Source organism: Pogona vitticeps, chromosome 5 (genome assembly GCF_051106095.1).
Source record: "Pogona vitticeps strain Pit_001003342236 chromosome 5, PviZW2.1, whole genome shotgun sequence".
NCBI classification, from domain to species: domain Eukaryota; kingdom Metazoa; phylum Chordata; class Lepidosauria; order Squamata; family Agamidae; genus Pogona; species Pogona vitticeps.
The window spans coordinates 162,372,417-162,499,899 of NC_135787.1; the positions used below are offsets into that span (position 1 = coordinate 162,372,417).

At 41.3% G+C, this 127,483-nt stretch overlaps 4 protein-coding genes and 1 long non-coding RNA gene across 10 annotated transcripts; 3 read left to right on the plus strand and 2 right to left on the minus strand.

The window, feature by feature from the left end:
- The first annotated feature begins 8,437 nt into the window (after nt 1-8,437).
- Nucleotides 8,438-31,858, plus strand: PMM1 (phosphomannomutase 1). Of its 3 annotated transcripts, none has more exons than XR_012087283.2 (9): nt 8,438-8,624; nt 17,485-17,602; nt 20,615-20,691; nt 21,417-21,508; nt 24,826-24,925; nt 25,225-25,300; nt 27,130-27,245; nt 27,474-27,773; nt 29,259-31,858. XR_012087283.2 is itself a non-coding variant. In XM_073000156.2 (9 exons), exons 3-9 carry the CDS (start codon nt 17,536-17,538, stop codon nt 29,379-29,381), a joined length of 651 nt encoding a protein of 216 aa, XP_072856257.1. In that variant the 5' UTR covers nt 8,488-8,624; nt 16,758-16,821; nt 17,485-17,535; the 3' UTR covers nt 29,382-31,858. The 3 variants fall into 3 exon arrangements, 2 of the variants coding, with proteins under 2 accessions (XP_072856256.1, XP_072856257.1); XM_073000156.2 differs by lacking the exon at nt 27,474-27,773 and adding an exon at nt 16,758-16,821 and having other exon boundaries at nt 8,488-8,624; XM_073000155.2 differs by lacking the exon at nt 27,474-27,773 and having other exon boundaries at nt 8,443-8,624.
- On the plus strand, nt 12,712-15,841 carry LOC144583089 (uncharacterized). Its single transcript, XR_013536681.1, has 2 exons — nt 12,712-12,850; nt 13,852-15,841. It is a non-coding gene; the product is annotated as an uncharacterized LOC144583089 (long non-coding RNA).
- Nucleotides 31,859-33,347: 1,489 nt separating the features above from the next.
- On the minus strand, nt 33,348-59,714 carry CSDC2 (cold shock domain containing C2). 3 transcript variants are annotated; one of them, XM_020787883.3, is made up of 4 exons: nt 59,388-59,714; nt 41,490-41,676; nt 39,353-39,475; nt 33,348-38,104 (listed from the first exon to the last, which is right to left on the minus strand). In XM_020787883.3, the coding sequence occupies exons 2-4, from the start codon at nt 41,663-41,665 to the stop codon at nt 37,942-37,944; spliced, it is 462 nt and encodes a 153-aa protein (XP_020643542.1). In that variant the 5' UTR covers nt 41,666-41,676; nt 59,388-59,714; the 3' UTR covers nt 33,348-37,941. The 3 variants fall into 3 exon arrangements, with proteins under 3 accessions (XP_020643542.1, XP_020643544.1, XP_020643541.3); XM_020787885.3 differs by having other exon boundaries at nt 41,490-41,672; nt 59,388-59,512; XM_020787882.3 differs by having other exon boundaries at nt 59,264-59,424.
- A 10,434-nt stretch (nt 59,715-70,148) lies between these two features.
- Nucleotides 70,149-100,519, minus strand: ACO2 (aconitase 2). Of its 2 annotated transcripts, XM_073000154.2 has the most exons (19): nt 100,137-100,304; nt 99,819-99,994; nt 94,733-94,875; nt 93,925-94,183; nt 91,337-91,429; nt 89,903-90,061; nt 86,773-86,923; nt 82,891-82,995; nt 82,316-82,407; nt 81,710-81,815; nt 79,761-79,918; nt 79,582-79,655; nt 78,762-78,873; nt 78,120-78,242; nt 77,682-77,837; nt 77,171-77,362; nt 74,053-74,185; nt 73,090-73,211; nt 70,149-70,599 (listed from the first exon to the last, which is right to left on the minus strand). In XM_073000154.2, exons 3-19 carry the CDS (start codon nt 94,804-94,806, stop codon nt 70,462-70,464), a joined length of 2,247 nt encoding a protein of 748 aa, XP_072856255.1. In that variant the 5' UTR covers nt 94,807-94,875; nt 99,819-99,994; nt 100,137-100,304; the 3' UTR covers nt 70,149-70,461. The 2 variants fall into 2 exon arrangements, with proteins under 2 accessions (XP_072856255.1, XP_020643507.2); XM_020787848.3 differs by lacking the exon at nt 99,819-99,994 and having other exon boundaries at nt 100,137-100,519.
- A 1,223-nt stretch (nt 100,520-101,742) lies between these two features.
- PHF5A (PHD finger protein 5A) lies at nt 101,743-116,847 on the plus strand. Its single transcript, XM_020787922.3, has 4 exons — nt 101,743-102,030; nt 108,970-108,993; nt 113,366-113,532; nt 116,331-116,847. The coding sequence occupies exons 1-4, from the start codon at nt 101,979-101,981 to the stop codon at nt 116,418-116,420; spliced, it is 333 nt and encodes a 110-aa protein (XP_020643581.1). The 5' UTR covers nt 101,743-101,978; the 3' UTR covers nt 116,421-116,847.
- Nucleotides 116,848-127,483: the final 10,636 nt, after the last annotated feature.

Below are 127,483 nucleotides of genomic sequence, written 5' to 3' on the forward strand. Positions count from 1 at the left end.
GCTTCACTGCAATTCAGGTAGGAGAGAATAACGGCAGGTATAAATGTCTTTACAAAATCATCTATGTTTGCAGAAGCACTGAGTGACTTGACTTACGAGCATTTTCCTTTCATTCCTAAAGCCACATCCTGATGATCCGTATTTATTTCTCTGGTTAGCTATTCTGAAATTAAAGCAACTTGCTTTCTAGTAAATATGTTTCCGCTTGTGACCTTGGAAAGGCCAATTATTCCTTTTTACTTTTGTGTACCATCTAACACACTGGTTCGTAACCTTGGGTTACTCAGGAGTTTTGGACTGCAACTCCCAGAAGCCTTCACCACCAGCTGTCCTGACTGGGGTTTCTGGGAGTTGCAGTTCAAAAACATCCGAGTAACAAAGGTTAAGAACCACTGATCTAACACATTCCTTCTTGTCTGATTTTCTGCATGCCTTTCTCCAGCTGACTGACGAGCTAGAGAAATGGAGAAAGTCCTGGAACTTACTTGACACACTTATTTGCACTTTTCTTCCCGCAGCTGTGGGAAAGTGCAGTGTGATCCTATCCATGTTTACTCGGAAGTAAGTTCCACAGATTTATGTAGGCCTTACTTCCAAACAAGTATGTATAGGAACGTGGCCGTGAACATCTTCAGTGAGACTGAAGGGAGAACATGCCTCTGGCATTATAGAAACTGGTTTGTCGTCCTGCTTCTACCAAGCCTTTTACTGTTCCTGTAATAGATAGATATGGGCTCTATTTTCATTTTTGTGCAATAACAGTTAGAGCCTGTACCTTGAGTGGAATCCTAGGAGAGGCTGCATTTTGAGGCAAGATCTCCATGCAAGCACATGAAGCACCTGATTACATGTTGTATTCCTTACCTGCTGAGTGTAGGTATTTCATAGTCAAGGGGCCTGTTTTAAAGTGGTTAGAAAAATAGCCATGTACTGTATATGCCTGGCATTCCACTCAGTCCCATGTATTTATAAGTATATAAAAATATGAGACATGTATATGTATGTAAACTGATGCACTTCCAACCTGAAGTGACTGACAAAAGGCAGGGGAACTTGAGCAGCCCTTTCAGGAGAGAAAGGGCTTAGCCCAAGTGATGAGTCTGTCACTTTGGGGAATTCCCTTTTCCCCATTTTATAATTAAAATAAAATATTTGCCAGAAACTTGTTGGATTTGTTTTTATTTCTTATTTACCTTGAAAGGCTGTAATCTAGACTGTTTTTGAGTTGATATTATCAACACGATAGAAGCCTGCTTGGTGTACTAAATCAAGCACTTTCTTCTGGCCCCTTTCAGGTCTACAGTATCTATTATCTACACAACTGCTGTACAAAAAGTGCTACATTAAATTTACCTCACAATGATAAGTCAGTCATGATAATCGGGATTAGTGGGATTAGTTTCAGACTGTGCTTTTCTGAAATTGTGTTTTTTTCCAGACAAGGCTTCTAATGTGCAAGGACTATGCCTCTTTAAGTCATAGAGTCCAGATGATAGTCATCCAATTGTAAACTTCCCATGTTTTTATACTACTGTTTCCTTAATATTATATCTTATACTGTATTGTAATATCCATTTAGAAAGGGAAGAACAGAACGGTCTCTCTCCAGGTATGGATAAGAAAACGGGCAACTGAGACACCTAAGAGGAGTTGTCCCTGCAGAAGTAAGATGCTTGTTGCAAGGAGGGTTGTCTTCATTGTTTCCACTGAATTTCCACTTGCAGAACATAACAACATAAGAAGAGCTCTGCTGGATCAGGCCCCAATGGCCCATTTAGTCCAGTTTCCTGTATCTCACAGTGGCCCCACCAGGTGTCTCTGGGAACACACGACACAACTAGATACCTGTCTCCTGATACCACTCCCCTGCATCTGGCATTTGGAGGTACCTTCCTTTTAAGCCTGGAGATTCTACATCCCCATCACACCTGTGATGGACTTTTCCTCCAGGAATCTGTCCAATCCCCTTTTAAAGGTATCTAGGCCAGATGCCATCACCACATCCTATGGCACAGAGTTCCACAGGCTAACAACATACTGGGTAAAGAAATTATTTTGTCTATTCTCACTCTCCCAACACTCAGAGTGGATGTCCCCTGGTTCTGGTATTGCATGAGAGGGAAAAGAGCTTCCCTCTATTCACTTTATCCACCTCCTGCATAATTTTATACATCTCAATCACGTCCCCCCTCAGGCACCTTTTCTCTAAAGAGCCCCAAACTATTTCATACCTCACCTAGCAGTCTTCCATAAAAGTTTTTGCCTTCTTTCCCATGCTTTTCCTTTTGTTTTTTTCCCTCCTTGTTAATAACTTCCAAAGTAAATGAGAAATGCAAATGAAAGCATTTTGTGTCATTTTATAGCAGCTTTTGCCTTCTGGCTCCTATTGGCGGCTCTCAACCAAGCCTTAATTAATTGTTTTCTGAATCTTTCCTCTTCACTGCAAGGCAGGCGTAATTCCAATTATCCACTCCCATCACAATTACCTGTTGAATAATTTTGAAACAAAACTATTGTGGCATATTTAAAGCCCTTAAGGCTTATTCCACTGTGTGCACTCATAGATTACAGTCTGCTTTTTCAGACACATGGCATACAATATTAAGCTAGGAATTTCTGGAGGCAAGGATCAAATGAAGACGGATATAGGTAATTAGTTTTCAAAGTGTTGATTACGTAAACACCCTGAAAGCAGGTAGACTGATAAATTAATTTAGATTGTCTGCAAGTTAATATGATACTCTTGAAGTTGCTTTTGGGAGGAGTTCTTCCTGAATACTTCTGAGGTTGAGTTTTGTGAAAGAAAATAACTTATCTATACATTTTTCTTACTTCTGAAAGAAATGGGTGTGCCTCAGTATTTGATTTGTCCTGATGTATAACCTGTAGTGTTTACAAAAAAACTACCATGAGGACAAAATGTAAAGAGACAGAATGGTTTCCTATAGGCAAGGGTGCCAAACAAGGGTCATTTTATCCATCTCTTCAGTCTGTATGCAGAACATATTATATGGAAAGCCAGACTAGATTCATATGAAAGATGAGTGACATCAATAAAATGTGCAGATGATATCATCTTACTGGCAGAAAGCAATACAGTATTGGCTTGAAACAAGTTTTAATGAGAGAAGAAAAGTGGCAAAGCAGGATTGAAGTTGAACTTTAAGAAGGCCCAAGTCATTACTACAGAACTACACAACATTACTGATGATGATATAAAATTGAAATAATAAAATATTTTGTGGTTCGATCATCAATCCAAAGGGACACTGCAGCCAAGAAATCAGAAGAAGACTGAGATTCAGAAGGGTAGCAACAAGGGAACTAGAAAAGTTCATCAAGTGTAAGGATATGTCACTGGAAACCAAGACCAAGATCATCCACACTATTGTATTTCCAATCACGATGTATGGGTGTGAAAATGACAGTAAAGAAAGCTGACCAGGAAAAAAATAATTTGTTTGAAATATGGTGCTGGAGGAGAGCTTTGCAGATACCCTAGACTATCAGAAAGACAAACAAGTGGGTCCTAGCAAAAAATTAAGCCTGAACTATGTATCTCTAGAGCAAAAATTATGAAACTGAGGCTGTCCTACTTTGGGCAAGATTTTCCATAAAAAAAATTGCTAGGAATGGCTGAAGGCATGAAATAAGACAACCATATACAACATGGATTGACTCCCTAAAAGAACCACAAGTTTGAGTTTGTAAGAGCTGAGTATGGCTACTGAGGACAGGACATCTTGGAGATCACTCATTCATAGGGTCACTTGGCGGCACATAACAACAAACACCAAAGATGGCAAAGAAAAGTACTTAGTAATATATACAGTAGTAAGTTAAAAATCTCCAGTCTTTGTTTAAGCCTTTGAATGCACATTGGAATTTATAGATGTAACCTGCTTCACTCTCAGTATCTCAAATCTCCCTTTGTAATTCCTTTTTCTAACCATTCTGATATCAATGCCAGAGTGTTGAGAAGTTAAGATGTTCTGGAACACCACTGATTGTCACCTGCAGCTTCCAACTGAGACCACTCATACAGACCAGCAACATTCTCCAACTTTAAAATGTTGACACATCACCAACCACACAATAGATATGGAGACAGGAAGAAGACTCTCCTACTAATCTAGATGTCCCCACATGTATTCTGACAACAGTCCCCAACATCACCCACAACTTCAGGTCTCATTCATTTACTTACCTCCCACTGTGATCTATCACCCATTGACAGAGGCAAACAAGACAATCTCTCTCTCTGTGTCTCTCCCCCTCTCTCTTGGAGTGCAGTTGCTGATTCACCTATCTCTTGCTATGTATATAGTTGTTCTCTATTAAGGCCCAGACTGTCTCTGATATTACTCGTCCATGAAATCCATCTTCTACCTCTTCCAAATTGATTCTTGATCTTCCTTCGATATACTTGCTGTATATTATATTCATTTTGACAAATTATGTGTCCAAAATAGAAAAGTCTGTATTTCTTAATAATCAATTCCATTTCTTTTTATTTTCCTATCTGATTAAGTACCTATCATTCTCTATTCCATAGGATGTGAAGGATTTTTCTGTATGGCCACATTTCAAAAGCATTTATTCTATTCTGCATCTTGTTCTTAATAGCCCAGATTTGATATTATCACTGCATAATCACTGCTCTCTCTTCCTGCTGCCCCCCTCCCTAGCAATACTGTATTTTCCATTCTGTTCAAGTATTGCAAATTAACAGTTGTTTCCTTTATTGAGATAATCTGTCTCATATTAGATCTTCCCGTCTTCCTACTGCCTCCTCCCCCCTTTTTCCCAGCAATATTGTCTTTTCTGCTCAGTTCTGTATTTTCATTATATGTGCATAGTAGGATAGCCTGTTTACTAATTTTGCTCTACTGAGAGTTCAGGTTTGACCTGACTGAGCACCCTCCTTTTCTGCTTTTCTTTGGTATCTGTAAGACACTCCTCCAACATCACGTTTCAAATGAGTTGCTTTTTGTCCCTGTCTTTCTTTCACATAGTATGGATAATTTTGAGCTTGGTTTTTAGTGACTATCTTTACTAACTCCTAACACTTCTTTTAAAAAAGTTTTTTCAACAGATGAGGGGAAATCTTTCGGAAAACATGCACACGTTTGTAGAGATTTTAGTCCAATATAGCTTTTCTTCCTCAGGTTGCCTAACCCCAGGAAAGGGTTTAGAAGTGGGAACATAGGTTTCTAGTTTGCATTCTGTGGACATAGTAATATAAGTTTGCTGAGAGGTTAAAGGGTATGGATGCTTCTCCACTGTATCTGTTGCACTTACTCAAACCTTTGCTTCACCCTTTCATTAAGTCCATATGGGTGTGGACGATGTAGACACAGCCCAATGCATCTGGAGGTTACTAGGTTGGGGAAGATTGCTTTAGCTCTAAGGTATGAAAGCCACAAGCTTGTTTTTTCACTCATAAAATTGACCTGATGCACATAATTAGAAAATTCTGAAGTGAGAAAATACAATGTTCTGGTAGCTAGCAATTTACTCAGCAGCACTACAGAACTGTGGTACTATGACAGGCCAGGAAGAGAAACATCACAAAAGCAAGCAATCACTCAATGTTAATATGGCTTTTAAAAATTAAGTAGAATAAATACTTACTCCCAATAAATTGTCAGTAGGTGGTGCTAATACATGCCCAAACCTAATCTGGTCTTAATTTTAGGTTTCAAACCATAAGTTACATGACTGAATGAGCATGTATTTAATTCCTCAAAAGTTTTAAGTAACCTCCAGGATAAATTTTCAGGAAATAAGCATTGTGGTGCATAATTCTCTCCACCCACAATTTTTTCTGCTGCAGCTCCCTCACCCTAAAGGACATCATCCTAAATTTTCTGACATGTGGTTCATCCTCTCTCACACACTATCACTAATTACATTTCTACTGTGAATAAAAGTAAGAGACTAGGATGACTGATAAGAAATAAAACGATACAATGACTGATCAGTTAAAATGCATCCAGTTACAGACCCCACATTTATAAACTCTCAATTTAGGTTCCTGAATGAAAATTGGCACAAGCCCCTTTCAAACTAATCCTTCCCCACCCTCAAAAGGCCTTCATTGCTTTGCATGCTTTTCTAAAGATAAAGGTCTTGTCATTATACACAGTGTGGTGTAATGGATAGAGTGATGGACTAGGATGCAGGAGGCCTGCGTTCAAATCCCGACTTGGCCATGGAAACTCACTGAGCAGTGGAAATGATAAAACCACTCCTTAAATATCACACTTACCTTGAAAGTCCTGTTGGGGCCACTATAAGTCAGTTCCAACTTGATGGCACATAACAACACAGCAAGTCAATAGCATCTGTGAAGAATCTGTCAGCAATGGTGCTGATGCTCTGGAACTGAATATGAGCTTTTCTGTGCTCTTTTTGTTATTCTTACTGCTGTCTTTCACAAAGTTTTTGGGTCTCTCTATACAGTAGTTCCCAACATTTAATCTTCCAGATGTTTTAGACTTGAATTCCCAGAAGCTCTAGCCAACACAGCCAATGATCAGGGACTCTGGGAGTTTGAGTCTAAAACATCTGGAGAGCTGAAGGCTGAGAACCACTGCTCTAGTGCTTGGCTAATTTTATATATATGCTATTTCACCTTTTAAGTTTCATATTTTTCCAACTTTCCTGACATTTGCTATATACAGTATGTGTGTGAGAGAGACAGACTGATAAATGCCTTATATAGGTATACATAACTTTATATTACATTTCACAGCTATGATTGCCAGATCAGCAACTTCCCATTCTCTTAGATTTCACAACCAAATTCTACTACAACTTACAGCTGTTATTTTTATTACACTAAAATGTGATGAAAATAATGAAAAAGTCACATAATAAAGAAAGAAGTACGATGTCAGTTAAGGAAGGGGGAAGCAAGCCCTTAGGCTTGGAGTTCTTTTTGGTTTCCCTTTATTTATTCCACTTTCAAAACCCAAGGAAAGGAACAGATGCCACAACAGAAATCCCCACAATCTGTTAGATAACAGATTTTCATTCATTTTGGGTGAATAAAAGAGAGGGAGGTTCTGGGAGCTACTAATTGAAGCTGCTATACAAGTAAGCTCCCTATTGGCTTCTCCTAAGAAGCCTAGGAAATAAGATTTACAGATAAATATTTTAAAAGGTTGTCATCTCTATGCCAACTGTAAGGTCCTCAATCCACTGAATAACAAGAGGAGGGGGTTTATCTTTCCAATATAGTTATGCAAAACGTTTACTCACAAGAAGAGCACAGTTAATCCTGTTTCACTGGCCAGTGGTTAACCTCAACAAAACAGACAAGTAATTTTAAAGTATTTGTGAAGGCTTTCATGGCGGGGATCTAATGGTTGTTGTGGGTTTTTCGGGCTCTTTAGCCATGTTCTGAAGTTGTTCTTCCTAACGTTTCGCCAGTCTCTGGGGCCCGCATCTTCAGAGGACAGCACTCTGTGCTCTGGTGCAGTTTGTTTGGGAGTTAAGTATTTATGGCTGTGAGATCAGCTTTTGTCTTTTTTGGGAGATGGGTGATTATGGTGATCAGTGTGTTTTTGTTGTGGGAATATTGTTGTGATAAGGAGGAGAGATTATCTGTCACTGTGGTTGATGGGTGTCGTTAGCTGGTCTTTTGTGTGTAGTGATCACTGGTCCTTGTGGGACCTGTGAGAATAACAGGGTTCACTGAGGGGAAACCAAAAATGTTTTTCCCCAGTCCAAAACAAAAACACAAGACAAAAACATTGTGGCATTTTAATCTACTGTATTTTCAAGTATTAGAGTGAGACTAGATTACTTTCATTTTTAAACATGGCCCCATAACCAGGTGGGGACACCGATCATAAACAAAATGCCAATGGTTCGTCAGTAAGGAATGGGACTATCAGGCTGTAATTTCAGTTATCAGCCTAGAAGTCTACAAACAAAAGCACTGTTGAGACAGGTGGCAAAGTGGGGGGGGGAGCGCAATGTAGGATTTCACCTCTGGTGATGACCTAGGAACCCCTGATTGATATTTAATCCTTTTGAGTTGGCCCCGAGCACCCGTAGATATTTTATCTCGACGTTCTTTCAAATCTCGCTCTGTAGTTCCCCCGTCCCGTCCCGTCCCGTCCCGTCCCCCCCCCCAGAACAGTCCCTTTCAGGCCATTCTCTCCCGCCCAAACCCAGAATCACCAAGGAAGAAAGGCGACTCGGCGAGGCCTAACTAAATATGCCGCCCACCAAGGTCAGCGAAGTTCGCCGGCGCCTCGCGCACCGTGAAGGGCACGGCAGCGCCTTCGTCGCCGCCGCCACCCAGCGCGGACGTGTTGCCACCGAGGGGGGGGGGGGTTCACACGAGTCACATGAACTGCCCTTCGCGCCGCCAATTGGTTTGACGGCAGGCCGACGCCTCCTTCCCGCCGCCTGGCTGATCCTAGCCTTCATCCTTACCGCGGAGCCGCTGCAGACGCCGCCGAGTAAGGAGGAGGAGGAGGAGGACCCGCGGGAAAGGCGGGCGGGGAAGAGGCTCGCGAGCGGCCATGGCCGCCCGCGAGACGCCCGGGAGTCGAGAGCGCACCCTTTGCCTCTTCGACGTGGACGGGACCCTCACGCCGCCCCGCCAGGTAAACCAACCGGCTTCCCCTCCTCCCGCTCCCCTCCCAGACCCGGTCCGGCGCTCTGCCCTTTTGGAGAGCCCGCAGAATGAATGGGCACCGGGAGATGCCGGCTGGCGCGCCCGGACGGCGGGGGCCGGAGGCTGCCGCTTGAGGAGGGGGGGTTGGCTGCCAAAGCCGGTGCCTTGCCCGAGGTCGCCGTCCTAGCCCGCTTCGCCCAGGGCTAGCAAGGCGGGGGAAGCGCCGCGCGCCTCCGTCCCCTTTTGCCTCTCGCCCTCCGCGAGAAACGCGACGCCGGCGTCCAGTCCCGAGACCAGAGACGCGGGAAGGGGCCGCCGGGCCGCCCGCCTGTGCTAGGGGAGGCTGCCGTCAGAGCATTTCCTCATTAGCAGCTCTCTCTTCTTACATAAGAATTGTGCGCTTACATCAAACCGAGCTAGCCAGTTTGGGCAGACGGAACAGCATAATCCTGGGTGTGTTTTGCTAGATTTAGTCTAGCAAGCGCCAGGGAAGAGGTGGAACTGAAGAGAGTGGGACAGGTTAGCAGTTGAAGGTATCCCCGTCTGTCTGTCAGCGTGAAGGGTTGTTCTTTCTGTCCACGCCAGCTCAAAGTCTTGGGACCTTCTATGCGCCAGGTATGCACTCTGCCTTGGGACTACAGTCTCTCCATCAGTACAGACTTAGCTGGAGGGTGCAGAGGGCATGCCTAGGTGAGTTCTGCGTTCTGTGCATGTTGCCAAACCAGCACTTCCTGTCACTTGGGGATTATTCTGCTTGCCCCACTGTGTGGCTTCCCCCATGCCATAGCCCTTCCTAGCCGCAGCTTGTAAGCCTCATCTCAGATACACAGACTAGCAGCAAAAGAAGATGGACTTTGGCTCACATCTTCGAAAACTGCTTCTGTGAGGCTAGCTGCTGCCCCACCTAAGTGTTCTTACGTGCCAGACTGGCAGGACCCGGTGTTCCTCTTCAGTCATTGTTCTCCCCATCTGTTAGTCTAGATCCAGCTATCTCTATAGCACAAGAATGTGTGGGACTTCTGTTACATTTCAGATTAGACGTGGCAGGAGTTCCTGGCTGGAGGGTAGTATTTTTTTATATTGCACTTAAATAACCCCCTTTTTTTTCTTGACTTGAATCTCTAATCATTATTTTGTCTATAGACCATTTTTCCCTATTAACGACGTGTTAGACCCAGGCTTCCTGCTGGACAGCGTGAAGCAGTTACAGTACTACAGGCAACAGATGCTAGGAAGCAGGAAGTATTAGTTTGTGTAGTGAAGACAGACTTGTGTATACAGTGGGAGGATGCTGTCTCTTTTCTAGGGTGGGAGTAGAATTCACAAACTTGCCCTCTGCTTAAGGCAGCACCATGTCTTAGGCCACCTGAAGGAGAACTGAGGGGAAACTATAGATGGGACCCCTTGCATCTTAGAAACCAAAGAGCTTGCTAGCCACAGTTAAGACTGTAGGAAGCTGCAAAGTCATGTTGATTTATCATGTGTCCTCCACCTGAGTCACTACAGTATTCTACCCCAACTGGTAGCAGCGCTCAACAGTTTCAGGCAGGTGTCTTTCCCTGTCGTACATGGAAATGCCAGGAGTTGAATCTAGGACAGACTGTATGCAAAGCATTTGCTCTGTGGCTGAATTATGGCTCTTCCTCCTACTGTCCAGTTAATTCCTGCAGCTCTTAAGTGTCTCCTTCTTCAGAGTTAGTGAAAAAAAGGTGGCAACAAGCTAATAAGAAATAATCACGTGCTGCCAAGTTGATTCCTCAAGACAACCTTTGCCATGGAGTATTCTGGAGTTGGTTGACGATTCTCTTCTTCTGGGAAATGTTTTGGGACTGTGCAGCTTGCCCAAGGCCAGACAGGCTGGATCTTCTCCCTGGAGGTACAGTGGGGGATCAAACTCACAACCTACAGCAGCAAAGACATGGGCTCCATCTCACTGAATTATCCAGCCAGCGGTGGCAGCACTGTGAAAAGAAGCTTGCTTCAGCCTGCTCTGCCTTGCAAAGGGAGGTGGGAGGCTTCCATGACAACATTGCAGAGGACTTTGCTTTTCTGTGGAGTAGGGTGTTTCCAAGCAGCTTTGAAATGTTAGTTGAATCTTACTCTGAGATTTCCCTTGTATGCAAATTATAAGTGCTCCCTTTGCCCTGTTCATAATGTCTTTAAATGGTAACTAATACATTAATATATGGACTGGTAGCCTTTGATAGCTATATCCAATATGAATTTATCAATCCTGCTTTTACAACTGTCTCATTTGGCAATACTCACTATGTCTGGTTGCAGTAAGTTCTGCAGTTTAAGAATGTGTTGTGTCAAAATCACTGTCCTGAATAGTGTTCCTTTCAGTTTTACTTAATGAGTCTGGGTTCCTGTATTACGAAAGAAACAGGAAAAACTTCTCCTTTTTCATTTTCTCCATATCATGTATAATTTTATATACGGTACTTTTATCATGTCTCCCTATATATTTTTTTCTAAGCGAAGAGCTCCAGATGTTGAAACTTTCCTTACAAGAGTTGTTCCGTCCCTTTATAATTTTAATTTCTTTTTTCAGTACCTTTTCTGGTTCTTTTTGTTGTTGTTATGTGCTGTCAAGTGAAGGCCAACTTAAGGCAACTCTGTGAATGAACAGTCTCCGGTTTGTTGTGTCCTGAACAGCCCTGCTCAGATCCTGCAAATTCAAGGCTGTGGCTTCCTTTAGGGAGTCAATCCATCTCATATTTACTCATCCTCATTTCCTGTTGCCGTAAACATTTCCCAGCATTATTGTCCTTTCCAGAGAATCTTACAGTCTCATAATGTTCCCAAAGAAGGACAACTTCAGTTTCATCACTTTTGCCTCTGGAGATAGTTCAGGCCTCAATTGATCTAGGACCCACTATTTTATCTTTCTGGCAGTCCAGAGTACACAAAGTACTTCAAAGCCTCCTGGCACTGTAATTCAAATAAATAATTTTTCTTCCTGGCTAAATGTTTTTACTGCCTAGCTTTCCTATTTGTACATAGTAATCGGGCATTCAGTAACATTGATGATCTTGACCTCTGTCTCCAGTGACACATCCTTGAACTTGATGATCTTTGCTAATTCCTTTATTGCTGCCATTCTGAGCCTCAGTCTTCTTCAGATTTCTTGGCTGCAGTCCCCATTTGTATTGATAAGATAATTGAACCAAGGTATACAACATCTTTTACTATTTCAGTTTCTTTATTGTCAACATTAAAGTTGTGTAGTTCTGCAGTCGTGATTTTGGTCTTCTTAACATTCAGCTGCAGTCTTGCTTTGCCACTTATTTCACTTTCATCTGCAGTAGTTTCAAGTCATTGTTCTTTCTGCTTTCGAGTTCTACAATATTCTTTTTGAGGTATGGCAACCAGAAATGTACAGAAGACAAAATATATGGTACTTAGTTATGTGCTGTCAAGTCAGAACTGATTTATAGCAACCCTAATAGGGCTTTCAAGGTAAGTATAGTGGACCCTCTACTGAAGGAATTAATCCGTATTGGAATGGTGGCTGCAAGTCGAAAAGTCTGTAGGTCGAATCTTCATTGACCTACAATGCATTGAAAACCGATTAATCCCATAACCAGCGGTTTTTATTCTATTTTTGTTCCATTTTGGTTTTTTTCTTGTCTGTAAGTCAATTCTCCGGCTGCAAGTCGAATCTAAATTTTGCAGCCAGAGGAGTCTGTAACTCGAAAAGTCTGTAAGTCGAGCCGTCTGTAAGTCGAGGGTCCACTGTAACATATTTAAGGAGTTATTTTACAGGTTCCACACGCCCAATGAGTTTCCATGGCCAAGTGGGCTCTCCAGAGTCCTAGTCTGTCACTCTCTCAATTACACTACACTGGGCACCTAATATATTTGTACCATAGGTATATAAAGGTATTGTAATATTTGCTGTTTTATTTTTGATTCTTTTCCCAGCAATTCCCAAAATAGAATTTGACTTTGTTGTAGAAGTCCTTTACAGGGAGATGTGGCCTTTTACTATGTGAAAAACCTTATCTTCCTGTAGGAGCCCCCACATGTAGTAAGATCTCTAGGAGAGTGCCTTCTTTTGGGCCCCCACTTTCACAAGCAAGTGGACATTCAAGAAAGGGCTTTTCCTGTGGCTATCCCTAGACTATAGAACTACCTTCTTCAAGAGGTGCAGTTCATGCTTTTTTCCCACTTGCAGCCAAAAACATACCTCTTTAGAGACACTTTTGGGGGGTCAGTAGTTAACTGAGATGGGGACGTTTTGTAAAATCTGATTTATAGTTTTTAGATAATGTTTTAAAATAATCCGTTCCAGACTAACCTTCGCTATAGCGAAACATCGCTAAACGGAAATAAAAAAGCCATAGAAACGCATTGAACTTTGTTCAATGCATTCCTATGGCTTTAAAACTCACCGTTAAGCGATCTTCCTCCATAGCGCGCCATTTTCGCGCCCTCGGTAAGCGAGGGCAGGGCGCGAAAATGCGGCGCGGACCTTCCGGCGGCCATTTTGGAACCGCCGATCAGCTGTTCTCCCCCGCTTCGTTATGCGATATTCGCTAAGCGAATCGCTTAGCGAATATCGCAAAGCGAAAAAACGCCATAGGGGCCATTGCTGAGCGAATGCTCCAGCGATGGCCCAGAGCCCCTCGTTAAGTGATTTAATCGCTCAACGGGGCGCTCGTTAAGCGAGGCACCACACGTTTTAACCTTTAACTGGTTGATTTGAATTAATTATTGACCTTAAATTTTTTAGGTTCCCAAGGGGGAGAAAGGTAGGATTTAAAAAATCAAATCAATACATAACAATAAGCTATGCACCACAAACCTAAGATCCCTGTCTTGGTCAGTTATCATTGTCTGAGATCTCATGTGGTATACACAAGAAACTGGGAATCATTTTGCCCAAATGGACCTTGCTTTATTCATACATAAGCTGAACCACATTTGTCATCTGTATGTGTTCTGGAAATTTGTGTGTTGCTATCCTTTTTTATATTTACTTTAATGCTGGGATACCTGTTTCTTCCCCACTCCCAACGGGCACTTCGGCTCACCCTTTGGTGTCATTCTCCACCTTGGCTACTGCGCTGCTCATCCCAAACTGCAAATGGTTTATGAGCTTTCTCTCCATTAAATATGTGGTTATTCATTTTAGTGTCTATAAATAAATAGTATCGTTACATTCATTTGGTCAGGATGTTCCTGCTTGTGTTGATCTTGCAGAATAAGAGGCATAAATGATGGTGCTTTTAAATCCTATCACGACGTGGAGAGACTAATTTGTAAAACATGCCTCCTATTTTTAAAGTTTGCTCTGACCACCTGTGTGTTATAGAGAATATGTGGCTTAAGTGCCTGTGTTTTTCTCTGCTAGACAGACACTAAGAGGCTTCTTCTTTGTTGCTTTTAACAGATCGATGAGTTTTACAGTTCAGTACACTGATTAGTGATAGTCAGTAAAAGTACAAAAGTTTCTTTTGATTGCATTAGATAGATGTCTTATCTGTTCTCGAGATGACATCTTCAGTTACAGTAACAATCAGATTAAGCAGAACAATCCTAAATAAGATATATGGGAAGGCAGAGTGCACTAGCTTGCATCAGACAGGGAAAATGGAGACCTCTTACTATTTTTCCTTTTCTAGCAGCTCTTCCAGACCTTGTTAAAATAATATTTTCATGGGACCATAATTCCTAGAACCCCCCCCCCAACCACCTATTGGTGGCCAAATCTATTGGCTATAGATTTTACTGGCATTGCCAACTGGCAGGTAGACAATAGGTCACATTGAGCTTCCACCCTGCCTCTTCTTAGCTAGCTTTCCTTTGCTCCATTGTCATGCCAGATAGAAATGTAAAATGTGCAGCCCTCTTCTACTTTCTTGGAAGTGGATCCTGCAAAAAAGAAGAAGGAGACAGAGAATAAGCCTCGTCTCATATACACAATCTAATGTGTAGGTAAAGTAGCCTGAAATTTCAGGGCATAAACAAGGAGAGGGACTCCTTTGATATCACAAAGGCAGGCTTTTTTCGTGTTACAAGAGATGGGCCTAATTCCAAAATAGCATGAGGGTGGCTGTGTCTGCGTGAGAAAGTGAGACAGACTGTGTAGTTCTACTGCGTTACTTTTTAAATAAACATTATGTGCATATCATACATGTAAGCACCTCTATGCTTAGCCAGTGAGTCACATGTTCCATTTGGGAGTGAGGAAGAGATGGATATCCCAACATAAAAGCCATTTTAACCCTGCATACAATAAAATTGAAGTTCCCCCCCCCCAAGCGTTGCTCACCCCTCCTGCTTAGAGAAACACAGCATTTCCTGAGCTGGCATCCTGAAACTTGACAGCTCTGTAGCCTATAAGGCCATGCTAGCAGGAGCATTCTGGGAGTAAAGATGTCTTTTTTAAAAAAATACTGATTCCTCCCCCACTGTTTTCAGGGGACAGGAGAGAAGCCTGATCGGGGTAGTGGTGGTGGTGTAAATGCCTCTAATCCACCTCTGCCCTGACAGTAGATTCCTAGGAGGTTTCTTTGGGTGTAATGGGCACCAGGAGAATGGATACACTTCTTCTGCAGGTAGAGTTCCACTTCTAGCCGGCAGAAGGACAGTTCTGCCCTATCTTAACCCTTATCCACTAGTGGATTTAGGTTAAATCACCACATCAATAGCTGTACAATGCACTGTGTAAATTTTTATAAGCAATAATACTAGCCAAAGTCCTGCTTTTAAAACATGCCTATTTAAGATGCAGCAAATAGAGTAACCGACAGCTGTTCCATTAATATTCCAGCTGTGGCTGAACTAGCACCGCATAGTTTTGGAACAGGAATCCACACACCAGAGATGAGGAAAGTTCCTTCTTGGGCCAGAGTTCCCAGAATCACCCAGCCAGCATGACTAGTGGCTCTGCTGGCTGGAGTGTTCTGGAAACTGTAATAACAAAAAAGTGGGGGAGCTTTTCCCATAATTGCCACCAACTATATTATCTCAGATATAGTCCTATTCTCAGCACCATGCTGGGATATTGGTCGTTCCTCTTGGTAACTCTCTTACACATCCTGTTGTTGAAATGAGTATGCAAGGTCTTATAGAGATATTGCAAAAATGAATGAGCAATTATAAAGTATTTTGCACCCTTCAAAGACTGCTGTAGTAAAATAGTATTTGCATTATTTTTTGTAATGCATTCCTCAGTCTATTATACTCCTTTGTACTGAACTTTTCTCTAATATGAAATAGGTAAACAAAATTAAATGGTGCTGCAAACAGGAAAACTGATGTTTGCCTCGCTCGGGTATGTTAACCACTGGCTGTACCAGTAATTTTCCCAGCCATGGCTGAACTGGTATTGCATCATTTTGCAACAAACGTCCACGTGCCAGAGATGGGAAAAGTTCCTTCTTTGGCCGCAGCTCCCAGAATCACCAAACCTGCATGTTGTTTTCTGGTGTGCTCTAAAATAACCCACAATGCAAGCTTGAGCGTATTTGCTCAGAACAATGTTCCACTTCATTTAACAGAACTTACTTTCAAACACAGTATGTCTATGTTCAACTGAGCTAAAAGATAAATGTTACTTTATATTACTTTCAGAATGTTGGCAGAACAACATTGTGTGTTGCAGGTGTTGGCAGGGTGGAGGGGAAAACTCCTTTTAGTTTGGTGCTTACAACACATAGTGAGGAAACACATTGACTGTAATTGTAATGTTGTATACATGCTTACGTGGAAGTAAATCTCATTGTCCTCATTGGTGCTTATTGTATATATATAATGGTGGGATATATATATCCCACCATTTGGGGGCTAGAGCCATATGTATGATTAGCACCTTATCCAGAAAGGAAATAAAAACAATACTATATGCTACTGTATACCAAGTCAGAGTGGAGAGCAATGTAGCTTTGTATTATACTGGCAGTGGCTTTCCAAGATTTGAAGCAGGAACTCTGTCTGGAGATACCAAAAACTTAACTTAGGAGCTTTGGCATACAAATATATGCTCTATTCTACTTAACCAGAGACCTTCCAAAATTCTCTTTCTGTCAGAGCAAATACTGTACAAGGAATGTATCAACCCCTCCCTTTTACCTTCTTGCAAAATAGAATTTTCTCTTTGTTTGCTCTGTAGGTATTTTCTTATGCAACACCAGTGAGCAGGAAAAACAAATCCCCTGAATGAAAAGATAGCAGAGGTATAGTGGGGGTGGGAAAGTGGTTGGAGTCAGCCCTTTGTTTCTTCTGCAACATGTCCTTGTTTACTTATTTAATAATTTTCTTTTATATACTGTTCTGTCCAAGAACATATCATAATTTCAAAAAACATTAAGTAAAGGTAAAAGTTCCCCTTGACATTTAGTCCAGTCGTATCCGACTCTAGGGCGCGTTGCTCATCCCCGTTTCCAAGCCATAGAGCCAGTGTTTGTCCGTAGACAGTTTCTATGGCCACATGGCCAGCGCAACTAGACACGGAACGCTGTTACCTTCGCACTGAGGTGGTACCTATTTATCTACTCTCAATTGCATGCTTTTGAACTGCTAGGTTGGCAGAAGCTGGGAGAAGCGGCAGGAGGTCACTCTGTCATGTGGATTCGATCTTACAACTGCAGGTCTTCTGACCTTGCAGCACAGAGGCTTCTGCGGTTTAACCCGCAGCGCCACCACGTCCCTTAAAAACATTAAAACATACAACAAATGTAACAATTTAAAATAGCCAAAATAATTCGCATTAAGTGGTGAAAACACAGAAATAAATAAATTTATGATATTTATATACTATAATATTTAGTGTTCGTATGCTAAGTTACTATATTTTCCATAAAAATAATAAGTATCTTTTTTTCCTCTGTTTCGTTCAGAAAATTGAGCCGGATGTAGCAGAGTTTCTTCAAGAGCTACGTAAAAGAGTGATGATCGGTGTGGTGGGTGGTTCAGACTACTCTAAGATAGCTGAGCAATTGGGAGAAGGTGATGAAGGTGAGCAACTCATATCTCTTTTTCTCTAGGACCACCTGTGGCACAGTGGTTAAACTGTGGTACTGCATTTAAACCTCTGCTTCAATCCCAATGGGATCAGCTAGCCAGCTCAGGGTTGACTCAGCCTTCCATCCTTCTTAGGTTAGTAAAATTAGCACCCAACTCACTGGGGAGCAAAGTGTTATTTACATAACTATGTTGTAAATCACCCAGAGAGTGCTCCAAGCCCTTTGGGGTGGTATGTAAGTCAAACAACAGCAACTTGTTTGTTGAATGCATACTGGCTATACCCTGTTTCCTGAAAATAAGACCTAACCTGAAAATAAGCCCTAGCATGATATTTCAGGATGCTCGCAATATAAGCCCTCCCCCCAAATAAGCCCCAGTTAAATGAAACCTCGCCCTCCACCATTGTACAGCAACCAGAAGAAAATGACATGATTGTATTTGAATCAATGTAGATTTAAAAAATTAATGTACACGAAAAATAATTAAAACACCCCTAATGCATTTTTGGAGCGTACAATTCCCTAATGCTGTTTCATTTCATACTGCTGGTGTGGAAATTGCAACTCTGAATGTTCTTCCACCTTGACAGCATCTATGTTCCCATGGGGGAAAAAAAGTATGGGGATTTTTTAAAATCTAGCCTTCACTTCGGAGTGCCATATCTGGAGAGTTTTGTTTCAAACAGAGCATAGCTACTGTGGCCACACCTGCTGGAATTTGTAATTTAAGAAAAAACAACATTTCCCATTACTGCCACCAACTATCTATAACCATGGATGCAGTGACAGTCAGGGTATCAATCTGGGATGTTAATTGCTGCTCTTGGCAACTCCCTTACACACATGCTTCTTCCCGTAACCATGGGATTCTGGGAAATATAAGTCTTTAAAACTTTTCCAAGCTCTGGCACAGAAATATTGTGACATGCTGTTCAAGGCCCCCCGCCCCGTGCTCTGAAGTGGTATATTCTGGTGAATTGCCATGCCATTGATATTTCTTCATGTTTGAATCAACTGAACAATAGGTCTGTTGAAGGCAATGCTACCCTTGCTAATGTAAAACCGTGTCACTGCTGGTCCCTAAATTCTATATCTACAGTGTTCTAAATAACTCCTGAATCCTGATTTTTTTTTTCCTTGTGGCTTTGAAGAGTTGGGAAGTAGAACTGATTCCAGCCTTCAGAAATACATGAGCTGGCCATTCAGCAATTCATGATACGGACAGATACTTGACCTCCCATCTTTTTAAGTCTTTTAAAGGGAGGAATAGAAGTCTATACCATTTCTTTCATGCTCCCTTCTTTTGTGTCATTATCCATCCCCACTTTCATTTTGAGGTTTACAAGATAACCCATTACCCTTTAAATCCATTCAGAGGTCCAAGGGATGAATTTAACTGGCCTACGCCATTCTGTCTATGCTGTAGGACATGGATTAGCGACCAGTAGCCAGTCAGTGGGCCATACCTGAACCCAGCCTGCCTTTTCCCAGACCGGTCCAGTCCTTTGTCAGACCAGATTAGGAACGTAAGGAATGAATCCTACAAAACAGGAAACTTTGCATCTTCATAGTGTGGTGTATGGATGAGCAGCAGGACTTAAAGAGAGGAAAATGATTCCAGCCTGTCAGATTAAAAGCAGTGCAAGAAAACCGTGTCCTACTTTCCATCCAGTAGCCAATCCTCTCCTAGGCAGAGGTTGTCCTGCAGTCCTTGGCACTAATCTGGGACACCTTTTCATTTTCCAAGGGCAGGGCAGGAAATACCATGCCATTCTGCCAGGCCTGTTTCTTATCTTGCAGGCCGTGTACTTTGCCCACTTCTGGGGCAGGAATGGCCAAACTACAGCCCACAGGCCACATGCAGTCACCAGTGTGGTCCCCTGGGGTCACTCATCCTGTCTGACCTACAGTGGTCCTAACAGGGCTGGAGAGTGTTAATGTTTTATCCTTACAGTAAAGGGCATGAGCAGGGTGTTTTTCATTTGTATGCTTCTAGATAGCTCATTGAGTTCCTGGAACTCTTTTGAAACCTGAGACCTTAGGAGTCCTGAGGTTCTTAATGCCAGATTTACATCTGCTTTTTAAAAAGTAATTGGGTTATTTTCTTGTCTTTGTATTCAGCTCCATAGCCATTTCCCAATAACAAATAAGCTATAGCATCAGATTCTGAAGAAAGAACTAGTAGCTCATGATTGAGATCATGATATGCAGCCTTTGTGTGCTGGATTGCATCCCCCATCATCCTTCACCATTAGCTATGATGGTTAGGACTGATGAGATTTACAGTTCCACATCTGGAGCACAGCTTGAAATGTTAATTGCAAGAAGAATCAATATAATGACATACAGTGGCCCTCTATTACTGAGCAATATTAAGATGATGCTCTGGGGCATCTACTACCACTGCTTAGTTATAAACGACTTTGACATGTCATTACATTCATTCTTTTTAAAAGCAACTTCCCAAGTTCTGAGGGCTATGTGTTGTCTACCTTGAATTTACAAGAACATTAAGGTAACTGCTTATTCAGCCCTGGCCAGTTAGGTTAGGTGTCCCGTAACAGTGGCTGTAATGTTAGAAACATTTACCCGGCAGTAATCAAGATTAGGACTGCACTGTATGTATTACTGAGATGTATTTCCAAATGGGAATGAGGGAAGGTAAAAATAAGCATGCAGAGAGCTCAATTAGGCAAAATTTAACTTAGTGATACCTCTGCCTTAGAGTTGGACTTTCACTTACCAACTTGTAGATCTTCATATGTGGCAATGTCACTGCGGATATTTAAGAATATCACTGCAAGAATAGCCGCTCAAGAGGATCAAAGAAGACAGAATAAAACTGCAAGGAGTCTCAGGATCCAGTTTACTCTTCTTTTTTGGTCCCTAAGAATCTTGCTGATGAACAGGGTCACATTAATATTTGTTTCTGAACCTAATTTCTCTCCCACCACTGCTTCCCCTCCACAATTCCCCTGTCCCCAAAAACCCATTCAACCCACAGTCATCGACAAGTTTGATTACGTCTTTGCGGAAAATGGCACCGTGCAATACAAGAATGGACAGCTAGTCTCAAAGCAGGTAGGCCTGGCCTCCTTGTGTCTTGCCACCAATGTCACTTATCACTGCCTTTCATTTCCCATCCTATTAAATCTTTCGTAGTGGTGGCATCCAGAGCCTCTCAACATATTTGGCATCATGAAATAATGGAACAGACCCTGATTAGCAGTTGCTTTTTTGGGGGGTCTATAACTCTCAGAATCTCCTGGCCCAACAGTTCAAAAAAAGAGTCACATTTCAAAGCTGTGAAACCTCAAAGTGAAGTTGAAAGAATGATTTTGTAGTTGAAATATGCCCGCTGTACTTTTTGTGTCATCATCTTAAAGAACTTACAGAGAACTGGCAGCTGGGTACAGTTCAAAGTAAATTGAACATTAGAGTAATACACTTGCCTCAGAATATATAGGTTATATCAATGCAAGTTACTCATAAGGTTGTTATTGTAAATACCTAGTACTTCTGTCAGCTCTGGATGTCATTTTATTAATGTCTCAGAGAAATATGACATTTCACAAATACATAAGGCATTTTGCATCATACAGTTTAATACCTTGATTTTTATTTTGAGGCTTCCTCATCTATTTTTAACTATTTATTAGGCTTCCGGTGCTACTATTTTTTTTTACCCTGTTCATTATAACAATATAACAAAGTCACATGCCCTGTGTTGACATTCATGACACAGATGGAGGGGGAGGCAAATTATACTTTTTTGACTTGACATGACATTTGACTTCTTTTAACAGGCCATCCAGAATCACCTTGGGGAGGAACTTTTGCAGGAACTGATCAACTTCTGCCTCAACTACATGGCACTTCTAAAGCTGCCCAAGAAAAGGTAATGGTCCTTCCCTCTCTCAGGGCCCACAGTTTCTATTTTAACTACCTAGATGACTTGAACATGCGGATTAGAATTGCAGAATTGGAAGCAGGCGTATGAATTATCTAGTCCAATTTCCTGTTCTGATACATAAGCATAAAAACAAACAGAAACCCTACAGACTTTTTCCAATACTTTCTACCATTTATGTAGGCTTGGGAAAGTTACCTCTTTTGGAGTAGCTCAAGCAGTGGCTGCGCTTGCCAGACAGTTTTAGAACTTGTAATCTAAAAATAAAGTTTTCCAAATTCTGAATTTCTGTAGACACTTTATTTCATTTCTTAACAGCTTTTATAGTTACATAACTCATTATGAAGAAGCCCTTTAGTCTTCCTTCCTGAAATTCAAGCTCATTGTCCTAGACTCACTGGCCAGAATCCTGTTTGCAAATTGTTACACGTGCAATGGGTTTTAAAAAAATTGAAGCAGTCTTCTGCTTGTGTAGCAGATTTGTCAACTCCCCTTGTGCAGGATGTATGGAAATTGGAATTATATATATAACGAACCATTGTATTAATGGTTAGGAACAACCAGAGTATTGGACATTATAAAGGGTGACAGTCTCCCAAAGAATCCATGTTTCTTTGTTGTAGCAAAAACTACAGAGAATACTTTGCCCTGCCAATAATAAATTCATTGGTCTTTGTTCATCGACATTATTACTTAACTTACCCCAGTATCCACCTGTAAATTCAAAAATAACTATTCCCTTCTCCTTAGGCTGAACAATCACAATTAAAAAAACCAATTGAGTAGACCAGATAGGCGGGGTATAAATCAAATAAATAAATAAATAAAATAAAATAAACCTTCTGATATCTGAGGGGAGGGAGCTAAATGCAGAAACCATATTTTAGTGCCCTTTTGGCTTCATCCAGCAGGGTAGAGGTTGGGGCCTAAGTGACCTTTCCCTTTCCTCCTTCCTTCCTTTCTTTCCTTCTGCCTCATTCCAGTGGGAAAGAAATGAAGTACACAAGCTTCAGGGCAAGCATAGTTCTTCCTCTGTTCCAGCACACCATCAGCCTATCCAGAGGATGCTACCTTTTTGTCCTGTCTGGAGAAGTTCCAGCCACAGCCTTTTCAGACCCCTTTTCAGCACCAGGTCTCTCTGTCCAGGGATGGACCTCCCTACCCTGCAAAAGTAAACAACCCTGCAACTTCCTAGGATGCTCTCCCAGGGACCATAGGATTGCAGCCTAAATAGCTGGTGTGTATTGGATGAGATAACAGTTGAGTATATGGAGCTGATTTTAATTTGTCTGGATGGATGTAGTTGGGGGTGGGGTGCTACATTCCTCCACACAGGCCTCACCTTCTAACATACAGTTATTAGTCACCTGGCCAGTGCCAAGTGGACTTTCTTCACGTAATTTCTTAGCCAGAATTCTATCTTTGCTCCTTCCTCATTCTTGCATGATCACTAGTTACCATAGTGAGAAAAAAATGGTATGACCTCTGCAAATGACATGTTGTGCCCACTGTGCCTCCCAGTCAAAACTATAAAAATGTTGACTGGTATTATATAACAGATACAAGTTTGAACCAAAACCCTAAGTACAGTGGTGCCTCGCTTAACGAGTGCACCGTTTAACGAAAAATCCGTATAGCGATCCCTTTTTGGGGATCGCTATACGGATCAGCCCCAATCGCTGCACTCGCTTTGCGACGATTGGGGCTCCGGTGGCCATTTTGGAGCCGCCGATCAGCTGATCGGTGGCTCCAAAATGGCCGCCGGAGCGAAAACATCGCTGGAGGGGGTAAGTTTAGACACTTATTGGAACGCATTAAACTAAGTTTAATGCGTTCCAATAGGTTTTCCTGCCCCGCACAGCGATGTTTTCGTATAGCGAAGGTTAATCCGGAACGGATTAACCTCGCTATACGGGGCACCACTGTATCTGTTAAATATCAGCACAGTATGTATGCTGTTCCTAATATTGCTATTTTTGTAGCTCTGAGGGTGTTATTTCTGAGATCTGCAATTCCTTATAGTACTGTGTGAAATATCTTGATATTGTTCCCAAAGCCCCAATAACTACGGAGACCATTGAATTGTGTTTCGTCCACAAGTGAGATGTTTCAATTGCTAGGTCTCTCTATTTTGTTAGTTTTTCCAATTCTTTATTTTCAATTCTGGCATCCCCCCGGAATTGCGATGTGAATGATCCAGACATTTCTTTGTTCTATTATTACTATGTGTGGTGTGTTATGTTCAAGGTGTCCATTTGGATCTGAAAATCCCACAAGGTCATTTTCTGACACCTTCTCTAACCTGATTTTCCCATGGGTTCTTGGAGGCTGGCAAGCTATATTTTTTGCATAATGACCAGTGCACTAACTTTGCCACTTTATCATGTCTAATTTTGTAATCTGTTTGTGCAGTCTTCGGACATTCACAGTTAAGATGTGACACAGATTCATCTTTTTCTTGGCAGAGTTGACATTTGCTGCTAGCACTAATTCCTTGAATCTTAGCTTTCATCACATAGGTTTGGTGTGCTTGTTCTTTTGCAGCAAAAATCAAGCCTTCGGTTCCTTTCTTAATGTTCCCCAGCTTTAGCCATGTTCATATTGAATCATCATCATTTTCCTTATGAACTAACAAAAATACAGGGAAATAATATCTGGTTTCCTTTAGTGGGTGATTCTGATTCTGTACTTTGGAAACATTTAGAGGAAAAAATACTTCATTGATACCCAGGATGGATGAGACATTGGTATAAAACCTGAAAAATTCCTCTCAGAAAGCCTTAAAATGATTACTGAAAAAGTGATATATGAAAATAATTAGGTATTACATGTTACCCCTAAGCAACTCAATTTAGGTAAAATGAGTAACTTGGATACTAATTAGTTCACTTAAAAAGTGATCTTGTAGCTATTACCCATTGCCTATAAATAATTTGTTATAGCTATTGCTTATTTTCAAGCTCTGAAAGAGGCAGCACTCTTTTGGACGATAACTTGACCCAGTATCAGGATTCTAACTATGCCAATGGTAAAAGTACAGAAAGTTTTGGATCTTGAAGAGCTAAGATGGAACAACTGAAAATTGTTAGGGATTTCAGAAAAGCCGTGCATCCCACTGCACTGAATAACATAAGGCCCTCTTTTTATTTATTAAATATTCCATTGTTAGTTTTACCTTGGGTTATATCATGGTTGGGAGACTCTACCTCACTTTATGTTAAAGAAATGTGTCAGCATTGTAACACAATTGTCCTGTTTTACATCCACACTTTTTCCTTTGCCTCTTCCTTTTGCTAAACACAAAGGGGGACCTTCATAGAATTCCGCAATGGAATGTTGAACATCTCTCCTATTGGCCGAAGCTGCTCCCAAGAGGAACGGATAGAGTTTTCTGAATTGGACAAGGTAAATAAAAAACATTAGGCCCAAATGGCCAGCTTATATCCACAAAGATAATTTCTTATATTATGAAATAAATGTTATGGAATACTATTCACATCCTAAAGTAATTTACATGTCTAGATAGATACAGGAAGTATTATTTCTGGGATACCTTGCCTTGAAGCTGGAATCAAACGGAAGATTAATCTGAAAGTGTTTTGAGAATATATAAAATGTCCATGTTCTTGGGGAAAAATGGTATCTCTGACAAGAACAGAAATAATCTTCTTCCTTTGTCTTGTTTTCTATTTTCTGCTCTGCAGAAGGAGAGGATTCGAGAGAAGTTTGTAGCTGCCCTGCAAAGGGAGTTTGCTGGCAAGGGCCTGCGATTTTCCAGAGGTGAAAATAAGAATATTCTTTCAGCCATTCTGATTTTTTGGCACATTTTCTTTTGGGAAGGAGGTCTTGGAAAAGCAGAGTACCAAGCACTGTCTTTCTTTTCAAGGCACATAACTGTTTAGCTTGCTAAATTTTAAAAAAAGCTTCCAGTGACAAATCTGTTCTGAAATGAACCTGTTTTCCATATTATTCTTATACTCTAAAACATTTTCAGACCTAGCTCTGTTAAATTCAGTGGAGCTTAATTCTAGGTGGAGGTACCAGTGTGGAGTAGTGGACAGAGTGATGGACTAGGACTCGTGGCACAGTGGCTAAACTGCAGTACTGCAGTCAAGCCTCTGCACACAACCTGAGTTCGAGCCCAGCAGGCTCAGGTTGCTTGTTCAGGGCTGACTCAGCTTTCCATCCTTCAAAGGTTAGTAAAACGATTACCGAACTTACTGGAGGACAAGTTGTTGTTTGCATAGTTATGTTGTAAACCATGCAGAGAGTGTTCCAAACACTATGGGACAGTATATAAGTTGAAACAACAACAACAACCTGAGTTTGCATCTCTACTCAGCCATGGAAACTCACTGGGAGGGTGGCATTGGTAAAGCCACTTCTTACATATCTCAGTTACTTTGAAACTAGGTCTGATGCTACTTAAGAACACATAGCACACAAACACATATAATTCCAGATAGATATATCAAGGATTGCTGTTTTAGTTAAGAGATATTCTGTCTTTTGTGAAGACTAGCTAATACCAAGACATAATCAGTGGCCTATAGTTCTTTGACAGACCTCTCACTCCTGTACTTGAGCAGCCATGCATTGCATTGAAAGCAGTCCTAGTATTGTTTGTAAATTAGCCATCCATGTACTCTGCACCTACCCGTAGTGCATGTGCTCCTCCATCTCCAATGCTGTGACCTCCATGGGTTGAAGACACATCCATACTAAGGGCAAGACAGCTGTGCTAGTGCAGGCTCTCCCATGCGGTTGGAAGGTCTCGGTTCCTCACATTCGTGCAATGTAACTAACAATGAATCGAGTTTTTGCAGAGCCCGCAGTTCCCGGAGTCCCCAGCCAACACAGCCAGCAGCCATGTTGGCTTGGGATTCTTGGAGCTGGAGTCCAAAAAGGTAACTAACTGTTCATTGCTTTGAGCTATTGTCACAGCCAAGAAGAAAGGGACCGATTATTTCTTACTATGCTGCTGGAGGTAGCATGTTAGATTAATTGATCTGGAATGCAGGGGCTGGACTGCTAGAATTGCAACAGTTGAGGGCCACTGACAAAACTATTCTCTGGCCAGTAATCAATTGTAGGACTGAGTTCCGCATGTTTGAAATGACTCTTGCCATTTTATATTATCATTACAGTTAAAAAGGATTCCTTTCCCTGCCTAGCTGTACGTACTTGTCACCCAGAGTAGATCTTTGGTCTAGATGGGCGGGGTAGAAGTCCAATAAAATAAATAAATTAGAGGGCCAGAAGGTGTGGAAATAAACACTCTAGTCACTGCTGCCGCCGCCTTGGCAATGAGGCTTTTAGAGGCACCCTCCCCTCACATGTTTCTCTAGGAAGACGTCGGTCTCGTGTGTACCCTGGCCAACTGTTCCTTGTTTGTGCCTTCGGCTGATGGGGCCTGGCTGACGCCATTCGGTCATGTCACCATAGAAACAGCAGCGATGGAATTAATGTGTCATAGCACCAAGCAAGCAGTAGTGGTGCATTATCCTCTGTTGTGTAATGATTTGTTCTGCTCCATTTTAGGCTTCACCCTGCACATCTCTCTTCAGCCTTTTCTCCCTTCTTTCTCCCTCTCCCCACACCCACCTTAGGTGGCATGATTAGCTTTGATGTCTTCCCAGAGGGCTGGGATAAACGTTACTGCCTCGACATCCTTGAGGATGAAAGATTTGATACTATACATTTCTTTGGGAATGAAACGAGCCCTGTAAGTATATCCTTCTGAATCCCCTGCCAGGAAACCAAGCTCTGTTTGAGGCTGAGAAGGACAGCATTGCTCTTTTTCATTTCTAAGCTGACAGGCTTGTCCTGGCAGCTCAAAGCTGAACCCTCTTTTCACTGTCACTCAAGGGGTATTTTAGCTGTGATGTTTGAATGTCATGGATATGTTATAAAAGATATTGGTGTTTCTAGGACCTCAGCTATCTCTTTTCAGACACAATGCCCCTGCAAATGTCACATAACGAGATGCAAGCCCTCAGCCATCGTGTGAGGATTGAAAGAGGAGAAGGAATAGGGATGAGGCTTGGATCATGAGAGTGAAAGCCCTCAAACCAGAGGAGTCAGAGCAGCTCTCTCTACCTCCGTGCCATTCCTGTGCCACTTCTTCTTTGAGCCCCATGGTGCAGTGGTTAAACTGCAGTACTGCAGCCAAACCCCTGCTCATGACGTGAGTTTGATCCCACCGGATTCAGATAGCTGGCTCAAGGATGACTCAGCCTTCCATTCTTCCGAGGTCAGTAAAATGAGTACCCAGCTCATTGGGGGGCAAATAGTTGTTTGCATAATTATGTTGTAAACCACTCAGAGTACTCTAGCACTATGGGGTGGTAAGTGGAAACAACAATAACAGTAAGAAAAGTGCCCTGCTGTACCATGTGGTCTCAAGGATTCTCTGTGACTCACGAAGGTACATGAGAAATTGTTCTGAGGGAGGCTGCCTCCACACACTCTCTTGGATGTCAGAGCACAACATCCCATTCACCTTCATGAGTTGCGGGGAATTCTTGCAACTCTTACAGTGCAGCAGAGTGCTTTTCTTTCTGTTTGGAGAAGAAGCAGTTTGGAGACGAAGCGGTGCATGGAGGTAGAGAGGGCTGCTCTAACTCATCTTTTCTTATTGACGGGAGAGCTGAAGAAGGCTTCCAGCGAGATGGCTTTCATTGTTCTTACATGTTGGTACCTCATGGAAGCAAGTCTAGCCTAACACTGCCCTCTTCTGGTGACTAGGAGAAAAAACCCAGCATCAGAGATGGGGGGAGCTACAGTTCTGTGTGTGTTGGATAAGGGCACACCTTCCTTTCAGCATCTGGAAAGACAGCCACCTATACACAAGAAGCTTCTTGCATGTGTTTTGCATCACCCTGGGAGCAAAGGAAAAAGAAAATGAAAGAGGCCACCTTAGTCTCCAGAGGCACATAATGAGACTCACAATGTAAACTAGCCTTTGCCAAATTTGCATCCTTCTATGTTGTGGGGCCACAGCTCCTGTCATCCCCAACCACCATGCCCAATTATAAGGGATTAGTCCAACAGCTTCTAGGAACCTCAGCTTGGGAAATGCTGGAGAGAAGAGTCAAGCTGAGCACTTGCATTTTCTAGAAAAAGCCTTTTCTGGCCTGAAACAGGGGAGCCCTGTTGTCATTCAAATTTGTTTGACTCCAACTTTCAGAATCCCCCAAGACCTCCCCAGGCAGAATTCTGGGAATTCCAGGCCACAGACCCATACCTAAAGACAGCTACATTTCACTTAGATGGTCTCGGCCCTCATCTTGGAAGCTGCATGGCCTACCTCCGGCCTACTTCCTGTCGATAAAGTAAGAAAAAACATGAAGCTGCTGGCAGTGTGCCCATTAGCCTCTGTAAAGGGCAGCTCCTGAAGAACTGCAGTGACTGGAAATCACTGTGGGAGCTTCCTTGTTTGTACATTAATAGAAATTATTCTGTGGCTAAGCCATGCAGTCTTTGAGGCACACCCTGGTCTGGGTGAGTGAAATGTAGGTATCCTTTAACTGTAGGGGCCTTTAACTCCCAGAATTCTGCCGGGGGAATTCTTGGAGAATTATGGGAGTTGGAGTCAAAAAAATCTGAATAATACTTCCCTAGTTGGGATTACCATTTTTTGAGGGTTTTAGGGACTTGGAGGGGGTCAAGGGGCCTCTGAGGGAGCCATATAATGTCTGTGCCCTACAGTAAATAGTATAATTCTTCTTATCATTAGGGTGGGAATGATTATGAAATCTACGATGACCCCCGCACAGTAGGACACAGCATCCAGTCTCCTCAGGACACAGTCCAGAGATGTCGAGAGATCTTCTTTCCAGAGACAGTGAATGAATCTTGACACATGAACCATTGGCTGTTGGTCTTCATCTCTTAAGGGAGACCATGGATTCACTTTGTGAGAGATCTTTCTGGACCCTTGCTGAAGCTCAAGGTCAAAATGCACTTTGGAAATGGAGCTGTCAAAACTGGGAGTGAGATAACAACCCTTCATCATCTCTTGCTGCTGGGGAGATGCATAACTCAATTCCCATGTCCTCATCCTTCCTGCCCCCAAAGTGAGATTAAGTTGTACTTTCAAGGAAAGAAAATGTGTTCTTGTTCTAGCAAAGGCCTTTGTGTGGAAGCTAATCATCATGATCTCCGTGCATTTGCCCAAATTAATCAATTTCTGAGATTAATGTCCAAGACACTATAAGTAGTATTGTAAAAGGACCAGGGCCTGAGGTGCTAAAGCACAGATTTGTCTAGTATTTTCATATTCTTCAACTATCAAAGTTGTCTAGAAATATTTTTTTAAGTTAATGTAGGAAAGAAAGAAGAATATACTCTTAAAAATAAACAAGGGACCCAGTCTGGCACTTTAAAATCCTGCTGAGAAATGACTAGCCACATCAGAGAATGCAGAAGGAATAGGGATTTGAGTGCACTGGCCTACAAGGGATGCTGGCATCCAAACCTGGAGGATGTGTTGGCCATACCTATGATTTCTCTCAGTCTAGCCTGTGCAAGGTACAACTCTGCTATACTTCTTAACTAGACTGGTCTGATCAAGAGTGGTGGATTTTCAAAAACTACATTTAGATATATCCGTAAGATATTTTTTGAGCAGAATTAGGATCATACTTTTGTAATGGAAAGAAATAGGGAACGAAAGATTAAAAAGAAAACCTGTACATGTAATAGCTCAATGGTATGGCTATTTGTGCTAAATTTAGAGCTCTGGTCATTACAGCTCCTGGGTGGGAGCTCTGAGATAAAAAAAAAAAATAAACACCAGGAGGGCCACAGTTGCACGCGCATAGCCTACACTCTTCTTTTCATTAAACTTAATGAAGACTAAATTATCTTTACATATTCAGAGGTAAGGTCTCCAAGAAAAACGGATATCAATAACGGAAGCAAATTTTTTTAAAATCCTGGATGCATAATACTGTATTGTTTTAAAAGACAACATTACCTATATTTTCTTTGTGAAGCATAAACAAACTGAAAAGATTTGTTTCTGCAACAGCAAAATGCCCTTAACGAGCAGAGGTAACATGAATGATGGTTAATTAGGTGTTTCTTCTATGTTATTGGCACTCATTAGATACTCTCTGTTGGATTATTATAAGTCAAATCTTTTTCTGTTCACATACTGAAGTGCTTTATGATGCATGGCTTCCATAGGCCAGAGTCCTAAAACCCAACATTTTGTAACTGGTGTGTGCGCCGCAAGCTTGGACCAACCTGACAGATGGGCAGAAAAATTACAAAAGCTGCTTGCGCAATTTTGCTTACATGCCGTAGGATTCTGGCCCTTTAAAAAATAGTTCCTGGTCCTCAAAATTGCAAGAAGAAAAATGTGGAATGTGGAAACGAATGCTCTGAAACAATCAGAAGTTATAGAACTGGACAGTAAGGCTCTTCAGTTGCCTTTCTATCTATCTATCCATCTATCTGCTTTGCATATGCTTCTCCCTCTGTCCCATCATCCTGCCCCAATAGTTTTTGTGAAAATTATTCAAATATAGTTTCTAACAAACAAATCTCCCATTGGAGAAAATTAGGTGCTCATTACCCTCACTGTGTACAAATTTGGACTCTCAGCTTGTCTCCAGTCTCTTGCTTAAAAATCCTCTGATACAAAGACTTCATGGTTTCCCAAAGTGTGACCATATTAGTCAGTTGTAGGAAGAACAAAGGGTTGCATGGCATCTTAAAGACTTAACACCATATAGATGATGAGTTGGGCTGTATTCCACAAAAGCTTATGCCACACAAAATATGTTAATTTCAATGGTGCCATGAGATTCTTATTTAAGAATTTACCCTTAAGCAGTGCAGTAGCATCCAGATGCTTCCTGCCTATCTGTAGCCAGCATGTTTTTTTAATTATTATGCAAGAGTATCTTAAAAGTCTTGCATCCTTGTCAAGTCTCCAACTCCTTCCATTTCATCCATCTTTTTTCTAAAAATCCTCTGAGAATAGAACAGCTGCACAGAGTATTTTTTTCAATGATAACACTGAAAAGCACTTTCATCTGGAAGCACTTTTAGTCACCTTAACCCTGTATCTAGAAGCACCCCAAGAGGAAACTACTGATTATCACATGACTGGATATCTAAGATGGACCAAAGAGAAAAAAATGTAAATTCATTTAATTAAACAGAAACTTATTTTGATTTCTCCGATCAGAAGTGTATTGGTAACCACAGGTGTTTAGGTTTTGTTCACAGGCAGCTGTTATATAGTTACAGACTCTAAGTAATGTGTAATATTAAATTACAAAACAGCCTAATTTATCATGAATAAACAAATGAGATCTTACCACAGTGAGGCTTCTTTGCTTTGTCGTTCATTGTTGAACTTGCATGTGGAATGCTTCCAAAAAAATGAGGCAACAGGAAATAGTTGAAATATAATTTATAAATGTAATTAGATAATTGTTTTGTGCTTGTGTGTTGCTTAATGATACAGTCCTCAATGATTAAGGGCTATGGGGCAGCTGAAGTTGCACTGAATTCAAACTCCTTTCTAAATATGATGGAAATAACTGAGGATTGTTCTTTGTTGTTGTTGTTTAGTCGTGTCCGACTCTTCATGACCCCATGGTTCAAATTCATGTTGGTAGCTTCGGTGACACTGTCCAACCATCTCATCCTCTGTCATCCCCTTCTCCTCTTGCCTTCACACTTTCCCATCATCAGGGTCTTTTCCAGGGAGATTTCTCTTCTCACAAGATGGCGAAGTATTGAAGTCTCAGCTTCAGGATCTGTCCTTCCAGTGAGCACTCAGGGTTGATTTCCTTCAGAATGGATAGGTTTCATCTCCTTGCAGTCCAGAGGACTCTCAAGAGCCTCCTCCAGCACCATGCTCTTACCATGACCTAACATCATACTGGCATTGTGGCTCTCCCTGGGCTGGAGGAGATTTGGAGCGGGCTTAACTCAGCTTTTCCCACTCTGTTCCTTCTCTGCCCTTTTCTTTGACTCTTCTGCTGGCTGCTTTTAGACAACACAGCAGATTAGCCAACAGATCCTTCTTCCGGTAGATCTCGATATCAGTCGGCACAAGGGGGTTCTGCCCATCCCAATCCACTACACCTGATGCGTCTTTGCATTAGGATTGCCCTATGAATCTGCCAGGATGCAAACAGGAAAGTATAAAGAGCTATGCCTTTGATCAAAGCTGGTTGACATGCACGTTACTGCTTATTTGACCTACCATTCTGCTAAGAAAAGGCAGATGCAAAACTTTCTGCCTACAAGCTGTTATTTAAATGCAACCAGGTACACTCTACTTACATTTAGAGACCATGATTCTCATTATCCTAGGTAGGTAGCCAGTGACCTTGGCAGTTTTGGATGATGGGAATAGTAATCTCCATCATAACTGGAGAACCATGTTGGGGGATGGCTAGTTTATCTATTATGGATGTCACTGGTACAGTTCTTAGCACCTGCACATTCAAGGCTGCAAACGGCACACTGGGGAAACAAAACTACACCTGTGACCTGAGAAAGCTGCTACTAATCAGCGTAACAGACCATATTGTGCTTAATGAATCAGCAGTCCAATTATGATGACAAGTAACTCCTTACACATTTTTATAAAGGAAGACATTTGAATATGGCCTATCCACTAAGCCAATTTATCCTTTTCTCATGGCTAAGCCAAGAGCAATAAGATTCCCTTTTGCCAAGCTGTCTGACTTTCTTAGGTGTTTCTGTCTTTTTTGTAGCACCTCCTGTTGCAAAAACTAACCCCACAAAGGAAAAAGAAAGAGGGGGAAAAGGCAAAACAGAAAGGACTCCTGGGAAAATCACTTCAGTGTTTTATTGCCAATGTTACAAAGGTCAACGGGTGTCAGACAGGCAAGGAACACACAAAGAGTTGTAAAAACACAAACACTATAGGTAACAAGGCTATTTCAATAAGGATCAAAGCTTTCCCAGACAGAAGACACAGTTTTGTGGCACTTCCACTGGTATTGCACCTTCGAGGAGAGGGATGGAGGCTAGGAGATGCTGGTGTTTGATGTGAGCAGGAAGTCCTTCTGGTCGTCACAGGAAGCAGGTCACACAAAGGGGACTAGATCACCCTGAGGACAGGGGACAATGGCTTCCTTCCAATACACTATTTGCTCATCCTTTAGATCTAGAGGGCAGCCTGGAAAACCTCCTCCTGTATTTATGCACAGTAACAATTACTACATCCTTTAAAACCTGACTGCCTTTATTTTTCCCTCCAGAGGTTCCTCTGTGGTCCCAAAGTACAGTTTGGTCCCAAGGCAGATAATAGTAAATGTTAGCATTTTAATCCAAAGCAGCACAGATCATCTTCACCAGCCTGGATCATGGGAGGAACAACAAGAGAAAAACAAGATCTTTCCTATGATGTACTTGGCAGCCCTTTCCTGTAATGCTGCTGGCAGGTCACCAGTATTTGTGTTCATGGCAATAAGGTATGAATTTAGTCCATGTACCTGTTTTTTCTGGACTCTCTTACACCACGGAAGGGATCCTCTCAGCTCTCTAGCAGGAGCAGAACTTGGAAGAGGTGCCTTTTTATTACAGCTCCCAGAATTCTCTAGCCAGTATTGCCTTTGGCATTTTGGACCAGGGATTCTGGGAGTTTTTGTTTTAAAAAGTAGCCTTTTCCAACTACAGTATAAACAGGAGGATTAAGCAGAAATAAAAGCAACGGTTGCCCTCTCAGGACACCTCTGCATTGGATTTCTCCATGATTCTATAAGTGGCACTTTAATGCTAAAGTGGAAGCATGGGAAATGGCCCTGGCACAACTAAGTATGATGACATTGTGACAGAATATCAGGCATTTATCAGGCATTATACAAAGCTGTCTTCTCTATCACACCCTACACCTCAATGCATGTATGCAAAGCAGCGTTGGGCAAGACACAAGTAACATGTGGCAAACCACTGCCTGCTTTTGCAGCTGACACTGGCATTCCCAAGGAAATTTATGGTGCAACTATGTTTAAACAACTGCTTTTGTTTAAACAACTTTGCTTTTGAGCAAAAATATGGGGATTTTTTAAACCTGAAGGGCCCTCTGTATCTTAATAGTACATGCTGGCAAGTATGAAACCCTCCCTCTGGGGAAATTGGCTGCAAGCCCTGTTGAAGTTGCTCAGTCTTGGTGCAGATGTTCAGATAAGTTTGAAGCCTTAAGGATATGAACTATGGATGTCACATGTGCATTATATACATATATGCATATACTATCTTATGAAAGTTTCTGGAGATATTCCTCAAGTACAAAAACCACTCCTTCAAATAGTAGTCTTATTTTCCCAGTGCCAACACATTCTAAGTTCTTCCCCCTACAAGCTCCTAGAACTCATCCAAGAGGTAACTGTGCTATGTCAGCCTCTCACAACTTCCACTGAAGGGCCCCTCCTAGCTCCTGGAACAAGAGCACTCATTTCTAGTGCATCAAAAGTGGAGAAGGTGAAATAATCCCAGACAGGGCATTGCCCAAGATGCACAAGACTTGCCAATCAACTTAATTTTAGATTGCTTGAAATCATCATGCAAAATCCTAGCATGCTCACCTTATCCTGGGAAACTATCCTCCTTAAAACATCTAGAAGAATATTAGAAATCACATTTGTGCTTTTAGATATGACCCTGTATTTCCTGGGGAAAACAGTAAAATGCTTGGGAAGAATAGGCAGAACCAAAATGTAACTGCAGGAAGCACTCAACATAATGACATTAGGTCCCCATGAGTCCTGACACCAATACACCATTCCTCCATTTCTTTTTCACATTACTCTCCTTGGTTAGAGAGATGGGCAGACAGGAACCAATTATCAATATGCTTGAGTTAGATTAATAGAAGAGTGGAGAAGCAGCCCAAACACCCATCCAGAGTAAACACATCCTCTGCAACATTCAGAAACACAACACATGCAGACAACACTGACGGCTACATCTCTGGAGGTACAGCAAACCAAACAACTGTTCTTCAAGCAGCTCTCTACTGCTAAGAACCAACAGGCACAGCCCAAGTGCATAAAACAGATGTATCCCTGTGGCTCGATTCTACTTGCAGTGTTACAATAGTGGATTCTTCTAACAAAAATGTATTCTGTTCTCCATCTTTCTTTTTTAGAGGAGGACATTATTTTCAAAAGAGATAAAGGCCTTCATAGGAAATGCTTATGTTTCCCTATATTTGGAAATACAATGTCAATGTGGTAACAGCCAGAATCCTACTGCTGTTGTGTAAGGATTGTGTAGCTTGTTGCAGCTATTTGCAACTAACTGCCAAAATGCCAAGGTGCATCTCACTTGCATGCTGGGTCACATACTCAAGTGCATAACTGAGATGTACCCCAGTACCTTTTCAGCTGCAACTAGCCATAGCATGTTACACAAACAGTACATAAATACCAACAGGATTTTGGCCAACACAACTCAGTCTGGGATTAAGAGAGAAGACCCAAAATTCTGACACTGCCACCCTCTGTTAATGAGGAAACACACCTGAGCTTCTCTTTGCAACCAGTGGAAAGTACACATCTATCACCAGTCTGGATTACGTTTTGCTGCAGTTTGAGACAATGATGCAAGTTCAGAGTGCACTGTTGGGTTGTATTTGCTTTAATAAGAAAAAATAACTTCACTAATTTGGGGCAGAAAGAACAGTACTTTGTGGAAGTCATGTATATACAGCTTAACAAAGGTGTAAGCCAGAATCTGGTAGAAGTGAGGCCATCAAAAAATAAAGCAGAAAATTATTCTCAAGTCCACTTGAAGGTGAGGAGCCTCAGAAAGGTTTCTCCTTAAATAGCCACATATAGTGGAGTCATTTGTATTTTATTGGTTAACCAAAAGTAGAATGGCTTCAGATCTGAATTCTATTTCCTGGCCCTTCTCTATCCTTATAAGCAATGACTCAGCAACAACTATGGCAGGGCACTACTCACATTAAAAAAAAAGTGAAGTTTCCCAACTCTGCAACAACAAAATGCATAATTTTTTCATGGCATTCAAAATGACTTACTTTTAATATAAACCTGTCCAGCCACCATTTTTACAAGAACGACTACATATTTTCCTGAAGGACTAAGGACCCAAACTGCCAGGTAACTTCAAAGAATTTACTTCTCAGCATTCCTAATGCAAACCAGCTTGGGTTGTTCATTGGAGGATATAAACACTAATGAATCAGACAAGTCAAAGAAGCGTTTGCAACAGTGATATCAGTTTAATGATCTTATCTAGAGTAAAGCTTGGCAAGTTTACTTTTTTGGACTACAACTCCCAGATGCCCCAAAGCCGGCATGAACAATGGTGATGCTAGCCGGGAGTTTCTGAAAACAATAATCCAAAACTTTTCCCAGTCTCTGGTCCTGCACCTCCTAAATCCAGAACCACAATGACTGCCTTCAGATTCCAGTCCCCTGATTAAAGAGGAATAAAAGCAACATTAGAAATTTCTTTCTGCCTTTCCAGAAGAACCTGACAAATTACAACTAGGTCAGGGTGACGGGAGGAGGGCTGCATTTATTTTCATACAAACTCTACACCTTGATTGATGCACTCTGCTAAGTTCTCTGCACAGCCTTGTTCAAATGCATCTGCTCCCTAAAATATTAAGTGAACAAAGGAGCATTTTCACCAGAGTAGCAATCCTACCCAAAGTCCATTTAGCTCTAGCAGCTAAGCTATGGATCTCAATATATTTGGGTACAGATAGAAAGAGATCCAGACAGAAGGAGCTGAGGCCAGTGTAGTTCTTTTATTTGCACAAAGCAGGAGCCATGGGAAAAAAAATACGAACAACTTCAAGTATATCTGGAGATGGCACATTTTGGAAAGAAAAGGCTCTGGAAGACACTACAGCCTCAATATTTGGAAGCTATGTAGAACTGTCCTCAAAAAAATTGGCAATTCTTTATCATGTCACCTGTTCTAGCTGCAAAGGGCCTTTAATGCAACTAGGAGCTGAGGGAGAGACATGGTCTGAACTCAGCCCTAGCTGAGAAGATACTGAGAGACAAGCTGTCTAAAGAGCCAGGATAATAGCCAAAATATGTTCTTAATGTGGTCAGGATCGCTGCCATATTTGTCTTTCCGGAGGCCCATCCACCCACCCAGGAGCTCTGCCTTTATCCAGTCAGGAATGATTAGGAGCTCATAACATGTAAGAGGGAATCCACTCAGAAGCACTTTTCCACTTCCTGCTTGCTATCTTGAAAAAAGAAAAACACATTTACAAACAAATAAGGTAAATCTTAGAAAATACATAAATCCCAAACATGTCACATTGCAAACAAGAATTGCCAGCCAGGCCTCTTTCATTGCTCCAACAGCTCCACAACCCACCACAAACATCCCACCCCACTTCCAGGTGGAATTGGCCCATAAGCCCCAAAAGCAGTTTACGAGCCAATCATTTGGCCTGACCACGTTTCATGCTTTGTGTGCGGAGCTAAGTGAGTGAGCACCACTTCCACAGCTTGGAACTTCTGATTCTTTGGCGGGATGGGGCAAATTTTGTATGTGACCTCATCTCCTTCTACTGGGACATATTCTCCTTCAATGCTGAGGGGGGAAAAGGAGGGGAGAGAACATTTCAGAACTCAGTTGAGGCAAAGAATCACTTACCACAATCATGAACAAAAGCTGAATGCCTTACAGCAAGGCAAAACAATGAGAAATGTATAAATTTTCAGCAAGCAGAAACACACAAATAGATTAGGTAATTATTACTGATGGATAAAATGCAAATACACCACAGGAATCCTGTTTTATGCACTCTCTGAGGTGCACAGCTTTATGTATTCAATTTTCCTGGCTCCAGTCAAAGAAATCAAGCAAGCTGTTTACAGCACAATTGCATTCTAGTGTATCTTTTCCGCTCCCCAAAATTTGCCCAAGGATAATTCGAAGGCCTCTGGAGTCCAGCAGTTCTCATTTTTTCTTGTAGACAGTCATCAAAGCATGCCAGTTAGCTTAATGCTTTCTCCCTTCCTACTTCAACATTACAACACACCACCTGGCAAGGTAGCTCAGGTTGAGAGGGAGTGACTAGTCAAGGTTACCTGGTGAGATTACTCTTTCATACGTACACATATAGAGAGACACTAACTCAGCTGAACATTCCAGGTGACATGGGTTTCCCTGAAGAAATTTAAATAAAGCTTTGTACTGCCAAGATACAAAAAGGGATTACTGTACAATAATGTGGAGGTAAATGGGTAGAGATGTGTATTCATGGTGCAGCAGCATCTAGGCTGTATCACATTACACAAGAGGTGATGTTTTAAGCAATTTTTAGCCAATGTATTCTCGAAGGCTTTCACAGCCAGGATCTGATGGTTGTTGTGGGTTTTTCGGGCTCTTTGGCCATGTTCTGAAGGTTGTTCTTCCTGACGTTTCGCCAGTCTCTGTGGCCGTCATCTTCAGAGGACTGGAGTAGGAACTCTGTCCATGCTCTGTACTACTGAGATACATGCTCTGTCCAAAGCATGGACAGAGTTCCTACTCCAGTCCTCTGAAGATGCCGGTCACAGAGATTGGCGAAACATCAGAAAGAACAACCTTCAGAACACAGCCAAAGAGCCCGAAAAACCCACAACAACCAATTTTTTAGTCAGTTAATGCACAAAAATATGACTTTTTCAGCATCCAAGTTACAGTGTAAAATTGTAACACCTTGATTGATGAACAATGTGCTGTGTGTTATAATGGTGAAGAGAGAGAAAATAGCACTGAACACTCAAACCAGGTGTATCTACATGATGACCTAAGGCGTTAAAGGCTCTGCACCCCGGCCCTCATGAAACTCACTCAGACACATGCACAAATATGTCCTCTGTGCCATTTTCAGGGGTGATGAAACCATGGCCTTGGGAACGTGAGAACTGCTTACATACACCCTTGTAGACAGGACCAGCAGAGGCACGTGCTGTCCTAAAGAAAAAGAAGGAAAAGAATAAGAGATGTGGCAGAAAAAATGAGAATGAAACTAAACAACACTGATATTTCTAACCCAAAAGATGCTGTGCTCCTTTTCTAGCCACCACCATCTGCTCTCCTTTCCTCACAATCAAGTTTATGGCCAAAAATTAACTTTAGCAAATCCTCAGAATTTTACTTTTGAAACTTGACAGATCATGCCTGAAATCCTGTTTGTGCAAGTTCTACAGTGTGAGGCTGATGGTGTCATTAACCAGGGATATTTTTTAAAAAGAAATGTAACATTTCCCCTCTGAATTGGAGGGCCTACAACAGGCCTCAAGTACAGTAATTTTCCCCCCTCTGAATTGGAGGGCCTACAACAGGCCTCAAGTACAGTACAGCATTTTTTTTCCTCATTGGGAACATACAGGGGCTGAGGGTTGAGAGAGGGAGGTCTGCAGTTACTGAAAACCATTGCCTCTGGTACAGTCACCCCAGCAGTGCTTTTGAGTCATTAACCACCTCCTTCTCCTATGCTGTGGCCCTCACAAGTTCCCAGTGATAAAGGAGATCACTTGAGACCCCACAAGATCTTCATGACAAGTGTGGGAAAGGTGCCATTTTCTTCAGCCCTCTTGGCTCTCCTATTAGGCAAGAACCAACACAACACCAGGGCAGGTTTACTATAATAATAATAATAATAATAATAATAATAATAATAATAATAATAATAATAATAATAATAATAATAATAATAATAATAATAATAATAATAATAATAATAATAATAATAATAATAATAATAATGTGCTGTCAAATCAATTCTGACTTATGGCGACTCTTCTCATTAAAAGAAAACTCAAAAGTGGTTTACCATTCCTATCCCTCTGGGGGCTCCTTGGAACTGTACAGGTTGCCCAAGGTCACTCAGGCTGGTTTTTCTCCCTGGAGCCACAGTGGGGAAACAAACACCCAGCCTCTGGCCTTGCAACCTCCCTTTATTCTTTATCCAATAACTTCCTACTTTGATAATTGCAATTATGCAGACATATCAACATGTTACTGCAGACTGTCATTTCCCTGCTTCTCAAAAGGTATGTGGATATCTACAGTATATTACCTTCCTAAGCAGCTACCTCAAACAGCAGACTGGAGATGTGACAAAAGGACAGCAAAGTGTTTCTTGTTTACTTTGCTATTGTGGTGGGTTGTTTTTTCTCTCTCTCCAGGGAATGGGGAAAGTGTTTGTGGGTCTTCTGTCTTGGGCAATAAAATAGTGTTGCTGGCTTTGGCTTCCATTTACCTTGATTTGAATGGGTTGCTGGGAGAATTATTTATTCTCTGCCTAAGGCAACAATATGTCCCAGTTTGAGCCTGCATAGTGTCTCTAAATGATGATAATAACAATGGCAATAATGACAAGCTGTCAAGTCATGTCAGCTTATGGCATTCCTCCCATAATTTTCTATGTATAAAGTACTCAGAAGTGGCTTACCAGTCCCTCCCTCTAGTGATGCTTTGGGACCATGTAACTTGTCTAAGGCCAAACAGCTGGCAGGGCAGGTAAGCCCATCAGCCACATGAACTCCAGGTGATCTTGGCCAACTCCTCTCTCAAAAAGCACAGTGGGGATTAAAACTCCCAACTGTGGTTCCACAGTCATGTGCTCCAACCCACTGAGCTATACCAGCTCGCACAATATTTGGTACTCTGTATCATTTTTAGCACTAGAGTAATTACATGAAAATTATGAAGTTGGATTGATAGGAGGTGCTAAAGCTGGGAATTCTATTATAAAAGGACTCAGTCTAGCCATCAGAATAGCAACCAACCAATGGGAACAGAAAGTAACATCATCATGGTCTGCCAGCTTCCATTAGCATCCAAGTCAATGTGAATTACATCAGAACTTAACAGAGTACAAGCTCACAGATAGCAACAAAAGCCTGGATGCTAACAAGTTTTGAAACTAAAACAAAATCCTTCCCAAAAGTTTCCTCAATGGCAAAGTCTGGCAAGTACTTACGCAGAGTATGTCCTGGTTCTTTTTGTGGGAAGGGGACTAGGTAAGTCCCGAAGAAGATGGGAGCCTCTGTCACAGATCCGACTTCCCTCCCTGTTAAAGGGGAAAATGGGCCACACAGGTGACTTGGGGGAGTGGAGGGGTGGCACCGCAGACTGAGAAGTTTGGTCAGATGACATGCTCCGGCTGTCTTTAAGAAGGAGAAAAGGAAGGGTCAGTGAGGACTAACAGCCTTCAGAATCAGATTCCACCTGTAGCACAAAGTGCAGCCAGCAAAGCCAGAATCCTAAGAAATGGAGATTATATTACTACAAACAGTAACGGGGCCCAGTGCCAGGAAGCCCACGGGGTTGGGGACCCCTGTGCTATGTACTATTTTTCACTAACAAGTCTCTGTCTCCCTCTAGAGGTCGTTTCTCATAATACACGGGAAGATAGTTTTTCTGGATTTTTTTCTTTTATTAATTTTAATATATTCAAATCGTGGATAAGTGTATCAGTGGCTACTGATCACATGGATAAGGGGGTCCTAGTGTACCACCACTGATACGCCCTTGTAGAAAACCTCCAGCTATGATGCTCACATTCCCATTGTAGGCACTTTCAGTGGTGGGCAGGGGTCATCATGGGCACTCTGACTGGTCTGTGGCTATGTAACCCCATATACAGCAAACTGCTATGTACTATGTGTTCTGACTCCTTTCTATCATGTCCAGCATTAAGTTTTGCAGCAATCTTAACTACAGTAGCTCTTCTGTGTGATCAGACCAGACAGGCTAGCCTTTGCTCCCCACATGCATCAATGAGCCTTTATTCCTTGCACCACTTTTCATAGGTACTAACCACTGCATATCAGGAACACCCCACAAGATTTGCTATTTTGGAGATGCTCTGATCCAGTCATCTAGCCATCAGTATTTGGCCTTGTCAAAGTCACTTTTTTGCATGCCCATATTTCCTGCTAATACATGAAATTACATAACTGACTGTTCTCTTGCTGCCTAATATATCCCACCTCTTGACAGGTACTATTGTAATCATATAATCAATACTATAGTCACTTAACCTGTCAGTGGTGTTAATGCTATGATTGATCTATGTATATTACATCTGCAGCATTTCCATCTACTAGGGAGGTTACCCAATCCCAGAGGGAGATATGGCGATGGCACAGCTGTTACATACAGCACTGATGTTACCTGTCTGTCATGGGTTTGGAGGGAAAGTTCCATCCTATGGGGAGTGGAAGGCGGGACATCAGGAGGAGGGGCTGTACTGTGTATATATATGTGAAGCGTGTGTGGAGCTGAAGAAGAAGCTGGAGTAGAGCTGAGAGAAGAAGCTTGAGTGGGAGTCTGTGTGTCAGACAGGGTACTACTGTGTGTCAGTCAGTACCAACCTGATAGGTTCAGGTGTCTGGATGGTTAGCCAGAACTGATAGGTTCAGGGTCTGTGCTTCAAGTTAAGTGTTCTGTGTGAACCAAACTGTGTGTATGTATGATTGAGACTAAGCCACGTTACTGTATCTTATTCACTTGATCCTTTTATTTTTCCCTGTGTGTTATTTAATAAACCTTGTTCTTTTATTTGTTAAAAATCCATCCCTGGTCTGTGTGACTTCTTATAGGGAATGGTTGGTGGCAGCTTAGTGAAACTGTGGCATATCCCAGTAGGTCTGGGTTTGTCACATTGATTGGTGTCCAGCGCGTGGGATACGACTGGTCCAGTTGTCCAGTGGTACAGCAAAGCCTTGGCAAGTGTGCCCAGAGCAAGGGGGGGTCTAGTCAGGGACAATCTGAGAGCGCGTAGGTAATCTTCTAGGTGTGCCTCACGGGGGGGGTGCACTAGTAGAAGAACGTGTCACCTCAGATTGGGGGCTAGATTAGGGAGCTCTGAGGCAACCTGTTTTTGGCGGGAAAAAAGCTGAGGCAAAACTGTAAAGTAACAGTGATTTAGCCTGCCTGCTGCGAGGCCTAGCAGAGGGGGGTAGACTCTAGCTCGCAACTGTTGCAAGTTAGTGCTGAAGGACAGCAGCAATCTATAGAGAAAGCTGGTTCTGAGGCAAAAGAAAAAAAAAAGTGGTCGCTTTATTTTGAGGCTTGACTTTTGAAAGCAGCCTGTTCTGGGGGGGGGGGATTATGCCCTTGACTCGAAGCCAAATGGCAGAAATGGGTGAAGTGAAAGACCCCCAGGTTGACCAAGGTTCTGAGGATGAATTTGGCTCAGTGCAAGGTGACAGCACGGGAGAACAGAACCCAGAACTCAGGAAAATGCTCATAGCCCAACAGCATGAACTGAGGATGAGGCAATTTGAAGTGGAGGAAAGGGAAAGAGAGAAACAAAGGCAATTTGAATTAGAGAGAGAGAATGGAGAGGGAAGAAAGATTGGAGAGAGAGAGAATGGCGTTTGAGTTAAGAAAATTGGAACTGATGAATCAGAACAATAATAACAATAGGGATTCTGAGGGAGGCCAATTGTCTAAAGCTGACCTGAAGAAATTCCCTGTGTACCACAAGGGAGATTGTCCTGAGGTGTTCTTTTCCTTAGTGGAAAGAGCGTTTGTGGACTTCTCAGTAAGGGAAACTGAGAAGATGACCATCATGCGATCTTTAATCAGTGGCAGCCTTGCTGAAGTTTATTCAGAGATGCCACAGGAACTGATGAAAGATTTTGCAGAGTTTAAAAAACTGGTGTTTGCAAGACATGGGATAAATGCGGAACAGCTGAGGCAAAGATTCAGGTCAATTACCAAGAAACCAGAGCAGACTTTTACCCAAGTGGGGGCCCAATTGGTGAGGCTGCTAGAGAAATGGCTATCTCAGGAGGGGACAGAGACCTTTCAGCAGCTCAAAGACTTGATAGCGCTGGAACAGTTCTATTCAGTCCTGCATGGGGAACTGAAATTCCAGGTGAGGGAAAGGAAGCCGAAATCTGTGGCAGAAGCAGCCGAGATCGCAGATTTTATTTATCAAATAAGAAAGCCCTTGGGTGAGGGGAAATCTGTAGGTAAACCCAAAGAAACCTACAGCAAGTACTCTCAGGGACCAGGGAAAAGCCAGCAAGGGGGAGGGGCCCATGGTGAAGGGAAGCCCTCAGACATGAAACCAAGACCTCAGATTTTGGAGGGAAAACCAAAACAAGATGAGAAAGACTCAAAATATAGCAGAAAATGTTATTTCTGTCAGGGAAAGGGCCATCTAATCTCAGAGTGTGAGAAATTAAAGCAGCTAAAAGGAATTGTGCCTCAGGATTCGAGTGGAACCAAGCCAAAAGCTGTGTTCTGTGTCCAGAAAGAGCAAGGCTCATTGTCACTGAGGGAGCCTGTTGCCATGGCTACTCAATCTGGAACAGCCACATCTGCTGATCAGGCTGAGGAAAATGGTCCTCTTGTAGAGGTCAGGCGCTGCCTACTGGTGAGAACAGATTCTCAGTTGTTTGAAACAGCAGGGGTGGACATAGGAATACTTGACCATCAGTATCGGGGGCTGCGGGACACTTGTTCTCAGGTGACCCTGTGCCATCCAGATATTATTCCTAGGGAGTATGTAATCCCAAATGAGAGCATGAAGGTGGCAGGGATTGAGGGGCAGGTGATCTCACTGCCAGTAGCGGAGGTACCTGTGAACTTTCAAGGCTGGAGGGGAGTTTGGCGGCTAGCGATTTCATTGACTCTGCCAGCAGCCGTGCTCGTGGGAAATGACCTGGCTGAACATGTGAAACGGGTGCTAGTGATTACACGCTCACAAGCCACCACGGGGACAGTTCAGGGGGGTAATGATGAGCCCGAGACGGAAGCAGGTGGGGGGAGTTCAGAAGCTGTGGTGGAAACCTTAACCACAGACAGCCGATTTGGCCAAGAGCAAAAGGCAGACGCCACTCTCCAAAAGTGTTTTGAACAGGTGACTGACGCCCAGCTAACACCTGAAACCCCAGTGAGATTTCTAGAGAAAAAGGGGATTTTGTATAGAGAGACCCTGAGGAATATCTCAAAAGGGGGAGATGGGATCCGAAGTCAGCTAGTGATGCCTGACAAGTATCGCCCCATGATCTTACAAAGGGGGCACTCTGACATGTTTGCTGCGCACTTAGGGGTGAACAAAACACAGCAGAGAATCACACAGAATTTTTACTGGCCTGACATAGGGAAGCAGATCAGGGAGTTCTGTAAACAATGTGATGTGTGTCAAAGGCAGGGGAATAGCCGCGACAGGACCAAAGCAAAGTTGTGCCCTTTGCCTGTGATTGACACTCCGTTCAAATGCATAGGGGTGGATATTGTGGGACCTTTGCCCAAGGCCACAAAGAGGGGGAACAGGTTCATTCTCACCATTGTGGACCATGCCACGAGGTACCCTGAAGCCATACCCTTGACTAACATTGAAACTAACACAGTGGCAGATGCCTTGGTGGGGTATATGTCCAGGATGGGATTTGCCTCAGAAATAATCACAGATTTGGGAGCATCGTTTACATCGAAGCTCATGAAACGCTTATGGCAAATCTGTGGAATTAAGCACAAGGAAACCACTGCCTATCACCCTGAAAGTAATGGGTTAACTGAGAAGTTCAATGGGACTCTAATGCGCATGATTAGGGCTTACTTGGCAGAGAATCCAAACAATTGGGACCAGAAGCTGCAATCCCTTTTGTTTGCTTATCGATCAGTGCCACAAGCCAGTACCGGGTTCAGTCCGTTTGAACTTTTATTTGGGAGAAGGGTGAAAGGGCCTCTATTTGATCAAACAAAATTGGGAGCAGATCACCCAGGATGACCCACAAGACGTTGTGACATACATAGACACCTTGAGGAATGACCTAAAGAGAAACCTAGAGCTAGCAGCAGAGACCCTGCAAGCTCAAAAGGTCAGGAAGAAAGCTTGGGATGACCGGAGAGCCAGTGAGAGGCACTTTAACCCAGGGGAGGAAGTGCTTTGGCCTAGGCTCTGCAAAGAGAACAAACTGCAGCTGGGTATCCCCGAAACAAAATACTTGGGTCACATAGTAGGGGGAGGAGTGATAAAACCCCTAGAGGCCAAGGTAGAAGCTGTTCGTGATTGGCCCAGACCCAACACCAAGAGAAAAGTCAAATCATTTCTTGGGTTGGTGGGCTACTACAGAAAGTTCATCCCGAGGTTTAGCGAGATTGCGGCTCCGCTGACCGATCTGACGAGGAAGAAGACTGATGACCGCATCCCGTGGACCAGCGACTGTGAGGAGGCGTTCCAGAGGTTGAAGCAGGCGCTCATCAACTATCCAGTGCTGCGTGCTCCAGACTTCGACCGGGAGTTCATCATCTACACCGATGCGTCTAACAGCGGGGTAGGAGCAGTTCTTTGCCAGGAGGATGAAAATGGTGACCAGCATCCAGTGTCCTACCTGAGTAGGAAACTCCAGAAAGGTGAGAGACATTTGGCAACCGTGGAGAAGGAGTGCCTGGCAATAGTCTACGCGATCCAGAAGGCCAAGCCTTACATCTGGGGAAGACATTTTGTTCTGTGCACTGACCATTCACCACTGCAATGGTTAAAGACAATGAAAACCCACAATAGCAAACTTATGAGGTGGGCTTTAAATCTGCAAGACTATGACTTTGAAGTGAAGGTGGTCAGAGGGTCAGTGAACTGTGTTGCTGACGCCTTGTCAAGAAGACCTGAAGAATGAAGACGGCGAAAGAAACATGGACTATGTATATATGTTGGTGACCAAAGGTTAAATGTACCTGGTTTTTTTTGAATTTGGTTTGTATGAATAAAGGTAACTTGATGTAATGTATATGGTAAATGTTTAAATGCCTAATTGATATGGTTAACTTAGAATGTAAGTATAAGTAAGTATGATATTGTATGGATAACTGTTTTTGTGTGTTTTATCCAGGTTGTTTTTTTGTGAAAAGCACCTTAGCTTTCCCCCTACAAAACAACTTATAAAGAGGGGAGGTGTTACATACAGCACTGATGTTACCTGTCTGTCATGGGTTTGGAGGGAAAGTTCCATCCTATGGGGAGTGGAAGGCGGGACATCAGGAGGAGGGGCTGTACTGTGTATATATATGTGAAGCGTGTGTGGAGCTGAAGAAGAAGCTGGAGTAGAGCTGAGAGAAGAAGCTTGAGTGGGAGTCTGTGTGTCAGACAGGGTACTACTGTGTGTCAGTCAGTACCAACCTGATAGGTTCAGGTGTCTGGATGGTTAGCCAGAACTGATAGGTTCAGGGTCTGTGCTTCAAGTTAAGTGTTCTGTGTGAACCAAACTGTGTGTATGTATGATTGAGACTAAGCCACGTTACTGTATCTTATTCACTTGATCCTTTTATTTTTCCCTGTGTGTTATTTAATAAACCTTGTTCTTTTATTTGTTAAAAATCCATCCCTGGTCTGTGTGACTTCTTATAGGGAATGGTTGGTGGCAGCTTAGTGAAACTGTGGCATATCCCAGTAGGTCTGGGTTTGTCACAACAGCTTCTACTCATTTCAGAGAACGATGAACAGATGTTTGAAGACTGTTCACTGTTCTGGAACTGTGACCACCTACCAGCCTCAAGGTAGTTAGATCAGCCGGCCTTCCACTCTAAAACTGGTGCTGTTGAACGCCAGGTCTGTGTCCAATAAATCCCAGATTATTCACAACCTTATTCTGGAGGAGGACGCAGACCTGGCGTGCATAACCAAAACTTGCATGGGCGGGGAAGGGGGAGTTCCCTTCACCCTTGCCTGTCCTTCTGGTTATGCTGTCCTGCACCAGGGTAGACTGGAGGGGCAGGGGGTATTGTTTATAGAAATACTCTGGAGATTATTAGGCGCTCCTCAGTAGTGAAGCCAGGTCTGGAGGCCCTCCACATGTTGATTGGGGCCAGGGACGGTATTGGGATCTTGCTGGGTTGATTGCTGCTGGGGCACCACTTCTTCTCTTGACCCTTGCCTGGCCTGGCTAATCAAAGTAGCCAGGCCTGTAACAATCGAATGGGCTACTGTGATAATTAATGGGTCTCTCCAGGAGGGCAAGGTTCCTCTTGCCCTCAAGGAGACACTCATTTGGCCCATTAGGAAGAAACCAAATTTGGCGGCGGACAATATTGGCAATTATAGGCCCGTCGCCAATGTTTCTTTCTTCAGTAAAATGGTTGAGAGGGTGGTGGCCGATCAGCTTCAGGCTCTTTTGGATGAAACCAATGCCCTGGATCCATTCCAGTCAGGCTTCAGACCGCGCCACAGCACAGGTTGCACTGTTGGATGACCTGTTGAGGGAGGCTGAGAGGGCAAAATGTCCTTGTTGGTCCTTCTCGATATCTCAGCCACCTTTGATACCGTCGACCACAGTATCCTCCTGGGGAGGCTCTCTGAGCTGGGAATCAGTGGCCTGGCGCTTGCCAGGCTCCAATCCTATTTGGAGGACCATCCTCAGAGAGTTCAGCTTGGGAAGAGTGTCTCAGCCCTGTGGAGTCTCAATTGTGGGGTTCCGCAGGGCTCTATCATCTCCCCAATGCTGTTTAACATGTACAGTATATGAAGCTGCTGGGTGGAGTCATCAGGGGGTGTGGAGCCTCGTGCCATCAGTATGCTGATGACACACAGCTCTACATCTCCTTTTCACCTACTCCAGTAGATGCCGTTCTGTCCAGCGTTGGCTGGAGGCTGTACTCCAATGGATGCAGGAGAATGGGTTGAAGCTGAACCCGGACAAGACGGAGGTCCTGAGGGTGGGTGGCCCCTCCATTGGCAGCTTGGGAAACTGCCTCTCTTTTGGGGGGGGTGACTCTTGCCATGAGGAGTGAGGTTCGCAGCTTGGGAGTACATCTGGACCTGGTGCTCACCATGGAAACCCAGGTGGCGTCAGTGGTCTGCTCCGCCAATTACCATCTGTGGCGCATTGCCCAGCTGCATCCCTATCTTGATGGTGGGGTCCTCACCACTCTGGTCTATGCGCTTGTAATCTGGAGATTAGACCACTGTAAGGCGTTCTACGTGGGGCTACCTTTGAGGTTGATGTGGAAGCTTCAAATGGTGCAGAATGTGGCAGCCAGATTACTTAGTGGAATGAGAAAATTCCAGCATATCTCTCCCATTCTGGCTGCTTTGCATTGGCTGTCCATTCACTTCCGCATTGACTTCAAAGTGTTAATGATGACATATAAAGCCCTAAATGGTTTAGGACCTCGATACCTGGCAAAACACCTTCTCCCACCTAGATCTACTCGAGTCACTCACCATAGCCAGGAAAGACGGCTGAGGGGCCTGATGCCGAGAGGGGCTGGGAAAGAAAAAACAAGAAACCGGGCCTTCTCGGCGGTGGCCCCTCGACTTTGGAACAGCTTGCTGCCAGAGATCTGCCTGGAACCCGCGCTGGGTGTTTTCAAGAGCCAATTAAAAACTTGGCTCTTCAGGCAGGCCTTCCCTCCTGCCAATACTTGATTTTTATTTTTCTTGTTTTTTGGTGTTTATCCTCCCATCTTGATTATATTATTATTGTAGATTTTAATCGTTGTTTTTAAATCTGTTTTGTGCATAATATATTATGAGCCAGCCTGAGTAGACTCCTGTCTAGAAGGGCGGGATAAAAATCCAATAATAAATAAAGTAAATATTTTTTAAAAAATGAAATAAGATTGGTCTGACATGATTTGTTCTTGATAAATCTGTTTTGGCTTCAAGTTATTACTGCATTGTTTTCAAGGTGTGTGCAGAGTGACCTCTTTATAATCTTCTCCAGAATTTTTCCTGGAATTGATGTCAGGCTGACCAATCTGTATTTCCGAGCTTTCTCCTTTTTTCCCTTTTTGAAGACAAGAGACAGCATTAACCTTCCTCCAGTTACCCAGTATTTCACTCATCCTCCATGATTTCAATAAAATAACAGACAGTGGTTCTGAGAGTTCTTCAGGCAGTTCCTTCTGTACTCTTGGAGGCAGTCCATCCAGGCCTGGAGAGCTGAACTCTTTACAGACTTTTGGATTTTGAGTAAAATTATTTTTTAGCTATGAAGCATAATTATAAAGACTCAAAGAGGAAAATAGCTTAAAGTTCATATTTCAGTTTCAGTCCCATGCAGGAGGGAATCTCTTATACAACTACTCTTATCTTCTTCTTGTAGGTTGTGGGTTTGGTGATTCTACTTGGCTGAGCTTCAGCTCTCTCACGTCCTCCTGTAGGTCTCCTGTATGCCTTCTCTCCGTGCTGTCTACCAGATTCCTCTTTAAGAAGCTGAAGATGGCTTTGCAGTTCCACTGCTGAAGAGTGTCTTCTTCTTTTGCTCCTCTGTGACTCTTTTCCATGCTGCTTTCTCCACTATTTTGTTCTCTCCTCAACATTCCCTTCCTCTGCTTTGTCTTCCTATTCTTCTACCTCCAGTGCCTTCTTTGGTTGCTGCTGGTCAAGAGTTCTGTTTATATACTCTTCATCTACTCTTATAGCAGACCTGGGCAAAGTGCGGCCCGAGGGCCACATATGGCCCACAAGCCACTCCTGTCCGGCCCGCCAGACATCAAAACCATTTATAGCTTTTTATCTGAAGTTGATCAGTTGGTCATCTTTAACCGCAAAAGACCTCTTTAGTATTTGTGAAGATTAACAAGTTTAAAATAAAAGCAAGCGTAACATCACTGTTTCATTTTATTTTTAAGTAAAGTTGGTTCGGCCCCCAAACACAGTTCAGATTTTTCATGTGGCCCCCCTATAGAAATTAATTGCCCACTCCTCTCTTATAGCCTTAAGCATGGCCCCTCACTGCTCGTTCTTAAGCTTTTTCTTCTAACAGTGCCACCAGTTTGAACTTGCTGTTTGTGTATGTGTATTGTGTTGTTCTCAGGCATGAACACTAATGTTGCACAAACTTTATAGGTCACCACCACTGAAATCTCTTCCCTCCATCATCTCTCTTATGTTTTTACTTTCTTCTGTACTTTCTAAGGAAGGCTTTTCCATTTTCTAGTGGCTGTAGAAGACAGTTATTATACTATCTGCTTCTATCTTTTACTTGACAACATTCTGAATTTTAGTGGTTTTTTTTTACTGTTTTCTCTATATGATTAGAGGAACCAGGACATGCATAATATCCAATTTACTATTGCTTCAGATGTTACCATAGGAGACTGCAAAGATCCTCAGTGAAAGAACCCAATTTCCAGAAGGTATCTATAAAACTGACGTACCCTCTTAACTCACATCCTTGACTTTTTAGATGTCATATTTCAGAGCAAGGAAAAGGCAGGACAAGACAAAAAAGGCCACTAAAATGGCATAAGCAGCCAAAAGAGAGAGAGAGAGAGAGAATGAATCCTAATCCTAAAGGACAGACATTCTTCATGTGTTCTCATCTCCTGAACATTATGTGCAACCAAGGTCTGTTCCTTTGAATGGTAATCCAGTTTCAACCCACTTCACAAGAACAAAGGGATACTACAGAAGTCATGGCAACATGGTCAGCCCAAGATGTTTTGCTGCCTAGGATGAAGGACATGCCTCCTCCCCTTGCTGTTTAGCAACATAAACAAATGCTAATTGGAGTGACAGTTGAATTTTACTGCAATACTAGCAATAGGCGACCAATTCTACTGAACTGAAGGACTGCAGGCTGAACATGAGCTGCTGAAAAACATTCCTATTGGGAACAAATACGGTAGCTTTCAGCAGAAAAAGTCTAGAAGCAGATATTATGTGAGCAATTTGTAGTCCTCCAGATGCTGATGGACATCTATTGGCTATACCACCCAAGCCTGATTGAAACTAACATTTAGAGGGTCATAGGATTACTACCAATCTTACAATCAACACCTACTATGGGGACTAGATTACACCCCTAGGCCTTGTAATATCTTCCATGCTTGGAAGACACCTTGAGCTGCACACACAGTCTGAACCTTATGAAAATGGATAAAGGTAAAGTTCCCCTTGACAATGTTGTCCAGTCGTGTCCGACCCTAGGCAGTGGTGCTCATCTCCGTTTCCAACCCATAGAGCTAGCGTTTGTCTGCATACAATCTTCTGTGGTCACGTGGCCAGCGTGACTAGACAAAGAACGCTGTTTACCTTCTCACTGAGGTGGTACCTATTTATCTACTCACATTTTTGCATTTTGCATGCTTTCGAACTGCTAGGTTGGAGGGAACTGGGACAAGCAACGGGGGCTCAGTCGATCACGTGGATTTGATCTTATGACTGCAGGTCTTCTGACCTTGCAGCACAGAGGCTTCAGCGGTTTAATCCGCAGCGCCACCACACAAAAAGTTTGTGTGTTCCTTGTATGCACAGAGGCGCTGGTCAGAGGATTCAATCAAAGCATTGAATGCGTACCTGGTTGGTGTTGTTTCATTTGGAAAACGGCTCTTTGGCCACTATCATTCAAGCCATTGTGACCTCTAGGTTGGATTGTTTTTTAACATGTCCCATAGTTTTTATCCCAGAGCTATAATTGCAATTAATAATGAGCTTAAAGACCACCAGTAGTGAATAATTAGTTGGACTGTGTTACTTGGCCTGCGGTGTAGATGTTTGTATTTTTAGTGGGGGACTTTCAGTGGGTGGGGAGTGTTTGGGGAATTTTATGTTTGTGCATGTGTCTGGTCTCTGGGTGTCTCTGAATTTCGTTGTATGGGTATACTGTGTATATACTTACAATGACAATACATTTATTATTATTATTATTATTATTATTATTATTATTATTATTATTATTATTATTATTATTATTATTATTATTATTATTATTATTATTATTATTATTATTATTATTCTGCTTGTAAAGATAGCATGGAAATTTTGGTTGTCAGTAAAGGATGCTGCCTGTGTAATGGGCATAAATTGTCATAATCCTGCCGTTGTTGTTTAGTCATTAACTCGTGTCTGACTCCTTGTGACCCCATGGACCAGAGCACGCCAGGCCCTCCTATCTTCCACTGCCTCCCGGAGTTGGGTCAAATTAATGTTAGTAGCTTCAGTGACACAGTCCAACCATCTTTTCCTCTGTCGTCCCCTTCTCCTCTTGCTTTCACACTTTCCTAACATCAGGGTCTTTTCCAGGGAGTCTTCTCTTCTCATGAGATGGCCAAAGTATTGGGGCCTCACCTTCAGGATCTGTCCTTCCAGTGAGCACTCAGTGTTGATTTCCTTCAGAATTGATAGGTTTGTTCTCCTTGCAGTCCAGGGGACTCTCAAAAGCCTCCTCCAGCACCACAATTCAAAAGCATCAATTCTTCGACGGTCAGCCTTCTTTATGGTCCAGTTCTCATTTCCATACATCGACACTGGAAAAACTATAGCTTTGACTATGTGGACCTTTGTTGGCAAGGTGATGTCTCTGCTTTTTAAGATGCTGTCTAGTTTTGTCATTGCTTTCCTCCCAAGAAGCAGGTGTCTTTTAATTTTGTGACTGCTGTCACCATCTGCAGTGATCACGGAGCCCAAGAAAATAAAATCTGTCACTACCTCCATATCTTCCCCTTCTATTTGCCAGGAGATGATGGGACCAGTGGCCATGATCTTAGTTTTTTTATGTTGAGCTTCAGACCATTTTTGGTGCTCTCCTCTTTCACCCTCATTAAGAGGTTCTTTAAGTCCTCCTCACTTGCTGCCACCAGAGCGGTATCATCTGCATATCGGAGGTTATTGATATTTCTTCCAGCAATCTTCATTCCAGTTTGGGATTCCTCCAATCCAGCCTTTTACATGATGTATTCTGCATACAATTTAAATAAGCCGGGGACAACATACAGCCTTGTCATACTCCTTTCCCAATTTTGAACCAATCAGTTGTTCCATATCCAGTTCTAACTGTTGCTTCCTGTCCCATATATAGATTTATCAGAAGATAGATAAGATGGTCAGGCACTCCCATTTCTTTAAGAGCTTGCCATAGTTTGCTGTGGTCCACACAGTCAAAGGTTTTTGCGTAGTCAATGAAGCAGAAATAGATGTTTTTCTGGAACTCTCTGGCTTTCTCCATAATCCAGGGCATGTTAGCAATTTGGTCTCTAGTTCCTCTGCCCCTTCGAAATCCAGCTTGGGCTTCTGGGAGTTCTCAGTCCATATACTGCTGAAGCCTACCTTGTAGGATTTTGAGCATGACCTTGCTAGTGTGTGAAATGAGTGCAATTGTATGGTAGTTGGAGCATTATTTCACAGTGCCCTTCTTTGGGACTCGGATGCAGACTCATCTTTTCCAACCCTCTGGCCACTGCTGAGTTTCCAAACTTGCTGACACATTGAGTATAGCACCTTAACAGTGTCTTCTTTTAAGATTTTAAATAGTTCGACTGGAATGCCATCACCTCTTCTTTATGTCTTCTGCTTCTGTAAGGTCCATACCATTTTTGTCCTTTATCATTTCCATCTGTGTACAAAATGTTCCTTTGATATCTCCAATTTTCTTGAACAGATCTCTGGTTTTTCCCTTTCTATTATTTTCCTCTATTTCTTTGCACTCTTCATTTAAGAAGTCCCTCTTGTCTCTCCTTGCTATTCTTTGGAAGTCTGCATTCAATTTTCTGTAACTTTCCCTTTCTCCCTTGCATTTTGTTTCCCTTCTCTTCTCTGCTATTTCTAAGGCCTCGTTGGACAGCCACTTTTCTTTCTTGCATTTCTTTTTCTTTGGGATGGTTTTTGTTGTTGCCTCCTGTACAATGTTACGAGCCTCCATCCATGGTTCTTCAGGCACTCTGTCCACCAAATCTAGTTCCTTATATCTGTTCTTCACTTCCACTGTGTATTTATAAAGGATTTCTACTATACCTAACTAACCCAGTGGTCTATCCTACTTACTTCAATTTAAGCTTAAGTTTTGCTATAAGAAGGTGATGAGCAGAGCCACAATCGGCTCCTGGTCTTGTTTTTGATCCTTGAAGGGGGCACCATCATACACACCTCATATAAATTGTTAATGATTCCATGCAGAATCAAAGCTAGGCTCTGTGTATGTAAAGCAGCTTTCAGTCCAAACATCTTATTCATAATCAACAGCTAAATGGGGTGATGTGTTCATGATGAACAATTATTGCTTCCGAAGATCTTTCTCCTATTTTCCTCCAAAGACACCTATATTACTTTTGTAACAACCTGTACATAGAACAAGCACCACCTCTTAGAGGTCTTTGGATAATAGACCTCTACACAGGTCTACACAGAAGACAGGCCCAGGCACTCTCCAGCCCTGCCTCTTACAGCAAGCAAAGCAAGTATCTGAGATGACATTTTTAGCTATGTTACTTGCATACATATTTATGTAAATGAAATACATGCCCCACAAACCCATCCCTTCTTTCTCTCCCAGCTTCTTGCCTTTAAATTCTGTAATTATCCTTTTTCATACTTGAAATGTCATGTCAAACAGGGGGAAAAAACTGAATCGCCTGGAAAATATACTAACCTTCATCTAAACAAAGCACAAGAGTAGTCTATTTATAGTGTCCTGCACTGGCTCTTCCAAAAGAGGTAAATAGTATATATAAATAGAAAATAGAAGCTTAAAATAGGACTATCCCCACCCAAACATTTCTGCTTTTCCTTTCAGGGACTAAATTAGTTATCCTCAACTGCAAATTCCAAATAGAAAGTGATTTAGCTTTTTTTACTGTGTCTGTCCCTCTTGGATACACACACTTAGCTGTTTAATGTTCCATCAGTATCTATTATTCTGTGAAAGACCTCATTTTAGTGTGTCTGAAGTGAATTTTGATCCACAAAAGCTCAAATTAAATAAAACTATTATCCTTTAAAGTGCCACAATATTTTGCATTTCCCTCCCTCGCCAACTCATATGCTTAAGAAAAAGAGAAACCTGCTTTTTGATTAAGAAAAACAGTTTTTAATTCTTTGCAGTGCTTTCATGGCAGGCTCCTCCTCTACATTTTCAGACTACTCCAAAGTAGTATATGCACCTATAAATAGTGGCTTCTTATATACAACCCACCCCCACAACATACTAAAGTAAACATAAAAGGTGTTTTCGTGTCTCTAGCACTCAAAAAAATAGGCAGATGCCAAATTTATCTAGGCAGTCCAATCCAAGCAGGCTTACAGCCTAAAGTACAGATTTGAGAAACAGCTGTTCTACCATGAACTTACTAGGTGGCTGTTCTGATGACCACATACAATGGAGTAGCATTGGGGGAACAGGACTGTGACAACCAGCCCCAACACTCCACCTTAAACCCATCCACTCATTACAACACTAGATCTCAATCATGGGTTCTTCCAGAGTCCTTGACCACAGGCCTTACTAACTTATGTTTCTGGAAGTTAAGATTACAACAACATACTGTAGATCCAAGGTTAGAAACCCTGCATAAAGTTTTTCTGACTAGGCTGCACTTTTCCTGTGCCTATACAAACTGTGTACAGGGTCAGAAATCCTGGGCAAACAGAGTTTGTATAAGCATAGGAACAGTACAGATAATGTTGTAATAATTTTAAGGTTGGGTGGGGTAGTATGAGTAGGTTTTAGAAGAAAATATACATGGAATTGTCTGAATACTAGATATAAGCATTAAATTAAATTGTTAGTCCCACTAGAACAGACCCAGTGAATCAGTGGAGCATAATTTTATGCATTTATTCTGCTTAGGACCAATTTAGCCCTAAGTATTATTAATTTTCCAAGATCAGTTGTTTTTAAGCTATCGAGACCCACCAGAGAATGCATGTGCTTTGCCCCACCATCCTCAGTAACATGCCTGTGGTAGAATGTTTCTTAACACTGCTTTGTGAATGTTCATTGTAGTTCTTCAACATACGCCAGAACTTTAGTGTTATTATCACCATGTGCATGTCTTATATTTTAATTCCCCTGCCATTATTACTTAAATGTTTTTCTTTCTCTATCAGGGATGGTCAACTGTGACCCTCCCGTTGTTTTTGGACCACAACTGCCATAATCCCTCACCATTGGCAATGCTGGATAGGACTGATGGGACTTGTAGACCAATACATCTTAGGGTCATAACTGGCCAACTCTACACTGTATCTATACTAATAAATATCTGGTCCATAGAAATCTGATGTCACAGAAATATGTTACAAAACTCTAGGCTTTTCCTAAAAGTTTAACATAAATATTGCTCTACCTTTTAAAACTAATTGATAATAAAGGTATTATTCTATAATTATATTAAAATAAAATATAAATAATATCTTATTTAAAACATAATAGCAGTGTATGGGTCACTATAGCTCTGTAGATATTGCATCTCAAAAACAGGTTGCTGTTCACAAACGTTTATGCCAATTAAAACCTTTTAGTTTCAACTGTGCTCAGAAATTTTTGCTATTTTCTCTTTGAGTTAGCTAAGCTTAAAGGGAAACTTAACCACCAAAGAGCTAACAAAATTGAGAGTAAGTCACTTCTTGCTCTTAATGATTTACAGCAGTAGTTCCCAACCTTGGATTCCCAAATGTTTTTGGATTGCTTTTCCCAGAAGGCTTCACCATTATCTATGCTGGTCAGGATTTCTGGGAGTTGCAGTTCATACTTTGGGAAGCACTGGTCCATATAAGCTGTAGTAATGAGAGCCTCATTCCTTTGCTCTTGTTTACAGATGGTAAACTGCATTCTTCTCTCCTAAATCACACTTCTCAGACAACCAAAATTTGCAGTAGTTCTAACATCCCCAACCTGATGTCCTCCAGATATTCTACTACAACTCCCACTATCCTTCACTATTTAACATTTGTCTGAGGAGGATACCCATCAAAAACAACTGGAGGACCTCAGGTTGCAAAAACCTGGTACAGTATAAATTGATTGGGTCAGGTACAGATAAAAGGCTTTTATTCCTTTCCTCAGACTGGCAACAGAGTCATGCAGTTCACGGCAAGAATCAGTTCTGCAGTCTGAATATTGGATACACCCTCAATTAAAAGGAAGGCCAAGACAAAAGAAGAAAGAACGATTGTACTCTTCAAAGCCTCCATTCCTTTATCCAGAATTAGCTGTCTCACCCCTGGAGAGAAGCTCTGATTAAGTAGCTCAACAAACAACAGCCCAACCATCCAATGAGCAAGCAGAGCCATCTTTAGTATCTGAATCCAAAATATTCCTAGGACTGGGAAACAAAACACTCGGAAGTGGGGTGGGGGACGGGAGAGATGCTGATAAAGATGCATCCTAATACAGCTTCCCCCCCCCCCCCGTCTGGTAGACACAGCTAGCTGGGCGCTTCTGGGAGCTGGAGTCCAACACATCTGTAAGGGACTAGACTGAGAAAGGCTATGCTACCAAGTCCCAAAGGGGTGGGGGTTTGGGCAATCCTGGGATCCCTGCATAGCCCTTTCTGAAAAGCATACACAGCTCCTTTCGATTTTGTATTTTTAAAGGAATACATCTGCGTCAAATTAATGCTTTCACGTTATTTTTTTTTTCGTTCATCCGCTCCCATATCCATCAAACCTTCGTAAGCGTTAATCCAGAATACAAAATCTGTTTAAATATATATCCATTACCCCCTCCTCGGTATATTGGGTGTGTGCGTGTGAGAGAGAATCAGTTATAATAGGAAACTAGGCAGGCGTCCCAACCGATTCCTGTACTGAATAGCGCTAAGGCGACAAGACAGCCATTTATCACCCAGCTCTCAAACCCACGCAAACCCTGTTAACACAGCCAGCCAGCCATTCATTCATCCATCCACGAAGCCCCACGCGCGCACATGCCCACACCCCTGGCGCCGTGCTAGAGAAGCCCTCCTAAGGGAGGCACCGCAGAAGGAAAGGCACCGTCAGGAGGATGCCACGCATTCAAAGGTGTCCACCACCCAAGAGGGAGGCAGGCTGGCTGGCAGAGCATCCCACCGCCTTACCTAGAGGTCCGTCAGCCATGCCCCTCCGCTGGGTTCCCTCGGGGTTCCTCCAGGTCCAGGTCCCTCCCCATGAATTTCACAAGGCCGCCCCCTCCCTCCCAGAGACAGAAGGCAGGTACAGTACCTTGTGGCGAGCAGCAGTAGCCGCCCCCCTCCGCCCCGGCGTCGTCTTTCACGGCTCTACCCTTTTTCTCCCCTCCCCGCGCCTTCAATGCCCGTCTCTCGTCCTCCCTCCCACTGGATCACTCGCCAGCCTTCGGATGCATTTAAACGAGGGAGGGGGGGGTCCTTCCTCCTGACGTCACGGGAGTGGGAGAAGAGCGAAGGCGGTGGGTGGGAGGAGTGGGGGGTGGGGGTGGTTCACCTCCAGACTTTAAAGAGACACGGCATGGCGGGGCCAGACGGAAGAGAAACAAAACTGGGGCCGGCGGCTGACAACAGCACCGCTCCCAGACCGGCACCCAGCCGTTTATCAGTGCCTTGAAAACTGATGTCTTTATCAGGGGCTGGACTTTATCAGGGCGAACCCTGCCATTAGGCAGAAAGAAGCATGTGCCTCATACTTGAGATTTGGGACACTGTAAAAAAAAAAAGAGCAAATTATTAGTAATTTAATTTCTTTTTAAACTGCTTTTTTTTTTTAACCGCCAGAGAAGATAAAAAGGATTTGGAGGATTTTTATTTATTTTTCTTCTGTGCTAACATAACTTGGCTGGCTTTGGGTACTGCATACTGTGATTTTTGCAGGGTGGTGCGATGTGCTGCTCTACCTCAGGGAGCAAGAGATTTTGGGCCAGCCCTGGTCTGCATTTAGATGGAATGATGTGCAAATGGTGACAATGGTCTATCAAGAGCCACAGGAACCCAGGCCCCTTTGATTCCTGATTAAGGCAATGAAATACTCACCATGGGTATGGCTAGTGACAGAGATAGCGCTCACCTGGTAAGTCTCCTAGATAAGGTGGTGCCCATAAAACCTAAAAGACCAGCCTCTACTATTTCCAAAGGCTGTGTTTCCCATAAAGTCATGTCTTGTTTTCCATGCTCAGAACTTGAAGCAGAGCCTGAGAGGTGGATAAAAAACTAATGTGAGAGTCCACATTTAGGACATATGCTCCCTGAATAATGTGGGATCCAGATTCCAAAGGGCTTAACAAGTCAGCACCAATGCTTTAACCAAGAAGTATGTTGACAGCCAATGCAATAGGAATCAAATTGGCTGGATGCATCTGCAACACTTTTAAGAAGGTAAAGAGCAGTATTTTGCACCTGCTAAAACTTCCAAGTTGTCTTAAAGGATAGCATTACACTGAGAACAGTCAACCCCCAGAAACTTCAGTTGGTGAGAACTGTTGTGGTTTAGGTATTTGGCTTGTGAATCAGCCAGAGGTTGGGAGTTAAATTCCCCACTGGGCCTTCCTGACAGGGGCTGTACTCAATTATTTGTAGGGTCTCTTCCAGCTCTGCAGTTCTAAGGTGATGATGATGAAATTTGCAGGGCCCTCCTTGTCCAAAAGTGGTGAGTCTACTTAGCAAATTAAGCTGGTGGAAACTTATTACTGATTATCAGGAATCCGTGCTAGGAATCTTACAGGCAAAGGTGGATGGGGCTCCTATACTGTTGGTAGAAAAGGCATTTGTGTAGATGCAGTGTGTTGTGAAAGGAGATGATAAAAGGATTCACTTGCTGAAGTGTCCTCCTTTCCATAACTGCTCCCAAAGAGCTCAAATCCTCTGTTACCAAGTTTAACTAAGTAACAATTAATAGCAATTTATGACTATTTAGTACTTTTTAAAAGCTTGAAAATAGATAATGAGATCTTTGTAGGCACTGATGTATGAGAAAAAGGTCACAAAATAATCTATAGGTTGAAACACGGCTGATTTGATTAATAAAACCACTTTTTTAACATCTTGAGGTACCATCTCTTCTTGCATACTGGATTTAATTGGACATTTAAAGTCTCTTTTATTTTTAAAGGCAGACAGTTTATACAGCTTGTCACCTTATAGAGGAAATGTTCTTAAAGCAAAACCTCAGTGCAGTTCTGTTCATTGACCCACTTTAATTTCCTCAGAGACAATGTGTAGCATCTGCTAATTTAGCAGCTCTCATTACTTTTCAGGAGCATAACACTTGCAGAATTGTGAAGTCTACAGAAAACTAGTGGCAGTTTTGACTGCTAGACTTCAAGAAATTTCATTTCCTTTTAAGCCATGTGTGCAGAGCATGTCTCCCTCCAGATGTTGAAATCAAATCTGTTATTAGAATATAATTCACATTGGTCCTAGTCAGTGTTACCAGTTATGAGGGAAGATGGGAATTGTGATCCAATAACATATGTAGGACCACATACGCCACATCCCTATGCCTTTACAGGCTTCAGTACTCTATTTTTGCAACTTCCAGCTGCCCATGCCTCTTCCAATTTAGCATCTTTTCAGTGTTATATTACTATTCTGCAGACATGAAGAGCGCTATTCTGCTCTCACATACTGCAGTATAATCCCTGTTAAATTCAGTGGTTTTTTCCCCCAGTAGAATATATACCAAAATATACCAAAATAAATTGTCTCTTCAAAAATAAACTGTGCCTGATTCTTCTACCACTTATGGATATGTCACCTCAGTAGCTCTTTTGCGGTTCAATATAGGCCACATCTCTGCAATCAGGGTTAAAGACACAATGTTGCATCTTAACTGAATGATCTCCAGGTTTCAGTTTGGGCAATACAGCCTCACAATTGCTTGTACTCATCAGTGCTTCTTTTGCATCTGTTATTATAATTTCTCACTGAGGCATCAATTAGGGAGGATTGCTAGCAAGGCACTGCTTACACAAAAGAAGCCTGGTCCATGTGCCAAGATGCTCAGGCTCACAAGGGACTGCAGCAGAGACATGATTATAAATATCCCCCACTCAAAGTTTGGGGGGGGGGCAAGCTGTTTTAGACCCACTGGATAGATTCACTACCAAAAGGAATTAAGCAATTCCTTCTTCTGTATGGCTGAGCAGCTACCCCCTGTTTCTTTTAATTTGCACATTTTGTGCACTATCAATGGGGATCTAATGTTAATCAAATGAGGATTTCAAATTCCTCTCTGCCACCAAGATATAATTAATAAAGTGGCATATTTTTGCAATTGAAATGCTGATGGTTATTTAATTGTGAGACTTGCCACTCGTATCAGAGGGCTTTGTTTAAACAGTATGCCTTTCTGCCTAAAAGGAAGCAGAAGACAAAGAACCAAATAAAATCAAGCAAAAACAACAGAAAAATAAAAAATAAAGAAAATGTGGCATCTTCAAGACGAACTACTATATTTTATGTGAGCTTTGTGTACAGGTCCTCTTCCTCAGACGTGTCCACAAAAATGTACATTAAATATAGCAATTAGTCTTTAAGGTGCCACAACATTTTTGCATATTTTTTATTTTTCTTCCGTTTTTGCCTGATATGCTAGCACAGACTAACATGGCTACCGCTTCTAAAACTACAAATAAAATCAATCAAATATTCCTCATAAACTAAAACTGATTATGTTTCAAAATTAAATCTAGCATATACAGATTTATTCCCTATATAATTACGTACTGTATATGAATTTCCAGAAAGAATGTACATAGCACTGAATTTTTCAAATGGCCATTTATGTTTTGTCTATTGCTTGTAGAAATAGTATTTACTAACTAATCAGTGTAGGAGACAGGACCCTGAAAATTCCTAAAACTGTCTGGCTTTATTCATCTTGTTTGTTTAGGCCCATGCTATCTCTCTTGTATGTAGGAGGTGACTGGGTGCAACTTAGCTTATACTAAAAGAGTTGTACAGTACATATTTGTGCAGGAAGGAGGGGAGAGGGAGAGAGGGGGAAGAGAGAGAGAAAGACCTAATTTGTCTTTTATGTGCTCTGACCTTTGCAAACCCTAATTAAGACTGATATTCTTAGGGTTGCTCATGTCACTTTACTCCTCACATTTGTCTCTTTACCATCTCTGGAAGAAGACTAAGGAAACATCTTGATTTTGTTCGAGAAATAGCCACAGTTTCCTGCATCTCCACCTTAGTTACCTGGGAACTAGGATTATTATTATTCCTTTTTTACCACAATATATTTTTCTAATAAATAGCTTTCTTATCTTCCTAGAATAAGAAGTGATGAATGTGATTTCCTTCCAAAACAGGAAAGTGCTCTACTACCCATTCTAATTTTTAGAACCCACAGGCTGACTCAAGATTCTTACCTGCTCTGCTAACAATTCATATCCCAAAGTGCTCCAGAGTGGTGATAGTGATAAGGATAATTTACAGGGGAAAACTGAAAAATTATCAGAATAAAAAATAAATTATAAAACAAAATAAATCTAGAGCTAAGTAGGAACAAAATACCAGTTGAAACACTCATCTCAAAGGTTTGGGAATTAAACAGGTTTTCAATTACTATCAAAAGGACTTTGGAGTAAGCATTAGGCAATTCTTCTCTGGACTGTCCAAAGAGACAGTATTACAGTGGACCCTCGACTTACAGACGGCTCGACTTACAGACTTTTCAAGTTACTGTACAGACTTCTCTGGCTCCAAAATTTAGGTTCGACTTGCATACCTGTCATGTACCCTGTTTCCCTGTAAATAAATAAACAAACACACACACACACATACACGGCCTAATTTGAATAGTAACTAAAACATGACTCAGTGGCCCAGAACTACTTGCTCTTCTCCTATGTATGTTGGCCAGCTATGGATCTGACAGAAGCTTTGCTAAGAAGTTCAGATTCTTGGGACCTAGAGTTACCGTAGTTCAGCTGCCCAGCTCTGAGAGGCTTTATGGTTTTTGTTATGTAGTGTAATTCTACTCATGCAGACTTTTAACTCATGCCTACTCAAGCAAGGTTTGGGCATTCCTGCTTCCTGTGTGGTTCTACTGGAAATATTCACATTCCTTTTATTTGCAACTCATTAGCAGATAGAGAGGCAATGATGCCAAATGCAACTTTCTACAGAAAACTGCAATAAGATTGCTGTATTGTTTTTTTTAGTGTAATTTTGGCAATAAAACAAATATTTTCCGGTAAGGTGTGGATGGTTCTGATGATTTTAGCACATTTCCAGTCCCTTGTTGTTTCGTTTGTTTGTGTTTTTTTTATTTTATTTTCTGAATGACTATGTTTGTGGGATGTGTGTGTGTGAAAAGGTTCAGTCTGGAAGGAGTTGCATGAATGATAAATATTTTAATTACTGGAAAGGAGTCTGGTGCTTTGAGACAAACATAAGTACTCCAAGTCTAGGCTGCTAGTTGTGGATGCAGAGAATAGTGTGGCACATGATGTGAGGAAAAATGCCAGGGTGGGCTCTGAAGAAAAATAATTCTGTTAATCAAAACTGGAATTACAGTTAGGCAAATATTTCATATCTGCACACTCTGATTGTCATCATCATAATAAAATATTTATAAACATGGCTAATACAAAGTATTGAAAGTAGGGAGAAGAAAGTAGTTCTCTTCCTGAAAGTTTCTCGTATAAATTAAACACTAAAGGGAGAATTGCCTGGCATTCATGATTAATTTAATGCCTATGAGGCATGTTTACCACTATGTTGGCTCCTTATGAAGGAGTGAAACCACTTCTGGAAGGTTGTTGGCTCATAGCAGTGATTTCAAAATCAGACCATCTGGGAAGCTGTTTTCATAATAGCTTTAGGGTTTTGTTTTCTGTTTCAGAAAGCCTGGAAATCTCAAGGTTTCCATTAAGACAGTGTAGAAGGAATGCCAATCAAAAGTAGCAAGTATAGTTTTTCTTCCCTTGCGGTCCTGAGGGAAAAAATAAAATCACATAAAATATAATAATATACCCAGCTGGCTTTAACCCAAGAGAACATGGTACTGATGTTGGAAATGATTTGGAAAGAAAATCCAGTGATGCTAGTTTAACTGCAGAAATTAGAAAGATATTTGGGGTTGGGGTAAAACATGGCTGGCTGGATAGCTTAGTGATTTAGGTACTGGCTGTAGAGCCAGAGGTTGGGAGTTCAGGTCCCCGCTGTGCCTGCTGTGAGTAGAGCCAGCCTGTGTGGCCTTGAGTGAGCTGCACACCCCCAAAAAGGAATAGTCAACTATTTCTGAGTATTCTCTACCTGGAAAACTCTGAAACAGGTTGTCAGAAGTGAGAACTGACTTGACAGTGCATGATGATTATGATTATGATGATTATAGAACTTGTAGGATATCACCAATCAAAATAGTTTCATCAACTGGGAATTATAATCTAAAACAGTCACTTTTCCTAGCTCTGGATCAGTAATTATGCTCAAAATCATTGTGCATTAAATATGGAAATCTATTTTTTTGGCTTCTGGTAATTTATTTATTTGAAATATAACTGCTCTTCACTGAAAGGAACAGCAGAATTTACAGCAGAAAGTTTGGAGCAGGGCATGAATATTGTGCATTTGAGCTGAAAGGAAGGAAATGAAGGCCAAGAGAGAGTTATCTCTCGTAGGAAGGACTGGAGTGGCTAAAAAGAAAAGGATAAGAGAATCTGGAAAGAAAATGGAAGTTGGGAATATTCTGAGGAAAAGTATATTTCCCTATTGTTTCCAAAGTAGTGGCCATATTAGTCTACGCAAGCATATCCAGAAGAAAGCAAACAACACAACACACACACATAATATATATAGTGGTGCCTTAAAAACTATTATACTTCAGTGTGAGATTTCATAGATGCACCCACTTCTTCAGACGTATTAGAGTGAGGTAAAGCCACAGGTTATATACAGGACAGGTAGAGGAAATTAATTAACAAGGTGACAATAGCATAATTAACACAAGTAATTAACTGTAAAAATGTTGATTGCTTATACATTCTATTGTATCTGAAGAAAGTGGGTTTATACACAAGAACCCGTATTGAAATACTGTATAACAGTATTTAAGATTCTGCTATGTGTTTTTTTTTTAAGATTACGTGATGGTGATGATGTTGTGTGAGGAAAATAATTGGGGAATGAGGGGCAATATGGGGATATGGGGAGAAAGTGAAAGAGTAAAAATGAAGGAGATTCTGAAGGAAATAATATGAGATTTATTGAAAGTAATAAGGTGACCTAGAAAGAAAAGAGAGTGATAATTGGCAAAGCAGCTTTGGAGTTAATGGGAGAAAATGTTAACATGGGCAGTGAGTGTTCAAGGGTGGGTTGTTTTCCTGAGAGGGATAATTATGAGACATTGGAAGTTAGACCAGAGGACTGAAAATATAATAAGAATGGATATTAGGAATATTTTGAAAACTGGAAACAAGGTAAGTTGGAGGCTCTTCTGAGCAGAGTGACAGGAAAGGAGAGGGCAACCAAGATTGTTGGGTGTTCTGTTGCAGAGGAAATTAGGGTAGCTGCCTCACACAAGAGACATGAAGTATCATAAAAGGGTAACTAACTTGATTTTATTTCTATTATTTATTGCTCTTATATATTTTCTAGTTAGAGGGGGAGGAACTTTTGTGATATCGTGTCTCATAGGCCAAAATAATTTGGTTAGTTTTAGCTACTACTGTCTGTACCTTGGCTTGGATATTAAAGGGGCGTTATTCTCTTCTGACTTAGCATATCTTATACTGTACCAGCTTTCATCCAGAGAGAAGAATTTACTTGAACTATAAGGAATTATTGTTGGGAGTGAGTGCTCAGAGATCAGTAATGGAAGTTACATTTTTTTTGAGTTGCTTAGTCTGGGGGTGGCTATGAGGCTTGACAGCAGCATGTAAAGAGATGTTTCACTTTTAGACTTTTCTATCTCTAGTGGTTATTCCCTTAGGAAGATTCTTTCCCAACATTGCTCTTCTGTTTTCTTCCTGTGGAAGCTGAGAGATATTCCTGGTGAGGTAGGACATAGAAGTGCTGCGTCAGCAAGCAACCATTTTCCCTTTGCATTGCAGGTGCCATTTTGATGTTAGAACTGAGGCAGTTCTAACACACTAGGAGAGGATTAACAGTCAGTAGCAGCAATGAGAGCTGGCTCTCCATCCTTAGAAATGGTAACAAAGAAGGCTGTGACAGGAAGGGAAATCTGGCCTGTCTTCATAATACTGTCAATCTCACTTTGGTCTGATCTCTGTGAATCAGCCTGGAGTTGTGTTGTACAAACAGCCCAGTCACATCAAAGTCCTCTTGGCATAGGTCCTGACCAAATGAATGGGCCTTGTGCTGGCAGAATGGTATCCAGATTGCAAGAAGGCTGGAATGGTTACAGGGCAACAGGAATCAATTCAGCTGCCCTTCCGTAATCCTTTACTATGTTCCTGTGAAAGAAAAGGCTGCTATTGTTTTTAGTTGATGAGGTGGGTGGGCTATTTTTCACTGTGCAGAATAGGCCAAGACCCAGTGAAAGCTTCTGGAAGGTTGAATGACATCATCCTTTTGCATAAAAATTAAATCTACTTTCAGAATCCACACTATCTGTAAGACCTAGACAGTTGGCTTCCTATACCAGGAAGCATTTGTTTCCATCTTCTTGCACAGTAAAGCTCTATCTTGATTTTGACATAAGGTGCCATGGTAACCGTGTGCCACAGCAATCTTAGACCACACTGTTCTTTGGGCATTACCTCTATGTAGATGCTGAATGCAACTATGCATTTCTTATCCTCAACAAGTTGACATAGGACACAGTATCACAACATTTCAGATAAATATAAGGTGGGAATGCAGCCAAAGCCCTTATACCAAAAACATGGACAAAACCAAACCAGCTGACCTCCAATGATAAAATCAAAGTTAGCAGCACCACAGTGGGGAATCAAAACCCTCAAATGTTCCTCTGGTTAGTCATACCATATATGTCATATTAAAGATAGTGGAAGGTCATTAAAAACTCTGATGTCAATTGAGACAAGGCAGTTTAACGTTGTTCAGTGACTGTTTGTTCACTACAGATGAAACATCTAACCATGCCCAAGCCACCTGTATCTTCTGCTATAATGAAGCATGCAGACAAAAATAGAATATCTGAAACCTTGCTTGCCTTCTATATCCCACTGAAAACCAGAGATGCTTTTATTTCAAGCAGAGAAAAGGCAAGATGTTTAAATTTTTACAATTGACAAGACACTTCTATACAGTGTAGTGACTAACTGATGCTCACCATTTTGTTTCTACAATGGCAAACAAACATGTGTTCATATTCAATTGCTGCAATTGTAGAATGCGCAATCTCAAAATAAAAGCTTGAAAATAATGAGTAATGGTATTGTATAGAGAGGATTTTGTGGCACTTATTACTAATGTGTTACAGACACTATTCATTTGTCACAGTGGAGACCAGGAATTTTTCTTGGGGTTTGTCTTTTGAACAGAAACCACTTTTTCTGAGAACTACAATATATTATTGAGAAATATAGTTTTTCTCTACTTCATCAGCTGAGTTAAAAAGTATCACAGGTTTTTCTGTAAACTTAGCATAACCATGATGTAGACGTCTGAAAAATTCCCAATTTGTACTCTGTAAGCCATCTTGAACAATTATGCTTTGTGGTTTAGAATTGCTCTCTAACAAATTGAGTGTCAGGGTGATTAGAAACACTGTACATAAAATACAGGCAAATGTTTTTTTTTAAAGAAAAGAAAAGAAAGGAAGACACTAAATATTTGTGAATTGTGTTTTAGCTCTGAAAAAATATGAGAAACATGTTGGGTTAAATAAAAGTGCACATTACAACAATTTTCCCCCTGAAAGCTGTATTTTGCTGGGTAAATTGCAAAATGGTAATAGCTAGGTAACACATGTCCCACTGTGAAATCTAGTCAAAAGTGACAGAAAGCTGAACATAGTAACTACCCTAGAACAGTTGAATGTGATAAGAACTGAGGGTGAATTCAAAGTGGTTTCTGGATCCTTGAGAATTCTTGGTCTAGTAGAGACAAGCACTACTTAAACATGCTCATCCATTTATAGCATAAAGTCCAAGTTAAAGAAGACCTTCAGGCCAGCTTATGGACAATGCTGGCTACATACTCTGAAAAGTTAATTGTCCTGCATATTTTCCACATTGCATTTCATTTAAGAGCAATTATTTAATCACAATCAGAGATAACTGGGAGAGGGCTTACAGTACTAGTAGAATGCTTTTATGTGCCAGTATATTTCTTAGAAGGAAATGCAATAACTGAAAAGGAGTTATATTGTGAAAAGAGAGGTTACCTACCTGTAACCATGGTTCTTCTAGTGGTCCTCTGTGAAACCACTCAATTGTGTGGATTCAGAGGCCACCAAGAAGAACATATAGTTATAATACAGTGGATAGCTCAGGGGAAAACCCTAAAAAGGGTTGCCATAAATTGGAATTGACTTGGCAGCACATATTGTTATGGTTATAATACAGCCGAGCATGTGATGGAGTCCTGCTACAAGGAACACGTATACAAAGGACCAGAAATCTAGAATTTTATTTTCTATATACGAAACTTTCAAAGAGTTTTTGCTTTTTTGAAGAATTGTAACTTGGCCAGATAGCAAGTTTGTCTAGTTTGAGATATTGTGGTCACAATTTAAACGTTATTTTTATACCACAGTCTTTTTGCAAGTGTCATACATGAAAGAGAAAGAGATGGGGAAGCTAGGCAGAGCAAAGACAAGGATGGAAATTGGGAACAAATTACCGAAAGCTTTGTCATTTCATACAGAAACGGTTTACAGACAAGGATCACAATGAAACCCTGAAGACAAAGCAACCTATAATGAAAATGAAGATTCCGTCTTCATAATTCCATAGAAATGGCTTAATTCTACATCCAAGTCTAAATTCTGGTTTATAGATGCCTGGAGAATCTATAGTGTACATCCACAAGGAAACAAAGAATGCTAGTAAAAATGCTAACTGGAGACTGTATGTGTCAGTCACAATCTTTATTTCATTTTCCACAAGAACAATCATCGTTCAATATTCCTTTCTTTTGCCATCACCGAATACATACAAAGCACTATGGGACAACTGAAATGCATCAACCATAGGCAACTATGAAAGCTGGAACCTGATAATGAAAAAAAAATGACAGTACTCCTATTAGTGTCAGCAAGTGAGTACTGTAACAAAGAGGAAGCTACCATTACATTTGATCACAGACATTTATTCCCAAAAATTTTTGTGGAATTGCACTTTTATGGAGACAGTCATCAAGTCCACTGGATGTGCGTGTTTGTGGGTTCAGTGCTTCTGCAGCTCTTTCATTCTGTTGAGTGCACTACCAGCTTGGAACCACTCAATTTGAGTCTCGTTGAAGGTGTGATTCAGAATAATTGTTTCTTGGCTCCCATTAGGATGTTTGATAACGCATTTCAGGGGCTATTAGGGAAAACAGAGAAGTCAGAGATTGCTTTTAACACCTCATCCTTTTTGATAAGTCATTAACATATAAAATCATACTTATCCCAATTACCTACCCTCTTTATTTAAAAAATTAATACATTATTTAAAATATATTAAATAAATAACATTTAAAATACTATTTAAATATATTTTTGCTAAATGTTCTTTTAGAAAGGTTTTCGGTGTTGGAAGTCAAATTTTACTCAAAGGTGAGTAACTTTTGAAGTAACTTCTAATGCAGCTGAGGTGATTTTCAGCTCAAGGGCCAACATAAACATGATTCATACTACTTATTGCCCTAATAAGTTAAATTTTAAATGACCAGGAGCAAGTAGTCATGGTAAAAATCTGGGCCTCTTGGCAGCAGCATATAATCCCACACATTAGTGATGAGAGACAGGCAGAGAAGTGAAAAAGATAACATAACTAGCAAGTGTTGGGTGTTCACCATATAAATTTTCCCACAATGTCTACAGTGGTGCCTCGCTTAACAAGTGCACCGTTTAACAATTAATCCGCATACCGATGCGGATTTTGCGATCGCTTTTGCGATCGCATTACGATGTTGCCTATGGGGAAAAATCGCTTTGCGATTTTTCCTCACAGGCAACCATATTCCCCCATCTGACCGGCGGGAGCCTCTGAAGGACCGCTCCCGCCGCTCAGCTGGGGGAAAATGTCGGCAGTGGGCGGCGGTCTCGGAAGGACCCCGAAGCCACCGCCCGACTGCCGACATTTTGCCTTCCCAGCTCTCAAAGGGCCCCCCTCCGACATTGGAGAGAACCCCTTTGAGAGCTCGGAAAACTCTCAGCGGCGGCGGGGGCAGGGTAGGGTGGATCCGGAAGGCTTCCAGGCAAAGCACTGGAAGCCGTCCGGAACACACACACACCCTGCCACCGCCGCCGCTTGAAGTCGCCCCGCGCTGCCTATCCCAGTCATGCTAGCATAACTGGGATAGGCGGCGCGGGTCGGGTCCCAGCGGCTGGGGCAGGGTAGGGGGGTCCGGAAGGCTTCCAGTGCTTTGCCTGGAAGCCTTCCGGACACCCCATCCACCCTGCCGCCGCCACTTGGATACGCCCCGCGCTCAGCCGAGCACGGGGCGGATCCAAGCCCAGGATGGGTAGAAACGCCGGCCGGCTCTTGCGAAAGAGGGAGGTGGAGGTCCCCGCTCTCCTTCGCAAGAGCTGGCTGGTATTTCTACCCAGCTGGGCAGCGGGCTCTTGCAGAGGAGGGAGGTGGCTCCCTCCTTGCAAGAGCCCGCCTCCCAGCTGGGTAGAATGGCTCTTGCGAAGGAGAGCAGGGACCTCCACCTCCCTCCTTAGCAAGAGCCGGCCGGCGTTTCAGCTGGGCAGCGGGCTCTTGCAGAGGAGGGAGGTGGCTCCCTCCTTGCAAGAGCCCGCCTCCCAGCTGGGTAGAAAGGCTCTTGTGAAGGAGAGCAGGGACCTCCACCTCCCTCCTTAGCAAGAGCCGCCGGCGTTTCTACCCAGCTGGGCAGCAGGCTCTTGCAGAGGAGGGAGGTGGCTCCCTCCTTGCAAGAGCCCGCCTCCCAGCTGGGTAGAAAGGCTCTTGCGAAGGAGAGCAGGGACCTCCACCTCCCTCCTTAGCAAGAGCCGGCCGGCGTTTCAGCTGGGCAGCGGGCTCTTGCAGAGGAGGGAGGTGGCTCCCTCCTTGCAAGAGCCCGCCTCCCAGCTGATCGGCGGTTCCAAAATGGCCGCCAGTTTCGCGCCCCGCTTACCGAGGGCGCGAAAATGGCGGCGGTATGGAGGAACTTCACTGAACGGTGAGTACGGAAGCCACTGGAATGCATTACACTAAGTTTAATGCGTTCCAGTGGCTTTTTGCTTTCTGTTTAACGAAGTTTTCACATAGCGAAGGTTAATCCGGAACGGATTAACCTCGCTATGCGAGGCACCACTGTACTAGTGTGTTGTTTTGAGTGGATACCACATTAGAGCCCACAAACCATTATGAAAGGTTTCAAGTGGTGGTCACTAAGCATAGCTCCCAGCCAAAGCACAGAGAGCACCATGCTTAGCTGCCTGTAGTCTCCTGGGGGCTTGGGCCATTGGCAGCTGCTGATGTCAATCCACAATAACAGTGCTGGAAGAATCCCCCAATTCTGTCCTAAAATTAGGTGTGCATTTCAGAATATTTATAAAATTAACAAATGTATGATTGTTGCAATTAATAATTCAACAACAAAGAATGAAAGAACTGGAACTACACTATACACAAATTGCAAGCATATCACACTGTCAAAGTACCTCTTTTTGGTTTCTCACATTGCTTGGCTGAATATACCTGACAAACTTAAAGTTTAGAAACTGCATTACAAATAGATCTCAGAAATTATTTTCTCAACTGCTGTATTGCACAATGTATATAAGTTATCAGCAACCTCAGATACAGTAGCTTACTACAAGTAGTGTAAAGAAGGGACTTCTCATGAGAAACTACAGTCTTTACCTTCCCAGGAGCAAAATCTTTTAGACCCACAATACTCAGTTTGTCCACTGGGTGGATCTTGTCATAATCAGCTGGATCAGCAAAAGTCAGTGGTAGGAGACCTTGCTTCTTCAGATTGGTTTCTGTTAAAAACATTGGCTTTATACAAACTGTTACAGGACACACTTGAATTTTGCAATATAACCTGCAGTTTGCCATCAGAAAACACTATCAGATAGCCATGCAAGCTACCCATTTGAAACATGATGGGCAGAAGCCTGCACTGTTCCATGCAAACTCTGGTTTGCCATTACACTAACTGGAGTTCAAGCTACTGGAAAAAACAGGTCTTAACATTTGCAAAAGAAGGTATTAGAATATATAAGCTTGCTAGAAGTCAAACCACTCCTGCAGTTAACTGCAGCAAGCAAACAGCAAGTGAACAGGACTGTGGCTAATGTGAACAGAACAAAGTTTCCCCATGCTAATAGCAAGATTTTTAACATCTGAACTCTTAACCAACTTTGCCTGTACTATTACAGCTTTGTACATGATTTCAGTTTCAAGCAGAAGGCATTTGGTTACTTTTGACATAACCACTGTAAATAACAGCAGCTTCTTGGGAAGAAAGCCAATAAATTAAAATAGATTTTGAAGCATAATTGAAGGAATTCACATAAAAAAGGATTCTTCAGCACACAATATAATTTTACAGCACTAGCAGAAAAGAACCCTAAGAACCATATTCTGCATAAAAATGATCAGCAACAGACAATTGGGCAAGTTAGTGAGGAGATAACATTCTGACTGCTAGGGTACACGCAAGAGGCATGCCTGGAGTCATACATTAGAAGGAAGCCAATGCGGAAAAGAATACAATCTTTTGTACACAGACACACGCACAAAAAGAACACCATAAACATTAAACATGGGGTTCCTTAACACTTCTACTGCAGCTTCTGTGACAGAAACTGTAACTCTCACCATGAATCCTTGCAAAACTCTTGACAATGATGGCTCTTCCTCCTAGATGCCGTGGTTCCAAAGCAGCATGTTCCCGACTTGAGCCTTCACCATAGTTTTCATCACCAACCACCACCCACTTAACACCATGTTTCTGTGAACAAAGCACACACATTCTTCAGTACTTCCAAGTGAAGCCACTGTTGTCACTATCCAAGACAGAACTCAGCCACAGGATTCATCATTTGTCATGTAGCTCTTCAAAGAATAAGATGACTGTGTACTATGAATAGTAACTGTGAAGCCACTTGAGGGCAACCAGCTCAAAATGGAAATCTATCCACCACCCACCCCAGATTTTTGCAGGGAAATAGAAAAAAGTCCAAATGCTTCCTTAGAATTCTGGTGGTCAAGAACAATGGACGTGGTCTTAAATCATTAGCCTTTTTCCAAAGAACTTTACATGAATAGCAGAAGAAAACTCTCTTATCCAGTAAGAGCTGGATGAGATTTTCATTGTGCCCCTGCATGCTTCTTCTCTTCAACATAAAACACTAATACTGTATTAGTGATACTGTGTATATGAAGTACAGTGGTGCCTCGACTTACGACCATAATCCATTCCAGAAGATGGACGTAAGTTGAAATGGTCGTAAGTCGAAGCACCATTTCCCATAGGAATGCACTGAAATGCAATTAATCCGGCCGAAGAAAAAAAAACACCCTCTCCCCCAAAAAATCACTGCAAAACTCATTGGAAACGTGATTAATCCCTTCCGGGCGAAGGGGAGGGGGGAAAAGAAAGGTAATCAAATGCAAGACCCATTGGAAATGCACAGAAAACAAACAGAGCAGATCAGAAATGCACAGAGAACAAAGGGGGCAAGTTGGAAATGCAATGAAAACAAAGGAAAATGCAAAGGAAGCATGCAGGACCCATTGAAAATGGGGGAACCCCCAAAAGCAACCAAACCCCCCAAGACCCATCAGAAATGAGGGGAAGCCAAAAAAACAAACAAACCCCCCAAGACCCATCGGAAATGGGGAAAAATCCCCAAAAAGCAGCCAAACCCCCAAGACCCATCAGAAATGGGGAGGGGACCAAAAAACAAACAAACCCCCCAAGACTAATCGGAAATGGGGAAAAACACTCCAAAAAGCAACAAACCCCCAAGACTCATCGGAAATGGGAAAACAAACAAACAACCCCCCAAGACCTATCACAGCAGAGAAACATAAACCCCCCAGCTCAAAACCAAGCTGCAAAAACACCCAGAACAGTTTTTTAAAAAGCAGAAAACAGCACCTTACCTTACCAGGCACCCAAAGCCTCCCTGCAAACACACACACACACTCACTCAGAAACAGAAGGAGGCAGTCCCAAGCCTCCTCCGATGCAAACACTCTCTAACTGCTGGGGCAAAAGAGCTACAAAGAAGCAGCCTCATCGCCACCTACAGTTAGAAATTTGAATTTCCTGCCTTTTCCCCCTGCCTTTTTCTGTTCGTAAGTGGAAGCTCTGGTCACAAGTACAGTAGAAGCAAAATTTTGCAGCCGGAGCTGGTTGTAACTCGAAATGGTCGTAAGTAGGGATGTTCATAAGTTGAGGCACCGCTGTATTTCCAGCATTCAAATGTTGTACAAATATCACTCTTCATATTTTGGCTGCTTCATGATCTTTAAGCTTTTACTACTAGGCAGAGTGAGGCAACTGCTTCTCAGGAGAAAGTTTTTGAATGTCAAAAGATGAGGAACTTATCAGGTAATCATGATCATTTTCAAACTTGAGGCCAGAGAATGTTTTTCACATTTTTGACCAGTTACCAAAATAGCTCAGGCTAGCCCTGCTATCTTTTATCAACTGTCTAGTAAAGTAGTGCACAAAAACAGCTTATCAGTAGAGGCATTTTCAAGGAAAAGGCAAACATGACAATTCCTAACCAGACTTGTCAGAATTCGGAATATAATTAATTATGTTACCATAAATGTACAACTACAGGGGTTTTTACATGGACTGGAGGGATGAAGAAAAGTGATTTTGTTAAAAGCCAAGATCATCAGTTGCTGGAACAAATGAAACAGTCATACACAGAGACAGACCAATGATTTGTCTAGTTTTGTCTGTCTGCATCAAAACTTGCAGGCCTCCCGACAAGAGTATCTTGAGAGCAAAAGGATTGCCTTGCCTGTTCTACACTTCCTTGGCAGTGACTCCCCACAGCGGCAAACAATGCTACGTGGAGATAAAGGTTCCCCTTGACTCTAGGGGGCGGTGCTTATCTCCGTTTCCAACCCATAGAGCTAGCGTTTGTCCAAATACAATCTTCCATGGTCACATGGCCAGCGCGACTAGAAACATAACGCCGTTACCTTCCCACCATGATGGTACCTATTTATCTACTCGCATTTTGCATGCTTTCAAACTGCTAGGCTGGCAAGAGCTGAGACAAGCGACGGGAGCTCACTGTCGCGTGGATTCAATCTTACGACTGCTGGTCTTCTGTCCTTTCAAGCACAGAGGCTTCAGCAGTTTAACCTGAAGCGCCACCACGTGGAGATACCAAGGATGAAACACAGGACTTTCTGAATGCAAAGTTTATGATTCACTACTGAGATACAGACCTCTTCTTATCCAGTTCTCAAGGTACTGCATTTACATGAAGTTTGAGCATTTTAGCTAAAGTGGTTTTTGAAGAAGCAGTGAGACTGGGATCAAGTATGAAACTGTTAGGACCAAAGCCTTTTTTTATGGCTAACAGAATTTGCCACCTACTCCGAGATTTCCTCATCTTCACTCTGGGATTGGAGTGTGGAACTGAATTCTGAAACTGACTGCCCAGCGGAGCCCTTGACTGCTCAGGGACACCTAATGGCTAGAAGTGGAATAGTAGCCTCATGCTTCAACTGGAGCTCCTCCACTAACTACAGTATATCACATCTCAAGCACATTGCTATTTGGTCAACTTAACACACTTGTGGCAATACAGAAGGGACGGATTCCACACACACCCATGTCATCTGCTTTACTGGGCTTACATTTCAGTGAGAAGCTCTGAGAGAATGAAGAAACATTATTTGTGATAATGGGGACAGGAAGTATTCACAGAGCCTAAACCCAAGCTACTTTCAGAAATCTTACCTTGTAGTAACGTGCGGTGTCAGGAACAGGCCCAAATTCCTGAGTCAATGCATTCCTTACTGAGTTGGCCTTTTCATTCTCAATGTTGATGGCTCCAATCAGTAAGTTGTTTGAAATGTTGTCCAGATGGCCACGGAATTTTAGCCACGGACCTGCTGCTGAGATGTGGTCAGTAGTACACTTCCCTTTCACCTGTGATATAAGAGAACAAGAGAATCTTACACAAAATAAATACACACAAAAGCAGTGATTAGATAGTGTTGAACATTCATAACAAAGTTCTTGAAAACTGTGGAATACCATGAACCACCTTACATGAAAAAGGTGGCTCTCCATGGTTTCTCCCTTTCCCAGTCCTACCTGGAGCTGCTGTAGCCTCCACAGAATGAGCTCTGTTGTTTAAGTCAGCTCTAAAGACATAGATCCCAGCCAGCAGGCAACACATTTTCAGCTGGGACAGAAGTAAAGCCCTTTCCAAAAAATGTACCTCTAAACTTCCCTCAGTCTTTACCTTTATGAGGATCAGCATGTCTTCCAGGTCCTTGCCATCCCATTTGTCAAAGGGCTCAAGGAGCTGCAAGCGCTGACTGGTGGGGCTCACATCCACATGCTGGTTACTGCCATCCTTCGGGGGGTACTGATAAGTGTCCTGACCTGGATCAAATTCCTACAGGAAACAATTAAGAGGGGAAAAAACCTGCAGGCAGGAAGGCGAAGAATACATTCATGCAAAGCCATACCTCTTGCACTGCAAAAGTACAGAGGAAAGCTACCTAAGGGACACTCCCTACATCCCACAATCCACAATCTCTCTTCAATCTTCAAGTTTAATTTGAGTTTCTCTTTCATCTTGCCATAATTTTATTTACTGTGCCATATCATATTTTAATCATGTCCACAACAGCCTGGGACAAAAACTAGGAAGACTGAGAAAAAGTAGGAAGCTTACCAATTTGGGCAGCTCATCAGCATCAGGGGCCTCCAGTTTGAACTTCTTGCCATCTGTTCCTGTCAGATAGTCTACCTCTGGATTAAATTTCAGGGTACCAGCAAGAGACAGAGCTGTTACAATCTGAAAAAAAGTTCCATTACAAATAAGAGAAGCCAATATCCTTTATTTTAGTCATTGTTATCACTAATTTAAGGCTCTAATTTTAGAGTAATGTTGTGCCTCTACAACAGAAATGTCCACTACTCAAGGTGCTTTCAGTATCAAATGGGAGAGTGGCTAAGGAGTAAATTGTTTTTACTGATCTGTAAACCAGGTGGTAAACAGTCTTAAGAAAGAAGCTTTTTTTTGGGGGGGGGGAACACATAAAACCCGATATTTCCGTTTCCTAAAACATTCAAAAACCTGACATTAGAAAAAGGAAAAACTCATCACGCTTTCGAGAGACTAATTATTTGTATGCAGTTCAAAGAGACTTGCTAATCAATAGATTTTAAAACTCTGAATGTCAGCCTGGACCTTGAGGTGAGTGCATTTTGCATGTGGATCTCCTTATCTGTCCTATAAGAATTGAAGCATAGCCATGTTCACTCCTCTCTGGAACCCCACCTCCCTGTGGCAGAAACCCAACAAATACTATACCTCTGGGGATGTCACAAAGGCATGGGTTTCTGGATTGGCATCATTGCGACCAGTGAAGTTTCTGTTGTAAGATGTAACAATTGTATTCTTCTCTCCCTTTTTGGTATCTTTTCTGGAAAGACCAGTAGAGAAAGAGCAACACACTTGTCAAGGTTAACGAAAGATATATTACTTTAAACTACACACATATTACTATTAGTATAATGCTACTGAACTAGTGTTTGTACACAACCAAACCATTAGATCATGAGAGGCGGGGGAAGCAGAACCAGCAAGTATTCAGTTCCTCAAAAGAGTATCCCAACGTTCTTCACCATCTAAGGAGTGATAATGAGGAGCCAAACAAGCCACAGAAACACATTCCATTGACACAGATCTCTTACCAAATTGAGAAATCTGGTAACAGATTTAAGTGACACTTTTGATTTAATCCCTAAACACTTGTGTCACCTGAAATGGGCTCAAAAACTGACTCAATGGTAACAGGATTATGACCCCTTCACGGATTGCTGCCTTGTCATGGCAAAGGGGCTTGAGTAATTCAGAGAAGCTATGGGTTATAGTGGAGAGGTCATAGTGGAGAGTGCATGACCATCTTATCTATCTCCTGAGAAATCTATATGTGGGACAGGAAGCAACAGTTAGAACTGGATATGGTAAAACTGATTGGTTCAAAATTGGGAAAGGAGTACGACAAGGCTGTATATTGTCTCCCTGCTTATTTACCTTCTATGCTGAATACATCATGCTTCAAAATAGGATTTCAGCCATAAAATGCCTGCAAAATAGGGTAATTACTTCTACATATAATCCATCTTACCTGTCCCACTGGCCTATACATGGTCCACAAGCATTGGCAAGAACCACTCCACCAACATCCCGTAACACTTGTGCCTAAAGAACAGAATTGGCCAAGAGAAGATTAAACAGCAGCCTTCACCCCATTAAGTGAGGAAATGCATTCCAACCAAAAAGTAGAACAATCACAAAAATACTCACATAGCCATCCCTTTCAATAGTGGCCCGGATCTGCTCTGAGCCAGGAGTGATGGTGAACTGAGATTTGCATTTAACCCCATGAGCAAGTGCTTGTTTTGCCACGGCAGTGGAACGCCCCATGTCCTCATAGCTTGAATTGGTGCAGCTACCAATCAGACCTGTGGACACAAAATACAGGAGAGGAATCTTTCAAAGTATATTGCAAAAGTATAACTGATCAGTAGTTATTTTTCCAGTCAAGACAATCTAAACATGAGGTCGCTCGTTAGGCTCATGCAACTTCTGAGGGTCTTGAGCAATGTTCCCTCTAATTTTCAGCCCCACTGGGTGGGGTTCTGCCCCACACATAAAATTTTACCCATGCACGCGTTCGCGCACTCCCAGGGTACCAGAACCAAAGTGGCTGTCAGTGTGCAGAATAAGAGGAGGGCTGCGTGGAGAGGGTTAGAGTTGCACAGATACACACCTTGGAGGGAACCTTGGTCTGGGGCTATTTTTTTCCTCCCTCAGATTTTAGAAGGGCTCCTGCACTTCCCCCTCCCTATACTAAATCATCATCATCATGAGACATCAAGTCAATTCTGACCTACGGTGACCCTCTTCAGGGTTTTCCAGGTACAGAATACTCAGAAGTGGTTTACCATTCTCTTCTTTTTGGAGCACCCTTGGACTGTGCAGCTTCCCAAAGGCCACACAGGCTGGCTCTACTTACAGGAGGCCCACTGGGGAATCAAACTCGCAACATCTGCCTCTGCAGCCAGACACCTAAACCACTGAAGCTATCCAGCCAGCTTCCTCCTCAAAGGGTTTTGCATCAAAAATTGCAAATTCTGCCCCCACAATACTCAGGGGGAAGGATTTACCATCTGAAAGTAATTTCAGCAGCCCCAGGTCTATTTCAGTACTGTAAAACTTTCTTCTCAGAACAAGAAGTGAATGGCTGCTCATTTCTGATTTTACACCAAAAGTTTGTTTTTTGTTTTGTTACAATGGGTCTGGCAGTAAATTTGCCATATAAAATGGAAAACTGCACCTCCCCAGAAGGTTCTGGGGCAGAGTTTACCATTCTGTCCTCTTTGGAAGGTTGGGATAGGGTTCATGGGCATGGAGAATGCACAGACACTTGCAGGTCTCACTTTGCCCGCTCTAGCTTCAGAGTCTTAAAGCAAAGCTGAAATTTTTTTAAAGAGTCAAAATTGTACAGATAACTTGAAACTAAAAAGCTCAAACATGTTCCCTGACGAAGAGGAGATCATGGTGAGACACCTTGTTTTCACTGAAAGGCCTTGTTTTCACAGAAAGGTACTATGGAGCTCATTAAACTCTGAAGTAAGGTAAAGGTAAAGGTAAAGGTTCCCCTTGACATTTAGTCCAGTCATGTCCAACTCTAGGGGGTGGTGCTCATCCCCATTACCAAGCCATAGAGCCAGCGTTTGTCCGAAGACAGTTTCCATGGTCATGTGGCCAGCGCGACTAGACACGGAACACCATTACCTTCCCACCGTGATGGTACCTATTTATCTACTTGTATTTTTACATGCTTTTGAACTGCTAGGTTGGCAAGAGCTGCGACAAGCAATGGAAGCTTACTCTGTCACGTGGATTCGATCTTGTGACTGCTGGTCTTCTGATCTTGCAGCCCAGAGGCTTTTGCGGTTTAACCCGCAGTGCCACCATGTCCCCTACACTCTGAAGTAGATGCGACTATATGCCTACAGCCACAGAAACTTGTCCTTCTATAAACTAGTGCTGTAACTCACAACATTCCCAGAAGATTTTCTTCTGCAAATCTGATAAACACAGTATTGTCCCTCCTAGTATGATAAGAACAGAATAGGCTCTGAATAGAATGCTTACCGACAGATAAAAAGGGTCATTTCAGTTTAAAGCTGGAAAGAAACTACCTACTGTCAGAAATTAGAAAACCTGCAAGGGAAAATGCAACTCACCTACTTTAATATCCACTGGCCAGCCCTTCTTTTCTGCCACAGAGCCAATTTCTTGTACAGTGTGTGCCAGATCTGGAGTAAAAGGCCCATTGATAAGGGGTTTCAGCTTTAGAAAGGGGGAAAATACAACATGTTGAACACATTGTCAATATCATCACTACTTAATGCTATGATTTCTTTTGCACAATACCAACTCACACATTTTTTCACCACCATGTGACATTTTTAAAATGCTAAAATAGTAGATATGTGCACTATCTTCTGTGACAGACGATCCAGAAAAGCTGGGGTATGGGGGGTGGACGGGGGACAACACACTTCTCTATTAAATGATGGTTGCTCATGAGAATGACTCTAAATTTTCAAGAACACTATGAGTTAAGAGATCTGCAAGAAATCCACTTTCCTTATTTCAAATAGCAATATGAACACATCATACATATCAAGATGCAAGAATCTATCTTGTGTTTGAATAAGTAATACGTGCTAGGAAGGGTATGATGTCACATTTCTCTCTTTAACTGCATAGTATTTAAATGCCCTCATTTAGTCCCCTTTCTGAACATTTGTTTCTCAGATATTTTAGAAAACAGTAGCTTCTCTTACCTCACTTAGGTTAATTTCAACCAGTTGATCATAAGAACAGCCAGGATCAGGCTTCAAGTGCTCCTGAAATTCTTCTGCTAGATTAGCAATGTCTAAAATAAGAAAAGAGACAAAGCTGGAAAACACAAATCAAAATGAAATAAACCAATAATGATGACCTATAAAGAAAGAATTCCTTTTTCCAGAATCCCTAAAAAGATTCTGGTCCCTGGACCATCCCAGACCTCAAATTTATTTTGGACAAATATATCCAAGCAAGGCTGAAGAGTATAATGACAAATGAAACTCAAACATTAACGAAGATCAACGCCATAATTTTACCCCATCATCAACATTATGAGCCATTAGTTTAAGGCTATGCCTCATTCAGACAGCCAGAAATGAGCCATGAAGATACTCAGGTGTCTGTGTTTCAACTCTCTGTGCACAAAGACAGGTTCTGTTTTACAGTTTAGGCTAAACAGGTATTTTACAAAAACTGTAAAGTACCTGTTTAGCCTAATCATATTACAAGGCAGAACACTGAAAATTAACCAGTGCTTTCTCTTTTATTTGGCTCCTCTGTAAGTTCTTACCAGCCCGTCTAGTCTTGGACAAATATTTCTTCATCCGATGATTATAAGGGAAGATCGAAGTGGTGGCACCAATTTCTGCCCCCATGTTGCAGATAGTTGCCATTCCTGGAGTTGGAGAAATCCATAATATAAATAAGACAGTAATCTGAAGCAATAAAGTTATTCATAAGTGAGTTTATGCAGATTTCACATTATAGTTTTGCACATGAGTATAGAACACTCAAGAACCAGACACTATCGTACAGTGGTGCCTTGACTTACGAATGTCCCAACATATGAACATTTCAAGTTATGAACAGCTCCACTCGCAAAATTTTGCTTTGACTTGCAAACACAGTCTCGACTTACAAACCCCCCCAAAAAACAAAAACAAAACAAAACAAAACGTGGGAAGGCGGGAAATTTGAACTTTCAGTTAACCATCAGCCAGCGAAGAGGCTGCTTGTCTGCTACATTGCTCGCCCCAGCAGTTAAATACAGAGAGACCCTTCAGACTACCTACTGCCTCGTACTGCCTGGCACTGTACTGCCTGGCACTGCCTAGTACTGTACTGTACAGACTAATTTTTTGGCTTTTTTAATTTTTGGATTTGTGACTTTCTTTTTTAAAACAGAGAGACTGCCTATTCTGGGTGAGTACACAGGGGTTTTTCAACTTGGCGTTGGGCTAGGTGGCGGGGGTTGTTTCTGTGCTGGCTGTTGGTTTTAAAATCAGAAAACTGTATGCAAAGGTCTGGCTGGCTGTTGGGCTCTAAAGCTAAGTGACCTCTCTTTTGTTTTAAAACGTGTTGGTGGGTGGGTTTAAAAGGTGCTTGGTTTGTTTAAAAATGTGTTTTGTTTAAAAGTTGCTTGGTTTAAAATGTGCGGGTTTAAAATGTGTGGGTTTAGCATGTGTGGGTTTAAAATGTGTTTTAGATTTCAAACTCTCTCCTCCGCCCATTGTCTTCTCTCTGTCTTCTCTCTTTTTGTGCTTAAAAGCACAAACCTTTGTCTGAGGGGTCTGTGTGCCCCAGTGATGACCTTCTTTCTTTCCTCTTTTCCCCATTGTTCCCTCCCTCCTTTCCTGCCCTTTTTTTAACCTAAATTCATCTTAGGTTAAAAGAAGAAAAATTCTCCCCCTAGTGGTAGAGGACGGCTTAACCGGTTTTGCATTAGTTCCTATGGGAACTAATACGTCAACTTACAACCCGTGGCTCGACATAAAAACAAAAAACATCCGGAACCGATTAATCGGGTTTCAATGCATTCCTATAGGAAATGTTGATTTAACTTACAAACATTTTGACTTACGAACTTCTTCTAGGACGGATTAAGTTCATAAGTCAAGGTGCCATTAGAAATAACAAAGGGTCTCTCAAGCCAGTGGGATTTCTGGGAATTCACAGACTGTCTTACACAGCTTCAAAAAAAATCTGAACTACTTCATACTGTATGCATTCCTCATTAATTATGAGGTTAGTTGTCCTATGGCATTTCATCTCCCTCTCCCCTTTCCATTAAATAAATATATATTAACCTTACCAAGTTTTACTTTATCCCTTCTGAAATGACTGGGAAAGTTTAACAAAATTTTGAAGTTCAGTTTGATTTCCAGTGTCTATATCCACAACTAGCTCTCAAAACAGGGTACAGAAAACAACTCAGTAGTCCACCTGTATCATAAATTCTGCGTGATTGTGATTACACCACTTCAAGACTATCAAAGCAGATTTTTTTTTCAGATTGTTGTCATTGTTTTCTGTATAATCCTCTATAGACTAAAACAGAATGCTGCAGGGGTCCTGTTGGGCTCCAGAGATAAATTTTCTCCTTATTCCAAGTTGTGTTTCTATTAATATAGCCATTAATATGCATCATGCAGACTTGTAATGCTGGGTCTCTTTAGTAGTGTTAATTTGGGATTATTGTTGTTATTTAGTCATTAAGTCGTGTCTGATTCTTTGTGAACCCATGGACCAGAGCACGCCAGGACCTCCTGTCTCCCACTGCCTCCCGTAGTTGGGTCAAATTCATGTTGGTCGCTTCGGTGACACTGTCCAACCATCTCGTCCTCTGTCATCCCCTTCTCCTCTTGCCCTCACTCTTTCCCAACATCAGGGCCTTTTCCAGGGAGTCTTCTCATGAGATAATTTGGGGTAACCTAGTACAAATAATGGATCCTAAATAATAATAAATTTAATTATTTTACAAAATATTTTGCTTAAAGCAAGATTTAAAATAATTATGTTGGCTCGAGTGATGAATCCAGAAGCTGAGGGCACTGAAAACCAAGATGGATCCCTTGACAAAGATGCTCTGTGATCAGTACAAATTATGCTTGTTTACATCTTACACATTATGCACTCACATTATTTGGTGATCTTTCAGTTGCAAATCCAGATAGGAAGGATGGTGTTTCTAGAAGCAGCAAAGATGCCCATGTTGACCTTCTCTTATTTCTAAACAAGCAATCCTCAGTAAACTACAGTGGTGCCTCGCATAGCGATGTTAATCCGTGCAGCAAAAATCGCTGCTAAGCGATTTTGTCACTATGCAATATTAAAAAGCCCATAGAAATGCACTGAAACCCCTTCAATGCGTTCCTATGGGCTGGAAACTGACCTTAAAGCGAAGATCCTCCATACGGCGGAGGATCTTCGCTTTAAGGAAGTGAGGAATCCGCACAAAAACACAGCAGGCGGCCATTTTTTTTACCCGGGGGCCATTTTGGAACCGCCGATCAGCTGCTAAAAAACCATCGCTTTGCGATGATCGGTAAGCGAAACAGGGAACCGATTATTGCAAAGCGAAAAAAACCCATTTAAAACATTGCAGAGATAGCTTTTGCGATCGCAAAATCTTCATCGCTATGTGGTTTCGTCGCTAAACAGAGCGCCCGTTAAGCGAGGCACCACTGTATGAGGGTAGTGTTTCCCCCATATATTCTAAGTCTGGCGTTACTCTTTTCCATTTGTTCTTCAGGGCTTCCTTACAGTCCAAAGACAACTACCAATCTGATGCCCTCAGTAACATGTCATAGGGCAACCCTAAAATCTATTATAGTAAATTCTGAAATTTACTAAAATAAAACTCTAAAAGAGTTCTTCTAAAATCAGCTTGTTACTGTTTTAGGCTGAAACACTAAATCCCATAGCAAACTTATATGGTCAAAGTAAATGATATATGACCACGGTATATGATTATGCATAGCATTCTAATGTCACCGCAGGCATATGAAACTGCTCACACTGCAGTGCTTGAAGGAAAGCAGTTAATCGCCATTTCCTTCTCACCATGGCAGTACTATCTTCAAGCAATTCAGCCACATTTTGCTACTGCTGAACAAATGAAATGATTTTAGCCAATATTTTCAAAATGTGAATTAACTTCCTGTAGAAGGCACTACCAATGGCTAAACAGTACCATTTTTGTTAACCAGGATTAGTAGTTCTTAGAGCATGATTATTTCACTTTTGAAGAAAACAAGCTTCATTCTAGCCAGCTGGAGTCTAGTCCCTGACAACCCAATCCTGACTCAACATTTTCGTACACAGTGTTGAGGCACAACATTTAGAGTTCCTTCAGAAGGGTAAGGAGAGAGAGAGAGAGAGAGAGAGAGAGGATAAAACACCATTGACAATGTGGTTAAGTAGGTTATAATGTTTCAAGTTCTTTCAAATTATGTTAGTGGCATCACTGAGCAATTTTTGGCTATGATTTGGTGTGGTTCACCTCAATTTGAATTCTGCCATTTACAGGAAAGAATGTAGGACTCTTCTGCAATTCTATTTTGACTGCAGTGTTCTTCTTTCAATCCCGAGGAAAACAAACAAGTAATATCCATGAGTCAAATGGATAGGGACTGCTCTGGCTATTACAAGTTAGTGAAAGGTTCTCCCTTACCTGTGCAAGAAATGGAGTCTATGCCTGGTCCATGGTATTCTATGATAGCTCCTGTACCACCTTTCACTGTAAGGATGCCAGCTACTTTCAGAATCACATCTTTAGGAGAGGTCCAGCCAGACAGCTCACCAGTTAGTTTTACACCAATTACCTGAAGAACCATCAATGAAGCCAAATTAAGTTAACAAGACAAAGCATCTCCAACGCATCTAACATTCATTCATTCACAGTTACTTAGGATACTTTGTGCTAGTGTCCTTACTGCAAATATAGGAAAGACAGACATTTCTATATCAGACATATGGAGCCAATCTACTAATAAGATTTCTAAAAGCAAGTCAGTTTTCTGAGATGTAGGAATGAAGAAGAGTAGAAATCTGTTGTTATCCAAATGCAAAGAATATATCTATATGATACTCTCTAGTTCAGCAGTTCTTAACATTTTCTTTACCACAGACCCCCTCCTTTGAACATCTTTTGTTGCTGCAGACTACCAAGACTTAACTCAAGATTTAAAACCCTAAAGTGCATCAAATATTTATTTAAAGTTTCTCATGAAGGGACTTCATATTTGGAGAGAAGGGAGAAATAAGTCAATCTGTTAATGCACACAGTCCTATTATAATATTTTACTGGAATGATGCCATACAAATCATTCCATACAAATTATGATTCCACAGTATCCTCCTGGATTTGTTATCGAAATTGGGGATCAGAGGTCTAGCATAACCTGGCTCTGTTCCTTCCTCGATGGCTGATGCCAGAGAGTTCAGCTCAGGGAAGCTGTATCGTCCCTGTGGACACTACAATGTGGTGTTCCACAGGGGTTGATCATCTCCCCCTTGCTGTTTAACATCTACATGAGGCCTCCGAGAGACATCATTCAGAGATTCAGAGTTTGCTGTCATCAGTATGCTGATGATAGGCAACTCTATCTCTCCTTTTCCTCTTCAGCAGGAGAAGCTGTACAGACCCTAGAATGTTGCCTAGCCGCAGTTATGGACTGGACAACAGTAAATAGGATGAAATTGAATCCTGACAAGACGGACATCCTGATCGGTTAGGAGGTCTGTTTCCTGACCTTGATGTGGTCACATTTCCCCTGAAGGATCAGGTGCGAAATCTGGGTGTGCTTCTGGACTCGGCCCTCTCAGTGGAGAAACAGGTCCTGGCTGTGGCCAAATCTCCCTTTTTCCATCTGAGGCAGATTGCACACCTCCGTCCCCTTCTCGACAGGAAATACCTATCAACATTGGTTCGTGCGTTGGTAATCTCAAGGATTGACTACTGCAATGCTCTCTACGTGGGGCTGCCCTTGAAGGTGATTCTGAAGCTGCAGCAAATGCAAAATGCAGTGGCCAGGCTGGTCATTGATACATCTAAATTTGACCATATTTCACCTGTCCTGGCTCTCTTGCACGGGCTGCAAGTATGCTTCTGGGCCAAATTTAAGGCACTGATGCTAATTTAAAAAGCCCTTTATGGTTTAGGACCTTGCTCCCTGTCAGAGCGCCTTTTCTTCAGGTCATCTTCCTATTAAAGACCCGCATCTCCCAGTGTTTAATGTTGCGGGCGGCCACTCCAAAAGAGGCGCAGAAGGCATGAACCAGAAACCAGGGCTTTTTAGTAGTGGCCACTCAGCTCTATAACTCTCTTCCTGTGGAGGTAAGACTAGCCTCCACCCTCCTCAGCTTCTGCAAGCAAATTAAAACCTGGCTTTTCACCCAGGCCTTCCCAAGCACCACACTTTTGTAAAATTATGCTGGCCCATTGTCTGCCATCTTATGCCCCAGACAGGTGATTTTTTTGGGAAGGGATAGGGTTTGTTTTCTTTTAATATGTTTATGTTTTATATGATTTTAATAATACTGTATTTTGTAAGCTGCCGAGAGTAGTGGCATGTTCACTAAATGAGCAGGGTATAAATAAATAAATATTATTAAAGTATTACTTTATTATTATTATTAATTTATTTTTACTGTGCCTGAATAATAGTAATTGTTTTTAATTCCTGCTGGAAAAACTGAAATTATAAGCACGTTAAAATTATTAATATGACACAACTATCCAAAAGTCACATAAAAATGAAAGGTAGAAAATTACATGAACATAATTTGTACGAAATTGTACCTCATTAAATACATGTTGGGTGGAAAACAAGGGAACATCCATATAATTCTAATTAACGAGAAAGCTAGTGCGGCATTCTACTTACAAGCCTTGTCATATGAGGCTTAACAGCTGACTCTTGTATTCTGAGTTCTAATTCTACATTTTTTCAAATGGTTTCTATACTTATTTTTAAGATAAATGAGCACAAAGAATGATTTTTTTTGCACCCGTATATTGTTACAAAAGGCATCAATACTTTCATAGCTCTCTTCAATAGTCCTGGGAAATCTGCTTGCGGGTGAACCCAGGAATTTGAAAAGGACTGTTCCTTGAACTGCTATTTCAGAGCACCATTTGTGGATATTTCTATGAGCTTGTCTTTCTCTGCTGCTGTGAGCCCCCTTAGTTTGTACATATTAACTGAAAATGGATTTCTAATCCAATTTTTGCGTGTATCAGGAACAGGAAAATATTCACAAAAACTATGCTGCAAATCTTCCAAATGTTGTGCAATAAGTGATGCGTCTCCCTCAGACAATTCTTCATCAGAATATTTTTCCAACAGACATTCATATAATTAGAGTTAATTTTATCGGTGTCAAATACCATGTTAAACTTAATTTTTAACAATTCTTTTATTCTCATTGTCATAAATTGTAAAACCCTCATTTTACATATCTTCATCCATTCTTCACCATTTATTCTTTTTCCTAAATCTTGTTCCCATACTAGCTTCAATCCTTCATTCTCAATCTCCTCTTCTAAATCTAGCAGAAGTCTCAATTTTACTTACTACGCCCTTCACTGGCGCATTCATCTGAATATCTTCATATGATAATAGAAATTGTTCATAATTTGTACACTCTTTTCCTTTATAACATTTCTTCAAGCCTTCATAGATTCCCTGAGAGGACATCATGCACCTCGGGGTCCACAGACCATGTGAAGAACCTAGGCTCTAGTTCATATACCCCAGTTCTTCATGTGGCGGGAAAGCCTTTAGTTCTCACTATCTCACCTTTGGACATTTGAGCTCCCAAGGGATTCCTGCCATCACATCAACAGCATCAGCTCCACCAACTCCAATACAGATTCCACCTAAGCCACCACCATTGGGGGTATGGGAATCTGTACCAATAATCATAACACCAGGATAGGAGTAGTTCTCCAGGATGATCTGAGAAGGAAAGCAAGAGTTAGCAAAAGACCAGCAGACTTTTAAGGTGACAGACATTTTAAATGTTTGTACATTTTTCTGATACTACATCAGATTAACATTCGGTCATCTTGGACTGGCTGTTTTGAAATTATGAGTCATTATACTCCAGGCAGAAGGAAGTCAGTTCAGTAGTAAACAACATAAAAGTAGTCCTCTGTAACATTTATACATTTCTATTATTCAGTCTCCTCTGATTCTCTGCTCTCTGTAAACCCAATCACAATGATACTAACAGCACAATAAATTCATAAAAACTCAACCAGTTAACCACGAGGTAACCCCATATAAACTCAACAGAAGCCCCTTGTATCATGATTAAGACTAATGTTGCAATAAATGAAATTAGTGTTATCTGGCCCAGAAATGCTCATAGTTTAGTTTATAGAAAAGAAACATTTACAGACCTTTAACAAATGTTATTTCAGCAGGAAGATGACATGCAAGTGATTTTGTACAGAATCCAAATGTATACTGATCCAGGTAAAGGTAAAAGGTTCCCCTTGACAATTTGTCCAGTCGTGTCCAACTCTAGGGTATGGTGCTCATCCCCGTTTCCAAGCCACAGAGCCAGCGTTTGTCTGTAGACAGTTTCTGTGGTCACGTGGCCAGTGCGACTAGACACAGAATGCTGTTACCTTCCCACCGTGGTGGTACCTATTTATCTACCCGCATTTGCATGCTTTCAAACTGCTAGGTTGGCAGGAGCTGGGACAAGCGATGGGAGCTCACTCCACTGCGTGGATTCAATCTTATGACTGCTGGTCTTCTGACCTTGCAGCACCACCACTGATCTACCAACCATTAAGTGTGAGAGGCAAAAAGAACACTGCATATTACAGATTCATCATGCCCCCAGTTCACAAGTCTTCAAAGGTATAGTGAACAATTATGCATCAGATTACATTCTGACAATTGTAACACTGAATGGGCAGGTAAAAAAAATTATTTATAGCAGTACAGCTGATCAGCCTGCAGAACCATGCATCCAAGAGGCAAAAAATGGCAAGTTAGCTATACTAGAAAAATGGATGTTTATCCATATAAAGCAAGCCACAAAGTGTAAAGAGGTATTTCTCAAGAAGGGGGAAATCATGTGTGCACTCTTATGTAGATGGTCCCAGACTCAATGTTATTATCCAGAGGAACTGAGAAGCTTCTGCCTGAAACCTGATCAATATACATAGTAATGAAACAGACAAATTGTCTCACTCAATGTATTCTCACTCAGTTTACCTGGTGAATGATTCCTGATCCAGGTTTCCAGAAGCCCACTCCATATTTGGCACCTGCTGTAGCTAGGAAGTTGTATACCTCTTGATTAATATCCTGTTCACACACAAAATGAAACATACCTGTAAAAATTCTTCATATGATTTTTATTACAGAGAATAAAGACCAGATGCACATCATCAGAGCCGCCTTGGATCCCCTTATCGTGAGGAAGACAGCATATAAACAAAACAAAATAAAACATAAAAATTATAGTTTTTTCCTCAATATTTCACCATATAGTTATTTTCTTTATGGATGACATGGCTGTAAAATGCCAAACAAATTTCATAATTTTATACCACTCAATTTAGAGGATTTATATCTCATCTTTCTGCAGTTTCTCAGGGTGCCTTCCAAAATGTTGAAACTACAATACATAATCTGATTCTTTCTCCTCATGAAATTCATTAGTGACTCCTCCACTCTGATCAATCTGTACATGGTTATGCTTGAATTAGCAGAAGTGACAACTGTACAAGGAAGCACAAGTAGCAGCTTGGAAGGTCAATTAAGCTGCATGTACATCAACAACTGCATTGCAGGGATCCTGAAACTACAACACAACAAAAGATGTTGAACAGAACTGTGAGATCATTGGTACAGCTAGGTGAAATGGAAGAATGTTTGAGTAGAAGGCCTACTGCAAATCTTCACAGAAAGTGAAAACTACACTAATAAGCGTTCTATTTATATTTCAAATGTAATTGCCACCTCTTCTACTTTACACAGTGACCAAAAGTTCCTCACACAGCTACACTAGCACAGCAGGAATGTTAATGTCAGCAGCAGACAGCCATAAAAGAGTCCCTTTGATTTCATGACTTCACTTCACTGAATGCTAGTTGCAAATAACCCAATACTGAAGAAGTGGTTCTTTGATCAGTGGCAATCTACCACTGCCAGTGATGTCATCCTCGCCATGCAGACTTAGCTATGGCAATGTCTGCACAGTGCATCTGTCTCTCAGACCCAAACATTCCAGTTTTACCTTCACAGTATTTGTTTAATTGAAGTGCTTGCTTTAAAAAACTGCTAATTTAATGGAAACCAATATTTTGCACCACTATTTTTGCATCATTATCTGTATCTGCCAAAACCAGATCCAAAGCTCTTGATGCGCTAACCATGAGTGGTGGATGCATCAACCTTAGATGTACAACCTAAACAGAGAAGGCATGATCTTTATCTTCTAGCCATGGACCATATGAGAAGACAGACTTGGAGCTCTTGAAGACCACTGAAAAGTACATGTTTTGTGTTAAGACTGAGAACAAGTGCAGTCCACAAGGGGGACACAAATAATGTTGTTGTTGTTTTTACAAAAACATTCCAACTAAGATTCTTGTACAACATTTGACTTCAAGATACAAAATGAAGACTGTTACTTCCAATGAGAATGGCTGTCTTTGAAATGAAAATATTTTGTGTTCATGAGTTAAGATTCTCTTTGAACCAACTCCTGATTCTGAGGTCATCATACACCAGCCCATAAATTATTTACATCAACTATTCTACCTATTGGCAAGTGCTTACAAAATCAAACTCTGAAAGTTCATTACCTGTTTCTGTATCCCTTTTCACCTTGCCCCTACCCCTGCAACCATATTCACTGTCTATATATTCCAGCAGCCTAACTATCATACTCCAAATAGCTAAGTGGGTTGTAATTAGGAATGCTATTTTCATATTTCAAGGACTCCCGTGTCCAGGTGAAGTCTGGCAGTATAGTAAGGCTGCCTGGGAGTTGCTACAAGGCTGAAGAGGAAGTGTAGTCATCTTGTCTGTGAGGATCTATACAGAGAGGAAAATTCTGGAAGTGGGGCATCACAAATAACAAGTAAAAGAAAGGTTTTGTCACTGCCATTCAATTCTGTTCCACATGTTTCAGCTTTGAAGAAAAGGGTGGGAGTCCTGCTGCATCACAGGGCTGCCTGGGAGTTGCTGTGAGGCTGCATGGGTAAGGTAGTTCCATGAGAAACTGCCTACTCTGCTCTTCCTGTGCAGCCTTGCAGCAACTCCTAGACAGCTTTGCTATACTGCCAGTGAGCAGCAGAGCTCCCAACCATTACTTCAACGATGAAAAATGTGGAACAGAGTGGAATAGCAGTGAAGAAACCTCTCTTTCAACAAAAACACTTACTGAAATAAATCCATTAGTCCTAGTAGTACTAGAATATGGGCGAGAGGGTGGGTTACACATGCTGGAACAGACTACTAATACAGCCATCTTTTGGGAAATTGGAACCTACAAAAGATTTCATATTTCACACATTTAACTCCTACCATTGAGGTTCTCGCTGCACCACATTTATTTAGAGGAAACTTCCAACTTCCCATCTCCCATTTTGGAGCATTTTTGCTAGATAAAAAAATCTCAGTAACAATAACTCACAATATTCTTGGTAAACCTGATATGTATGGCCATATAGAACCGCCTCTGCACAGTAGTAACTATCATGACCTTGCTAGAGTTGATATACTACAGCAGGCTTGATGGATTGTACAGCTATGGAAGCCTGTTTAACAAAAGAGTTAATTTAAATAATTACCTTTGCTCTTCGGAGATCTTTGTCACCACCTTGCTGTGCTTCAATAAGGTGATCACAGTGAATGGTTGAGGGCACAGCCACTTTGGGCAACCCACTGCTGATGAACTGCAGCATTGCCATCTGAGCAGTGGCATCTTGCATGGCCACACGGTCTGGCCGCAGACGTAGGTATGTCTTGCCTCGCTCAATCTCTTGCTTGACAGGGTCATCTAAGTGGCCGTATACAATCTTCTCTGAGAGGGTGAGGGGACGGTCCAATCTATTGGAAAATAAACAGAGGGAACTTTACATTTTCAGGTTATACATTTTAAAGATGTAGTACATTTCACTTATACGTAACAGAGATGCAACACCACCAACAAAAATCCTTCTTGTGGCTTCTGCTTCACCACTATTATTAAGAGGAGTCTTATCCCCAGGATCTGTATAAAAATACATGGAAGACTGAAGTCAACATAGGAGATAATGGCCACACAAACAGCCTCTCCTGATGCATAAACTCTTAATGTGTTTAAAGCCTAAATGTGGTAAATGCAACAGGCAACAAAGGCAAAGCCAACAGGGGAAACTTGCACTCCACACAGAAGAGCACGAAAGAGGAGGGTCATAATTCTGTGATCTACTCCTACTTTCCTAGTTAAGAAATCAAGACTATTATGCCTGCACTGACTCCTAAAAGGATTCAGCCCTCATAACTCAATGTTTCACCTTCCTTAACTCTCATTTAATTATTAATGTTGTATTAGATTAGCAAAAGAGCTAATACAGAACAATTGTTGCCCTTTCATTCACTCACAAACGCTCTTACCGTTTTCGCACAATGTTGATGTTTTTTTCAAGCAATTCATATTTTACATATTCACTGGGCTCAAATTGGCTCATAGCCACATTGGCCCTCTGGCACAGGGAGGGAGTGACATGGTACCTCCGTACACATTTATTCAAGGCTTGCTGAAAGAGACAGATAAGAGACTGATCAGCCCTCACCAGCAGCATTTTCAAGGAAATGCAAATTCTACAATGAGAAAATCAAAATACTTTCAGTTGAGGAATGCCAAGCATCAAGATACAGGACAATGACTGCCTCCAACAAAGCTTCTGGGAATTAAGCTGCCAGAAGGCTGTAAGCTTTCTCCACCCCCAATATTAAGGCTGTTCCTCAGCACTTCAAGTTTGCAGTACCTCTGCAATTTTCCATACCATGCACAACTCAATCCCAATTCTTGCCAGAAATCCATATTTCAAAGCCTATAATAAAAAAATTGACCCATATACACTGAACAAGACAGAAAGGTAACAGACTACCCAGCACCACATCTGACTGAAGCAATAGCAAACAAAAACACAGCTGGTACCTCAGGAAAAATATTCTAACCTAGTGGTTGTTGTGGTTTTTTCGGGCTCTTTGGCCTTGTTCTGAAGGTTGTTCTTCCTAACATTTCGCCAGTCTTTGTGGCCAGCATCTTCAGAGGACAGCCGGCATCTTCAGAGGATGAACACAGAGTGCTGTCCTCTGAAGATGCCGGCCACAGAAACTGGCAAAACGTTAGGAAGAACAACCTTCAGAACACGGCCAAAGAGCCCGAAAAACCCACAACAACCATTAGATCCCGGCCGTGAAAGCCTTCACAAATATATTCTAACCTAGTCTTCTACCTGCAGGTTTTCACTACATTGGACCCTCTACTTAAGGAATTAATCCGTATTGGAACGGTGGCTGCAAGTCGAAATGTCTGTAGGTCGAATCTCCATTGACCTACAATGCATTGAAAACCGATTAATCCCATAACTGGCAGTTTTTATTCTATTTTTGTTCCATTTTGTTTTTTTTCTGGTCTGTAGGTCGATTCTCCGGCTGCAAGTCGAATCTAAATTTTGTGGCCAGAGAAGTCTGTAACTCGAAAAGTCTGTAAGTCGAGCCGTCTGTAAGTCGAGGGTCCACTGTACATGCTGCAAAGTGGGGAGCCACTTAAGATACCATTTTACAATTATTGTTGTTGTTGTTTAGTTGTTAAATCATGTCCGACTCTTCGTGACCCCATTGGCCAGAGCACGCCAGGCCCTCTTGTCTTCCACTGCTTCCGGGAGTTTGGTCAATTTTTTTTTTACAATTATACTCCTCTATCTCTGTAGCATGTGTGGCTCCTGCCAAAACTGCCAATTTTTATCAAGAATACAAAGAACAGGCTTCAGCAAATCATCTGCCAGACTAACCTATCTTACAGGACAACTATGAAGATCAAATTCTATTCGTGATGTCATTGAAGAAACAGGATAAAAGTATAAACATCCTTAATTTGGTTTCATGGAAATGTTAGGATACTTTAATTGAGACGCCACATAGAGGAGGATAATTAGAGATATACATGTCTTATTTGCAGTACTGCAAGAGAGATTACTGGAGCAACACAAGTAACTATGGCCTGCATTTAACAGGTAAGGATTATGCTTCAAGTATAGATTAGCACCATTATCTGAAGCAGTTAGAAGCCCTGACAAACCTTTCTATGTTTGCATTCTAGGACTAGATTTAACATAGATCTGGAAAGTTAATAGTGTAATCCTAGGCATATTTACTAATTAAATGCGAGTCCCTAACAAAGGCACTTAAGAGTGAAAGCTGTTTTCTGTCTTTATATGACAAAAGACAGCTGAAGCTCTGAAACTGAATGTTCAGTTCTGAGGAAAAAATAATCAATGCTACAACTTCTTGTTCAAACCTGTATTGAATGTCAGTGCAGAATGCCTCTAGAAAGAGGAAGCAACTTAAGACTCTCATAATGAATCAAGAGTCTCCATAAAGATCAACCACTTCATGGAATCTGAAATACACTTTTAAGCATTCTGAATGCTGGTATTGTAATACTGTATGTCTATTCCAGTGCATGTTGGAACACAACTGGAATTCAATTCACAACATAACCCAAAAAAGAAAATAAAAAATTGCATTCAAAGGAATTCTCATTCATTTTTCTACCTCAGTTGACATGCAAGATGGCTGACAACGACACATCACTTCAAAGCCATTACAGTTATGAACATAATATATTGGGGAACTCCTGTAATGCATTTATGTTAATAGGTCTTGCACCAAAGGAGTGGATCCTATACTTTCTAACTGTGAACTATTACTACTCATAACAGGATTCAATTACAGTTTAGTATACACCATTTTAGGACAAGCCTGCAAGTGTGAGTCAGCATATAATTCTTTCAGTATTTGTTTTAAACCATGTTAAGTGCCTGATAAGATTCTGGAAAAAATAATAATATGAAAAATGTTAACTCTAAAAGTTTTAGCACAATGACTCAAGTGGCTTGAGGCTTAATGGAAAATTTTGCTGGATACCCATTTCGTAAGTAGTATCTCTATGAATAAAATATTCACTGCTATTTTATGTTAACCAGGTTATTATATTTTGATAGGATGACCCAGTGGAAGGTCTGCATAGTAGCAGAACACTAGTTTCATACTAAGGAAAAGACAACCAAAGGACTGGGAAGTAGAAGAGGAGCCTTCTTTTAACAGCAGAGTAATGAAAATAGCTATCATTTCTCCATTTTAAAAGCATCAGTTCCTAGGATCTTAAGTGACCTAAGACAGGAACTACTTCTCTACACTTTATAAAGATCTTGATATGTAACAACTTATCTCCAACTACTTGAGATAATTACCTTCCTTAAAGTCACTCACTAATTTATTTATTTAATTTACAACCCAACCTTCTGTCAAAGGTGGTGTTTAAGGCTGTACTCTTTTATGACTCACACATTGAGCAGAAAGTTCATCTGATCACACCAGAATACTGCAGTCTAAAGTTTACTAAAAAGTGTAGCAGATGCAGAATTCTCACTGTTGATAAAAGTGTATTAAATAATTAGGACTACCTATCATTAAATGAAATGCACAGAAAATCTTCACAGTGTTTCAGTAGTACACTTTACTATCATAAGAAGACAAGTATCTATAGAAAATGAACTACTTATCTAGCATCTTTGGTTGAATTGCAAAATGGATATCCAGTTGACATTTGAGTTACCTTAGCTTTCTTTGGCACAATTAGTATTTGCTACTATACTATGCTTCTTAAAAACAGACTCACAATACCTCAATTATGTTTAGAACAACAAATGATAATTTGACTCACGAGCTTTAATCCCATTCTGGAACATACTTTTGGTACCATTTTTATAGCATATTGCAACAGAACTATTTCAAGTTAAGCATTTACCACTTTATTAAAATACATATCTTCAACTTTAGTAGGTGTACACAGATAAAAAAAGGTTTCAGCATTATAATCTCAAGACAATATACAGCTATTTTGTGCAGCCTTTTAAAAAAAGATAGCCAGCTGGATAGCTTAGTGGTTTAGGCATCTGGCTGCATAGCCAGAGGTTGAGAGTTAATTCCTGTGAGTAGAGCTAGCCTATTGAGCAAGCTGCACAGTCCCAGGTCACCCCCAGAAGAAAGGAATGGTAAACCATTTCCAAGTACTGTATTCTCTACTTGGAAAACACTGAAAACTGTCACCATAAGTCAGAATTAACTTAATGGCACACTATTATTGTTATTTTAAAATACCCCATGTCTCTAAAGAGAAGTTTTAGTCTTTATGGCATTTATTTTCTGATGCATAGTCATGTTTTGTAGAAGAACTATTATAATTATTCTGTAACATTATCAGTAAAATGCCGCTTACAGCAAGCTTCCTCAATCTGGAATCTTGTAATTATTATGGACAACATTCATGACATCTAGCCTGTTTGGAGTTGATGGGAGTTGCAGCAGAAAACAGCTAGATGGTGTTAAATGACACTACATTATTTGTGATGTTTTAAAGTGACACCTAGAGTGACATTGCCTTATAGCAATGAAATCTGCAAGCTACTATATTGCAAGAAAACTTTTTTGTGCCACTTATTTCGGATCTTACATGAAAAAAGTAAGTTAACAGTTCTATCACATCTACCCTGTTTCCCCAAAAATAAGACCTAACCTGAAAATAAGCCCTAGTATAATTTTTCAGGATGCTCATAATATAAGTCTTACCCCCAAAATAAGCCCCAGTAAAGTGTAACCCCACCCTCCACCATTGTGCATCAACTAGAAGAAGATGACATGACTGTATTTGAATCAATGTAGATTGTTGTACATGAAAAGAATAAAACATCCCCTGAAAATAAGCCCTAATGCATTTTTGGAGCAAAAATTAATATAAGACCCTGTCTTATTTTCGGGAAAACATTGTAGCCAGTAGAAAGTACTACTGAATTCAAACAGACTTACTCCTATATCCAGCAACTATTCGAAAGTACCTATCTGCCATCCAAATTAGCAATTGCTGAAAATGAGGAATCCTTACAGAGTAGTCCCACAATGCTACAGAACACTCTCAATAAGACAGAACAAGAGAGCTGATCTTTTAGAAACACTTATTTTACAGATCATATAGCATGAATTTAGAAGTAGCCTGTTTTACACCTACACAAAAATATCCTGCTCCCAAAATAAATGTTAGAAGATACAGAAGATCACCTGGAAGAGATCTAACATAGAATAATAATTCCTAGCCCACAGGGAGTAAACACTTCCCACAAAGCAACATTTCACTATACAGTACATAAGTACATGGATTTAATAAGTAAAGAAAAATCTGCAGCTGCAATTATTAATAAAATAACATAATATTCTTGAATAATTTTTCTCCCTAAGGTCAAGCTTTCTGAACACTCCTGGCATAACCACTTTATACGACGGTAGAAAAAAAAAAACCCCAAAGCAGTGTGGGCTTTAACACAATCGAGCCAGGGATGCCTTCTTGTCAATCTCATCCACTCTAACTCATGTCGCCCTGAGCAAAAGGACAAGATGCCAGTCACCTTGCCCTCACCTTGGCAACAAGGGTGGAGGTAACAGGCAAAGGTCACCTCGGAAAGGGAGCAAGAAGCCAGGATGAGAATGCAGGCATAACGCGTTAGATCTTCCCTTGCTATTACTGTACTAGGCAAAGACCGCTCCGTGCTTCCAGGGCGCTACGACTAGGATCAGCATGGGGGACGCACTGACCTACAGCGGAGAGAGGGAATGCTAAGACCCAGGAAAAGAAAAGCACGCGCAGTCTTTCAAAACGGACCACCAGTTGCCTGCGCCATTCACAATTCCTACCCCTTCTTCTATTAACAAAGAAATCTCCAGCCACTGCACCCACCTGTAACCGACCGACTAGGACATAGTACGGCGCCATTTCGTTCACTGACAAAGATGGAGTCGCCTAGCGATAACGTCACGCACTGCTTTTAAGAGGACGTCCATTATAGGCGGAGCCTACGGGCTGCCCATCAATTTTCCTTTTTAAGAAGCAAGAAACAGCGTCCCCTTGACGTGTTCTGAAGAGGTAGCTGAATTCCGGAAGCTTGGCTTCTGGACAGGAAATAAGTATTTTTTTTCTGCGTCGATTGCGTGTCAACTATAGAGCATACAAACACGCATCGATAGAGTAATCCATTGCTTAGTCTGAATAGAAAACTTCTGGACTTAAACGTTTCTTTTCCTCTCATGGCCTCTCTCACGAAACGGGAAGTGGTTGCCCTCAATAATCAAAGAAAAAAATCTGAGATATTGGCATAGCTATGATTTAGCAGCAACAATACAACGACTCATGAAGCACTAACAAGGACAGCAGCTTGCCTGCTTTCTGATTGCTTATGAAAGATCAACCCAGAGGAGTGTTTAAAATTTTCCATATTATTGTGAATGTCATTGCAAATATTTCCAATTAGGTAGCCATATGAGTTTGCCTTGGCATTTGGACAAAATTAAAGTTTTCCTTCTTTTCTCTCCTTTTAATTTTACCAGCATTGCTAATTTTAGATAAGAAACAAACAAAAAGAAAAAACAGAAAAAAACTTAAAGACTAACTGCTGTATTTTAATGTGTGCTTTCTCAAACATAAGAGTGAGACTATACAACTGTCATATTCATCTCTGACCACATAACCAGGTGAGGATGCAATGGTTTGTTAGTAAAGGAATGTAGCATTTCACACTTAATAATGACTGTTATTCAAACCTTTTAAGTGAATCTCCAGCATCCCTACATAGCTTATCTCAGCTGTTTCTATTTGAAGCCTTGTTTTGTAATTGTTTTGAGTTTTGTTTCAGAACAGTGACTTCTAAGTTTGGAAAAAATCAGAACAAAGCCGTATGGTCCTCAAAACAATACAAATGTAGAAACAGGTGATACATTTATTGGGACCATTAAGAAAATAAAACAAAACATAAAGCAAGCTTGCAGTGATAATTCATCTTCCTCAGGCTGTATACCAGGTTCTTGTTGGTAGCTCCAAAATTATATGTTTATATTAAAGTCCCAAAGGTTTCATGGCTGCTGTTGGGGGCTAGGTGGAGCTTCTTAGCTGGAGATTTCTGTGGGCTTTCAAGTCCAGGTAGTCTGAAATATTTGAAACGGGCTTTTATGGATTTATGTCCATTAATTCTTTTACATGGAGATTGTCCTGTTTGTCCCATACAGAGTGCAGAAAGGCATTACAGTATTTGCAAAGAATGACAAAGAACACATTAGCAGAACAAGTAAATGTGCACTTAATGTGTATTATATTTCTGGTCAATCACAACTACACAAACAATCGGTTTTCAAATTCCTCATTGATTTCTAGGGACACCTCTCACTAGACGACCAACACTAGTTCAACTCTATATGAATCTACAAGTTTAAGTCTATGATACATTTTTTAAGGTCTAGGCCTGCCAATAACAACAGTTGCAGAAAGGCAGAACCGTTTTGGGTCCTGGAAGATATATATATCTATTGCAGACACCTCTCAGAGACGTCCTTTCCGCCTTAGTCCTACACTTTCTAATGACAGTTAAAAGATTTGCCTCAGAAATTGTTTTTTCTTCGTCTTACTTAAAATTTAATAGCGAGTGAAAAAAGATCTGCTTGGGGTGGCGCTTTACTCTGTCCAGGATCTAGGGGGAGGGGTCAAAGGGAAAAGGTCAAGCGTAACGGCGCGTGGTGGGGATTCTGAGGGATGGCGAAGCATCATCCGGATTTGATCTTTTGTCGCAAGCAGGCCGGCGTAGGTGAGGAGGACGGCTTCTTTTCTCTCTTTGCCTCCCTGTGCTGGGGAACAGTGGTCGGGGTGGTGCTGGGAACGGGAGGGAGAAGCCAAATATTTTTGGGGTGAAAGTCGAACGGTGGGGAATCAAAAGGTACATCCTTAACTCCGTTGGACAGCTAAGTAGCATGAACGCTTGGGAATTGGAAAAACAACCTCCTCACACTTACCATAATTGTGGAGAAAGTGGGTAGAAATAACTTCGTTCTTCTTTGGTACCGACACGTGAACTGGGAGTTAACTATTAAATTGACTGAGCCTTGATTCAGAAGTGACGCGCAGTGATGGGGTTGTCGTTGTAGAAGGGGTAGCTGTATTAGTCTGTGCAAGGATTGTAGATTTTAAAAATAAGAGTAAGAAGTTAAAAAAAGAAAAACGTGGTGGCACCTTAAAAACTAATTTTTATATTTCTTTAATGTGAGTTTTTATGAACAAGTCACTTCATCAGACGTAAGAGAAAGATTCAGCGTGACAAATATTTATATGTGGCATCAAAATATAGATATTAAAATACAGAGATCGTGGTTGACGGGTAAGAAAGTCAGTAGGCGTTTAACATTGTAGTGATAGCATCTTTGATGTGCAATTATTTCATTGAAGCTTGTGCTGTAAAGAATGTCAGAACGCCTGTCATAAAATAACAATGGTAAAGTAATATAAATGTTAATTAGATTGGCTTTTTACAATATTTAAGGTGCCACCATTTTTATTTTTATTTTTGGTTTTTAAAATTTTTTTACCTGATGTTGTGTAGTCCTAGACGTATTAATACATAGAGTTTCTAATGGGGGCGACGCGCAGTTTCTTTTTGTCAGCACAGTAGGTGGCAGTGGTAAACCCCTGCTCAACCTTATGATGAGACTGTCCAAAATGGAACAAGAGATAGAACTGGAAGATGAGACTCTCAGGTTAGAAAGCAGTCAATTAGCTAGTGGAGCAAAGGCAAAAAAAAAAAAGCACTGTTGCTAATAACACATCTAGATTATAGCTGATCAGCCATGTCATGGCTGATGTGCCTAGAAGTGAAAGGAGAGTCCAGTGCTGCACAACACATACAGTTGGAACATGAGAAGTACAAATCCAGCTATGCATGAAACTGTAAAGTAAGAAATTGAATGTATAGACATTGCAGTGCTTGATGTCTGTGTACTAAAGTGGACTGGAATGGGGTATTTTCAGTCAAGACAACTACAAAGTGTTCTACTCTGGTAATGACAAATCCAGAAGAAATGGAGTGGCTCTAATACGGAGGCAAGATGTAGCACAGGCAGTTATGGGCTATAATGCAAGGTCTGACCAAACAATGTCCATCAGACTCTGTGGAAAACCTATCAACACAACCAGTATTCAAGCCTATGCTCCAAATACCAATGGTGAAGATGAAATTGAAAGCTTTAATGCACACATCCAAGAGAAAATGGATCACACACAGAACAAGATATGCTTATAATCATAGGTGACTGGAATGCAAAAGTAAAGGGGGAAAGGGAAAAACAAATGTTGTTGGAAATTTTGACCTGGGGGACAGGAATGAAAGCAGGAGAAGGACTTACTATACAGTATATAGTTCTGTGAAGCCAACTATCTATTCATTGAAAATCTCTGCTTCAAACAACCAGATAGACAGCTGTACAGATGGGCAATATAGAAACCAAATAAATGGTGAAATTGGAAACAGGAGATGGAGAAGCTACATTCTCTTCCAAAACAAGACCATGGGTGAATTGTGGTACCGATTATGAACTTTTAATATCCAAAAGTGGAGTAAAACTGAAAAAGAACATTAAAGGAATTGTAGTGCCAAAATACAATTAAACCACATTCCTGATTATTTTAAAGTCCACACAAGGAACAGATTTTCATTGTCAAACTCAATAGGCCATGAACTAAAAAATATGGAATAAAACCAGATATTATAAAATGTTATCAGGGAAGAATGCAAAAAGACAATTCCTGAAGTAAAAAAGAAAAGAAAAACCTAGATGAATAATGGAAGAAGTACTTAACATTGAAAGATGGGTGAGAGTTAAAAGAAAAACCTGGCAGAAATAGGGTCAGAACTCCGAATGCAGTTTTTCAGCAACTGTCACATAGGGACAAAGAGAACTATTACAATAAACACTGCAAAGAAATGGAAGGGAACAACAAAAGGGGAAGAACGAAAGATCTCCGCCAGAAGATCCAAGGAAAAGTTAAGCCTAGATTAGGAATGTTAATTACCAACAGGGAAGCGCATATATATAATTAGGAGAAATTAAAGAAAGGTGGAAACAGTATACTGAAGACCTATACAAAAGAGATAAAAGAATAGCAGACTCCTTTGAAAATTGATTCTCTGACAAAGAACCTGAAAAAGTTTAAAAATGAAGTGAAAGCTGCTCTGAAAGAAATAAATCACCAGGGCTAGATGGAATACCAATAGACTTATTTCAAGCTAGACTGAATAATAATATAATTTATTGTCATTGTAAGTATATACACAGTATACCCATACAATGAAATTCACATTCAAATTCTGCTAACAAAAATATACCGTATATGCTGCCGTACTAGGCGACCGGCCGTATTAGACGACCCCCAAAATGCGGCACCGGGACGAGGCGGGGGCGGCAGGAGGAGGAGGAGGAAGAGGGGAATCGGGGTGGCGGGCGAGCGAGCGCGTGCTGCTCCCCTCCCTCCATCTGCTTGCCTGCCCGCCTGCGTTCCTCCCCGGCGGCAGGAGGAAGAGGAGAAGGAGGAAGAGGGGAAACACGGGTGGCGGGCAAGCGTGCGAGCGCGCCGCTGGCTGACCAGCGAGAGGGCGAGGAAGGGGGGAAGAGGAAGTGGGCAGGTGGCGGGCATGGCAGGCTCTGCTTCCCTCCCTCCGGACCAACTGCCTGCCTGCCTGCCCGCCTGCCTTCCTCCCCGGCCAGCGCGGCCCCGCGTCACTCACTCGGCGGCAGCAGTGGCGGCGGCTCCTTCCTGGCACCTGGCGTACAAGACGACCCCCCACTTGGAGGCATGTTTTTTGGGCCCCAAAAATCATCTTGTATGCCGGCATATACGGTAACAGTAAATATGGGAAATGAAGCAATGACCCACAGACTGCCAATGTTCAATATACATTCTAACCCCCTAGCAACTTTAATGTTAACAATGAAGTAATTGAGATAGTGATTTTTTATACCTTCCTCAGTCACAAATCCAAATGGAGACTGCAGCCAAGAAATCAGAAGACTGAGACTCAGAAAGGCAGCAGTGAAGTTACAGTGGGGTCTTGACTTAAGAACGGCTCGAGTTAAGAACATTTTGACTTAAGAACCACTCTCATAGGAAAATATTGACTTGACTTACATACTTAGATTTGAGTTAAGAACTGAAAAAACCCACGTGGGAGGCAGGGAAAGTGCAAAATGTGAACTTTCAGTTAACTGTTGGCCAGTGAAAAGGGTGCCTGTCTGCTTCCTCACTCCTCCCAGCGTTTAGAGAGTGGATTGGGAGACAGTCTTCAGACTGCCTGGTACTGTACTGCCTGGACTGTATTTTCCCTGCCTTCCCTGAACCTTTCTTGACCTAAGAAAAAAAGAAACAAAATATCCCCCTCTAGTGGTCGAAGGCGGAATAGCAGCTTCCCATTAGTTTCTATGGACGGAAAAGAGCAGATACGGATCAAATGGTTTTCAATGCGTTCCTATGGGAAATGCAGATTTGACCTGAGAACTTTTTGACTTGAGAACCACCTTCCAATACGGATTAAGTTCTCAAGTCAAGACCCCACTGTATTAGAAAAGATCATCAAGTGTAAGGATGAGTCACTGGAGTCCAAGATCATCCACTCTTTTGTATTCCTGATTACCACGTATGAATGTCAAAGCTGGACAGTCAAGACCCTAACAGGAAAAAAATGATTCATTTGAAATATGGTGCTGGAGGAGAGTTTTGCAGCTACCTGGGACTGCCAGAAAGACAAACAAATGGGACCTAGATGATATCAAGCTTGAACTATCAGTGGATTCTCTGGAAAAGGCAGTAATGCTAGGAAAGATTGGATGCAGCAGAAAAAGAGAAACATCAAATGTGAGATGGATTGACACCCTAAAGAAACCACAGGTTTGAGTTTGCAGGAGTTGACAGGACATTTTAGAGATTTCTCATTCATAGAGTCTCCATAAGTTGATGGCACACAACAACAACAGCAACAGAGATCCCTTCTGTTCAAAATGGCTGGTTCCATGCTGCATTTGGGAGTTCTCTGTACTTTGCTGAGAAGGGTCCTGCATTTTATTCAAGGCCTACTCAGATCACAGTCTTGTTCAGAAATCAATACTGTATACCACTGGTTCTTAACCTTGGGTTACTCAGGAGTTTTGGACTGCAACTCCCAGAAGCCTTCACCACCAGCTGTCCTGACTGGGGTTTCTGGGAGTTGCAGTTCAAAAGCATCTGAGTAACAAAGGTTAAGAACCACTGTTGTATACGACATACAGTATAAAACCTACATCTTTGCACCCTTCTCCTGCAGCTGGTTTTAATTAAATTTTATATGTTGTAATGCTCTATTTTGTGGTATTGGTTTAATTTTAAAAATTCTGCTGTCCTTTATCACAGATTTATTGTATGTTGGCAAAGAGGGAAAAACACCCCCAGAAAGTTAAAATATTGAAGCATTTTAAAGATTAGCATAGCTGCTTCTTTAGAAATTGCTACAAAGGAAGGAACTGCTTTATTATCTTGTTTTATTCCATAATTTTAACAGATTTTGTAGGCCTCAGACAACATTGATTCACGGGCAGTTTAAATTGCAATAAACAGATAATTAACTATGGGAAATTACTGTACTATCATGGAATGCAGTGATGACATTTGTCTTTCCAAATACATGGATGAATTCTGAATACATGGGTGAATGGTCTTATCAATCCTTATTAGTCATTATTACTAACTAAAAGGAACTAATGTACTCAGAAGCTATAGAAGCGCAAAGCATTGCTATGTTCATGTCCTGCTTGCTTATAAGCATCTTGGGGGCATCTGGCTGGCTGCAGTAGGAGATGGGGTGTTGAAACAGATTGGCTTCTGTTCAGATACAGCACGAGTCTTTTTATAAGGATTACAGTGGTCCCCCGTATAGCGACGATAATCTGTGCAGCAAAAATAGCTGCAAAGCGATTTCGTCACTATGCGAAAATAAAAAGCCCATAGGAATGCATTAAAACCCGTTTAATGCATTCCTATGGGCTTAAAATTCACCTTTAAGCAAAAATCCTCCATATGGCGGCGATTTTCGCTGCCTGATAAGTGAGGAATCCGGGCGAAAACACAGTGGACGGCCATTTTTTCCCCTGGCGGCCATTTTGGAACCGCCAATCAGCTGTTGGGAAAAAATTGCTATGCGATAATCGGTAAGCGAAACAGCGAACTGATCATCGCAAAGCGATATTTTCCCATTAAAAACATCGCTATGCGATCGCAAAATCTTCATCGCTATGCGGATTCGTCGTTAAACGGGGCACCCATTAAGCGAGGCACCACTGTATAGTTAGACATATGTTCTGTATAATTCAGCTGACCCTTACGGTCCTGCCTCTCTGAAGATGCCAACAGGACTTTAAAATAGAGTGATTATTTGACCCACACAAGTCCTCTCTGAAGAGTATAAAATATTCTCCTCATAAAATACCAGTATACACAGCATAGGGTTTGTGTCCCAATATTATAGCTGTCATAACCAACGCAAGGTGGAAAAACAGAATATTAGTAGTACATCATTGTATAGCTTAAAAGTGCAGTGCATTGTTTCGGGTTAGCACTAGATCTGAGATAGGAGAGGAAAATAGTCATCTGAAATCTTGAATATCTTCTTGCACTCAAATACATAGTGCTTGTATAAAATAGATTCAATGTCAACCTAACAATAAGGCAGCAATTTTTTTCACATACAAGGAAATTATTGTACAGGTATAAGTTTTGTCCATACTAGGTGCTTAATTATTTTAGATGATCTTGTGTTTCACTGCTAGTTGTTCACCTTCAGAAACATACTGAAGGGAATGAACCTTCTTGTGTATAAGATTTACTGTTATATTAGGATTTGAGTAATTGTTGCAGTAGCACTAATTTTTAAAAAATAATTGGACACAGCTACTAACTTATGGCTTCCTGCCCTCTCTTTTATGTTCAGTAGTTGTAAATTTACGACTTGCGTCACTGCCAGTCTCTGACGTACTTTGGGACATCAGGCTTTGGTATTGTTTTTTCCATCATAATAGTGGTTTCTCTGTCTTGGCTTCCAAATAAGTATTAAGTTCTTAGTGTATGTTTTTTTGAAAATGACAGTCTCTAATCTGAGCAAATACACATTTGGCTGGAAGAAGAAAGATAATTTTATTTCCAACTGTTTGCTTTGGATTTAGTCCTGCTGACATTTACAACGTATAGCGAAGGGTCACAGTCATAGGCATATGTGCTTGGAAACAAGTCCTCTTGTTTGAAGCATGGAAATGGAAAACTACTAATGGATTCATAAAACTTCTTTAAGTATTTGGTGCCGTATGGCCTCGCTGCCACTACACCATGAACCACGAAATCAGTGTGCCCACTTCCTAGTTACTGAAGGAAATCAACTTGAATTAACTTCTGGTCAAACACAATTTGGAGTTAGGAGTGAAGCCATTCTGTTCCTGGAATATCCAAAGTTAAAACTTAAAACTTTCTCAAATATTTTGCAATACAGTATTTTGTCTTTTAAAGTTCTCTTGTTCCTTTAAAAGCTGTTATTTGATTTTCAATGTGCACCCATACATAAATATGGGAATAATACTGAAACGATATAAGGACAGTTGAAAGCATGTATCTAGTGCTTTGAATGTTTAGTTTTCTATATGAATGCTAAATATTGTTACTTTCTCTCCTTTCCCTATGGCAGCTATTGGACGACTATGTGAAAAATGTGAGTATACTTTTTACATAAAGCATATATTCCATGAGGCTACATTTTTCTGCTGATCTCATAAAATGCAAGCTGAGTGAAGTGCATTTCAAAATGTATTAAATAAGTAATTCACTTGTTGTTATTTAGTCGTTTAGTTGTGTCCGATTCTTTATGACCCCATAGACCAGAGCACGCCAGGCCCTCCTATCTTCTACTGCCTCCCGGAGTTGGGTCAAATTCATGTTGGTCGCTTCGGTGACACTGTCCAACCATCTCATCCTCTGTCGTCCCCCTCTCCTCTTTCCTTCACACTTTCCTAACATCAGGGTCTTTTCCAGGGAGTCTTCTATTCTCATGAGATGGCCAGAGTATTGGAGGCTCAGTTTCAGGATCTGTCCTTCCAGTGAGCACTCAGGGTTGATTTCCTTTAGAATTGATAGGTTTGTTCTCCTTGCAGTCCAGGGGACTCTCAAGAGCCTCCTCCAGCACCACAATTCAAAAGAATCAATTCTTCGGCAGTCAGCTTTCTTAATGGTCCAGCTCTCACTTCCATACATCACTACAAGAAAAACCATAGCTTTGACTACGTGGACCTTTGTTGGAAAGCTGATGTATCTGCTTTTTAAGATGCTGTCTAGGTTTGTCATCACTTCCCTCCCAAGAAGCAGGTGTCTTTAATTTCGTGGCAGCTGTCACCATCTGCTGTGATCCTGGAGCCCAAGAAAGTAAAATCTGTCATCTTCCCCTTCTATTTGCCAGGAGGTGATGGCCAGTGGCCATGATCTTAGTTTTTTTGATGTTGAGCTTCAAACCATTTTTGCGCTCTTCTCTTTCACCCTCATTTTGAGGTTCTTTAAGTCCTCCTCACTTGCTGCCATCAGAGTGGAATCATCTGCATATCTGAGGTTGTTGATATTTCTTCCAGCAATCTTAATTCTGGTTTGGGATTCATCCAATCCAGCCTTCCGCATGATGTATTCTGCATATAAGTTAAATAAGCAGGGAGACAATATACAGCCTTGTTGTACTCTTTTCCCAATTTTGAGCCAATCAGTTGTTCCATATCCAGTTCTAACTATTGCTTCCTGTCCCATGTATACGTTTCTCAGGAGATAGATAAGGTGGTCAGGCACTCCCATGTCTTTAAGAACTTGCCATAGTTTGTTGTGGTCCACACAGTCAAAGGCTTTTGCATAGTCAATGAAGCAGAAGTAGATGTTTTTCTGGAACTCTCTGGCTTTCTCCATAATCCAGCACATGTTAGCAATTTGGTCTCTTGTTCCTCTGCCCCTTCGAAATCCAGCTTGTATTTCTGGTAGTTTTGGTCCACATATTGCTGAAGTCTACCTGAAGAATTTTGAGCATAACCTTGCTAGCGTGTGAAATGAGTGCATTCATGAGAATAATGCAGTTCTTAAGCTATATAAAATAATATAAATGTTAAAGGCTTATATCACATTCATGTAACTGTTTTGAAAAGAGGTAGGACTAGTTCCCATATCTGGTGCAGCTAATTAGGCATCCTAAGATTAAGGTTAAAATTCATTGTACATGTGCAATGCAATCCTCTACATTTTCTAAGTTAATAAATGTGTTGCCAGCTTTAAAAAGTGTATGTTTTCTAGGCTGATAAAGGTGCTACCAGTAGAAGTTCTGCATCTGTCTTTCCCCATGAGAAGGAACATTTTAGAGAGCTGAAGAAACTGTGGACTATGTATAAAGTGGTTTATCAGTTCATTCTTGGGATGGAAGTCTGGGACAGTGTAGCTTATCCAAGTCCACACAGGTGGCAGGGCACTTAACCCCATCATCTGTACATACTCTGGCTGATCTTCTTTGGTCTCTCTCTTGGGAGGCACAGTGGGAATTAAAATTTCCAACTCTTGGCTCTGCAGCCAGGTGCGCCAATCTACCAAGCTATACAGGCATTTAGTTTGAACCAGCCCATAGACACTGCTCCTGATACACTATAGCTGTTTTGACTGGCCGTTTATCAGTAGTAGAACTGCATGCATTTGCAACACAGTGCACAGTTATCTAGTCATGAGGAGCATCAAGACATTATTAGACTTACGCATCACACCCTTAGAAGACCAAAAGCAATGACTGTAGTCCTATCATAGTTCTCCTCCAATGTAAGAATGTTATCCTCTACAAAAACACAGGTGCCTGTTCTAGTTGCTGTATAACAAGGCTGGGGAGGGAGCCTGTAGCTCTCTAGATAATGTCAAACTTTGGTTCTCATCAGCCCCAACCAATGTTGTAAGTTGTGAGAAATGATCCAAATAGGAGCATCTTGGCATCCAGAGAAGTGCTAGTTTTACACTCCTGCTATACAGTGACTCCGAAATGATTGATTCCTGCCCACGTGTCATACATTTTGAGATGAAAAAGGCAGGAAGACAATACAGATGCTTGACAATGGCATAGTAGACCGTTCAGTTAGTATCAAAAAATGCAGAAATTATGATGTTCTGTGTATAGAGAAGGGTCTTGAAAATAATTTTGTCCTCTAAGAATGCTACTACTGAAGTAATATATTCTGTTTAAAGATTTAGTACAAAGTGATGCTTTTTCTGTCCAAGAAAAGATAGTTGCAGGGAAACATATGTTACTGCATCATTCACAATCACTGCCAGTGCCAACTCTTTTCCCACAAATGAGAGAAAGACTATATTTTTTTCCTCCTGAACCTAAAAATCAAGTAGACTGGTAAGAATTGTGAAAAGGGTAATTGTAGCTTTTGCCTGGAAGATATATTGAAGGATACCAGGAACTTTTTCAACTACCATAAGAAAAACTTTTAAGCCCTTTAACTATATAGAGAGCACGTTAAACACATCCTTAGGAGAAATAAAGATTAAACTGATCAGATAAGTAGCAATCTGATATAAAACTTCATCTCTTGATCTCTAGCATGGATATATCTCACCCTGGCAAGTGTTTTGTGTTGTAATCTGCTGGCTGTTTTCTTTCACTTGAAAGTTGTCTACACTCACTGTTATAGTGAATATAATGCATTTGCCATTTTCTAAAACTACAGTATACTTAAACAGCTGAAAACTTCATATTCCTTTTAAGAAAAATAGTGAAGCTTGGAGAAGGAATGTGAAGGTTCGTTTTCTGGGGCTGTGTGTACCTCCAATAAAGGATGAGACGGGGGTAACAAGTCAAATGGTTCGGTATTTATTGCTACATCAACATTAACGGGGTTAGGATTCAAAAACGGGTTCAAAGTCTCTTGCAATTCCAAACTTGGTTTCAAAGGTGTCCACAAACTGTTAATGAACGGGTTAGTGTTCTCCAGGTTCCAAGGTCCTGTTAAGGGCTTCACAGAACTTGGAACTGGGTTCAGTTCTTCTTCTAAAACAATCAAGGGAACGGTTTCTTCATCCCCACTCCAGTCCCCCCAGGACGACCCCTCTCCATCATCGGCCATCCATGGCCCGGGAAACCCCCCAACTTCTGTAACTTGGCTATATGCCATGCCTTTTTCCGTTCCAACTCACGGGCCACCACTTCTCTCTCTTCTCTCAGTTTCCGTCTCCACTCTTTGGCTTCTGTCTCTCCCCAATACGAGGGACAAGGCTTGAGACCTAGCTGTCGTCTTTTTTCAGCTTCCTCGCGCGGCACCCGTACCTGCTCCCACTTGTGTGTCCATGGATCTTCCATCCAGATCCATTCCCCACCGCCCGGGATCTCTTCCCACTTCCCCCTTATATCACCTACCGCCGCTTTGATCTCCTCCCCCTTTCTTCCCACCAAAGTTCCCCCAGACCTAGGGGTAATATTTAACTCTTTCAAGGTTGATTCCAGGTCGCTAGTATCTACCCCTTTGTTCTTCTTAGGGGATTCTGAGGTTTCCTTCCCCCAATCAAGAGTCTCCACTCCTCTCTCTTCCCGACGCAGTGGTGTAGGAGGTGGAGATGTTTGAGTGTGTTGGGCCCTCTATGGGAGTGACGGCACTCCTACCGGGGCCTCCATCTTGGGGGTCTCACAAGGAATAATACAGTATTTTATGGACTTGTGCTATTGCATTCTGGGTTGTTTATCTGAACACAGAGATAGTATCTTCCCAAGAACTGTAAAAAGATTAAAATCTCCCTGTGGTAGACTTGACTCATGGAGAAATTGAGTGAAACACCCATTGCCTTGAACTTCAATCTGCACATAACATAGGCCAGTATAGAGTATATGTTTAAGGTAAGTGGAAATTCCATCCTAAATCCACTGCTTTTAAATAAATCCCTGATTCTCCTATATCTGATTCTCTTTTTAAAGGCTGTTCTGTGAGTAACCTGGTAGACTGAATCTTCTGTCTCTTTAGTTATGGGATCATGACTACAGTATACATTTTCTCTCAGCTGAAGCTTTTGGATTTAATTTGCAGGTGATGGCAAGTGTGTCATCTGTGACTCTTACGTGCGGCCCTGCACATTGGTACGCATATGTGATGAGTGCAACTATGGATCATATCAAGGGCGCTGTGTGATCTGTGGAGGTCCTGGAGTCTCTGATGCTTATTACTGTAAAGAATGTACTATCCAGGAGAAAGATGTAAGGCAGTTTTCTTCTTTTTGCTAATAATCATTCTTAAAGATTGCTACTACATAGCGTGCTCAGTAAATATATGAACATTCAGATCTTTCAATCCTGACATCTGGTATAACAGTACTTTCAAAAATGTGTACAGGTCTCTTTCCACAGTAATTTGAAATGAGCTTTCTCATTTCACTTGCTTCCAAAATAATGTATATCTGCAATCCTATACATAGGATTTATTTATGCATTTGTTCACAGTAGTGGAATAATTAAAAAAAATACAGCTGCTATGAACCACTGGTATGGGTATGTAGCATTAGCTAGTAGGTCTTTTAATACAATTATGCTCTTAACAATTGTGTGTTATATGTCTAACATTGGTATCAGATATTCTTTAGATTTTGTAGTTATAGTTGCCTTTCTGATGTATTAAACTGGCAGCAGTTAACGTTACTGTCCTAGAAATTATGTTTATCTGTTTCAGGAGTACCTCATAGCCTGGTGAGGTTCAAACAGCTCAACACTGAATGATTCCGTAAAATGTCTTGCATCACAAGGGAATAACTATCTGGTTTAGATAATATCTGGCTTTTTTTTTTGAAATGAATACAAAAGTTCAAAAGAGAGCATGAAGCGTGACAGTACAATAACGAACAATAGGAATCAGCAATAATTAGTACGTAGGCAGGGTTTGGGGGAAAGCATTTTTTTAAAAAAAGAAAGGGCTTTTCTCAGGGCTGATTCACCATTTATATTTTTCATGATTTGCAGTTAAATGTATAATGAATATCTCCATTTAAAAGTACTATGCTTGAGATTGCATAATAAGACTTGTACTCTACGATTTTGGGGTTTGGGGGAGGTCTTGTAATCAAAAGAGTTACTTTTCAAAACTGATTATGTGAGGCAAGCAACTTGGTTGCTGCAGGTCTTTTAGACTGCAACTCAAACCCAAGGCCAAAGATCATGGGGAAACCCCATAACTAGAGTTCATAGCAACTTCAGCTCTGATAGTAGAGTAGATATATTGCATCTACTGAGAAGGCAGAATTGTTAATGGAATCTAGTGCCAGAAAAAATCCCTGAATATTATCTGCAAATGGATTCCTCTAATTGTCTCCCTACCATGATTCCCCTCCTTCTGTTCTTTCTGCCCTGCCTCATCACACCTATTATTTGGCACTGTGTTTCCCCGAAAATAAGACAGAGTCTTATATTATTTTTTGCTCCAAAAACACATTAGGGTTTATTTTCAGGACATGTTTTATTTATTTATTTTATGTACAACAATTTACATTTATTCAAATACAGTCATGTCATTTTCTGGTTGATGCACAATGATGGAGGGCGGGGTTTCACTTAACTGGGGCTTATTTTGGGGGTAGGGCTTATATTACTAGCATCCTGAAAAATCATACTAGGGTATATTTTCAGGTTAGGTCTTATTTTCGGGGAAACAAGGTACTTGTGATGGGCCTCTTCCACCTATGTTACATATTCCAAAGTAAATTATCTTCTGTTTGTTCAGCCTTGTATAACCCTGCAGCTGCTATTCTAAAAGTTAGATTCGTAACTTCAGTAATCGTTGTAGATAATATTGTCTTTTTACATTACAGTACGTCCATCCATCCATACCACTATCAAATCCTCTGTGATAAGAAATTTACCTGTGTAGTAAAGTGTTTATCTATCTGCCTTACCAAAAGCTTGCAGTTAACATGGAGGACTTCTTCTCTACTTAGTCATATCTTGATTTGCCTCCAACTAGTAGCAAAAGTAATAGATATCCAAGTATACTTTCTGGAAGTTGTTACTTTTCTACCTCAGCTTATGGAGAATAGCCTTGCATTTTTTGCAATTCTTTAAAAAATATAGCTCATTTTTGCAGCTGAATAGATTAGCAAACAATACACAGGGTCTGATGGTGGAACTGAGAAGTTTGTAGGAAAATTGTTTCTGGCAATATTGTATGTTTTAGTCCAACTGGTGTCCAAATGCTTTTATTTTAAGGGTTTAATATTTTATGCGAACTTTTCCACCAAGCCAAAAAAAAAGAGATGTAGTTCATGCCTGCATGGTGCTATTCATGTAGCACTTCTGCAGGCATGTTGCACAGTGGGTCAAAACAGGAACTGTGCAACCAAATGTGCAGTCAAATTGTGCCATCCCCATTGCCTGGGCAGAATGCCCAGCACATTTACACAAGTGTAAAGTTATGCTTTTTGTAGACAAACAGGATTCTGACTACTGGGTAAGTAGGGTTAACCTCTAAGAAAGTGTATGTAAAAGTTCAGTTCAGATGTAGAATATTACCTTTTCTTTTATTAGGTGTCAGATGGAAGGAAAGCATAGCTGTCTATATGGGGGGAAAGGTGGGTGTAAAATCTGGTGGTGAACATGGTAAATGTAATAATTGTTTGTACACCACTGACATGTATTGAATTTGTGGTGGAAAACTGCACCACTAAACAGGCTTTTTCATGAGAAAAATGTGAGAGATTTTTACCATGAGATAGCAGGGAAATTCTACATGTTTGGTGTTGCTTGTGAAGAAGTGTTCTATGCTGACACATTTCAGCTGTTTACGAATGAATAATACATTTCTTTCATTTAGCACTAGTCCTTTTGTCTCCTTGCAGACATGGTGCTTGTCCTTCTACTGTATCACCTGTTGTTAAATAAATTTCAGCATTTGTATTCCACTTGGGTACAGATTAATATGTCTTCATCTCTTGTCACAAATTTGGTGCAGCCTCCATGAAGTAGCCTGGTTACCCTTATTATAATTATCTGTCTCTCCTGTTCCTTTTCAGCGAGATGGCTGCCCCAAAATTGTCAATTTGGGCAGCTCAAAAACAGATCTGTTCTACGAGCGAAAAAAATATGGCTTCAAGAAAAGGTGATCCCTTCGCCACCATGGTATACCTGCCAGAGAAAGGAAGACTCCCTACTACATCTTTGGAGTAGAGCTCTACTGGAAAGAAGTCAACTTTTGTTTTGTTTTCCATTCTTACAATATGTTGGAAAAATTAGAATCTGCCAATGAACTTGGAGGCTCTCTGGCTTCTGTGCCCTTCCTCAGCAGCAGTTGTTACTGAGGGATGTACTACTACTCCATCTGTATCTCAGATGCAAGTAGTTGCAAATTCAGCCCTACTTAACCTCAATTCTACACATTTATAGGAAAATGTGCTTGCTTCTTTTTTGACAAATAACTTTTGCTGTGAGTTCTGACCATCCCTGCGTTTTCCCTAAAATAACAATGAGTTAAAATTCTATGTTCCTGTAGATTGTACATCAATAAAATTTTATAGCAGTCTTATACTGGAACTTGTTCCCTTTGCTTCTCTCTATACAATTAGTCTATCCTTTTGGTTGTTAGAATCATAATTGTAGAGCTTGAAAAAGACCCCAAGAGTCATCAAGTCCAATCCTCTACAAAAACCGTGGATTAAAAATTATCAGGAAAACACATAGAATGTAGTTGCAGGATTGAAGTCCATGATATAGAAAAGGATTTAAAAATAATTGTTGGCGTTGCCCTAATTTGCATTTCCTGTGTCAGCATTATATGGTTATACTACAAAACTACAATTCATGTCTACAGCTGAAAAAGTCTGTTTTCAACTTGAAACTTACCCGGTTTTGTTCCAACGTAGTTATCCACCTGGAACTAACTCAACAGGAGGAAGACAAAACCTTAATGCTAGTACGGACAAAGTCTTATTAAGAAGTGGATTATAAAGAGATGAATATTGCTCTGCCTAGATTTAATCTTTCTATTCCATAAATGGCAGCACTGACCACTGGGTTCTAAATCATAGTGAGATGTTGTACTCCCCATAGGGCTGTAAGTGGGGTGGAAACATGCGTTAATAGCATGGCCTTTTTACCATGGTGGGCTCTACCTATTAGAAATCACCTCCACAAAACAGGCTCAGCAGGAGTAGCAACAAGCTGTTTTAACCTACTCCTAACCCTCAGCATCCCTTTGGTCTAGGATTTCTGAAATTGACTACATTCATTTCAAAAGTGCAGTGCTTGTTTGGCAAAACATTCAGTGAGTATTGCTTCTGTAGGAACAAATAGCATGTTTCTCAAACATTGTTTCAGAATATTCTATTGTTTTAAAAAACACTATGAAATGTGAATATTAATCTGCAGTATTAATTGCTCAATACTCCTGGCTTTTCCCACATTAAAATAAGTAATTTTTTTAAACTGCTAACATCATTAGGAGACTGCTATTGAGCTCCTGCTGGAAAACAATAAGGTCTATAACATTTAGTTTTGGGATTGGAATGCAAATTCTCAGACCCAGATAATGCAAATGATGGCTTCTTACATCATGCACAGACATGCAATATAATCAAATATAGGTGATGGCTCTGACCCTCATAAGTCTGGTACCTGAAGAACTTAACTAAATCAGAGGAATGAAAGATGTGTGGTATGGAATGTCAAAAAAGGATGTGCAAGAAAAGGAGAACAAGGAGAGTGAGAAGGAACTGAAGATGAAAAGCAAGTTGGAATAGGGTTTCTACATTCTACTTTGTTTAGTACATTAGATGAATAGCGGGCCCTTTAGTATGAAAAGAAAGTACATCGAGATTTACATAAGTTATTAGCATGAATATAGCTTCTGCTTAACACAGATGTCTTGAATTAGTGTTTGTAAGGCTCAAGATTCCAGCAAACATGACAAGGAAACAAGGGTGTTCAGGCAGAAGGTGGGTTTGTTCTGAATTCCATAGTTTCTGCACAAGTTGTAGATCACCAAGCTGATCCCAGTTGTGTGTGACAACTATCTTTGGGCTCAATGAATCCGGTTTTGTTGCCTCACTGGAAAATAGGGGGTTATCAGGTCATTTGCTGACCACAATAGCATACAGTATCTGGTGGATTGCCTTTGACTTACAAGCTGTGCAGGCCATCTTTAGTAGGTCTGGGAAATCAGTATTACTGTCATGATCCCAGTGCCCAATAATTTCAAAAACACTAGCATTTTTTTATTTCTAGTGCCATATTCTTATTTATTCTTCAATTATTCTTCAGTTTTAAAATGTAAAGTGTATTTTAAGACTTTCTTCCTCAGAAAGCACAGTGTAAACCCCACTTTGTAGGCTGATAATAGAAAGTAGATGAAGGGTAGCGAAGATTATGTCCTATACTGCTGTGCTTGTATTGCTTCTGTTGATTTTTTTAACCTCTTGAACCATTTCTAACTTCTGCAAAATTCAAACAAATATGTTTTTTTATCTAGTATCTGATTCCTCTGGAGGGCTGGACGATCCACTATAAGTTATAGATGGCAGGGTTTTTTTCTTACCAAAATACCATCTACAAGTGTTCATCTTTATGGCTGCATACAGATAGTCACCTTTATGGGGGGAAATACATGGTGCAAGGAAGAACACAATGGAGCTGGGAATCAAACTTTCTTTTGTCCTTGCTATCCCCAGCCATGGTGAATTAAGCCCATTCTTATCTGTATAGCATTTTCTCTTTGTGTTTACTTTTGTTGTGCTATTACAGCAGAGTATAATAGAATATTGGGTACTGCAGATGAGTGGAGAATATTTTTTTTTACTTTTTTCTACAGTATTTTACTATGCTTATTTTTCTATTTTTTCCTATTTTGCTGTGCTTATTGAAGCAGAGCAACACATCTATCTCACTGGAAAACATTATTTTTAAAGGTTTGTTTTCTTTCAAGGGATTTGTGATTTTCAATGCAAAGCCAGAGGCAAAAATATTAAACAGATACACTGGTTCCTTGGTTGAACTGGAAGGAGAGGAAGTTCAGAAACCATAGCCATCTCTATGTGATTGTCACTGAACAATATTAATCTTTATTAATGTCCCACTTTGGCAGGCTTGATTGATATTTAATATACATCTATTAGAAACTTTTTCTTTGTTATCATTTCACTCTGAACAACCAAAAAAAAAAAAAAACTTACCACAGGTGTAGGATGAGTAGAGTTTTATATAATGAGGTCACCTTTTAGACGTTTTGCATAGGCATTATAAAACAGTTGACCTGCTAAGTGTTGTGTTTTAATAATGATAATCACATAGCTTCCTCATAGACTTCTATCATAATAACAAGGGAACTGTCAGCTGGAAAATGTGTTAATATGTTGCCAGATAATCAAGAACCAATCCTCTGAGGACATCCCATTGGCATGCTTCCACTGGAGAGGATGGGTGTTTTGCAAGAACTATATCCTTCCACTGTTCTTATCTATTTAGCTGGGACTTTAGCATTAGCTTTAGCATTTGACTTGTGCAATAGTTGTTCAGTATAGCCTTTCAATTAGCCTTGCTAAAAGGGAATTCTTATGTTCTGGTATGGGTCAGTCTACCCCACTGGATATATAGCTGACTGAGTTGTTTTAAAAAGGCAAAATTCTTCCAATATTTTGTCCATGCTGGAAAAGAAATCATAACTACTAAGTTAGGACTGGGTCATGTGAAGAGACATGCAAGAGCCAGTAATAACCCATTAGTAATCACCTGAATCATTTAGTCACATGCTTGATCATTTTTCTGAACCTTATATACAACCATTTTAAAACTGATGTCATGAAGAGGCTGGTTGTGAACTCAAATGCTTTCTCTGTTAGGTCCCCCACCCAATTTTGCCCTATTAAGCATAATTGTATCAAGAAAGCAAATTTCTAATCCAGGCAGACAGAAGGTAGATCTGGATCAACAAGCATTTCTGACTTCTAAGTGCCAAGTGATGGTAAGAGATGGCTCTCCCACTCCATATTATACTGTACTACTGAACTGTAGAAAATCTGAGGTAACTGATCCTGGATAGCAAGACTGGATATAATTCAGAATTTCTAAACTCGGGATTCTTCCATTCTAAACGTACATCTTTTGCTCCAGATTGGAAGATTACTTGGGATTAACCAGTTTGCTCTTATGATATCTTCTGTGTTTTACACCTTAGTGGTGATTTATGGCATGCTTCATAGCAAATTGTTTATTTGAAAGGCAGGAAAGAACTAATTTTCTTGGAGTTCCTCTTGTGATGTGAAGGTAAAGAATGTTGGTTGATGACTGAATGCTAATTATATTCAATAATACTAGACTGACTAGTATTTCCTGGCATTAAAAGTTCACACTTAACTAGTATAACAGAAGGGTGTTTTTCCTGTCCTGTGTCTGGTTGATTCAGGAGGTGTAATTTAATATAATATTAGCTAAATGCTACATGATCCCATAACTGCCTTCCATTTTATCTGTGTGTTTTTCTTGGAATAATTAACATTAAAATAGCTGAATTTCAACCTGTTTGTTAATAAATCATATTTTCTCAAATTCTTATGGGAAAAACTATGCACACATAAGGGAAACCATGCAACCATTTTTGCATATTTTCTTGTTATTCATTATCCAAGCAGGTGCACAACTGCTTCTCTTACCCAAGGGAGCAGAGGAACATGCTGAGAGGACAGCAGTGCAGCTAGACTCGTTTGCAAAACGGCCTGCTTATGTTGTGTGAAATCAACAGGATTCTGGTCATTAGAATGAAAAGTCTGGGCTTAAATGCATGGTTATGAGTAAGGCTCATTGTTTCATCCTATTTAGAACTAGAAATTATATTAATCCAAACTGAGAGCTGGTATAACTAAGTGGGTAGGAGTGCAGAACCAGAGATTGGTAGTTTGAATTCTTACTATGTTTCCCAGGAAGAGGGCCACAAATTATCTGGTATGTATGTGGTTGGTGGGTTAAGTGTCCAGCATTCCTGTGGTCTTGGGCAAGCTGCACAGTTCCAGAGCACCACCAAAAGGAGAAAATGGTAGTTTATTTCCAAATGTTCTATATCTGGAAAATATGAGAGAGCTGCCAGAAGTCAGAATTGACTTATTGATGCTGTCATTATCATCATCATCATTATCCTTATCTTTATATTAAAATTTAATTGATTAGTCTAGCACATGAGTAGTTTGAAAGCCAGTGCGGTATAGTGAACAGAGTACTGCGCTAGGACTCACGAGACTCGAGTTCAAATCCCTTTTTGATCATGGAAATTTACTGGGAGGTGGTAATGTTAAACCGCTCTGAACAGCTTACATACTTTGTCCTGTTAGAGTTGCAATAAGTTAGAAATTACATTACAGCTTTTAACACAAAACTAGTTTGTTTATAGTAAATCAAGGAAATACTGAATGTATTAATTGTGTCACTTGATTGTTTTTAAAAGTATGAATATTTTTTAAAAATCAGACGTGTCTTTCTAATTCATCCAATCTAGTTTCAAATATAAGGATAAATAAAGAAGATACTTTGGGAATATTACATATGTAATGGTTAAATGCTGTACTGGATGCAAAACTGCTTAGTTATAATCCTATGTTCCTCTTCATGGCCTCTGTGAATACACACAATTGGATTGTTCTGAGTCTACACAGGACGTCTCGGACGTTTCTAGAGCTTAAAGATATGTGATTAATAGGACGTTCCCCCATGGAGCGCATGCTTTGCCCTCCAAAGGTCCCCTCAGTTCTTTCTTGTTGCCACTTTGGCTGGACCTTTTTCGGAATGCTAGAGCGATTGTGAGATCATTTACTGACTATCTACTGATTCTTTCCAATACTTTTTCTTTCATGTTCTATTTCAATCATATCTTTGTTGAATGTTCCCCTGTAAGTTATCTGTTTTTCAATTTACCTCAGTCGTTTTTCTCTTTTACCACATTTTCCCCCATCACCATTTTCCTTCCCTTTCCCCCCAACCTTTTATTCCCCCCCCGTGCCTTTCAAGTGGTGCATGCTTTGCACTAATAAGATGCCACTTACCAACAGTCATGACCGTTGCCTTTTTTGCTTCGGGGAACAGCACCAAACACACTCCTGCCCAGAGTGTAAAAAGCTTACACTCTAAAACTATGCCTACAAAGACTTCGCTCATACCTTTGGGAAAAGTCTCTCAATCCGGCCCCCATGGATCCACCAACTCACCTGGTGGACATTTCTTCCTTATTTGCTTCTAGGCAGACATTTTCGGCCTCTGCAACTTTTGATACAGATCACCACCGACGCCAGGCCGTCAGGATTGGGAGCTCACTGTCGACACCAAAAGATACATGGTCTGTGGACGAGGCAAGAACAATTATTACACATCAACCATCTCGAACTCTTGGCAGTTATCAAGGCCTTCCATACCTTCTTACCTCTCATTGCAGGGCGAGCAGGACAATACCACAGTGCTGTACTATGTGAACAAGCAGGGAAGTACCCACTCCCTTTTGCTCCTGTATCTGGCTGTCAAACCCTGGGAATGGTGCTACATACACCACATCTTCCCAGTAGCAGTCCACATTGCCACAGGGGACAACCTTCTTGCAGACCATCTCAGTTGCCTTACCACAAGGACGCATGAATGGACACTGAACAACAGAGTTTTCGAGCTTCTCTGTCACCAATGGGGTGTCCCGTCCTTCAATCACTTCCCTTCCGAGACCAACACCAAGTGTCAGTGGTATTGCTCCCGAGCCAGTGTCGACAGGAACTCACTCAGATACGCCTTTATGATAGACCTACTCTACCTGTTTCCCCCGATTCCACTTATACAACGAACCATTATTCCACTTCGACAGTTCCGCTCAAATGCCATCCTCCATGCTCCATGATGGCCATGCCAGCTGTGGTTCACCCACCTGAGGTCGATATCGACCGACACGTTCCATCTCCCATTGATCACCAACCTTCTGACCCAGGACAATGGGATGATTTACCACCCTGACATAGACTCTCTGAACCTGACAGCATGAAGAATACTCCCACTATAAAAAATGTATTAGATCGAGCCCGAAAGCCATTGACCCAACAATTATACCAAAGCAAATGGAAAGCATTCCTTTCTTTTGCTAATTTTCAGAACTGGCCTGCAACACCGGTTTCTCTGAAGACTTTACTTACCTTTATCCTTCATCTCTTTCATCTCGAACTATCTCATTCTACAATAGCAGAAAAGTGTATATTTCTGCTATTGTAGTCCATCAACCTTCTCAGTTTGACTCGGCTAGGCTTTTCTCTCACCCAACTTTGAAGAAATTCCTGAACGGACTCTAAAATATTCACCCTGCCATGTCAACACCCTCTTCCTCAGTGGTCTTTACAACTTGTCCTCAATGTACACACTCGACCACCCTTCGAATCGATGGCTACTTCCAATCTCAAATTACTTTCCCTAAAAACATCATTCCTTGTAACAATAACATCTGCTAAACGTGCTGGCGAACTCGCAGCCCTCAGATCGGATCCACTTTTCCTTCAGTTCCACCCGGATAAGGTTACCCTCTATTTTGATGTATCATTTTTACCCAAAATTGTCTCTGAATTTAATCTCAATCATTTAACCTCATTCGTTGATTCCACCAACTTTATTTCCATCTCCTTTTACACCTCTCGAGCACATGCTCCACATGCTTGATGTAAAATGCTCCTTGGCCTTCTACATTGATATAACTAAATCATTCAGAAGGTCTCCAAGGCTCTTCTTATGCTTTTATGGCCCTCATAAGGATGCCACAGTCTTCCTGTTGTATGGGGCTTTTTCTTTACAGTTCAACTAATTCTGCACATATTTCGGGGTTCTCTCACACATGCTAATATTTCTTGCTTATTTTTCAATAGCCGTGTTTTTAACTACTGTATCATAGTACCTGTATATAACGGTAGTGGTGATGTACCATTCATATAAAACATGAGATTCTAGGCTACCTTGTAAAAATATATTTATATATATTTATTTAAATTAAACTTTCACTGTTTTAGAGCAGGTGACATAATCTAGAGTAGGTCTGTTAAAGTGAGGCTGGTGTCATTGTGGATTGTTATTCCTTTTTAGCCCTACTTTTATGTTGCTCTTAGCTGGTTTACTAATTTCCTATTGAACATACTCTTGTGTTTTTAATCACTGAGGATCTGGACAGCATCTACTAGGCACTGCTCGCTCAGCACAAAAAACTACTCGTGTCTCACTGAGCTGACTGCTCATATGTAACAACTGGATATTGACCAAAATGTGTCAAAATTGTATTTTAATAATCATTTAGAATGGTATACTGTGCAGCAAGATTGATTCATTTGATAATGGGATTTACTACTAAATATGTGTGCTCTAAAGTGAGCATCATTGAAATAAGCAGGGCTTCCAAGTGAGCAAGGCATGGATTCAGTTCTTAATGTGAAAAGATAAAAAAAATTCGCTGAGAATTGTCAGAGATGTGATACATAAAAATTAAAAATGTACTTGAAAAGTGTTGATTATTCAGGAATGCTGTAGAAAATCTTATCTCCTTATTTAGGCCTAGAGACAAAGAGACAAGACTTTGTAATAAGCAGCTGCCATGAGAGATATAGATCTGCCTTAGTACAAGGCGGTGAAGGTGAAAACAGTAGAGACGGCTTTTAAACAGAGCCCTTCAAGCTGTTTGACCATGACAGCCCGAACTGGAATTGTTTCCATCTCTACCATGTCAAAAGGAAGGAAACAAACACAAATTGCCTCAGTTCACACCGACCCTGAACTCAATCAAATGTCCCAGCCCATAAAATGCTGTGTATGCGGTGAGGGTGGCGGCAAACTGTACATCTGTGCACAGGATCTCCTAATTACTGTACACCATGATTTTTATTTTGATCAATTCAGCTTTAACTCTTCGCCCTGTATTATTCACAGGTTTCCGCCCCTCAGCCAGGGATCATGTCACTGAAAACTACACTTCCCAGCAACCTTCTTTTTGCAACCCAATACTGTAATACGCACACATCTTATCTTACTGGTTCATTCAACAGACCAATCTAAAGAAACCTTTGATGCCTCGAACCAATGGGAAGGCTGTTGCTAACACAAAGATGTTATTTTTAGAATACCCTTCGCCGCTACACCTTGCAGGTTGTTCTCCCAATGCCTATCTCAATGCTGGCGTCTCAGAGTTGCTTTGACGAAGGCAGCGCACAGGCGCACTGATGAAAAAGTAGTCCCTGCATCGTGCGGAATGGGAATCGCAACTGAAGCGTGGCGAAACTTCCTCCATGAATAGTTAAAATGCCATCTGACATCCGTGCCTTGTGGGATTTTGTTTAGGGGATGTGAGCTGATTTGCATACCCTCCAGCTTTGCAAGGATGGGAATAAACAGAAATATATGCACTTGTGTTAGGCTTGTGTATAATTCGTGAGCTTTAGAGTCCTCGGGTAGCAAATCTAATGGCGCACTCGCATTCCTGCGTCGCGAAAATATCGTATCCACTACTTATTATTCTCTGCTCGCAAGTAACTATGACGAACACACTTACACCAGGCATGTTGTGAGATCGAAGCAAAGAAATCTGAGTGCACCAAGCGCCTAACATTACATTGGTCACTCGAATTGCAGATAAACTCACGGATCTCTTTAGATCTAAATAGCCTCGTTTTTTATGAGATCAAAGTGGGGAGTGCACGCTATTTGCAGCCTGGGAGCCAGGCTCCCGAAGAGCGCGTGCCGTCACTCTTATCTCCCTGAGTCCGGTTTACGCAAGCCAGTGCTCGAGCGAAGCAAAAAAAAAAGCGGATTCTTGAGGCCGCGCAGTGGGCGAGGGACGAGGGTTCGGGGGGTCTGGGTCCGCTCCGTGTATTTTAAGTGATAACATTCCAGATAAAGTTCATGCAGCCAATACAGTGAATAAGCTTACAGGTGCCGAGGCGTTGGTTTCTTACAACTACAAGACAATACTAGCATTTAGACGGGGTTTGACCCCGTACAGATTTGTAAGAACGGTGAAATAAGCTTTCTGTGTGCTTTCGCAGCAGCCCCCTTTGAGCCAGCCAGGATTTAGTAGCCCAGCTCTAGAAAACAAAACCAAAAACTGCTCACCAACAAGGGGCTCAGCGAAACCAGATTTTCTGAGGCAGGCCTTTGCTGTGCAGTTTGCCTCCTGGAACACCCCAGCAGGGGAACGCTCTCTTCAGAGTGAATGTATTTCACAGTTGTCACACAGACTTTAAAAGCCGTCTCTCTCTCTAATTGTTGAAACTCTGCATGAGAAAAGATGAATGAAAGCTACATACTTTTGTTTGATATAAACAACAAGCAGGCCACAACTGCGGAAGGATATTCATTTATGTGTCTACACATATCTGTCAAAATAATACATGTTTAAGCCGCCCATATGTTTTTCTAATAGAGAAGTCAATGTAATATACTGAGATTGAAAAGAGCAGATGAAAACAAAATTGTGACTATGGGCTGTAACTCACTGAATCAGGTCATAGGAACACTTTGTGGCTCAATTTAGCCACCTGGTTCTGTCCTCGTAACTCTTGTTTTACTGGTTTGAAAATTATTATTACAACATATAATAGAAAATGAAGAGGACAAAACAGCTCTTTGCTTCAGTGGATTAAAAATATGGGGAATTACACGAAGGGATCTTTCATGTACATTGTAAACTGTGAGCCTATTCCAGAGTAAGAAAACTGAATCATAACTCCACATCCATTCTGAATATATTTAGGACTGGAACTTGTGTTTGAGATTATAAATTGTTATTCCTTTTATTAATATGTGAGTGTCCTGTGACATCAAGTCACTGACCCCCTTTCAAGGTGAGATATTTAAGGAGTGGTTTTACCAGTTCTGCTCCCCTGGTTAGTTTTTGAACCCTGTTTTCCAGAGTCCTAGGCAGTCACTTTATCTGCTGTACCACACTGGAATTCCTGTTACTACAATAGCATGTCACAAATGCTTAGAATACAGTATGTCTTTACATAGCTAGCACCTTTCTAATGCCTAATGGGTCCAAAATGAACTATTTAGGACAAAAGGAAAATAACAGCTACATGTGGAATAGAAAGGGCCTGTGAGCACACAATTTGGTTCCTGGCCACCTCAAGGAGCTTTTATTGGCATTGACAACACAATCAGATACTGTATGATCAACATATGGAGTAAAGTA

Coding starts and splice junctions, on each gene's coding strand:
- PMM1 (XM_073000155.2), top strand. CDS start 8,541: ATGGCCGCCCGCGAGACGCCCGGGAGTCGAGAGCGCACCCTTTGCCTC. Junction 8,625..17,484: donor CCCTCACGCCGCCCCGCCAG/GTAAACCAACCG, acceptor TGTTTCGTTCAG/AAAATTGAGCCGGATGTAGC. Junction 17,603..20,614: donor ATTGGGAGAAGGTGATGAAG/GTGAGCAACTCA, acceptor TTCAACCCACAG/TCATCGACAAGTTTGATTAC.
- PHF5A (XM_020787922.3), top strand. CDS start 101,979: ATGGCGAAGCATCATCCGGATTTGATCTTTTGTCGCAAGCAGGCCGGC. Junction 102,031..108,969: donor TCGCAAGCAGGCCGGCGTAG/GTGAGGAGGACG, acceptor TCCCTATGGCAG/CTATTGGACGACTATGTGAA. Junction 113,533..116,330: donor GTACTATCCAGGAGAAAGAT/GTAAGGCAGTTT, acceptor GTTCCTTTTCAG/CGAGATGGCTGCCCCAAAAT.
- ACO2 (XM_020787848.3), bottom strand. CDS start 100,172: ATGGCGCCGTACTATGTCCTAGTCGGTCGGTTACAG. Junction 90,062..91,336: donor GATCAGGAATCATTCACCAG/GTAAACTGAGTG, acceptor TTTCCTTCTCAG/ATCATCCTGGAGAACTACTC. Junction 78,243..78,761: donor CCTTTGTGACATCCCCAGAG/GTATAGTATTTG, acceptor ACTTTTTTTCAG/ATTGTAACAGCTCTGTCTCT.
- CSDC2 (XM_020787882.3), bottom strand. Junction 39,476..41,489: donor AGAACCAGGACATACTCTGC/GTAAGTACTTGC, acceptor CTTTTTCTTTAG/GACAGCACGTGCCTCTGCTG. Junction 38,105..39,352: donor ATATTTGTGCATGTGTCTGA/GTGAGTTTCATG, acceptor TTCCCCCCTCAG/CATTGAAGGAGAATATGTCC.